Source organism: Oncorhynchus masou, chromosome 23 (assembly GCF_036934945.1).
Source record: "Oncorhynchus masou masou isolate Uvic2021 chromosome 23, UVic_Omas_1.1, whole genome shotgun sequence".
NCBI classification, from domain to species: domain Eukaryota; kingdom Metazoa; phylum Chordata; class Actinopteri; order Salmoniformes; family Salmonidae; genus Oncorhynchus; species Oncorhynchus masou.
The window spans coordinates 48,155,806-48,264,304 of NC_088234.1; the positions used below are offsets into that span (position 1 = coordinate 48,155,806).

At 42.2% G+C, this 108,499-nt stretch overlaps 1 protein-coding gene across 1 annotated transcript; it reads right to left on the bottom strand.

Moving 5' to 3' along the window:
- Window positions 1-1,363: 1,363 nt before the first annotated feature.
- Window positions 1,364-49,630, bottom strand: LOC135510964 (heat shock 70 kDa protein 12A-like). Its single transcript, XM_064932322.1, has 12 exons — window positions 49,265-49,630; window positions 29,509-29,585; window positions 29,156-29,286; window positions 21,175-21,361; window positions 20,730-20,834; window positions 19,949-20,065; window positions 16,698-16,869; window positions 13,575-13,661; window positions 12,224-12,328; window positions 11,687-11,945; window positions 8,204-8,307; window positions 1,364-5,887 (listed from the first exon to the last, which is right to left on the bottom strand). Exons 1-12 carry the CDS (start codon window positions 49,305-49,307, stop codon window positions 5,256-5,258), a joined length of 2,019 nt encoding a protein of 672 aa, XP_064788394.1. The 5' UTR covers window positions 49,308-49,630; the 3' UTR covers window positions 1,364-5,255.
- Window positions 49,631-108,499: the final 58,869 nt, after the last annotated feature.

Below are 108,499 nucleotides of genomic sequence, written 5' to 3' on the forward strand. Positions count from 1 at the left end.
TCTGACAGAGAATATGAGTGTGTAAGAGTATGTGAGAGTGTGTGGGAGGGATCACACCAGCAACTGAAGGGCCTACTTCGAGAGATTTCCCCCTTGAAATTGCCGTAGCAACTGCCCTACTTTCCAGCCATTTTGGGGGCAACCAGCGCACCTATCTAGCGCCCACACCCTCCCCATCCCCCTCTCACACATCCACCAACTAAAAACATTCTTGCCCTGTGTGGGGTTGAGAGCCTCTCCACTAACACTCCTGTTAGAATAACACACTCGCTCCTAAATGCACACGGTGATTGAATAAGAAGTGCCTGTGTTTAGTTTCATATTCAGCTTGTTGGATCATTAGCAAGGGTGCTTGAGGCTAACTACAATTTAGCATAGGACTTACAGTATAATCCAAAACTATGTACATGTGAATTGAATAATGGCACAGCAGTACAAGTAGAGAATAGCACAGTGAGGCTGGTTTGAAGCCAGAGCTTATTTCACAACTTCTGTTATCAAACCCGGGACAAATTGTACCAATCATCGTTGTACTACAGGAGTACTACATAAGGCACTCCAAAGCCATTAGGTCTAATAGACACTGGCAGCCAGAGGACAATATGGAGCCATGTCTCCATAACGTCACAACTTGACACAGTGCACGTCAATTAGTCTTGGATTTGAACAAAAACAGCTGGAGCTTAATCTTGATCTACTGTTCTTTCTCCCTATAAACTCTTCTGGACTGGGTGGAGAGATCAGAAACAGATGAGCACCACAGTTTGAAATAATTTATCTCTTATTATCATGGAGATATAGACCACTGAGTTGGAACTGTCTCAAAAACAGGTACAGTTGGTGAAGCAGGGTATCACTACACACAGTACAAGATATTCCATAATTTCAATGCTATTACGCGTCTCAGGTACTGTAGTTTCTAAAAATATCCACTGGAGAGCAGTGTTGCTTTTCAGATAATCTCGTTTTTGGCTCCCGAGGGCACAGATCCAAATTGGTCACACCCATTTAAAGATCTGCAGCTGTGTTGGACTTTCCTCATCAAATGTTTCTAACACTGAAGAGAATAAATAGACAAATAAAATTAGCTTGAATTGGATTTCCAAACTTTTGATTTATTGCAGAATACATTGTAGCTGTTGTTTCCAATATTAGTGATAAAACACATTTGACTGGTTACAGACACTGCACTGGCAAAATGTAAAAGCATTATATAGTCTGTTTTCTGCCTTTCTTCCTGTTATTTATGTGTGAAGGGTTGTAATATGTGTTTTTGATGTGTATCATGTACTGTATGTCATACAACCAGCATGCCCTCGGGCTGTCATGACACCAGAAACTAATAACAACAGGTCGTCAGATATTCTTTGAAATACACCTACATTTTATTGGATGACAGTTTGGCTGTGGATACAACACATTTTAGTTAAAATGGTAAGAGCAGGAGACATCTAACTCAACAGTAGAAAAATCACATGTGCGTCAACCCAAAGATAAACTGAAAAATGTGTGATTTGTGAAACATGAAGTAAGAATGTCAAATTTGGCAGAATAGTGAAGTCACTTGTTCTACAACAAGCACAGAATCAAGTAGCAGTGAACTTGTATGTCCTGTAATATTGTAAAATCTAGATTAAGAGTTAAGCACTTTCTATTTTGGTGTGCAGAATCTTGCTACAATTATGCTCCTTAATTGCCTATCCACCCATTCAACTCCAGATTCATCAATTACCATAGAATTCAACATATTTACTCTCTTTAGCGTGCCAGTTGTCATCTTCTTCTGCATTATAAACTACATACAATGCAAACTTTAGCTAAACATACAATTCTGACATAGCTTTGAGTATACAGTAAAGCAGCTACATACAGCATCTTGTGCATTACAATATACTGGAGGTTGCACAAAATACATGGTATTTATCAAAGTAGAAATACATTAAAGAAACAAAATTATGTATTTTTATTTCCTTCAACTTAGTAGTCATACATTGACCTCCATATAATGGTGGGGATGGGGAAGGTGCAGCTCGATTAACATGACATATAGATTAATATGATATTAGTTATTAGGACGGAGAAAGCACTTCAGGGCTTTCCATAGATTGAACAGATCTGCTCTGATAACAGTGGGTGAGATGAGTGATTGGGACATGTACAAACGTTGCCTTCACAGTTAATGGTTCATTTGTCCTTGCATCTGGATTTGAAAAGGCCACACTTTTCTCCACACATGGTGGTGTAACATTATCACCACAACTAAACCTCAAACCTAAAAAAGTGTTGTTAGAAATGATGTTTTCTCACCATTCGTAAAGAGTTACTTATGCAAAACGTGCATTGCAGGAGAGTGCCATAGGCAGCATCATAGATCAAAGCTTCTCATTTAAATGAGTTTTAAACCCCTTAGTGTAGGGTTCTCATAGAGGAACACTGAAGAAAGACCATTAACCTTCAAATAAGGTTATCCTGCATTGTCTGTGCTATAACTTGCAAAGCTATTAATTGTATCTTTATTTTTCATTGAACAAGGTTATAGATTTTCACAATCTTTAAATATCAAGTTGTTTTTATTTTGCTGTTTCCTTCCATCGATACTTGATTTAGGGGATAATACTTTCAACAGCAGCTTCCAGTAGCTGCAGCCTTGAAGCAAATTTAAAATGGAAGCACAGCACAAAAATGTTTCATGGACCCTTGCAATTGCAAGGTGTTATTGCTCTTGTATTACTATTGTTTGGGAGAGAAGGGCAGAGATTTTCAACCGTCTCTTTATATTATTTGCAGGGTGGTTGAAGGATAGTTTTGAATTTGCAATTACTGTCGTTAGAAAGAGCCAACAAAGATTTACTATCGATCATTTGAATGTAGAATACAGGTTTTTCATAAACCAGAATGCAGGTTTTTCATAAACCAAACCAATTTAAAAAATGTAATCTAAACTAAATACAAATTTACAGTTGCACAGCAAACAAAATGATTTACCCACATGGAAATATCTGTAGCACGTATGCATGAGGCTGCAGATGTAGGATCTTAATTTGAGTCAATTTGTCAAACAATCCAGCAGCAACAGGAAATGTGAATTATTATGTGGATTATAATTAATGGACATTTTTTTAGTAGGGTATGATACATTTTAAGTTAGGGCAAATGAAATGTTAAAGTGGAAATTACAAACTTTAGAAGCCTTTTAAAACTTTGAATATACTACAAGTTTGCACTTCCTGCTGTGCAGAAAAATTCTCATCAACAAAAGAGGTATCAAATTAAGATCCTACATCGGTAGTGAAAGAAACGTAATTGCTCTTTCATCAGCGCATGACTCTGTAGACAGCTACTGTGAACCACTAATCATACTATGGGTTAGGGAAGTTCTGTGGAAGGGGGGTGGGAGGGGAAATCTTTGTCCTGTTTCGTTTTGTCACTTGTTTCTTGTCCATGTGTACCTGTCTTACCAATAACAATAAAAACATTTAATAAAATTAAAACATTTAAAAGGGTTTTCCCAACCCAAAGAAACTCCATGTTCCATAACAATAACCACTCATGTTTTAAGGGCAAAGGTATTCAAGTTTCTTTTTTCAATCGCAGAGCAACACACAGGCAACGTTCACTTTCACTCATTGTCGATGAATATGCAAATTCAAATTCTGCCTTGACACATGCCATGCATGGCTGGTGAGAATAATGAAATACAGTGTCTGCGTGAAAGCACACACTCTGTTCTAAAGCTGCTAAAATAATAACGCTAAAAATCTGTACAATATTTAAATACTGTATTTACAGAAATAAACATATTTTCAATGTAATCTTTCCTTTTTAAGGGCCTGCAATTGTACAGAAATCTCCGGAATATGAAATATTCAAAAAGGAAATTAAGTGGCTTTTTGTCCTCCGTTGAATCATAAGCATAACAAATGAAGGCAACAACAAAGCACAAAGCACATGGCAATGGTTATATTCAAATCAGTTTGCAGGTTCAGCTAGCAGCATTGTCAACTCTGCCACTTTTCACATTCAAGGATGTATATTTGGCTGTGGATCAGCGCAACATATTAACCAGCGAGGTGGATTTTTACATTGTTTGTGAGAAATTAATGTCTTTAGCCTGGTGTCTAAATAGGTGGCTGTTAGTCTCTCTATATTTCCAACACAGATTTGTTCGCAGTACACAATAAACCATTAAACATATATTGTTGACAGGATAGGAGACTGTCTTGACTAAATTTGACCAAACATTTTTAAAGCTAATGCACCAAGTTTGTTTTCGTATGGTAATAGAACTCATTTTTATGACATCTTGGTCCGGACCACAGGAGACGGTGGAGATAAATACAGATTCGAAAGCTACCCTGTTAAGTGTCAAACTTATTCCACGGAGGGACGAGTGTCTGCCGGATTTCGCTCCACCCTTGTACTTGATTGATTAATCAAGGTCACTAGTTAGTAAGGAACTCCCCTCACCTGGTTATCTAGGTCTTAATTGAAAGGAAAAACCAAAAACCTGCACACACTCGGCCCTCTGTGGAATGAATTTGACTGCTGTAACGTTTTACTGTTGAAAACAGATCAAATGGAGTGTTTTTGTTGGAGAACCACTGCCTTCCCTCGTCATCTCAGGTGGTCTCCAACCATGACTCACAACTCTGGTCTGATGAGTAGGTTAAGTATCTGAATGCTAGTGTATATAACTGCATGTTCATGGAAGCCCCAGGGGTTTGGTTTTAAATGCCTTAATAATCATAGGAGTTATGAAAAGATGGTCCCATGAGCCAGGGTTGAAGAGGACACTGAGGTTGGTGCAGCATTGTGTCATAGCATGATGTTGACACTGTAAGAGGAGTATTACAGTATCCACTACAGTATCCATCTAGCATGACCTAAAACAGCTACAGCACACAACTACAGATAACACACAATGAACCTGAATGTATGAGTAGCATGTATCAGTAGCAATATCTGCAAGTCTGTGTAAATCTCTAGAGCAGAGCACATCAATATAGCCTGCATTTAAGACTAGACACAGTACATACACAGATGGTAGAAAACCTGAGAGCTTGTTTGTTTCTGACCAAGGAGTTAGCTGAAGCAGAAACAAACTAGCACTTATCATGCTACAGGGAATTTGAACAGGCCTAAAGATCAATATACTGCTACAGTATTCTAGCCACTGTCCTCTGGTTCATTGTGTGCTGTGCTCCTGGAGATTTCACTTCCTATGACCTTTTGACCCTCTGGTTCTGTCACCCTATTTACTGAGCGAGGAAATCGATGCTAGCCTTGACAGTACGCGAGGTGGCCACGTCCACTGCCATGGCCCGGATCTCCGTGTCCCCGAACTGCATGTGCGTCTGGATCTCACGGCGTGCGGCGCTAGTTTCCGTACCAGTCACATCCAGCCGCAGCGTGCCGCACTTCCTCACACCCGGCTCGCTAATGAAGCCCACGCCCTCCTTCTCCGAGCAGTAGATGTGGATGATGATGACCTGCTGGCTGGGCTTGGCAGGCGTGTAGCTGCGCTTCACCGTCTCACCCAGGGCCACGGACTGGTCGCACACAATGAAGGTGTCGAAGACATCGGTGCACCAGCGCGTGCCGTCCTTCACCAGCATCTTGTCAGGTGGGTGCTTGCCCTCTACGTAGCGGTTGAGGACGCCCACGCCGTAGGTGAGGGGCGAGCGGCGCACCTTGATGACGCTGGGGTCCAGGCCAAAGAGGACGGCCCCCTTGAGGATGGTGAGGCCCACGTCATGGGGAATGATGATGCGACTGCGGCCATGCAGCATGTTCTGCACCGCCTGCTGCAGCAGCGGCGACTCAGCGAAGCCGCCCACCAGGAACAGGAACTTGATGTCACACACCTCCGGCTTATCAAAGAGGTCAGCTGAAAGGAAGAGCTATTATTCAACAGGAGTTCTACTCTACAGTATGTGAAGTAAAATGTCAATTTTCTGCAGGCATTAGCAGATGTGTTATGCCATTAGTAACTCCATTAAAAACCTCTTCAACAAACAAGTTGTTTACTCTAGGAATTCAGTAATGTGACCCACTTCTTACTCTCTATCCAAAACGACAGCATGCATTATTGTAGTAGGTTGGTTTATTCTAGGTGGGAGTACTGGGAAGACTGCTCAATGTACAGTGAAAGGAACACTTAGGGGTACAGTGTGCACTCCCCAAATGACTCTTCGGGATCTCAACTCCCTTGAGCTGGGAATGGGATGGGCATGCTTTCAATTAAGCCTGTGTGGGAAGCTCACATACTGTATGGAGATGATCCAAACTGAAAACATAATCATGCTTTATTCATCTAGGTCAGTTGAGATATGTCTCATTTTCAAGACAGCAGCAGGACCAATAGATTAGATTAGCATTAGATAGGCTGCAGTATTTCTAAACCTTAGATTTGCGAGTTACAAGGAAACATTGGGAACCTCAGCCATTTTGATTGTAAGTTCAGAAACCTCAGCTCATAAAAATGGATGACTGACACCATTTCCACACTGAGACTTTCACTCACGCTGATTTGCCTTTCAGGTTTCAACCCTTGCAGGCAAACACATTGACAGCTTCCTACTGTATAATCATCACAGGCTACATCTCTCAGACTCTACAGTACAGTCGTGGCCAAAAGTTTTGAGAATGACACAAATATTAATTTCCACAAAGTTTGCTGCTTCAGGGTCTTTAGATATTTTTGTCAGATGTTACTATGGAATACTGAAGTATAATTACAAGCATTTCATAAGTGTCAAAGGCTTTTATTGACAATTACATGAGGTTGATGCAAAGAGTCACTATTTGCAGTGTTGACCCTTCTTTTTCAAGACCTCTGCAATCCGCCCTGGCATGCTGTCAATTAACTTCTGGGCCACATCCTGACTGATGGCATTCCATTCTTGCATAATTCTTGAGGATTGACCACAAGTTCTCAATGGGATTAATGTCTGGCGAGTTTCCTGGCCATGGACCCAAAATATTGTGATGTTTTGTTCCCCGAGCCACTTAGTTGTCACTTTTGCCTTATGGCAAGGTGCTCCATCATGCTGGAAAAGGCACTGTTCGTCACCAAATTGTTCCTGGATGGTTGGAAGAAGTTGCTCTCAGAGGATGTGTTGGTACCATTCTTTATTCATGGCTTTGTTCTTAGGCAAAATTGTGAGTGAGCCCCACTCCCTTGGCTGAGAAGCAACCCCACACATGAATGGTCTCAGGATGCTTTACTGTTGGCATGAAACAGGACTGATGGTAGCGCTCACCTTGTCTTCTCCGGACAAGCTTTTTTCCTGGATGCCCCAAACAATCAGAAAGGGGATTCATCAGAGAAAATGACTTTACTCCAGTCCTCAGCAGTCCAATCCCTGTACCTTTTGCAGGATATCAGTCTGTCCCCAATGCTTTTCCTGGAGAGAAGTGGCTTCTTTGCTGCCCTTCTTGACACCAGGCCATCCTCCAAAAGTCTTCGCCTCAACGTGCGTGCAGATGCACTCACACCTGCCTGCTGCCATTCCTGAGCAAGCTCTGTACTGGTGGTGCCCCGATCCCGCAGCTGAATCAACTTTAGGAGACGGTTCTGGCGCTTTCTGGACTTTCTTGGGCGCCCTGAAGCCTTCTTCACAACAATTGAACCGCTCTCCTTGAAGTTCTTGATGATCCGATAAATTGTTGATTTAGGTGCAATCTTATTGGCAGCAATATCCTTGCATGTGAAGCCCTTTTTGTGCAAAGCAATGATAACGGCACGTGTTTCCTTGCAGGTAACCATGGTTGTCGGAGGAAAAACAATGATTCCAAGCACCACCCTCCTTTTGAAGCTTCCAGTCTGTTATTCGAACTCAATCAGCATGACAGAGTGATCTCCAGCCTTGTCCTCATCAACACTCATATCTGTGTTAATGAGAGAATCACTGACATGATGTCAGCTGGTCCTTTTATAGCAGGGCTGAAATACAGTGGAAATGTTTTTTTGGGGATTCAGTTCATTTGCATGGCAAAGTGGGACTTTGCAATTAATTGCAATTAATCTGATCACTCTTCATAACATTCTGGAGTATATACAAATTGCCATCATACAAACGGAGGCAGCAGACTTTGAAAATTAATATTTGTGTCATTCTCAAAACTTTTGGCCACGACTGTATATGTAGTCCCTCAGTGTTTAACAAAAATGGGGTTTGTATTAGTAAGAGCTGCTACTCACTGAGGTGCTGAATGATGTGGTCTATTGTGGGCTTGAAGAGGGCATTCATGGCATCAGGGTTCATTCTCAGCATGCCCTGGGAGGACCACTTCACAAAATCCACACTGCAGAGACAAGAGAGGAGAGATAAGCATGCCATTATTGACCCTGCTCTGATTGGTAGGCTACTGTAAAAGCACTGATACAATGCACCATGAACCAGTCTTCCTTCTCTGTCAGTACAGTATGTGACCTATGACGTCTTTAGGAAACAAAACCTTTTTTACAGTCCCCTGAATGGATATAAGGAAATCACTGTGTCTTCCACTACATTTTACCCCTGGTGCTTGGTATATTATCTATATGGAGATTTAACACAGTGAGCTCTCTAAGGAATATATTGGTGACCCCTTTCAGGAAGCTGGGCATATGTCACATGTCCCTACTTCACAGGAGAGACATTTGAACATATGTGTCCTTGCTACTGAGGCTTTTATGAAATATATGTTAGCTAAGGAGAACTGCAAAAGTGTTGCTACTGCTCTCAACAACATTGCTGCCCTGAATTTCAGTGGAAAAAAGTTGTGTTGGACTACTTTCTGTACACCGTCAGTGTGAACCGGAATGACTTGACACAACAGGCCAAACAACCGTTCATCCATGTATATGGGAAGAGTCAGATATTATACGTTTCTAATTTAGTCAGAAAGTTGTTTTAATTGGAAGTTAAAGCATACTGTTAGCTAGCTAGCCAACGTTAGTTTGCTGGCTCGCTGTGTTGTAATATTAGTTGTAGCTCAGAAAACCCTTTGCATTGCTAGTTATAGCCTACTGTTTAGCACATAGCCCCATCCATCTCCAGATTCCCATATGAGGCCAAGGCTTAAGAGGGTGTGAACGATGCTGAAGGGGTGTCGACAAAGACGAGCTCCCAAGTAGGAAAACATTCAAGGGCCATTTTCTCAAAGGTGGGGTTGCAGCTTTATCAACTTTCAAAGCAGAATTACTTTCCCATTGTTCCTAAAATGCAGTGTATGATATACCATGTTGTGGCTCTGAGTATCTTCTTTTATCCAGTGCAAAAAAACACAATTTAAAATGTTGCTAAATAAGACCCAAATTGAGCTGGTGGGTCACATTTATGTCTGTAGGAGAACAATGGATAAGTGGTGTCTGCCTCAATACAGTAGCTCACGTGAGTTTCTTTCATGAGACATGTGTTTTTTTTAAATATATGTACTGTATACTCCTTCCCCTCACTCTGCTCTTGTTGTAACATTTTATTTAAACTTTATTTAACTAGGCAAGTCAGATAAGAACAAATTCTTATTTACGACGGCCTACCCCAGCCAAACCCTAACCTGGATGACGCTGGGCCAATTGTGCACCGGCCTATGGGACTCCCAATCCCGGCTGGTTGTGATACAGCCTGGAATCGAACCAGGGTCTGTAGTGACACCTCTCGCACTGAGATGCAGTGCCTTAGACGGCTGGGCCACTCAGGAACCCATATAACATATCTTATAGGAGTGTATAGAACCCATCTGGTATCGTTTGAGTATTCTCCCAGGTGTTTGTGAGTGTGTGTGCTTGCCAGTGCACACATACACACACTCTTTCACACAAAGGCTTCTCCAGCAGAGTGAGACAGACTAAATGATTTACAGTTATGACTGTGAGTCAGAGGGCCCACAGGACCACTGGAGGCTCAGGTTTCGGGAATCTGAATGTCTTTAAAGGTCCCATGATTTTAATAAGAGATGAAAATCTGTACGCATGCAAGACATGACCGTTAACACCCAGACTACAGGGTGGTTTCAAAGTGAGATACTAGTCTAGTATATGTACAATACACTAGACTAGTGTAAGTAGCTGACTAAGTATTCTCACTCAGGTTCATTCAGTTCAAATTATTTCAGCCAAGACACAAGTGTGAAATGCTTTCTTCCTGCCTACACACTGTAGTATGGACAGTAGTAGTTTTACCCATATTAATGTTTGGTGCAGTATTGTGCACTTGAATTTATAAAAAAATGACTGAATAACATTCAAATAAAGCTTGCTTACATAAAGACCCTGTATCACTCTGATATCACTCTGATATCACTGATGAACCCTGCAGTCTCTTAATGAGCTGACTGAGGTAGTGGAGGGGGAAAGGTGGTGAATTCTGAATTCCCTGGTATATAATGGACAATATATTGTAATATGTCGCAAGTTGGTCATTACATGTTTCTGTAATGAAAATGAAATCTGTGCAGAGGAAGCTTGTGTGTATTCACATGGATACATACACCAAGTAAACATGCACTGAGTGTACAAAGCATCACTTCCTAATAGTGAGTTTCTTCCTAAGAATGAGCTTAAAAATCATTCTGTAATCTGTCCCCTCCCCTTTATCTACACTGAGTTTATTTTTACAGGGACAGTGCACATTAATAAACGTTTCTGTAAAAGTACCGGTGTATCCAACCGGCTAATTTTCCACCGCAATCCCTGGGCAGGTTATTAAAAACAATTACAATAACAACACAGACGAGCAGTGAGCACATGCAGAGCAACATAGAACAAGCGACACGTAGCACACAGACAGAGGAACATAACACAAAAAGCAACAAAACAAAATCTATAAAAGCAACAGTGTTTCCACATCTCACAAGCTACAGACAACATGGAAAGCGGCAATACACAGTTAGGGACCATGTTCACAAATCTGATTGGCCTTCAGCCATGTCTTCAAGTGTTTTGTGAAGGTGCGATAGGTGGTGCAGTTGTGTGTCTGATGGAAGTGTGTTCCCGACATGGGAAGCTCTCACAGAGAAAGCAGATTGACTAAAGGTGCTCTTCCTTAACAGAACTATTCAGTCACCTCTCATGGCAGACCTTGTGGATCTGCTGTCATGGGTTTGGGATTTCTGTTTAACAAAAGTACTAAGTGGAGGGAGAGTCAGGCCATTTCGGATCTTGAATACGAGACATGCGTAGGTGTATTCCACAAGATTTTCCCAACTCAGGAGCTCATGCTTTCTGAGGATATAACAGTGATGATGGCTATTGGGCTTCCTATCAAGCACTTTGAGAGCCTGTTTGCAGAAATACTGAATGGGTTTTAATGTTGTACAGCAAGCTTAGGCCCAACTGGTCAAGTAGTATGTTAAGTGGGGGAGAAGTACAGTTTTGCTACCTCTGTAATCAAAAAAATTCATAGGAATTGGAAATTAGCTTGGTTGAATATGGTTATTTGAGTTACCTTTTTCACCTGCTTCCGGCTGTTGGAGTGGATTTAGCACATGACATCAGTCTATGTCATGGAAAGAGCAGGTGTTCCTATTTTTTATACCCTCAGTGTATATTACATCTGACAGCTACGACATATCGTTCAGACACATGCTTGGGTAATAGGGTATTCACTCAATAGGGAGTTGATTGAGCTCTAGACTTTCGGTGTGCGCGGTATCCTGTACCAGTCCTCTAACCCTTCTCCCTAATCACACACACACTCACTTGCTCTTGCGCAGGGCGTGTTCCACACTGTGACCTCTGAACTTCTTGTAGTAGTCGATGAAGGAGAAGGGCAGGTTGATGTTCAGGGGGTTGGTCCTGTCCGGGGCCGCCGCCCGTTTCCTGGACTCAAACGCGATCATCAGATCCACCCAGGCAGCCGGCCGCTTAATCTTAAACTGGTCGATGAAGTCGGGCCCGAAGATCTTACACAGGAGCTTCTCAAACTCATAGTCAATACCAATGGAGCCATAAGGACCACCTGAGAAGGCCAAAATGAGTGTCGGTCAATAACAGCTCAAATGACTCAAGAGTCCATAGAACTCATAGAGTTGGTTGCATGGACCCTGATTAAGCCTACCGCTACACTTCTGCTATGAAAGTATTTTTTAGTCTAGGGGTCCAAGCATCCACCCCACAATGCAATATAACAGCCAGAATAATGTGATTGTTGTTGTGTTGAGGACACTGCCTAGATCCATCTCAGTGTAACATGCATACAGCAAGAGCTGCTATATGAGCATTGAGCAGTCTCTGTACCTGAGGCCTTATAGAGCTCTTTGAGATGTCCCTCGGGGAGCTGTATCTGATGGACCGTGAGGTCAACCGTTCCGCCACCACAGTCAACCACCATATAGCGGTCACCTGGCGACGCGGAGCGAGAGAAATGTCATTGGACGACAAGGGGCAGAAGACTATAGCGGTAGCCAATAGCGCCTCTGAAGCATGACTTCTAACATTTTCCTCTAAAATCAGCTTCTGTTTTTGGGACACACTCAGAGGATGTTGAACACGAGTAGTCATGATACTGTCAAGCCCTAAAATCCCAAGTGGGTAGTAGCGACCTAGATACAGTGTAGCTACTATACTGTATCAGGGGCATGGCGGAGGGAGATAGAGGACAAACTAATTGCTATACTGGATTACAGTCCTTTCATACAGTGAATAACTTATATTATCACCATGCCCACACTGTCACAGTGGTCAGTAATCACTATGTGGTCATTTAAACCAGTGATTCCCAACATTTTTTGCTTACTGTAGCACCAACTGAATTTTGCTCTGCCTGGAGTACCCCTGACGTACCCCTTCATGTGCATTTTACCAGTAAACATATGGTCTCATAAGTCTTCAAGTACCCCCTGTGGATAGGCCAAGTACCCCCAGGTGTCCAAGTACCCCCTGTGGATAGGCCAAGTACCCCCAGGTGTCCAAGTACCCCCTGTGGATAGGCCAAGTACACCCAGGTGTCCAAGTACCCCCTGTGGATAGGCCAAGTACCCCCAGGTGTCCAAGTACCCCCTGTGGATAGGCCAAGTACCCCCAGGTGTCCAAGTACCCCCTGTGGATAGACCAAGTACCCCCAGGTGTCCAAGTACCCCCTGTGGATAGGCCAAGTACCCCCAGGTGTCCAAGTACCCCCTGTGGATAGGCCAAGTACCCCCAGGTGTCCAAGTACCCCCTGTGGATAGGCCAAGTACCCCCAGGTGTCCAAGTACCCCCTGTGGATAGGCCAAGTACCCCCAGGTGTCCAAGTACCCCCTGTGGATAGGCCAAGTACACCCAGGTGTCCAAGTACCCCTGGTTGGGAACCACTGATGTAAACAACCATATGATCCCTGACATGTCAACATCCAGCCAAACCTACAGGAAGCATTTGATTAGGTGAGAAAAGTAACCGATTAGATCGTAAAAGCATGAGGTTATAAGCAAAAACTAGAAAGACATTAAGTAGAGAAGATCCTCCCACTCAATAAGCACGTCGCTGTTTTTTAGGGTAGTGAATAACTAGCACAATGCATGATCAGCAGTATAAGAAACAGCAAGAGCAAATAGAGAGAGGAAGGAGGGAGAGAGAAACCGAAGCGTAAAAGAGAGAAAGAGACTCTACCTTCTTCCAGCTCCGACCAAAGCTCCCCTATGACATTTTCCACCAAAAAGGTGCGGCTCTGCCGTTTGCTCCGGACAGGCTCCTTGGCTGGTTATTGACAGAGAGAGAATGACCGAGTGTGAGAAGGGTGAAAGCTCTTTGGTGAAGCTGTGTGGGTCATACAATGTAAGTCAAGCAACAGGATGATAGGGTTACATGATGTCTAGATGTGAAGTCAGCGATAGAACTCTAGACTGTGGCTTCACCGCAGGTACCCATCTCAGAGATTCTGGGTTGACAAGTTTCTAGTGTTTCAATTCATGTACTCATTTTGAAACGGTGCTTTATCAGTGTGTCGCTGATGAAATAGTATTCCTACACAGGGAAAAAAAATGTGTTAGTTGCAAAAGGATGAAAGAACAAGGACATTTTATGCTCAATGTTCAAAACTGGAGAATGCTCTTATGATCAGTACTTATGGGCTAATGATGGGATTAATCACATACAGACTGGCTGAAAACACGAAGAGACAGTAGTAGTAGCATGACCACAGCGATCAAGACGACAGAAGGACATTTCCTTCAACAGTTGGGAAGCACAAAGAGGAAAGAGGCATTTTCTACTCCTATTAGCTCTCAGGAAGGTGTGAGAGTGGGGTCGATCTATGTCACCATTACCTCTTCCATCAACATGTCAAAACACAGACAACAAAATGAAGAAATAAACTTCCAGGAACGCTGTGAGAATGTTGTGAGTTAGCGATGGAGGAAGCTGCTCGAGTAGAGGGGCAGCCATTATGGGAAAGTTCATGTAAGGAGGAAACAGCAGCAGCTGGACAGAGAGTACACGTCTCTTCCAACACAAAAAGAGTTGTAACATCCTGTTGGAAACCCCAGCATTAGACGGGGATATTGACTTGCGCCCTCTTTTTTCCCCCGACCCCTCTCTGACCTCTGCATTGCTACTGGAGGGAAGGCGCTAGGCCTACACACAATCTGACTATTCATCACAGGGTTTATTTCAAACCAACTTAATATTCCATAATTATTATTAGTAAAAGATATATCCGTTGGATGGTGCTACATTGACCTCACTAGTTCTGAAATCCTGTATATGGCCTTGGGACACATTGAGCACCATTTTGGACAACAAACTAAGCATTTTACAGGGTTGTAGAGATATACAGGAAACATACAAACTCTGCTAGTCTTACAGTATGTGTTCATAGGCTGACCAGACACAGCCTGAAACAGGCCATTACAGAGTCTATAAAGGAAAAACATAGGAACACATCTGCTCCAAAGAGACACCAGTAGCCTTCAGCTGTGTTACAGCATGTGGTTCGAGCATTGTAAACCATGACGGAGGCAGTGACCATTCCATCAATGCAATGATCTTCATCCAAGAACCGCAAGGCAACAAGTGCCCAGCTAAAGAGCGAATACTGTTTTCTTATTGTTGCACTGAGTATTCAAAATCAACAATAATTGTCTATACAGTACAGTAAATCATATCTCATCTCAGTTCTTATTAAAGACAGTATACCATGTACACTGTTGTCTTACAGCGTTTCCTCTACTGAATGTGTGGGTGAATCCTTTTGAATTCAAACTAAAGCTGCAGTACTACTATAACAAGTGAATCACGTTCAGGGAATATGTTAAGACAGATGGTAGAAATGATATGTTTGTCATAAAATACTTGGCATTCAAGGACTGGAGCATATAGTTTTGAATTGACACCTTGGATAAATGTCAGCCTCTCACCAGGGTCACAGACAACTGGAAGAATGGATTCAATCAGGGGCGTCATGAACCCCAAAAATGTAGCTGTCTGTATACTCCTGAGGTTATTTTTATTTTTTAAAGGACAGGTGGTTATTTTCTTCTCTGCATCTCTGCTAAAATCTGGGTAAAGGATTGAAAGGATTGTGAGTCTTATTCAGTACGTTTTGTAATTGCTTGCTTTTTTTTGTGTGCATGCCAGCTGAGACTCGATGGATAGCCTGAAATGTAGTAGTTATGAGGTTGAGAGACTGGGAATGTATCCAGGCTAAAGACAACTTCATAAAATTGCTAGGTGGTTAGTAGTATTACAGAGAAAAAAATAAATAAAAATAAAAAATAATATTGTTCATTTTTAAACAGGACAAATCTAAGGGGGCACGTGCCCCTGTGACGTCAATTGAACCAACATAGGTGTAATACACATTCTCCCTGCTGATGAGCTGTTGAACTAAAAGAAAGGGGAGATTAATAATTGCCATGCATGCAAGTGAATGCTACTGTGAGTGGCATTCAGTCATATCCCCAGTCAAATGCGTAGAGAGATAGGACTGAAGGTCACCAAGCTTCTAAATCTCTGGTTTAGATCATCTGTGGAGAACAAAAACTCTTTGATGAGTTTTTGATGAGTGAGAGAGAGGAAAGGCTTGAGGGAGTCATTTGCTATTGCTGATTCGCATGCTGTCAAATTAGATTGGATGTCATTGGATAATATGGACCAGTTCTAAGGTGGCATTATTTGCTGTTTTAATGACCTTCTGTACAATCAGATATCAGTATATTTGCCATGTTAAATCCTGAATACAAAACGTAATTGAAATACACAGTACATAGGCCAATTTTCCCATAGTATTCAATGGAATTTTAGGAAAAAGGAGCAAAGGCAAATAGACAGGGAGTGACTATTAGAAATTTTCCCATGCATTTTTAGTGTCTGAATATGACAATAAAAGTGATGTTAGGGCTGAGGATATTGTCACATACATGTTTTCCGTTGAAAGGAAATGTATGTTTACGATTAATTGAAGGCACTGGTTGTTTGACTATTAGCATAAACTTACAATGCCACAATAACAAAACTACAATATCACTGTAGTAATCTGTGACCTGACATCAGTGGAAAGATGGTTCTCCCCTGCCAACCAGTTATCCAGACTGAACTCAACAGATTTAACACTTTTGGAATTATAAGCATGCTTGTCAACCTATAACCAATCTATAGTTCAATATTAATTTGAGAGGCACATACTGTATGAAATCGGCACATGGGGATGCAAAATGTTATTATGGTACATTATTGGGATGTTCAATGTGATGCTCATATTGTTATTGGCCTGTGGGGTCGCAGGGTGGGATTTACCCTGGGTCATCCCTGCCCCCACGTTCTCATTGGGGCTGAAACCATTCTGGGTGGTCTTGGTGCCAATGTCAATCATCTGGTGCAGGCGGAGCTTGCGGCAGTAGATGGAGGCTGCCTCAGGCTCAAGGGCGATGATCAGCTGCTCTGGGGTGTCACGGGGAACCAGACCAGCCTAGAGGAAAGCAGAGCACAGACAGGAAATACCGGACATCTGCTTTAAAACTAGCATTGTGAATAACTGTCCTAGTAAGTTGCTGTGGTCAACCCTCATTGCTAAGTATTCAGGGTATGCTAAGGATTCAAGATACCTCCAAATAGGAAGTAAGACAATATGGCCATCAGTACTCAAATAATTAATTTTGTAAAAGCAAATATACTGTCTACATACACTTATACAATACTGTGTAAATACAATCTACAGCTGGAACCATTTAACACAACCATAATTAATATAAAACAATCTAGTTCACTACTAAATGATAAATAGCTTTTAGGAAAGTACGGGGATCTGGGCAAGCCACAGATTTGAACAGGAAAATACTCAGTGATAAATCATACGATCCTAACATAAAAGGAATTTCCAAAAGCTATTACATTTCCTCAAGCAACCACTGATTTTGCAGCATTCGAACATCAGAGACAAATGAGACCTATCGATCAACAGAACAGTGGCGACCTATCGATCAACAGAACAATGGCGACCTATCGATCAACAGAACAATGGCGACCTATCAGTCAACAGAACAATGGCGACCTGTCGATCAACAGAACAATGGCGACCTATCGATCAACAGAACAATGGAGACCTTTCGATCAACAGAACAATGGAGACCTTTCGATCAACAGAACAATAGAGACCTATCGATCAACGGAACAATGGAGACCTATCGATCAACAGAACAATGGTGACCTATCGATCAACAGAACAATGGAGACCTATCGATCAACAGAACAATGGAGACCTTTCGATCAACAGAACAATGGAGACCTATCGATCAACAGAACAATAGAGACCTATCGATCAACGGAACAATGGAGACCTATCGAACAGCAGAACAATGGAGACCTAGCGGTCAACAGAACAATGGAGACCTATCAAACAACAGAGACCTATTGTTTAACAGAACAATGGAGACCTATCGATCAACAGAACAATAGAAACCAATCAATGAACATATGCTGTGCAGGCTGGTTTGTGTTTCTATCCACAATACACACAGAAAAAGACAGACTACGTATAAAATCTGAGCATTGTATCACATCCCTCCGCTCTGTGAGATCTGCATGATGTGGTGAAGGAGCGGAGGAGGAAAGTTGAAGAGGGAGGAGCGGGTAAGTGCCAATAATAAATTATAAAGCCAGAGGATGCTGAGTCACTGCAGATACGCAGCCTCCCCCACCACCACTGCCATCCCCCCGAACATCCTCCCCCTCTTACTGTACCTCAATCCCCACTGCAGATATCAAGTGGTCAAGCCACCTAAAAAGCCTTTCTCCTTTCCAACTCACATCTCTCCTTCGCCATCTCACTCTCTCTCCCTCCTCCCTCTCTCTCCCCCCTCCCTTCTCCCTCTCTCTCCCCCCTCCCTCTCTCTCCCCCCTCCCTTCTCCCTCTCTCTCCCCCTCCCTCTCTCTCCCTCCCCCTCCCTTCTCCCTCTCCCCCTCCCTTCTCCCTCTCTCTCCCCCTCCCTTCTCCCTCTCTCTCCCCCCTCCCTTCTCCCTCTCTCTCCCCCCTCCCTCTCTCTCCCCACTCCCTTCTCCCTCCCTCACCCCAGCCTATCTTCTTTGTTCACTGCAGAGGGGAGGGTGGTGTCTCTATCCGGTGCTGCAGCCTCAGACAGACTGACACACCCATTCCACTGGGCTCAGACGTCATTTCAATGTCTAGTTCTGATTTACAACTAACGTGAATTCAATGTGAAATCAACAAAACATGTCACCATGTCATTGGATTTAGGTTAGAAGTTGGGTTAAAAAAAACAATTTTTTTTTAGCAGATGCTCTTATCCAGTGAGTGCATACATTTTCCCTTACGTTGATGACTTTTTGCAAATCCAATCAGTTTTCCAAGTTGTTTTAACGTCATCAAGTATAATGTTTGTCGTTGAACTGACGTGGAAACGTTGATTCAACCAGTGGGATTTGACATTCTCCCATGTACTATACCCCGTCCCCCGTCCCTCTGCACACATCCATTCCTCCAGGCCTCTGCCCTGACATTCCTCTACAGTCTACATAGAGTACCACACCTATACCACCATGTGCTCATCATACAGCTCTGCAGCTCCCTCCCACCACTCTTCTCCTCTGGGGGGGGAAAACAAACAACCCTGCTTGTGTCACTATGCTGTGATGCTGTTAGCTGGCATGTCTGTATCGAGGAATAGTATACACTGGAGTTTCACTATACTGTCTAATGATCTGTAGTACCATGCTATTTGTCCTAATATTTATTCTCACAGTCTATTGAGTATTCTCACAATAGCCACTTCATTCTCTTCCTCTATTCTCATCCTCAGTATGCACCCACTACCTGCTATCCCTTGTCCCACTGTCCTATCCTCATATTATCTCTCTCTCTTGAGACGACTCATAGTGATGAAGTAATCCCTTTCCCTGTTGGCTCCCTCCAGCTCTCCTCCCTCTCCTCTACCGCAGTCGTGGACCAGTCTGTCTGCCCCCGTGCAGGAGAGAGGGAGGAGGGTGGTCTGCCCCCATGCAGGAGAGAGGGAGGAGGGTGGTCTGCCCCCATGCAGGAGAGAGGGAGGAGGGTGGTCTGCCCCCATGCAGGAGAGATGGAGGAGGGTGGTCTGCCCCCATGCAGGAGAGAGGGAGGAGGGTGGTCTGCCCCCATGCAGGAGAGAGGGAGGAGGGTGGTCTGCCACAGAGCAGTCCCCCACCTCTCTCCTATCTGCAATGCATCACAGCAGCGACAAAGCTAATCATGTCCCGTCATCACTTTCTCTCCCAAGTACCTGCAGTACCTTTGTCAAACGACAGATGGCTTTCCTGTTAAGAGCTAGTGGTGAGACTATGCGGGAGCATCATTTACCCTGAGGGGGATAGATGGTTTGATCTGCAACAATATTGTCGTTTGAAATGTTGAGAGCAGAATACGGCAGACAGACAGTTTTTCAAATTAAATATTTGACTGTGTGTCTGTGTGTGTATATGCATGAGCGTACGTGCCTCTCTGTGTGATTGCATGCGAGTGAACATGGGTGTGTGTTGATTGACAGGGGCCCACCCACCTTGTAGGCTGCCTCCCTCATGAACTGCTTGGCTGGCATTTTCCAGATGGCTGGCACTGTGATGACCCATCTGATGTTTGTGTTGTCAAACTCTGCACCCGCCTGGTCACTTAACTCCTGCACGGGATCACATTAAACATGGTATCTGTTTTCCCTGACACACCATAACATCAGCACTATCACTAAGTATTTAGAGCTATTTCTAATTCATAACAGATACATGTATTCAATATACACTGAGTGTACAAAACATGAGCTAAGCTATGATCCCTTATTGATGTCACTTGTTAAATCAGCTTCAATCAGTGTAGATGAAGGGGAGGAGACAGGTTAAAGAAGGATTTCTAAGCCTTGAGACAATTGAGACATGGTGTATGTGTGCCATTCAGAGGGTGAATGGGCAAGACAAAATATTGAATTTCCTTTGAACGGGGTATGGTAACAGGTGCCAGGTGCCCCGGTTTGAGTGTGTCAAGAACTGCAACACTGCTGGGTTTCTCACGCTCAACAGTTTGCTTTGTGCATCAAGAATGGTCCACCACCCAAAGTACATACAGCCAACTTGACACAACTGTGGGAAGCATTGGAATCAACATGGGCCAGCATCCCTGTGGAACACTTTCGACACCTTGTAGAGTCCATGCCCTGATTAATTGAGGTTGTTCTGAGGGCAAAAGTGGGTGCAACTCAATATTAGGAAGGTGTTCCTAATGTTTTGTACACTCAGTGTATTGTTTTGCATAAAAGATATACCGTGCAGTAGAACCTGTTAATACTTTACCTTAAGTGCTTGTTCCTTGAAGAACGCCAGAGCATATGCAAAAATATCAATAGCTTTTACTCGCTTCCCATTGGCTGCATGGAGTTCTGTGTCTATGGAGAGATTCTGATTGGGGGAAAGAAACGATGACAGAGAAAACAAAAAGTTCTATGTTGTGGTAATATTTGAATTGAAACACCAAACAGACATCTACTGATAAACACTAAGACAGATTGAGCCAACACACTTGAATAGCCTGATCCAAATCATGTCCATTCATAATTCTATGGTGAAATATGTGCAATAACACTAGCCTGAGCCAACAGTTACTGGCTGTGTTACCTCCTACTTTGCACAGAACTTCAAGAGCTTGCTGCAAAGTCATCTCAGGGCAGCCAAGCTACCAGCCCTGCACAAGGGCAGACAGTAATAAGGGAAGAGTGTCTGTCTGTCTGTCTGTCTTTACCGCAGTGGTGTGGAGTTTCATTTTGAACTTCTCCAGGTAGAGCCAGAGCTTGGACTCGGTTGGATCCAGGTCATGGTAAAAGTCACGTGCTGCGTAGCCAAAACTATGGAACTTCCTGTCTGGGGTCAGGAGGATGGTGGTAGGCGTCTTCTGATTGGATACTCCGGGGTCTCCGCCCTCCCAGCGTCTAGGAAAGACCACAAAACATTTAAACCAATGAACAACTGAGTTATGGCAGCTAATTGATCAATTATTTTACAAAGAGCGTATTTCGGCATCTTGTGCTTTATTAGGGGGACATTCTCCAATTTGGTTGTGGGTGGGCCTCTATCTTTAATCTATTTACTTTTTTATCTTAGTTTCATCTATCTTTAATCTGTTGAAACCACCAGACAGTTCCCTGCAGTGCATTTTCTCTATTTGTGTCAAATGGCTCAATATGTCTGAATAAGGCAGAATGCATTTAAAAGCATTAATGTATCCTGTCGACATTACAACCTGAACAAAAATGTCTGCAGACAACAGACACATCTAAGGTCAATCACACAAACTAAAGTAGTGTGTCCTCATCAGTCCCTCGTTGTCAGTCATTATTGGCTTTTTGAACCTCAAGTCAAATCCAATCCAATTTTATTTGTCACATGCTTCATAAACAACAGGTGTGGACGAACATTGAAATCCTTACTTACAGGCCCTTCGCAACAATGCAGAGAGAAAGAAAAGAGAGAAATAATACAAAAGCAATAACACATAATAATAAAAGTAATAATAAATACACAATGAGTAGTGATAGGATCCAGTTGCAGAAGGAGGTGTTCAGTCCCAGGGTCCTTAGCTTAGTAATGAGCTTAGTTAGACTATATACACGGGATACCAGTGCTGAGTCGAGGGGTACGAGGTAATTGAGGTAGATATGTACATATAACTGGAAATAAAGTGACGAGGCAACAGGATAATAAACAGTAGCAGATAGTTAAATAGTTAACCAAAAAGCTACCCGGACTAACTATTTATCAGTCTTATGGCTTGCAGGTAGAAGCTGTTCAGGGTCCTTTTGGTTCCAGACTTGGTGCCGTGTGGTATGACAGGAAGCTCAGCCCCAGGTATGTACTGGGCCGTACACACTACCCTCTGTAGTGCCTTATGCCAAGCAGTTGCCATACCAAACGGTGATGCAGCCAGTCAAGATGCTCTCAATGGTGCAGCTGTATAATTTTTTGAGGATCTGAGAGCCCATGCCAAATCTTTACAGAATCCTGAATGGGAAGAGGTGTTATCGTGCCCTCTTCACGATTGTGTTGGTGTGTGTGGACCATGATAGATCCTTAGTGATGTGAACACCGAGGAACTTGAATCTCTCAACCCGCTCCACTACAGCCCTGTCAATGTGGATGGGGGCGTGCTCGGTCCTCAGTTTCCTGTAGTCCACGATCAGCTCCTTTGCCTTGCTGACAATGAGGGAGAGGTTGTTGTCCTGGCACCACACTGCCAGGTCTCTGACCTCTTCCCTATAGGCTGTCTCATCGTCATTGGTGATCAGGCTTACTACCGTTAAGTCGGAGTTGTGCGTGGCCACGCCGTCGTGGGTGAACAGGGAGAACCGGAAGCGACTAAGCAGGCGCCCCTGAGGGGACCCCGTGTTGAGAGTCAGCATGGCAGATGTGCTGTTGTCTACTCTCACCACCTGGGTGCGGTCGGTCAAGAAGTCCAGGATCCAGTTGCAGAAGGAGGTGTTCAGTCCCAGGGTCCTTAGCTTAGTAATGAGCTTAGTTAGAGTGATGAGTTGAACACTGAGCTGTACTCAATTAATAGCATTCTCACATAGGTGTTCCTCTTGTCCAGGTGGGAGAGGGCAGTGTGGAGTGCAATAGAGATTGCGTCATCTGTGGATCTGTTGGGGGGGTATGCAAATTGGAGTGGGTCCAGGGTGTCTGGGATGATGGTGTTGATGTGAGCCATGACTAGCCATTCACAGCATTTCATGGCTACAAATGTGAGTGCTACGGGGTGATAGTCATTTAGACAGGTTACCTTGGCGTTCTTGGGCACAGGGACAATGATGGTCTACTTGAAACGTAGGTATTACAGACTGGGTCAGGGAGAGGTTGAAAATGTCAGGGAAGACACTTGCCAGCTGGTCAGCGCATGCTCGGAGTACGCGTCCTGGTAATCCGTCTGGTCCTGCGGCCTTGTGAATGTTAATCTGTTTAAAGGTTTTATTCACATCAGCTACAGAGTGCGTGATCACAAAGTCGTCTGGAACAGCTGGTGCGCTCATGCATGATTCAGTGTTGTTTACCTTGAAGCAAGCATAGAAGTCATTTAGCTCATCTGGTAGGGTCACGTCACTGGGCAGCTTGCGTGTGGGTTTCCCTTTGTAATCCATGACAGTTTGCAAGCCCTGCCACATCCGACGAACTTCCAATCCGACTTAGTAGGGTTCAGGCTTAGTCCTCTATTGATGCTTTGCCTGTTTGATGGATCGTCAGAGGTCATAGTGGGATTTCTTATAAACTTACCGATTAGTGTCCCGCTCCTTGAAAGAGGTAGCTCTAGCCTTTAGTTCAATGTGGATGTTGCCTGTAATCCATGGCTTCTGGTTGGGATATGTACTTACGGTCACTGTGTGGACGACGTCATTGATGCACTTATTAATGAAGCCGGTGACTGATGTGGTAAACTCCTCAATACCATCGGATGATTCCCGGAACATATTCCAGTCTATGCTAGTGAAACAGTCCTGTAACTTAGCATCCACTTCATTGGACCACTTCCATTTGAGCGCGTCACTGGTACTTCCTGATTGAGCTTTTGTTTTTATGCAGGAATCAGGAGGATAGAGTTATGGTCAGATTTGCCAAATGGAGGCAGAGGAAGAGCTTTGTATGCATTTCTGTGTGTGGAGTAAAGGAGTTTTTTCTCTTCTAGATGCACATGCTGGTAGAACTGAGGTAAAACGGATTTCAGTTTTCCTGCATTAATATCACCGCCCAGTAGAAGCACAGCCTCTGGATGAGCATTTTCTTGTTTGCTCATTGCCCTATACAGCTCGTTCAGTGCGGTCTTAGTGCCAGCATCAGTTTGTATGAAACTCTCTTGGTATGGTCTACAGTTTGAGGTATTCTAACTCAAGCGAGCAGAACCTCGAGACTTCCTTAATATTAGAGATTGCGCACCAGCTCTTAGGCCTCACTTCCCCCTATCTAAGATACCTACTGCAGCCCTCATCCTCAAAATACAACATCCGTTCTGCCAGTCACATTCTGTTAAAGGTCCCCAAAGCACACACGTCCTGGGTCGCTTCCCGTCCTGTCTCACTTTTATTTATTCAGGGTAGCCCAATTGAGACCAGTGACTCATTCCCAATGGTGCCCTGAGTACACATTTGTTTCTCACAAACTTTAACACTAGAAATATGATTTTAGGCTCTTTTTTGCACAATCTGTGTTTATCATTCAACAGCCCTTTATCATCATTGTCATTGTCATCATCATGCTGGATGGTATGTCCACAGCCCTATAGACGGAGTATGGTATGTCCACAGCCCTATAGACGGAGTATGGTATATCCACAGCCCTATAGACGGAGTATGGTATATCCACAGCCCTATAGACGGAGTATGGTATGTCCACAGCCCTATAGACGGAGTATGGTATGTCCACAGCCCTATAGACGGAGTATGGTATGCCCACGGCCCTATAGACGGAGTATGGTATGTCCACAGCCCTATAGACGGAGTATGGTATGCCCACAGCCCTATAGACGGAGTATGGTATGTCCACAGCCCTATAGACTGAGTATGGTATGTCCACAGCCCTATAGATGGAGTATGGTATGTCCACAGCCCTATAGACTGAGTATGGTATGTCCACAGCCCTATAGACGGAGTATGGTATGTCCACAGCCCTATAGACTGAGTATGGTATGTCCACAGCCCTATAGACTGAGTATGGTATGCCCACAGCCCTATAGACGGAGTATGGTATGTCCACAGCCCTATAGATGGAGTATGGTATGTCCACAGCCCTATAGACTGAGTATGGTATGTCCACAGCCCTATAGACTGAGTATGGTATGTCCACAGCCCTATAGACTGAGTATGGTATGTCCACAGCCCTATAGACGGAGTATGGTATGTCCACAGCCCTATGGACGGAGTATGGTATGTCCACAGCCCTATAGACGGAGTATGGTATATCCACAGCCCTATAGACGGAGTATGGTATGTCCACAGCCCTATAGACGGAGTATGGTATGCCCACAGCCCTATAGACGGAGTATGGTATGCCCACAGCCCTATAGACGGAGTATGGTATGTCCACAGCCCTATAGACGGAGTATGGTATGCCCACAGCCCTATAGACTGAGTATGGTATGTCCACAGCCCTATAGATGGAGTATGGTATGTCCACAGCCCTATAGACTGAGTATGGTATGTCCACAGCCCTATAGATGGAGTATGGTATGTCCACAGCCCTATAGACTGAGTATGGTATGTCCACAGCCCTATAGACTGAGTATGGTATGTCCACAGCCCTATAGACTGAGTATGGTATGTCCACAGCCCTATAGACGGAGTATGGTATGTCCACAGCCCTATAGACTGAGTATGGTATGTCCACAGCCCTATAGATGGAGTATGGTATGTCCACAGCCCTATAGACTGAGTATGGTATGTCCACAGCCCTATAGATGGAGTATGGTATGTCCACAGCCCTATAGACTGAGTATGGTATGTCCACAGCCCTATAGACTGAGTATGGTATGTCCACAGCCCTATAGACTGAGTATGGTATGTCCACAGCCCTATAGACGGAGTATGGTATATCCACAGCCCTATAGACGGAGTATGGTATGTCCACTTAATAGATGGATAATAGAGGGATAATTCTTCTCCTTTTCACATCACAGCATGATCACGCTATATAACTCCCTAATCTTTTTTTACTGATCTATGTTTGGTTAAAACATATACCTTAATTAACATGATCATTTGATACAATCAAAAAATCTAAACCTGTAGCCTATTTATTCAAAACTCATAGTCGTTGTAACATAGTCATTGTAACTGTCACATTGAGGCTAACTGACAATGTGACAGTAAGTCGTCGTAACAGAACTTAAAACATGGTTGTGATTCAAACTGTCGATGAATGCAAATAACTCCACAGTATGGCTAAACTGGTTAACATGTAAGAACATGGCGGGTGAAAAATAGCTAGCCGACTGTATAACACGACCGTAGATGGAATGGAATATGCCTCACTGAAAATAGCTCTAAGGAGTGAAGGTCTGTAAATGATGCATTTCTTTTCACTGTGAGTAGTCTGTAAGACAGGCATTTAGTGCAGTGGGAGGCCAGACAAGCTTATATTCAGACCTCTGGCAATCACCAACTAAAAGCCTTAATGCACTGTAGCCTACATACTACTAAAGGGTGGCTTACTGCAAAATGTAGCAAGAACAGAAATTATTTCTAAAAAATATACTCACAATAAAAAATATTATCAGTGTTGGCAATTTCCAGAGGAACTGGCAGCCATGGCCGAATAGCTGTTTTCATCTCAGGTTGGGCTTCTATCGGCAATGAGATTCCTGCTCCATTGTGAGGGCCAGCAACAGTGAGGACAGGGAAGGAATGCTAATGTCTATGTCATAGAGATGCAACTGGCTAATGCTCACATTCAATACAGCAATGCATTCCTCTTCTATTCAAAGAGGTGTTCTACACTGAAATCTCTATCATAAGAGAACTAAAACATTAAAGCAGCCCAAAACAGTTCCCTCGGGTTATGGGCAAACTTTACAGATCCATTCAGAGGGCTTATTATTGTTTCTGTAAGGATTTAGAGAGCAGATGGTTCAATCCAAAGTAAATCATCTTGGGGCTCTGGCTGTTTTCACTGCAAGGTCTGGCAGCAGCAGTAAAAATATCTTACTTCACTGTTACCTGATGTCTGGAGTTAATGACCCATGACAGGAGAGGTTTCCCCAATAGACAATTCTCCCAGTCTGTGTCTCTCGGTGTTGCATCACCCTAAGGATGCGACATTAATAATACCCCATTTTATCTAGCACTCCTACAAAACAACTTCATTCTCAGAAAAATGTCCAAGACACAGAAAGATTTGTGTTATTAAGCACATAATTGCTACATTTCAGTGTAGGGGCTAGTAGAACTGTTCTACCTAGTAGTCTAACCGACAATTATTTTTTATTTTTTTACTATTACAGAATTTACGAGTTTCACCTTTGACAGATTTTCTGATGTTACAAAGTGTTACCCATTTTCTGTTGAAATTTTGCAAGAGGGAAAATGCAGATTATGGTCGAAAGTCATGCATAAAACTGTAACATGTCGTATATAGAGTTTCCAGACATGTTCTCTCTATGGACAACTCCTTAGAACTATTGTCGATTGCCAGTTAAATATCAACAAGTTTAGCTATAAATTGAAAAAATATTAAAATCAACAAAAACCTGCAACCACACTGGCCTTCTACGTATAAGATTGGCCACAGCTGCTCTAAGATAGATCATGAATTCAAAGTTCAGATAGGGCCCCTTAAAACTAGTGCATGAAACCATATAAAAACCGGTCTGTTTCAGTGAGGGACTGCAATGTATGGAGGTTGGCCCTGGTGCCTGACACACACAGGGAAAAGAGTTGACCTGTGTGTTTTATGGGTCAGAGGATCCTACAGGTCTCAGGATGGCAGTCTAGCTGGTTCCTCAGCTAAATGAACCAGCTCCTCCGACCAGTGCTAACAAGAGCATTACACTGCTGGGGCCATGACATGATGGCTGCCAATGAGGCATTGATGAGAGAGGGAGCAAACACTGTTTCTTCTGACCTTTAAGGACAGTCATTGGAATCCAGTTATAAGCCTCCATGGCCCTTTATATCTCCATTTGAGACATGGAAATAACCAAACAATGCTCCTGCTCGACCTATCAACAGCCACAAAAGTTTCTTCATAATGAGTGCTAAAGAATCAAATGTTTCAATGAAGGTACCGTACTTCACTATTCAATCCATACATATCTCTGAAGTGGAGAAGCCCTAGAATAGTTTAGAATCCTGAATTCTAATAGTCCAAATAAAATCAAGTCCCAACAACACAATATCATTTTCTGCCAACAATAAGTGAAGAAATAAACATTTATCCACCACAAAAAGAGCCATAGATTGAGTATCCTCTTTCCCTACATCCTAGCAGTGGTCCTTCTGCCTGGACTGTTCTACACACATTCTGGCAGAAAGCAGAGGAGGGGGCCATTTCGCTTCCATAAGTGACTGACAGGCCAAACAGCCAGATTTATTTTAATTAGGTAAGTCATTTAAGAACAAATTCTTATTTTCAATGACAGCCCAGGAACAGTGGGTTAACTGCCTTGTTCAGAACAACAGATTTTTACCCTTGTCAGCTCAGGGATTCGATCTTGCAACCTTTCGGTTACTAGGCCAACGCTCTAACCACTCGGCTACCTGCCGCCCCAGATGCAGGTAACTGCCAAAATAATGGAAACACTTGTGTAAATGAGGGATACAAAGTATTTTGAAAGCAGGTGCTTCCACACAGGTGTGGTTCCTGAGTTAATTAAACAATTAACATCCCATCATGCTTAGGGTTATGTATAAAAATGCTGGGCAGGTCATTATTTTTTCCATTATTTTGGCAACCATGGCTATGCCCCAAAATGATGACAATGAAATAGAGGAGCAATCATTTGATAAACACCTTTTACCTGGCTATCAACAACCTTTCTGTTATGGTTACGCCTAAATAAGACCTAAATAAGAACAGAAAGCAGCACCATGCATTCAATGTCTCCTGCATCACCTGCCAGGGAATATTCAATAATACTCTGCTACAGAACAACCTGACCTGAGTGCACCTCCCCATCACTCCCTCAATCTCTTTCTCTCTCTCTCTCCTCCTGCTCCCAGCGACTGCATTTCAGCGTTGACTTGGCTTACCTCATGGTGTGAATGCATTCTGGCTCCTTAGTGAAGGCGTAAGCGTAGCCGCTGGAAGTGGTGCCAAAGTCGACAGCAACCACCACGATGAACGAAGGTCCCGTGTGGGCATTCGAGTCCGTGTCATTTTGCTGAGGTGGGGAGGACAGAAAACTGGAGTCAACAACGTTTAATGAGATGTGCTATTTATTCTGCATGGAAAAGCTGGTGGCTCGTTTAACGACTTAAAAAGACTGTGTGGTGAATCTCTCATAACAATCTCTCATTCCACAGTAATTGAGTTGTTTATACAGACTTCATACGGCTCTTATGGATCCATCTCCATGCAGAATATTCCATGGTGGGTTTCTTACCTGAATGTGTGAGGGTGACAGTGGGGTGATGCCAGGGTCACCCATGCTCTTTGCTGGAGAGGGAGTTGCCATTGCATCTGAGGAGACAGAAACAAGTAGACACAACATGAGTCAACTTAGCTTGGCAACAACAAACAACAGAAAGCTTCATCAAAATCATCTAATTTAGGACATACTTTATGTCCATTAGTACACTGCCAATCCCTATTTCTCAACAATTCAAATAAATTGTGCAGCTGTGATCTTAGTTTTGATTGTTCAGTCATCCTCTGATAATGCACTACAAAGAATGTTACCATTCTAACCTTTCGTTTGAAACTCCTGGCTATCTAACAACTCTTCTTTTAAGATAAAACGGTTGATGCACCTGCCTTTTAAACACAATGGCATTTGAATTGAATGAAAGTGTGTCCATTTGCCACCACTTTCATTAGCTTCCCTTAATAATGCTTGTGAAAAGGCCCTTTGACAATGCACAATAACAGTGCTTCCTCTGTGTTTTTAAGTGTCTGGGGATGGTCTCAGTCTCAACGGGACATCTCGCTACCGGTCTGTTTTCCACAACGCTCGCCCTTTTCTCGCCCTTCCAGAGTGACTGAGTGGTCCGAATCCACACAATGTACTGCTTGGTAATTACTGTGTGGAATTACAGACCACCTGTGGATAGACTCCATCTTCTCCACCCCCTCCCCCATACCCCCTCCTTTAAATCATAACCTTGAGTCTTATTTTAAAGGGGCAATCTGTATTTGCTACATACATTTTTGTGATTTTTAAATGAATGATTTTTAAATGAACGGTTGATTCTTGGAGAATATAACTTATGAAGGCCGCATGAGCTTACCCCTTCAGAACCCAGAATATAAGCATGTTTAACTTAATTATTTGTAAAAAAATAAAAATAAAAAAGCCTCAAAACATGGTTAAAACAATCATTTTGATATCATGCATGGTCAGTCCTTGTATCCATAGCTCTGTCTATGAATTTGATTGAGAGTGGTTACATTTCTCCAGCCCCATCCCTCAGCTGTTTGCCAAAAAACAGTGGCAGGGTGTCAAGACTCCGACGGAAGGTGGCTCCCCCTTCCCGTTCAGGTGGCGCTCGGCGGTCGTCGTCGCCGGCCTACTAGCTGCCACTGATTCTTTCCTCCCCCTCCATGTGTGTTTATTGGTTACACCTGTTATGAGTTTGTGGTAATTAGTTGGGCTTTATTAGTCAGCCAGCCCGCCTGTTTCTTTGTGCGGGATTAATTATTGTAACATTTGTGGATATTGGAGACAAACGTGTTTGTTTCTGTTCGTGGATTTTGCTGGACTGTTTTCGTCCCCACGTTTGGGGCATTTGTTTTGAGCACCCAGTGTTTCGTGGGGTGGCCGTTGTTCACCGTGTGTGCATTAAAAGAGCACTATATTGAACTCTCTGTTTCCTGCGCCTGACTTCACACCCACGACACCCAGAGCGTTACGCAGGGTATACGCTTTGTTACTGTTTGTGGCTCTAGTGGTAAATGTGTTCCAGTGCAGTCTGTGTAGTTTATTATTAACCTGACAGTATAAAATACTTAATGAGAGATGTCATTCAAATGTATTGAGTTCATTACAAGCAGTTGCAAAATGTCAATGCAGATGTTTTTTTCTGACTAATTCGTGCAAGTTGATTTGGGCATCTGAGTGAAAATTTTCTATTTATTTCTTTAGAATTTCCTTGAATAACCCAAGAAATCATTAACTGTACGTAATACAGGTCAACCAGAAACTACAGTATTGTTGAAGTCGATCAATCACTCACAATCTCATTAAGGATATGGCAATATAAATATAAGTAATTTACATAACTGGCAACAGCAAATACATCAATTAATTGAATAGTGTGGTGCCTTCACACTTACAAAACATATGTAGTATTTTAACAATATACAGTATAATGATTTCCTTCAACATCCCCCACTATTGTGTTTAAATCCTATTGGTAATGTTGGGCTCTGAAAAGGGTCTATAAAGGTTTACTTTATGTGTATTCATCCTAAGGTGAGACATGGAAATAACCAAACAATGCTCCTGCTCAACCTATCAACAGCCACAAAAGTTTCTTCATAATGAGTGCTAAAGAATCAAATGTTTCAATGAAGGTACCGTACTTCACTATTCAATCCATACATATCTCTGAAGTGGAGAAGCCCTAGAATAGTTTAGAATCCTGAATTCTAATAGTCCAAATAAAATCAAGTCCCAACAACACAAGATCATTTTCCGCCAACAATAAGTGAAGAAATAAACATTTATCCACCACAAAAAGAGCCATAGATTGAGTATCCTCTTTCCCTACATCCTAGCAGAGTGGTCCTTCTGCCTGGAATGTTCTACACATTCCGGCAGAAAGCAGAGGAGGGGGCCATTTCTCTTCCATAAGTGACTGACAGGCCAAACAGCCAGATACAGGTAACTGCCAAAATAATGGAAACACTTGTGTAAATGAGGGACACAAAGTATATTGAAAGCAGGTGCTTCCACACAGGTGTGGTTCCTGAGTTTATTAAGCAATTAACATCCCATCATGCTTAGGGTTATGTATAAAAATGCTGGGCAGGCCATTATTTTTTCCATTATTTTGACTACCATGGCTATGCCCCAAAAGGATGACAATGCCCCCATCCATTTTAACTGAATGGTTTGATGAGCATGACAATGATGTAAACCATATGCCATGGCCGTCTCAGTCAACAGATCTCAACCCAATTGAACACTTATGGGAGATTCTGGAGCAGCGCCTGAGACAGCGTTTTCCACCACCATCAACAAAACAACACATTATGGAATTTCTCATGGAAGAATGGTGTCGCATCCCTCCAATAGAGTCCAAGACACTTGTAGAATCTATGTCAAGGTGCATTGAAGCTGTTCTGGCTCGTGGTGTCCCAACGCCCTATTAATTAAGACACTTTATGTTTGGGGCCTCCTGAGTGGCGCAGCAGTCTAAGGCACTGCATCGCAGTGCTAGAGGTGTCACTACAGACCCCGGTTTTATCCTGGCCTGTATCACAACTGGCCATGATCGGGAGTTCCATAGGGCGGTGCACAATTGGCCCAGCTTTGTCCGGTTTAGGGGAGGGTTGGCCGGGGGAGCTTTACTTGGCTCATTGTGTTCTAGTGACTCCTTGTGGCGGGCCAATCACCTGCAGGCTGACCTTGGTTGTCAGAGGAACGGTGTGTCCTCTGATACATTGGAGCGGCTGACTTCTGGGTTGAGCGGGCGGGTGTTAAGAAGCGCGGTTTGGCGGGTCATGTTTTCGAAGGACGCATGACTCAACCTTTGCCACCCGTTGGGACCTTGCAGCGATGAGGCAAGAGTGAAATTGGGGGAAAAAAGGGGGTAAAATAAATAAACAAAAAAGACACTTTATGTTGGTGTTTCCTTTATTTTGGAATTACCTTTATGTGTGCTGTGGCTATAAAGTTGAAAACATTTTCAGACTCCCCCGACCCCCAGAAAAGGATTGCAGCAGATGGCAAAAAAATATTCAATTCATTGGTGCATTGCGATACAGAAACTATGTTGCTTGAGTGAGCACATGAGCTGGAGCTGAACTGAGTGGAAAGAGAGGCTTTCATTTTTTGCGCCTGGACTTTTTTCTCCTCTCTGCAGGAGAGGCTTTTACTTCCTGTTCTCGTCACATTCCTCTGTTTCCCCAGATGACTCTTTACATTTTTCAGACCCTCAGTGCAGATGTCAGACTGGGTGTTTACAGGAGAACTAGGCCCCAATTTATGACTGCACAATGGAGGTTTTTCGATAACACATATGAGCAGCAAGAACTGGAATTTAAAACTCAATGTTAAAGTTCATTACAAGTTTACAGAAATAAATAATCTTAGGCATTAGCACACTAGCAATGTATTACCCTATGTGAGAATATGGTATTCTAGAGGCAAAGGCAGAGTTTTGATATGTCAGATACAGCGACCACACTATCACACACTCTCACACTAACAAGTTGTAAACTAACAGTAATTTGAATCCTTAAGACACAAATGGTTTGGATATATTAAAATTAAAAAGCGAAAATGTACCCGATTCATTTTATAACAGGGTTTTTTCACCTCTAGAAAGAAGTCTGGGTACGAAGTCTAGCTCATCTTTTTTCTAATGACATTGTTGTGTCTTCCAGTGTGATTCTCATAGCCCACTCTCGGTGAGAGCCTGTGTGATGAAGGAAACAAAGAGGCTAATCATCCAATCCAAGCGTTGAACCTCTGGTCCTGTGGCACCATGAGAAATGAGGTCAGAGCCTCCTCTTGCCACCTCTGCCCCGGTAGCTAGGCTCACACCGCCTCCTCAATACAGCAAGTGTGAGGGGAAGGGAAGAAATGTCTGCACATAAAACGTCCTTCACATCCTCTCTGATTTTCTCATCTTTTCATACTAAGATTACAGGGCCAGAAATATCCTTTCTGCTGGTATGAGAGAAAAAGAGAAAAGATGTTTAAACACGACGGGCAAACACATTCCTTGTAACGCTGTTGCAGTTCAGAGACGCACGCAATCACCAAATACAGGTCCTACGGGTAAAGAGGCTAGAGGGAGGATGGTGGGCACACGTTTTGATTCATAAAAGAAAACACATCTTCATCTAGTATCATCTGCCCGGTTTATCAAGTAGTGAGTTTGCGATTGGTGCATTAGCATGCACGTCTGTGTTGAAACCCATCCTTCACAATGGATGCTCTATAGACAAACATACTGTAATATGCCTTCATGAACGGCAGGAGTAGAGGACTCAATACCTCACAGTGCAAGGCCTGATTAACTTTTTGTTTTGCATCTTACCGGCTGTATTTCTGTATTTTGAAAGTCATATATCTTGAAAACTTGACTGCTGACATGCAACACATTTGGCGACTATATCAACAATGGACTAATGAAACAAATACCAAAAGATAGTTTTTGGGTGGAGTTTTTCTTTAAGCTTGTTGAAATAGGTCACTGGAGAAATAAACCACATTTTCAAAACATGATTTACATTTAGCGCAAAAACAAGTAACTAACAACTAGAAGTAAAAAGAAGAAAAACAAGTAACTAACAACTAGAAGTAAAAAGAAGAAAAACAAGTAACTAACAACTAGAAGTAAAAAGAAGAAAAAGAAGTAACTAACAACTATTGAGCAAGTGCATGTTAATACTATACCACAGTCCACACAGAGGCTAATTTAAAACAATATACAAGTGAGATTCTTGTCTCTTTGCATGTCTGATTAGAACTACTTGAAATCCGTTGCACAAGTTCCAGAATAGATCTCAAGGTTGGCCTCATAGGCACTCAGACTTATTACTTCATCCTTAAATGACAACAATGATAGGACAGGTGCATGTGCATTGTGCATGTAATCAATTCAATACATAGTTGTATGTATGTTATAGTGGCATGTATAGAATCTGTAAACATCAGAGAATGTGGTGATGCTGACAGACAGGATCAACAGAGTTTCTCCGGAAAGCGGACACTGATTGGGCCAGCGTGAACGAAGCAGAGCAGACACAATTTATGCCGCAATCAACAACACCTACAAAGGCAAAGAGATGCCCCATTACATTCACTGTCACAAAGATTCAGTGCCACACAAAACATTCCTTTCAAAGGGCTACATTCATGTAGATGAAGGGAAAATGAGACTGGGCGGCTCTCCTTTTGAGAGAATGGCCCACTTCTTCCCCCATCATGCCATATATCAGCTAGTACAGCAAGCAGTCAGAGGGAAATTGAGAGAAAGAAAGAGAGAGGGGCCTCCTTCATCCTCCCTCCCTCTTTTCCAACTGCATCCAGCTGGCCAAGTGCCCAGACACACAGTGCAGGGCAGCAGCCTGACAACAGCTGTTAGCCAACTGAGTTTCTAGCACCCTTCATAGTCCATACACACACACTTGCATGCATATACACACACTTATGTCTAACTGATTCCAGACCTGCTTTTCAGGTGTCCTACTACAACTGCTTCAGTATAAGGCCTGATTATCAAAAATAAACACAACTGTATGGATAGCGGTGGAAGGTAATTCGGCATGATGTTTCAGAGAAGATTTAGCCTAATTGGTGAGAAATGCAACTGGTTTCAAAATAATAATAATGACGTCATAATTTACACTCTCGGTGGGTAACAGTGGGTAAATGTACATCATTTGTCAATACAAATGCAATTCCAGTGGGATGTATATTAGGAAAATGTACATATTTTCCCTCCGTGTCCTCCTACTGTATGTGTATTTATTATGGACCTCCATTAGTTCCTGCCAAGGCAGCAGCTACTCTTCCTGGGGTCCCAGCAACATAAAATCAGTTATATACCATTTTAAAAACATTACAATACATTTCACAATACATTAAGTGTGTACCCTCAGGTCACTACTCAACACAAAATCCATGTGTACGTGTGTGTATAGTGCGTATGTTATCATATGTGTGTGTATGAGTGTGTCTGTGCCGGTGTGTCTCTTCACAGTCTCATTAACTTGCTAAATTTCCACATTATTCATTACAAGATTTAGTTGAGGTTCAGTGAATGATTTGCCCCAAATACAATGTTTTTAGTTTTTGAAATACTTAGGACTAACTTATGTAAATCAAATCAAATTGTATTAGTCACATGCGCCGAATACAACAGGTGCAGTAGACCTTACAGTGAAATGCTTACTTACGGGCCCCTAACCAACAGTTAAAAAAAGTAAAAGTAACAAGTAATTAAATAGCAGCAGTAAAAAATAACAATATATACAGGGGGGTGCCGGTATAGAGTCAATATGTGGGGGCACCGGTTAGTTGAGGTAGTATGTTCATGTAGGTAGAATTATTGACTATGCAGAGATGACAACAGAGTGGCAGTAGTGTGGAGGGGCAATGCAAATAGTCTGGGTAGCCATTCGACTACATGTAGCAAGAAGTGCTGAGGAGGGTGCTGGTTCTAAACCTGCCTGTCAAGGGGTGAGTGTGGTGAGTGTAGCTGGCGCATAGAAGTCAGGCGCAGGAGAGCAGAGATGAGTGGACAAAGCACTTTACGAAGGCAATCATTTGCACAGAACGCAACAGCGTCACAAAGTACAAAAACCCAAGTACAAAGTACCGGCTGCCACAAAGCAGGGGAATAAAACAAAACCCGGCGCAAACCAGCAGGAAGCTGGCCAACCTTGACAATAAACAATTTCACACACAGACATGGGGGGAACAGAGGGTTAAATGCACGACAAGTTATGAAGGAAATGTAAACCAGGTGTGTGGGAAAACAAGACAAAACCAATGGAAAATGAAAGGTGGATCGGCGATGGCTAGAAGACTAGTGACGTCGACAGCCGATCAAGGAGAGGAACCGACTTCGGCGGAAGTCGTAACACTGCCTTGGACTCAGAAATCAATATATAGATCTGTGTCTAGTGCAAACAATATCCCAGCAGTGGAGAATGTGCAGATCAGACAGAAATACACCACCTCCGCTGCACTGAGTGAAGCATGAACTGATTACCATAGAACACAACTAGGTTTAACTTGATCAGCATATCCTCACCTACTATAGATAGTGCTGTAGACATGCATAGCTCAACCTTTCCCCTATATTATCTGCAGATATGGTCATAGGTTGTCCTGGCATATTGTAAGTAATATAAACCCTGTGGTATAAGGCTTCCAAAAGAGTTCTTCGGCTGTCCCCATAGAAGAACCCTTTTTGGTTCCAGGCAGAACCTTTTTGTGGAAAGGGTTCTACATGGATCCCAAAAGTATTATACCTGGAACCAAAAATAGTTATTCAAAGGGTTCTCTTATGGGGACAGCTGAAGAACCATTTTAGGTTCTAGCTAGTGACTAGTCTTCTAAGAGTGTATGAGAGGAGTGAAAAACTAGGGAATATAACTGATGAGAAATTGAGGGGCTTCCAACCATGACTTTTATTGCATGTTTTCAATGATCAAGCTACAATGCAGACACCACATGGTTTCTCTGAGGAAGGATGAATGCCCTCTTGTGAGTGTGAGAGTCCTTCTGTGCTGGTGTCAGGTATCCTCCAAACAGAGCGGAGGAGACGGGGAGGTAGGGATATCTGCTCAACTGTTGTATAATAAACATGCCCCGCTAGCGTCTCCCAGCCAGATCGTTTAGCGAGAGAAGGCCTCGTTCCAGATCAGTCTGGAGGTAAATCAGTGTGACATTTTGACAGTCGCGCAACATCTGCCTGAGGAGTTTCAAAGTACACAGCTCAGTGGCTATACACCTTGTGCTTTTGACTGGCCCACCGAGCAGGGGAGTGGCTGGGAAACCCAGATAGTATGCCAGTACAGCCTATGACCTATTGATGACAAGATGGTGGGTACAGGGAAGCAAAAATAAACATAAACAGATGTCAATTTGTCAAGGCTGGCTAAACGTATATTTACTTTCTGTCATTTTGATAAGTATATTTTCTCTTAAATTTGCCCAAACATACTTGAATTATGTGGGACAGTCTACTGCACCCCATAACACCCTATAACAGGGGTCGGCAAAACTCCAAAGTTTTTAGTAAAAATACATTAAAAAGGAGTTTAATTTAGGAAAATGAATCGGTTCACAAGTATCCCCACGAATAAAAAAAGAGACGTGATTTTGTCTCAACTTAATCCAAGGTATTCAATTATTGTTATTTTTTGGGGCTTAGTTGTGGTCCATTTGCAGTGTTCACAATCATTATTATTATTATGTTCCAGCCCCACGACCATCCACTCCGTCAACAATCGGCCTGCGGCCGATGGCATTTGAAAGAAAGAGTGAGCCTTTTTTCCTCCAAGGGCAGAGCATTTAGGTCATCCTAAGGAAATTCCAAAAAACCTCTCCAAACAATAGACTTCCTCCTCCTCCTTCTTCTTCTTCTCTCTCTCTACGCTGGAGACCCTTACAACAACAAAACCACGGCGAAATTCAATTTGACACGAAACAGATTCAAATAGCTGCCCATTATGTACATATCGCAGACACGACAACACTGCACGTTCAAAAGCATCCTCTATCAAAAACATCCATTTGGCTCATGATCAAGATATCAAACTTTACGTAATTATGACCCATCAGTGCTTTCATGCTAACGTCCAATTCAGTGTCAAACTAAACAGCCAATGTGTTTTCGGATCCCCTCCCATGCTTTTCTTGGCCCTAGATGCTCTGAAGGCAGAACTAAAGCTGAATAATTTAAAACAGTAGAATATTCTAAGCTTCATTTTTTACCAGAGCATATAATTCATCGTGGTTACACATAGCGATGGTGCATTGAGTTAAATCTGGCTGAGAATCTGCCCAGGTGTTTATTACAGTATTTCCACCAAGACACCATGTATTCAACTGCTGTAAGTTTTTAGGTTGCATTTTTGGTGCTTTGTGTTGTTTGAAATAAGGTAACGAAGAGCAACACCTTCATTCAGTAAAGGTTCTGATGTAAATCTCTTAAAAAGGTCCCAAACACTATGAAAGGTGGATGTAGATATTGCCTTGATCTGTTTCACCTGTCCTTGTGATTGTCTCCACCCCCCTCCAGGTGTTGCTTATTTTTACCGGGGTATTTATCCCTGTGTTTCCTGTCTCTCTGTGCCAGTTCGTCTTGAATGTTTCAAGTCAACCAGTGTGCTTTTCCCGTGCTCCTGCTTTTTCTATTCTCTTTTGCTAGTCCTCCCGGTTTTGACCCTTGCCTGTTTCTGGACTCTACCCGACTGCCTGACCATTCTGCCTGCCTTGCCCTCGAGCTTGCCTGCCACTCTGTACCTCCTGGACTTTTATTTGTCACATACACATGGTTAGCAGATGTTAATGCGAGTGTAGCGAAATGCTTGTGCTTCTAGTTCCGACAATGCAGTAATAACCAACAAGTAATCTAACTAACAATTCCTAAACTACTGTCTTATACACAGTGTAAGGGGATAAAGAATATGTACATAAGGATATATGAATGAGTGATGGTACAGAGCAGCATAGGCAAGATACAGTAGATGGTATCGAGTACAGTATATACATATGAGATGAGTATGTAAACAAAGTGGCATAGTTAAAGTGGCTAGTGATACATGTATTACATAAGGATGCAGTCGATGATATAGAGTACAGTATATACGTATGCATATGAGATGAATAATGTAGGGTAAGTAACATTATATAAGGTAGCGTTGTTTAAAGTGGCTAGTGATATATTTACATCATTTCCCATCAATTCCCATTATTAAAGTGGCTGGAGTTGAGTCAGTGTCAGTGTGTTGGCAGCAGCCACTCAATGTTAGTGGTGGCTGTTTAACAGTCTGATGGCCTTGAGATAGAAGCTGTTTTTCAGTCTCTCGGTCCCAGCTTTGATGCACCTGTACTGACCTCGCCTTCTGGATGATAGCGGGGTGAACAGGCAGTGGCTCGGGTGGTTGATGTCCTTGATGATCTTTATGGCCTTCCTGTAACATCGGGTGGTGTAGGTGTCCTGGAGGGCAGGTAGTTTGCCCCCGGTGATGCGTTGTGCAGACCTCACTACCCTCTGGAGAGCCTTACGGTTGAGGGTGGAGCAGTTGCCGTACCAGGCGGTGATACAGCCCGCCAGGATGCTCTCGATTGTGAATCTGTAGAAGTTTGTGAGTGCTTTTGGTGACAAGCCAAATTTTTTCAGCCTCCTGAGGTTGAAGAGGCGCTGCTGCGCCTTCTTCACGATGCTGTCTGTGTGAGTGGACCAATTCAGTTTGTCTGTGATGTGTATGCCGAGGAACTTAAAACTTGCTACTCTCTCCACTACTGTTCCATCGATGTGGATAGGGGGGTGTTCCCTCTGCTGTTTCCTGAAGTCCACAATCATCTCCTTAGTTTTGTTGACGTTGAGTGTGAGGTTATTTTCCTGACACCACACTCCACGTTTCCCTCTTTTTTGGAGTCGTTTTTTTGGGTCGCTGCATGCGATCCATTCCGTTGTCCTGTTTGTAAGGCAGAAAACAGGATCCGCGTCGCGAAAAACATATTCTTGGTCGTACTGATGGTGAGTTGACGCTGATCTTATATACAGTAGTTCTTCTCGACTGTATGTAATGAAACCTAAGATGACCTGGGGTACTAATGTAAGAAATAACACGTAAAAAAAAAACTGCATAGTTTCCTAGGAACGCGAAGCGAGGCGGCCATCTCTGTCGGCGCCGGAAGAGATTTTGACCTTTTGCCTGTCCACGACCATTCTCTTGCCTACCCCTTTTGGATACTAATAAATATCAAAAGACTCAAACCATCGGCCTCCCGTGTCTGCATCTGGGTCTCGCCTTGTGCCCTTATAGCCATGGGATGGACACAACTGAGTATACCAACATTAGGAACACCTTCCTGATATTGATTTGCACCCCCCTTTTGCCCTCAGAACAGCCTCATTTTGTCAGGGCATGGACTCTACAAGGTGTCGAAAGAGTTCCACAGGGATTCTGGTCCATGTTGACTCCAATGCTTCCCACAGTTGTGTCAAGTTGGATGGATGTCCTTTGAGTGGTGGACCATTCTTGATACATGTGGGAAACTGTTCAGCATGAAAAACCCAGCAGAGTTGCAGTTGTTTACACAAACCGGTGCGCCTGGCACCTACTACCATACCCCGTTCAAAGGCACTTCAATCTTTTGTCTTGCCCGTTCAATCTCTGAATGGTGCACATACATAATCCAAGTCTCAATTGTCTCAAGGCTCAAAAATCCTTCTTTAACCAATGTCTTCCCCTTCATCTACACTGATTGAAGTGGATTTTAACACATGACCTCAATAAGGGATCATAGCCTTCAACTGGATTCACCTGGTCAGTCTATGTCATGGAGCAGGTATACTTAGCGTACATTGCTGTGGTATCTGGAAGAGCTTGTATCTGACAGCATTGGGATGGGAGTGAGAGATGTGACAAAACCTAGACCAAGAGAATACACAAACACAGTCAGTGTTTGGTTTCTAACATTGAACTGGTGAGAGTACAAAGACTATAGCCTTCTGTGGAGTAAATTGAGTTTGATGGAGGAGAGCGACAAAGACACAGAGAAAAAAGTTTACAGTAATTTCATGAAGGGCCTCTTGGGTAATCGAAAAGATGTCATACTGCTGATGTCTAGCGGCTGTTTAAGTCTTACTCTACAATCCAATGTCTTGTGAAAAGCGCCTCCCTCGTACTTCTCAACAGAATGGGTGCTTCCTCTTGAGGGTAAACACAGCCAATATCTTAGTCATGACGTAATGCTGAGCATAGGATGGGAGTGAGAGATGGGAGTACCTTGCCAGTTTACTTGCATCGCAATTTACATTTTCAACCTTGATTTTGGTAAAGAGGAACATCCCTTGCTGAGAGGGTGAATTCTCTAAAAGTACATGTTCCATGACAAAATACTAGAGCTTATCAGGGATACTGGTCAACTATCCAATTGGGTGGTACTTTACATGAAGTTGCTCTCATACCTGTGTAGTAACACTGTAATTACACTAGTATGCTCCTTATTCCACTTATCTGAGCAATTTCTCGTGTAAAACGTAGCAACCATGTTATTACTGTAGTAATTACAGCATTATTACACTGGTATGAGACCAACAATGTAATGTGTTATCCAAAAGGTTCGCATATAGAATAGCTATTCAACTTATCTATTTCCATGCAACAAAAATGTGATCAATGTCACCCATTGTCACCTAGTCACGACATTAATTAACGTTCCGATAGAGAGGACACACCTGTGTTGTGGTGGGCTCTCTGGTGTGTGTCTCGTCTAGGAGTGGCGATGGGATTTTTCTGACCATAAGGGCTCGCCACAGTGATTTCACAGCTCAGTTCGGTAGAACTACGTAGAGAGCTACGCAAAAGAAGCTCCATCGGATCTGTTGCGTAGACTGTGTGGAGCCCTTTCGGGCCTCTGAAAGACAACTTCCTGCCTGGCCCTGGTTCATCAGGTTCGGCCCCTCTACCACTTTGTCTCAAGAACTCCCAGTTATTGGGTTGACCTCAAACAGAAATGCTAATGGCTGAGGCCTTAGATCACCTCTGACTGCAGCCTTACCCCCTCGCCTGGTCTGAACTCCTTTCCCAGCCTCCAACCCCTAACGCCCCATCCATTTCACAAAGACATGCCAATGATGGTTGCAAGTGAGGCCATTTGCTTTAATACATTGAAGTAAATTAAAAAGGCAATTGTATACTAGAGCTCAAGGGTCTCGTACAGAGGCTGTACATGTTTAATATTAACCGCTTTATCACTGTGGTAGATGCAGCTGAACTTCTGTTGTAACACTACTGGTGCCCCGCTTACTTCAGCAAGAAGCCAATCATGTGTTGGTTGCTATGGGAACCTACAATGTCGTGTGTAATGGGTGAGTGAGTGCAATGACATGACAGCACACCTGTGGTGCAATTTCTCTGCTCATGGTGTGCTGAGTCACATTGAGGTATTGTAATACTTTGTAAAGTCCTTTTTCAATGCTCGTCAGTCGTCACTGTCCACCTATTCGTTAGCCAGCTGGTTTATGAGCTGGATGACATTGTGGTGAGTCATACATCACTATCTTATGGTAAAAGGTCTCCTTAACTCAAGGCATTTCAATGTCACCTCTGAACTGTCGTCTGACCTGACCTCATCACATTTACACTCCTCCGTTCATTGATACTCAAAATAGGTTCCTTGCATGCATGGAATGTGCAATGCTGACCCTATTCTTTGAAAACACTCTGCAACTGTTCCATCCTCTCATTGATGATTGCTGTGGAGGAATCACACATTGGTTGGCTGGAGCCATGTGTGGGAGCGTACGTAAGTACTTGTAGAACAGCTGGACAGAGCACACAGAAAATGACCCAGTGATGAGCTCCACTTTGTGCAGGGCAGCAAGACCAGAGGAAAACTGGGCTTAGCAACAGGGCTAAAAGTTGTCTATCACAGTGAATCTGATTTAATTCCTAGATCATAGTATACTCAATCTAGAGAATCCACCCACAGCAAAACACTTGGTCTGATTGAAGAGCTTTCAGATGGAAACGAACTAGCTTGTGATAGATTACTTTTATATGTCGCATTCTATTTTAATGCCTTGTTGCATCAAGCTGTCGCCAATGATATCTACAAAGGACAGGATTAATCTGTGCTTTTGGAACCTGCAATCATATTAATATCACAAACTAAATAAATATCTTGAGTATGACTCCCCCACCCTCTCTGAGCTCTCCCTCTGCTATAAATGTGTAGAACATGTGTGGCTGTCCCTTAGGGAACACAAAGCTCTCCGTTAGTGCAGTCATTGGGTGTTCCCACTTGGCTAAAGCCAATTAAAAATATTTAAAAAATGTGTTTTTGATTTTTGCTCTTTAATTGTGCATTGCAAGTTATGATAGTGACGTCGGGAATAAAAAGTAATGATAATTTGAAACAAGTCATTGCAGTTTTGGGTGTGTCATCTCTGGGATTTGTATCAGCACACTAATAGGTACTTGAGGCATTGAGCGGAACTAATAATCAGCTCTCATGATGAGATGGTCCCTGTAGCTAAGGTAATCAGCTGAGTGTAAAATCAATTGATGTCAATTGGTTACCTTCACATTCTACTGCACACAATTAAAGAACCTAATGAACTCAGCAAAAAAATAAACGTCCTCTCACTGTCAACTGCGTTTATTTTCAGCAACTTAACATGTGTAAATATTTGTATGAACAGAACAAGATTCAACAACTAAGACATAAACTGAACAAGTTCCCCAGACATGTGACCAACAGAAATTGAATAATGTGTCCCTGAACAAGGGGGGGGGGGGGAGTCAAAATCAAAAGTAACAGTCAATATCTGTTGTGGCCACCAGCTGCATTAAGTACTGCAGTGCATCTCCTCCTCGTGGACTGCACCAGATCTGCCAGTTATTGCTGTGAGATGTTACCCCACTCTTCCAACAAGGCACCTGCAAGTTCCCGGACCTTTCTGGAGCGAATGGCCCTAGCCCTCACCCTCCGATTCAACAGGTCCCAGACATGCTCAATGGGATTGAGATCCGGGCTCTTTGCTGGCCATGGCAGAACACTGACATTCCTGTCTTGCAAGAAATCACACACAGAACGAGCAGTATGGCTGGTGGCATTGTCATGCTGGAGGGTCATGTCAGGATGAGCCTGCAGGAAGGGTACCACATGAGGGAGGAGGTTGTCTTCCCTGTAACGCACAGCACTGAGATTGCCTGCAATGACAACAAGCGCAGTCCGATGATGCTGTGACACACCGCCCCAGACCATGATGGACACCGCCCCAGGCCTCAGTGTAACGCTCATTCCTTCGACTATAAACGCGAATCTGACCATCACCCCCGATGAGACAAAACCGCAACTCGTCAGTGAAGAGCACTGATGGAGGGATTGCCCGTTCCTGGTGTTATTCGTGCAGTTGTTGTTGACATCCTGTACATGTCCCGCACGTGTGATGTTCAGATGTACCGATCCTGTGCAGGTGTTGTTACACGTGGTCTGCCACTGCGAGGATGATCAGCTATCCGTCCTGTCTCCCTGTAGCGCTGTTTTAGGCGTCTCACAGTACGGACAATTTATTGCCCTGGCCACATCTGCAGTCCTCATGCCTCCTTGCAGCATGCCTAAGGCACGTTCACGCAGATGAGCAGGGACCCTGGGCATCTTTCTTTTGGTGTTTTTCAGAGTCAGTAGAAAGGCCTCTTTAGTGTCCTAAGTTTTCATAACTGTGACCTTAATTGCCTACCGTCTGTTAGCTGTTAGTGTCTTAACGACCGTTCCACAGGTGCATGTTCATTAATTGTTATGGTTCATTGAACAATCATGGGAAACAGTGTTTAAACCCTTTACAATGAAGATATGTGAAGTTATTTGGATTTTTAAGAATTATCTTTGAAAGACAGGGTCCTGAAAAAGGGACATTTCTTTTTTTGCTAAGTTTATTACACTGCATATCAGTAATCAATCATCTGAAAAAGACAACATTACTGCTCTGACTGTGAACCTGAATAGTATGGGGACCCCATTGTCCCGTTCTGCTGGGAAGCTCAAATGTACATACTGACCGATTCCACAGTGACTGTGATGGTGACCTCTATATCAGTGATTCTAAAGGTAGCTATCCCCCTTTCCCATTCCCAAATATGATTGGTGTGTGCTGTACAGACTGAGCAGCAGACCATGCTGGGCCAGGATCACCCATACTCTCCCCCATCTTCCTCTTCTTCAGGGGGAGTCCAGATAAACCAGGGTAGACTGAGAGCAGACATGGAGGGAGAGATCAGGCCACGTCCCACTGTGTCTGCCTCATCCCAATGTTGCAGCTGAGCTCACAAAAGTAAGTGCCGTTAGTGCACATCCCTACCCACCATTTCACAAGGTCACGAGTGCCTGGCACGAGAGCTTAAGATTGGCAGCACTGCTCAAATAGTGCAGTGCCTTGTACACACAAAATGCAGTGTGTTCAAAACTTTTGAAACACCTTGTCACACCCTATTAAATTATTCTCAATCAAATACTTGCATGTATGTTGAGTTTCATTCCAAAACGCTAAAAATCAATTTTCAGAAATGTTGGTAAATTAGCTTTTATTGTTTAAAGAAATAATGAGCAATTGGTGCTTATTACTATCGAATCATGGCATGGCATTGTTCAATGACATGTATTTGTTTAAAATCGATCACTTAATGGTTTCATTTCCAAGAGACAAATAGCCTAATCATGCTATTTTTGCTAAATGCCATACAGTGCCTTCGGGAAGTATTCAGACCCCTTCCCCTTTTCCACATTTTGTTACCTTTAAAGCCTTATTCTAAAATCTATTAAATAGATGTTATTTCTCATCAATCTACACACAATAACCCATAATGACAAAGCAAAAACAGGTTTTTAGAAATGTTTGCAAATGTATTACAAAAAAACAAAACAGAAATAACTTATTAAGTATTAAGACCCTTTACTCGAAATTGAGCTCAGGTGCGTCCTGTTTCCATTGATCATCATTGAGATGTTTCAACAACTTGATTGGAGTCCACCTGTGGTAAATTCTATTGATTGGACATGATTTGGAAAGGCACACACCTGTCTATATAAGGTCCCACAGTTGACAGTGCATGTCAGAGTAAAAACCAAGCCATGAAGTGGAAGGAATTGTCCGTAGAGCTCAGAGACAGGATTGTGTCGAAGCACAGATCAGGGGAAGGGTACCAAAAGGGTACCATCTGCAGCATTGAAGGTCCCCAAGAACACAGTGGCCTCCAACATTCTTAAATGGAAGAAGTTTGGAATCACCAAGACTCTTCCTAGAGCTGGCCGCCTGGCCAAACTGCGCAATCGGGGGAGAAGGGCCTTGGTCAGGGAGGTGACCAGGAACCCGATGGTCCCTCTGACAGAGCTCCAGAGTTTCTCTGTGGAGATGGGGGAACCTTCAAGAAGGAAAACCATCTCTGCAGCACTCCACCAATCCAGCGTTTATGGTAGAATGGCCTGATGAAAGCCACTCCTCAGTAAAAGACACATGACAGCCCGCTTGGAGTTTGACAAATGGCACCTAAAGGACTCTAAGACCATGACAAAGAAGATTCTCTGGTCTGATGAAACCAAGATTGAACTATTTGGCCTGAATGCCAAGTGTCACATCTGGAGGAAACCTGGCCCATACCTATGCTAAAGCATTGTGGTTGCAGCATCATGATATGGGTATGTTTTTCAGAGGCAGGGACTGGGAAATTGGTCAGGATCGAGGGAAATTTATAACACTGTGGAACAAAACTATCTGTCTAACCAGCTCTGAACACCAGAACAAGAACGTATGTTAATATTATTACTGTATAATTTCACCCTGATGATGTCAAAAGAGCTAACAATCTGCATTCATCGTCATTGTATGACATCAGTCCCCCAGGAAAGGGCTCAATCGGTGAACGAGCCTTTGTGTGCGCGCACCCTGGCTGCCCCCAAAATGAACAAAGGTCTCTTTATCAGCAACTTCAATGTGTCACCGTGGGAATGTGAAAAACAAGCATGGATTGGGATTTGATCCAAAAGCCAAAGGTTTTTCTGATGACTGCTCATCTACAAGAGTTTCTTTATTTTTCTTTGATTTAACTAGGCAAGTCAGTTATGAACACATTCTTATTTTCAATGACAGCCTAGGAACAGTAGGTTACCTGCCTTGTTCAACGGCAGAAAAACAGATGTTTACCTTGTCAGCTCAGGGATTCGATTTAGCAACCTTTCAGTTACTAGTTCAATGCTCTAACCACTGCCGCCCCAGAGTTGGCTACATGTTTTGTGGAACATATGAGCAAACAAAGTTAAGCCATTCGATAAACGTTCACAACACCCAACCCCAAAGGTAGGACAGGCAAATGGTCCAGCCGCAAGTTCATTGTGACAACACCGTAATTAACATATTAACAACTGGGTGTCAACAATTAACAAGCATGCGCAACATCCTGTGATGAAGTGTGATAAGTAGGACATGACAGACCCTTCTGTTCACTTTGACTTCTCAATGAGCAATCACAATCACAAGGACAACAGACTTTCACTTTTGGATTTCAAGCACATCCAGCCAAAAGTACATAGGGCCTACTGTACACAGTTATTCTACATCATATAGGAGTGGTGTCAGATGATTTAGCCGACTTGCTGCATTCAAAACAACTGTGAACTCGGAAATCAGACATTTCCAACTCCAGTGCGTTCATGACAACTTGGAATTTGGAAAAACGTTATCCGACTGGAAAAACTCGTTTTGAACAGTCATCCAACTCGGAATTCCATGTCCTAAACTCTGGCATCTTTCTAGAGCTCTGTCTTTCCGACCTGAAGATCACTGACGTCATGATTTGACCTCGTTTTCTTCACGAGTTCCCAGTTGTCTTGAAAGCACCATTTGTCCTGCAGAGGGACCGATATGACATAAAAGTAAATAGTCCTAGTCCTAAATGACATGTTAGACATAAAAACCTCGAAGAAAACGTTCAATAAGTAAAACAACATGAAAACTTGAGCACTGGTTGAGATTGAAGACAATTGAAATGCAGTATCCGCCCATTACGCACATTGTGTCCATAATAGAGGAACCAAGCATTCCTATCGCTGCATTTATCAGCGCACTTCTAATCAGGCGTTTTAACCACATTGCTGCGAATGCGACGCCTGGGGTGGTGGTAGGGCACGCAGACTTTTGCTGCATTGTGTCAAACCTCGGGTGGGATTGACCATGTGACCAAACTCTGCTCGGTTATGGAGGACCAAACTATCGGCTACTGGGCGGGTATTTACAGTGTTTCTGCCCAATGCAAAAGGGCGTTATTATGTGTGCCCATTTTCTGGGACAACAGGAGAAATGTTCTGCAGAGTAATATTATGATTCTAATAATTACATGCGTTGCTGTCGAGGTGGGTTCTCAGAGGTAGGCGGTTTCCTTCACGTTGCGGCAAAGCTCTCTTGAAGCTGCATGAACACGACTATAGCCTATATCCTATGCTTTCCAATAATATTCATTATAAACCTTTGTATAAATTGCAATTTCTCATAAATATAACAAGAGCGAATACCTTTATACCACCACCATCACGTAACCCGGGCGACTATTGCACAAATCAAAAGTGAAAACGTAAAAGGAGTCTCCTGGCAAGGTCTCAAAAAGGCTAAGAATGCGCACTGAACGAGCGCACCTATAGAGTGTAGCTTTGATGCTGCATAAAAGCGTAGAGGCCTCTGAAGAATACTTCAGAACAACAAGAGGGTTAGAAAGAAGCATTTTACCTGCTATTATGTTGTCTGTTGCCGATTCTTTCTCAGTCGTCATGCCCAGCTGTTTTATTTTCCCTTGAGTCTCCCCTAAACAGTTACACGTGCAGTTTGTCCTTGTTTACTTGCCAGTCTGAATCATTAGATTGATGGGGGGGGGGGAGCTAAATTCTCTCACTTGGATTATCCCCTTTAAACCTGCTTTCTTTCTCTTCAATTCTTTAAACTGGAAAATAGGACTTGCTATGTATGGCGCACTAAAAAGCCCATTTAAAGGAGGCACAGCGGGGTTGACCGATTCAACTGAAAGATTGTCGTCGAGTTTGGCCGATCTGCACCTCCAAAGAAATGAGGTCTGCTACCCAGGCTGCTACTTTCCGATCGTTAGGTAGCCCTCTGTCCCGCCCCTCCCGTCAGCTCGCACGGCTGTTCTGGCAAGGAATGTCTCCCAATAATCCAGAGCTAAAAATCGACAGTAGGGGCTGCAAGGATGCAGCACTAGATAGCCTATACATCATCATCATCTACATTTCTGCTGTCCTGCACTTGCACATTTTCATTAGTCATCTCCTCATTATGCAAATAAGATCCCCTCCCAAATCTATAAAATGGTTTTCAGGTTAGTCTACCTCTCATGTTTTTCTTTTTGCCTACAGCATCAATAAACTTGTACTGCATCTCTCAAGCTTGGTAAAATGCACTATGCTTGTGGGTTTGTAGTAGGCTACATTCATGAGGACCCTTGATGATAAACACTTTGAGTTCAATACAAAATTAGATGGTCAAGGCTGGATGCTTTGGGAAAAAAATGTTTTTAGAAATAGTACAAAAACATGTAGAGTACCAGTCAAATGTTTGGGCACCTACTCATTCCAGGGTTTCTTTATTTTAGCTATTTTCTACATTGTGGAATAATAGTGAAGACATCACAACTATGAAATAACACATATGGAATCATGTAGTAAGCAAAAGAGTGTTAAACAAATCTAAATATATTTTATATTCTTCTTCAAAGTAGCCACCCTTTGTCTTGATGACAGCTTTGCACACTCTTGGCATTATATCAACCAACTTCAAGAGGAATGCTTTTCCAACAGTCTTGAAGGAGTTCCCACATATGCAAAGCACTTGTTGCCTCCTTTTCCTTCACTCTGCGGTCCAACTCATCCCACACCATTTCAATTGGGTTGAGGTCGGGTGATTGTGGAGACCAGGTCATCAGATGCAGCACTCCATCACTCTCCTTCTTGGTCAAATAGCCCATACACAGCCTGGAGGTGTGTTTTGGTCATTGTCCTGTTAAAAAACAAATGATAGTCCCACTAAGCGCAAACCAGATGGGATGGCTTATCGCTGCAGAATGCTATCGTAGCCATGCTGGTTAAATGTGCCTTGAATTCTAAATGAATCACAAACAGTGTCACCAGCAAAGCACCCCCACACCATCATACCTCCTTCTCGATGCTTTACGTTGGAATCACACATGCAGAGATAATCCGTTCACTTACTCTGCGTCTCACAAAGACACTGGATGGAACCCAAAATCTCAAATTTGGATTTATCAGACTAAAGGACAGATTTCCACCAGTCTAATGTCCATTGCTCATGTTTCCTGGCCGAAGTTAGTCTCTTCTTTTTATTGGTGTCCTTTAGTAGTGGTTTCTTTGTAGCAATTCGACCATGAAGGCCTGATTCACGCAATCTCCTCTGAACAGTTGATGTTGAGATGTGTCTGTTTCTTGAAGCATTCATTAGGGCTGCAATCTGAGGTGCAGTTAACTCTAATGACCTTATCCTCTGCAGCAGAGGTAACTCTGGGTCTTTCTTTCCTGTGGCGGTCCTCATGGGAGCCAGTTTCATCATAGCGTTTGAAGTTTTTTGCAACTGTACTATGGACTTGGTCTTTTACCAAATAAGCTATCTTCTGTATAGCACAACCGAATGGCTCAAACGCATGAAGAGGGAAAGACATTTCACAAAATTACTTTTAACAAGGCACAACTGTTAATTTAAATGCTTTCCAGGGGACTACCTCACGCAGGTTGAGAGAATGCCAAGAGTGTGCAAAGCTGTCAAGGCAAAGGGTGGCTACTTTGAAGAATCTCAAATATGAAATATATTTTGATTTGTTAAAAATAACCAACCCAGACAGGAAGACCACGTCAGTGACTCAACCCACTCAAGTGACACACTCCTCCTAGGGACAGCATGGAAGAGCACCAGTAAGCCAGTGACTCAGCCCCTGTAATAGGGTTAGTAGCAGAGAATCCCAGTGGAGAGAGGGGAACCGGCCAGGCAGAGACAGCAAGGGTGGTTCGTTGCTCCAGTGCCATTCCGTTCACCTTCACTCTCCTGGGCCAGACTATACTCAATCATAGGATCTACTGAAGAGATGAGTCTTCAATTTTTATAAAAATAAAATATTTCACCATTATTTAACCAGGTAGGCAAGTTAAGAACAAGTTCTCATTTACAATTGCGACCTGAGTTACACACGGAGTAAAACAAACATACAGTTTGGACCTGCCTACCTGTATTAATGGCACCTGTTTGAACTTGTTATCAGTACATGTATGTATGTGTGTGTGTATGTATCTATGTATGTATACACATACTCACACACACACATATACATATATATATATATATATATGTGTGTGTGTGTGAGTATGTGTATATATATGTACAGTTGATGTTGAAAGTTTACATACACCTTAGCCAAATACATTTAAACTCAGTTTTTCACAATTCCTGACATTTAATCCTAGTAAAAATTCCCTGTCTTGGTTCAGTTAGGATCACCACTTTATTTTAAGAATGTGAAATGTCAGAATAATAGTTGAGAGAATTATTTATTTGAGCTTTTTATTTCTTTCACCACATTCCCAGTGGGTCAGAAGTTTACATACACTCAATTAGTATTTGGTAGCATTGCCTTTAAATTGTTTAACTTGGGTCAAACATTTCAGACAGCTTTCCAAAATAAGTTGGGTGAATTTCGACCCATTCCTCCTGACAGAGCTGGTGTAACTGAGTCAGGTTTGTAGGCCTCCTTGCTCGAACATGCTTTTTCAGTTCTGCCCACAAATTTTCTATGGGATTGAGGTCAGGGCTTGTGATGGCCACTTCAATACCTTGACTTTGTTGTCCTTAAGCCATATTGCCACAACTTTGGAAGTATTCTTGGGGTCATTGTCCATTTGGAAGACCCATTTGCAACCATGCTTTAACTTTCTGACTGATGTCTTAAGATGTGGCTTCAATATATCCACATAATTTTCCTGCCTCATGCACCAGTCCCTCCTGCAGCAAAGCATCTCCACAACATGATGCTGCCACCCCCGTGCATCATGGTTTGGAAGGTGTTCTTCGGCTTGCAAGCCTCCCCCTTTTTCCTCCAAACTTAACGATGGTCATTATGGCCAAACAGTTCTATTTTTGTTTCATCAGACCAGAGGACATTTCTTCAAAAAGTAAGATCTTTGTCCCCATGTGCAGTTGTAAACCGTAGTCTGGCTTTTTTATGGCGGTTGTGGAGCAGTGGCATCTTCTCCTTAAGTTAATACTTTGTAGCGCCACCTTTTGCTGCGATTACAGCTGTAAGTCGCTTGGGGTATGTCTCTATCAGTTTTGCACATCGAGAGACTGAAATTGTTTCCCATTCCTCCTTGCAAAACAGCTCGAGCTCAGTGAGGTTGGGTGGAGAGCATTTGTGAACAGCAGTTTTCAGTTCTTTCCACAGATTCTCGATTGGATTCAGGTCTGGACTTTGACTTGGCCATTCTAACACCTGGATATGTTTATTTTTGAACCATTCCATTGTAGATTTTGCTTTATGTTTTGGATCATTGTCTTGTTGGAAGACAAATCTCCATCCCAGTCTCAGGTCTTTTGCAGACTCCACCAGGTTTTCTTCCAGAATGGTCCTGTATTTGGCTCCATCCATCTTCCCATCAATTTTAACCATCTTCCCTGTCCCTGCTGAAGAAAAGCAGGCCCAAACCATGATGCTGCCACCACCATGTTTGACAGTGGGGATGGTGTGTTCAAGGTGATGAGCTGTGTTGCTTTTACGCCAAACATAACGTTTTGCATTGTTGCCAAAAAGTTCAATTTTGGTTTCATCTGACCAGAGCACCTTCTTCCACATGTTTGGTGTGTCTCCCAGGTGGCTTGTGGCAAACTTTAAACAACACTTTTTATGGATATCTTTAAGAAATGGCTTTCTTCTTGCCACTCTTCCATAAAGGCCAGATTTGTGCAATATACGACTGATTGTTGTCCTATGGACAGAGTCTCCCACCTCAGCTGTAGATCTCTGCAGTTCATCCAGAGTGATCATGGGCCTCTTGGCTGCATCTCTGATCAGTCTTCTCCTTGTATGAGCTGAAAGTTTAGAGGGACGGCCAGGTCTTGGTAGATTTGCAGTGGTCTGATACTCCTTCCATTTCAATATTATCACTTGCACAGTGCTCCTTGGGATGTTTAAAGCTTGGGAAATCTTTTTGTATCCAAATCCGGCTTTAAACTTCTTCACAACAGTATCTCGGACCTGCCTGGTGTGTTCCTTGTTCTTCATGATGCTCTCTGCGCTTTTAACGGACCTCTGAGACTATCACAGTGCAGGTGCATTTATACGGAGACTTGATTACACACAGGTGGATTGTATTTATCATCATTAGTCATTTAGGTCAACATTGGATCATTCAGAGATCCTCACTGAACTTCTGGAGAGAGTTTGCTGCACTGAAAGTAAAGGGGCTGAATAATTTTGCACGCCCAATTTTTCAGTTTTTGATTTGTTAAAAAAGTTTGAAATATCCAATAAATGTCGTTCCACTTCATGATTGTGTCCCACTTGTTGTTGATTCTTCACAAAAAAATACAGTTTTATATCTTTATGTTTGAAGCCTGAAATGTGGCAAAAGGTCGCAAATTTGAAGGGGGCCGAATACTTTCGCAAGGCACTGTATATATATCATTCAAAAAATTATTTGGGGGTGTACTTTTAACTTAGCAAAATCCTTGTTCCGATCTCCTAACCCAAAATATGTATATGTACTTCTGTCTATGTCATTTGCTGATGGTTTATCTTCAGACCGGCATTGCTTAGCAATATAATGTTGCGATGCTATATCTTGCTTATCTCGGATTGACCCAAGATGACACTTAAGTGCGCAATATGTTTAAGTTGCAACTTATTCTGTTTAGGTTTATTAGATGCTAATTGAATACTTTATTTGCAGGAGCCTCCTCAGTTCATATGTCAGTAGAAGTTATAGGATAGTGAGAGGTGAACGTATAATTGGGATTTTATTTTTGTTTTACCTCTTGTTCAAGGCCGCGCCGTGCATTTTTGGCATCGGCCAGACAATGTGTGTATTGGTTTTTTTGTGTTTTTTTTCTCTCCTATTTGTGTATGCCTGTTAAAGGTGGGTTGAGTGGGGGGTAAATGTTGGGGGACAGGGTGGAGAGTTAAGGTGCTCGCCAGGGGAGGGGGGTTGGTTGGATGCTGCTCGGGTGTAGGTGCTACATATGCTGATCTTGATGGTTTGGTGCCATTTCTTACATTTTTATTGAGTTACATGTTATGCAGGCCACCATGGGAACTACAAACAAGAGGAGGGCGGGGCTTACATTTACTTCCTGGAATGTCAAGGGTTAAAACGTACCAATTAAGAGAGGCAAGGCCCTAGCCCACTTGAAAGCACTCTCGTCTGATATAGTATTATATTTTAGCAAGAAACCTATCTGAAAAACAATTCTCATAGCAGTCTTAAATGTAGGTGGGTGGGGCAAGTGTATCACTCTAACTTCTCTGCCAAAACGAGAGGCACAGCGATTCTGGTACGGAAAGGAATTTCCTTTCTACATAAAACCACTATTGCGGATAAAGAGGGTCATTATGTGACCGTAATAGGAGAAATCCACTCTACTTCTGTAATTCTACTAAATATCTATGGGCCAAACATTGATAACCCCTATTTTTTCAAAAGAGTCTTTGCCCTGATTCCAGATATCGCCCATACTAATTTGGTCATTGAAGGGGACCTTAACTGTGTGCTAGACCAATATTTGGGTAGATCTTCTACCGGGCATACCCCTACCTTCTATTCAAGCAAATTCTTGAATACCTACATAAAAAAATCAAACTTATTTGATATATGGAGGATCTCTAACCCTACGGGTAGGGTATACTCCTTTTACTCTCATGTTCACAATGTTTTTTACCTGAATGGACTACTTTTTGGTTGATGCGAAATTACTCCCCTATACCTGTAATGTAAGGAATCATGATATTATAATCTCTGACCACAGTCCACTCACATTCTCCCTGAGATTGAGTGACATTGTACCAAACGACAAGGTCTGGAGGTTGAATCCTCAGCTCCTCACACAACCAACATTCTGTGAACATCTTAAAGACCAAATTGAATTTTTCTTTGATACCAATGACAACATAAAGACTTCCACAGCATTATTGTGGGACACACTGAAGGCTTATTTGAGAGGCTGTATCATCTCCTTTCAGGCTGCCAGGAGTAGGCAAAACAGATTAAAATTTGTAGAATTGGAGGGACAAATTCACTTACTGGATAAGGAGAATGCTAACCAGCCAACAATGGAGAAACATAAAAAATTACCTCTTTAAAAGTGGAATATAATCAGATTCTCTCAGCTAAAATGTCTAAATCTTTTCTCTATGCCAAGCAAAAATATTTTGAGTTTGGTGACAAACCATACATATTACTGGCCAGACAACTTCGAAAAAATATGAGTGACTGTAATCTCCCTGCCCTGAACCAGGATGATTCCAACTTCCTGAATAAGGAAATATCTCTTGGAGAAATTTGAGAAACAATTAAATCTCTAGAGAGTGGCAAGACCCCGGGCCCAGATGGATACACTGGTGAATTCTATAAAACATTGAGCAACATGCTCTCTCCCTACTGGCACAAAATGTTGGTTCAGGCCAATTAGGATGGAGCTCTGCCACCTACTAAAGATCCGGAAGAGGTAGGGTCATATAGACCAATATCGCTCCTTAATACAGACCAAAAGATTTTAGCAAAAACTCTGGCTAACAGGCTTAGCACTTTAATGGGAAAATTGGTCCATTCGGACCAGACCGGCTTTATCCCTAACAGACACTCATTCTTCAATCTCAGGCGCCTCTTCAACATTACGTATGCTCAGAGGTTACCTAATGTGGACCTTGCCCTTATATCTTTTGACGCTGAAAAGACCTTTGACTAAGTTGAGTGGTCCTATCTATTCAAGGTCCTACAGAATTGTAATATTGGAGATGGGTTCATAAATTGGATCCAGCTTTTATATAGGAACCCCTGTGCGAGAATACTCACTAACCAATCATTGTCTTCCCGATTTAACCTTTATAGAAGGACAAGGCAGGGTTGTGCGCTGTCGCCTATGCTCTATGCTCTAATTATTGAACCTCTCGCTCAGCCGATCAGGTCTTATGCAGCAATACACGGCTTTAATACTAAAGATACTCTAAATAAGATTTCCCTATACGCAGATGACATTCTCCTCTATGTAACAGAACCCCAAGCTAGTATTCCAGCTATTCTTGATGTGATTAATTTGTTTGGTATCTTCTCGGAATACAGAATAAATTGGAACAAGAGCGAATTAATTGTAACAGCTTTCTTCTGTTGAAGGAGGAGCGGACCAAAATGCAGCGTGGTATCTTTGAGACATGTTTAATGAAGAATGAAAAAACACGAACAATACAAAAACAACAAACGGACCGTGAAAACCTAAACAGTCCTATCTGGTGAAGACACAGAGACAGGAACAATCACCCACGAAAACACTCAAAGAATATGGCTACCTAAATATGGTTCCCAATCAGAGACAACGATAATCACCTGACTCTGATTGAGAACCGCCTCAGGCAGCCATAGACTATGCTATACACCCCACACAACCCCAAGACGAAACACACCACAAATAAACCCATGTCACACCCTGGCCTGACCCAATAAATGAAGATAAACATAATAAATATAGACCAGGGCATGACATTAATGCCCATATGGTTGGAAAACACCTCTTGAAAAATGTACCTACCGAGGAATTGTAGTTACCAAACAATACTCCTCACTATTTAAAAATAATTTCCCCTCTCTGGTGCAAAAACTTAAGGCAAACATACAATTTTGGAGAACTCTCCCAATATCTCTGCTCGGAAGAATTAATGCCATTAAAATGGTCTTCCTCCCACAACTGCTCTACGTATACCAGAACATCCCAGTATTCATACCTAAGTCCTTTCATAAACAACTGGACTCAATTATCAATCCATTCATCTGGGATTATTTAAAAAAATGGCAAAATGGGAGGAAGAACTCGGGACTGACATTTGGGTGGCCGACTGGGAAGATAGCTTGGAGTATATCCACACCTGCTCAATTAACTCCAGACATCGTCTCATACAGTTTAAGGTATTACACAGATTACACTATTCCAAAACTAAACTGCATAGGATATTTCCTGATACATCCCCTATGTGTGATAAATGTCAGGCTGCACAGGGTACACTAAACTACTGCTTTGCACTATGCTCTAACTAGTATGGTTATTGGTGTGGAATTTGTAGGATCCTCTCTGAAGTTCTGGAGACTACAATTGACCCAGACCCGCTTCTGATAATCCTGGAAGTGTCTAATTCCCTAAACGGACTAACCAACCCCCCAAAACAACTAATCTCTTACAGTCTCATTTCGGCAAAAAAAAAAAAATCTTGTTGTTTTGGAAAGGAAGGAAGCTCCCTCTACCAAATTATGGCTTAGCGAATTGTCAAACACTGTACACTTAGAATAATAAATTATCAACATTTGATCAAATCTGGCAGCCTTTCCTCTCTTACTTGGACCAGTCGGCGCTGTGAATTTGTACATTTTAACGCACTCTCAATTGTAATATTTTAATCTACCTTTGGGCAGCATGTGCTTGCCCCGGCACCCGAGCAGTTGGGGTTGGGGGGAAGGGGGATAAGGGAGTGGGGGGAAGAGGGATTAAGGGGGGTGATATCTACCATCTTTCTTTCTACCTGTCCTTGTTCTGTGTGTCTTGTTTTGTATTATTTACTTTGTACCTAAAACTCTGGTTCTTGTTGTTTCTGTCTGCTCTTTTATGTTTAGATAAGAATTGCATACTTGTATTTCATACTTATACACCATTCTTGTGTGTGTTCAATAAAAAATATTTGAACAAAATAATAATCATAAATAAATAAATAATTCCAATAGCTCCAAATTTAAATGACTTGAAAACCTCAAACCAACTATAAATAGTAGAAATTCATTAAAACTATTTGAAACCATTTAGTGTGAAAACTAAAAGCTTTCTCATTTACATTGTGTAATTTTTGGATGGTCCCTAACTAGCCCCGGAGATAGGCTATCTAAAGTCAAACCAACTTTGTCATGGTCGCACACACACCGGCTGACGTTAATTGGCAAAATAATTTGTCTAAATCTTCCCACCTGCGAACACACATGAGACACCTCCATGAAACCACAACCCGAAACCAACTCACTTATGAATTCAATCATGGCCGCTAGAATTTCTTAATGAATCAAATCTAAAACAAGGCCAAATCAGAAAGTGCAGTTGTCCTTTACAACTATCCAATGACATGTTGCACCTCTACCTTGCTACCTTTCAGATGAGCCAAGGAGGATAACAGATGAGAACAACAGGCCAGTGGAGCACTTAGAACAGCAGCAGCCAGGGGAAACTGGTAGGGAAGAGGATGCTTTAGGTGACCCAGACATAGGCCCAAAACAAGTTAAGCTACCCCAGTATCCCCTTGACCGTTTTTGATAGCGAAACTAAAGAGACACACCAGACAAGACAAAGATACAGCAACAGAAGAATATAATATGATGGAGAGACACCAGAACAGAACAGGCCATAACAGAAGGGGAAAGACGAATGAGATAGTAACAAACAAGAACCTGAAACAGCAACAGATAAGATACAGAGAAAGTGACAGAAGAGGGCAGATAGAGAGAGAACAGAGGTAGGTTGAGCACACAGTATCACCTCAAGCTGCTCTATAGATTTTAATTTGTTTATTTATTTGCACACATAACAGGTGAAATACAGACAGTGAAAAAGTTCAACATGGTTTATAAAGAATTTGCACTGTTTGTGTTGTGCATGCCATTGGTTGAGACACAGCATTCTGTTGAATACAGGGTGGGTGTCATGTTTTGTCTGATAAATAAAGTTGCAATTTCAACTTTCAAATGGTTCCACAAAGATGTGTTGAGGTCCACACATAAGAGGGTCTTGATTTGAACAGGAATATCCATTGTTATAAGCTAAACTGTCAATCCTCAATAGGAAACCTATTGAAATCTGACCGTGTGGTGCAAGGAAAACGACCTCTACCTCAACGTGATCAAGACAAAGGAGATTGTGGACGACAGGAAAAAGAGGACCGAGCACTCCCCCATTCTCATCGACAGGGCTGGAGTGGAGCAGGTTGAGAGCTTCAAGTTCCTTGACGTCCACATCACCAACAAACTAACATGGTCCAAGCACACCAAGACAGTCGTGAAGAGGGTACGACAACCCCTATTCCCCCTCAGGAGACTGAAAAGATTTGGCATGGGTCCTCAGATCCTCAAAAGGTTGTACAGCTGCACCATTGAGAGCATCCTGACTAGAGGTCGACCTATTCTGATTTTTCAACGCCGATACCGATTATTGGAGGACCATTTGTAATAATGACAATTACAACAATACCGAATTAACACTTATTTTAACTTAATATAAAACATCAATCAAATTAATTTAGCCTCAAATAAATAATGAAACATGTTCAATTTGGTTCAAATAATGCAAAAACAAAGTGTTGGAGAAGAAAGTAATATGTGCCATGTAAACATGTGTGCCATGTAAAATATGTGCCATATAAAAAAGCTATCGTTTAAGTTCCTTGCTCAGAACATGAGAACATATGAAAGTTGGTGGTTCCTTTTAACATGAGACTTCAATATTCCAAGGTAAGAGGTTTTAGGTTGTAGTTAATATAGTATTTATAGGACTATTTCTCTCTATACCATTTGTATTTCAAATACCTTTGACTATTGGATGTTCTTATAGGCACTATAGTATTGCCAGTGTAACAGTATAGCTTCCGTCCCCCTCCTTGCCCCTATCTGGGCTCGAACCAGGAACACATCGACAACAGCCACACTCGAAACATCGTTCATCGCTCCACAAAAGCCGCGACCATTGCCGCGCAAGGGGAATAACCATTCCAAATCTAAAAGCGAGTGACGTTTGAAACAGTATTAGCGCACACCCAGCTAGCTAGCTAGCCATTTCACCAGCCATTAGGCTGATAGGCTTGAAGTCATAAACAGCGCTATGCTTGCGAAGAGCTGCTGGCAAAACGCACAAAAGTGCTGTTTGAATGAATGATTACGGGCCTGCTGCTGCTCAGTCAGACTGCTCTATCAAATCAGACTTAATTATAACATAATAACACACAGACATACGAGCCTTTGGTCATTAATATGATAGAATCCGGAAACTATCATTTCGAAAACAAAACGTTTATTATTTCAGTGAAATATGGAACCGTTCGGTATTTTATCTAACGGGTGGCATCCCTAAGTCTACATATTCTTGTTACATTGCACAACCTTCAATGTATGTCATAATTATGTAAAATTCTGGCAATGAGCCAGGCAGCCCAAACTGTTGCATATACCCTGACTGCGTGCAATGAACGCAAGAGAAATTACACAATTTCACCTGGTTAATATTGCCTGCTAAACTGGATCAGTAGTTATAACTAGTGATTATGATTGATTGTTTTTTTACAAGATAAGTTTAATGCTAGCTAGCAATTTACCTTGGCTTCTACTACATTCGTGTAACAGACAGGCTACTCGTGGAGCGCAATGGTTAGAGCGTTGGACTAGTTAACTGTGCGGTTGCAAGATTGGAACCCCTGAGCTGACAAGGTGAAAATCTGTCGTTCTGCTCCAGAATAAGGCAGTTAACCCACAGTTCCTAGGCAGTCGTTGAAAATAAGAATGTGTTCTTAACTGACTTGCCTAGTTAAATAAAATGTCTAAAAAAAATAATAATAATCGGAAATCGGCGCCCAAAAATATCGATTTCTGATTGTTATGAAAACTTGAAATCGGCCCTAATTAATCGGCCATTCCGATTAATCTGTCGACCTCTAATCCTGACTGGTTGCATCACTGCCTGGTATGGCAACTGCTCGGCCTCCGACTGCAAGGCAATACAGAGGGGAGTGCATATGGCCCAGTACATCACCGGGGCCAAGCTTCCTGCCATCCAGGACCTCTACATTTACATTTACATTTAAGTCATTTAGCAGACGCTCTTATCCAGAGCGACTTACAAATTGGTGAATTCACCTTCTGACATCCAGTGGAACAGCCACTTTACAATAGTGCATCTAAATCATTAAGGGGGGGGGTGGTGAGAAGGATTACTTATCCTAGGTATTCCTTGAAGAGGTGGGGTTTCAGGTGTCTCCGGAAGGTGGTGATTGACTCCGCTGTCCTGGCGTCGTGAGGGAGTTTGTTCCACCATTGGGGGGCCAGAGCAGCGAACAGTTTTGACTGGGCTGAGCGGGAACTGTACTTCCTCAATGGTAGGGAGGCGAGCAGGCCAGAGGTGGATGAACGCAGTGTCCTTGTTTGGGTGTAGGGCCTGATCAGAGCCTGGAGGTACTGCGGTGCCGTTCCCCTCACAGCTCCGTAGGCAAGCACCATGGTCTTGTAGCGGATGCGAGCTTCAACTGGAAGCCAGTGGAGAGAGCGGAGGAGCGGGGTGACGTGAGAGAACTTGGGAAGGTTGAACACCAGACGGGCTGCGGCGTTCTGGATGAGTTGTAGGGGTTTAATGGCACAGGCAGGGAGCCCAGCCAACAGCGAGTTGCAGTAATCCAGACGGGAGATGACAAGTGCCTGGATTAGGACCTGCGCCGCTTCCTGTGTGAGGCAGGGTCGTACTCTGCGGATGTTGTAGAGCATGAACCTACAGGAACGGGCCACCGCCATGATGTTGGTTGAGAACGACAGGGTGTTGTCCAGGATCACGCCAAGGTTCTTAGCGCTCTGGGAGGACCAGGCTGTGTCAGAGGAAGGCTCTAAAAATTGTCAAAGACTCCAGCCATCTTAGTCATAGACTGTTCTCTCTGCTACCACACCGGAGCGCCAAGTCTAGGCCCAAGAGGCTTCTAAACAGATTCTACCCCCAAGCCATAATACTCCTGAACAGCTAATCAAATGGCTTCCCAGATCATTTGCAATGCCCCCCCCCCCATGCTGCTGCTACTCTCTGTTATTATCTATGCATAGTCACTTTAATAACAGGAAATCATAGAAATACAGATACTACTGTAGACATTCCCATTCAAGTTGACATTTCATGGTGGGTGGTCAGTTGGCCAGCTTTCAAGTAGTAAGTTTCAATTCCGTTTAAATAGCAATGGTGTGCCAGCTAAATTGCAAAGGTCTGAAGGGATATGTCCATTCTATGAACTCTATATCTATGATTGAAATGACACTGGATTCAAGAACATGCTGTGTCTCAACCGATGACAGGCACAATACAAACACTAGAGATGATGTAAAATAGGATTTAAGTTACAACATTTGTGAAAATTATAAAAATCTGAGTTAATGCGTTTTTAGATCATTAACGTTTAAAGCTTTAAAAAAATAATTTAAACGTTGTTTTAATGAAATCATAGAATAGTTTGATAACTGTGTTTCAAATTACACTAAACTCAAGCATTTATCTTTTTCAGTGATGAACACATGGACGGACGTCTCATGGTAGGGTAGGCAATGGAGTATTGAATGGTTTCGTTCACATCAAAAGGGATGCAGTCAGAAAGTGATTTAAATCATATGGAACAACCCTATAGCAGTCCCATGTATCAAGAACTCAACTCACTTCCCCCACATGATTAAGTAGGTGACATCATCAAATCAAATGTATTTGTCAGGGCTCCGGGCAGGGCTCCGGGCAGCCGAGCAGCCGAGCGGAAATGGAGGAAAACTCGCCTCCCTGCGGACCTGGCATCCTTTCACTCCCTCCTCTCTACATTTTCCTCCTCTGTCTCTGCTGCTAAAGCCACTTTCTACCACTCTAAATTCCAAGCATCTGCCTCTAACCCTAGGAAGCTCTTTGCCACCTTCTCCTCCCTCCTGAATCCTCCTCCCCCCCCCTCCTCCCTCTCTGCAGATGACTTCGTCAACCATTTTGAAAAGAAGGTCGACGACATCCGATCCTCGTTTGCTAAGTCAAACGACACCGCTGGTTCTGCTCACACTGCCCTACCCTGTGCTCTGACCTCTTTCTCCCCTCTCTCTCCAGATGAAATCTCGCTTCTTGTGACGGCCGGCCGCCCAACAACCTGCCCGCTTGACCCTATCCCCTCCTCTCTTCTCCAGACCATTTCCGGAGACCTTCTCCCTTACCTCACCTCGCTCATCAACTCATCCCTGACCGCTGGCTACGTCCCTTCCGTCTTCAAGAGAGCGAGAGTCGCACCCCTTCTGAAAAAACCTACACTCGATCCCTCCGATGTCAACAACTACAGACCAGTATCCCTTCTTTCTTTTCTCTCCAAAACTCTTGAACGTGCCGTCCTTGGCCAGCTCTCCCGCTATCTCTCTCAGAATGACCTTCTTGATCCAAATCAGTCAGGTTTCAAGACTAGTCATTCAACTGAGACTGCTCTTCTCTGTATCACGGAGGCGCTCCGCACTGCTAAAGCTAACTGTCTCTCCTCTGCTCTCATCCTTCTAGACCTATCGGCTGCCTTCGATACTGTGAACCATCAGATCCTCCTCTCCACCCTCTCCGAGTTGGGCATCTCCGGCGCGGCCCACGCTTGGATTGCGTCCTACCTGACAGGTCGCTCCTACCAGGTGGCGTGGCGAGAATCTGTCTCCTCGCCACGCGCTCTCACCACTGGCGTCCCCCAGGGCTCTGTTCTAGGCCCTCTCCTATTCTCGCTATACACCAAGTCACTTGGCTCTGTCATAACCTCACATGGTCTCTCCTATCATTGCTATGCAGACGACACACAATTAATCTTCTCCTTTCCCCCTTCTGATGACCAGGTGGCGAATCGCATCTCTGCATGTCTGGCAGACATATCAGTGGGGATGACGGATCACCACCTCAAGCTGAACCTCGGCAAGACGGAGCTGCTCTTCCTCCTGGGGAAGGACTGCCCGTTCCATGATCTCGCCATCACGGTTGACAACTCCATTGTGTCCTCCTCCCAGAGCGCTAAGGACTTTGGCGTGATCCTGGACAACACCCTGTCGTTCTCAACTAACATCATGGCGGTGGCCCGTTCCTGTAGGTTCATGCTCTACAACATCCGCAGAGTACGACCCTGCCTCACACAGGAAGCGGCGCAGGTCCTAATCCAGGCACTTGTCATCTCCTGTCTGGATTACTGCAACTCGCTGTTGGCTGGGCTCCCTGCCTGTGCCATTAAACCCCTACAACTCATCCAGAACGCCGCAGCCCGTCTAGTGTTCAACCTTCCCAAGTTCTCTCACGTCACCCTGTTCCTCCGCTCTCTCCACTGGCTTCCAGTTGAAGCTCGCATCCGCTACAAGACCATGGTGCTTGCCTACGGAGCTGTGAGGGGAACGGCACCGCAGTACCTCCAGGCTCTGATCAGGCCCTACACCCAAACAAGGGCACTGCGTTCATCCACCTCTGGCCTGCTCGCCTCCCTACCACTGAGGAAGTACAGTTCCCGCTCAGCCCAGTCAAAACTGTTCGCTGCTCTGGCCCCCCAATGGTGGAACAAACTCCCTCACGACGCCAGGACAGCGGAGTCAATCACCACCTTCCGGAGACACCTGAAACCCCACCTCTTCAAGGAATACCTAGGATAGGATAAGTAATCCTTCTCACCCCCCCCTTAAATGATTTAGATGCACTATTGTAAAGTGGCTGTTCCACTGGATGTCAGAAGGTGAATTCACCAATTTGTAAGTCGCTCTGGATAAGAGCGTCTGCTAAATGACTTAAATGTAATGTAATGTAAATGTCATATGCTTCGTATACAACAGGTGTGGACTAACAATGAAATGCTTACTTATGGGCCTTTCCCAACAATACAGAAATAAAGAAAATGGAGAAATAATACAAAAGTAAAACATTATAATAAAAGTAATAACTGTTACACAATGAGTAACGATAACTTGGCTATATACAAGGGGTGCCCATACCGAGTCGAGGTGCGAGGTAGTTAAGGTAGATACAGTTGAAGTCAGAAGTTTACATACACCTTAGTCCAATACATTTAACCTCAGTTTTTCACAATTCCTGACATTTAATCGTAGTGAAAATTCTGTCTTAGGTTAGTTAGGATCACCACTTTATATGTCAGAATAATAGTAGAGAGAATTATTTATTTGAGCTTTTATGTTTTTCATCACATTCTCAGTGGGTCCGAAGTTTATATACACTCAATTAGTATTTGGTAGCATTGCCTTTACATAGTTTTACTTGGGGTCAAACGTTTCATATAGCCTTCCACAAGCTTCCCACAATAAGTTGGGGGAATTTTGTCCCATTCCTCCTGACAGAGCTGGTGTAACTGAGTCAGGTGTGTAGGCCTCCTTGCTCGCACACGCTTTTTCAGATCTGCCCTTTTTTAGATCGACTTTGTGATGTCCACTCCAATACCTTGACTTTGTTGTCCTTAAGCCATTTTGCCACAACTTTGGAAGTATGCTTGGGGTCATTGTCCATTTGGAAGGCCCATTTGCGACCAAGCTTTAACGTCTTGAGATGTTGCTTCAATATATCCACATAATCTTCCATCCTCAAGATGCCATCTATTTTGTGAAGTGCACCAGTCCCTCCTGCAGCAAAGCACCCCCACAACATGATGCTGCCACTCCCATGCTTCAAGGTTGGGATGGTGTTCTTCGGTTTGCAGTCCTCCGCCTTTTTCCTCCAAACATAACGATGGTCATTATAGCCAAACAGTTATATTTTGATTCATCAGACCAGAGGACATTTCTCCAAAAAGTACGATATTTGTCCCCATGTGCAGTTGCAAACTGTAGTCTGGCTTTTTTTGATGGCGGTTGTGGAGCAGTGGCTTCTTCCTTGCAGAGCGGCCTTTCAGGTTATGTCGATATAGGACTCGTTTTACTGTGGATTTAGATACTTTTGTACCTGTTTCCTCCAGCATCTTCACAAGGTCATTTGCTGTTGTTCTGGGATTGATTTGCACTTTTCACACCAAAGTTCGTTCATCTCTAGGTGACAGAACGTGTCTCATTCCTGAGTGGTATGACGGCTGCGTGGTCCCATGATGTTTATACTTGCGAATTATTGATTGTACAGATGAATGTGGTACCTTCAAATCAAATGTATTTATATAGCCCTTCGTACATCAGCTGATATCTCAAAGTGCTGTACAGAAACCCAGCCTAAGACCCCAAACAGCAAGCAATGCAGGTGTAGAAGCACGGTGGTTAGGAAAAACTCCCTAGAAAGGCCAAAACCTAGGAAGAAACCTAGAGAGGAACCAGGCTATGTGGGGTGGCCAGTCCTCTTCTGGCTGTGCCGGGTAGAGATTATAACAGAACATGGCCAAGATGTTCAAATGTTCATAAATGACCAGCATGGTCGAATAATAATAAGGCAGAACAGTTGAAATTGGAGCAGCAGCACGGCCAGGTGGACTGGGGGCAGCAAGGAGTCATCATGGCAGGTAGTCCTGGGGCATGGTCCGAGGGCTCAGGTCCTCCGAGAGAGAGAAAGAAAGAGAATTAGAGAGAGCATATGTGGGGTGGCCAGTCCTCTTCCGGCTGTGCCGGGTGGAGATTATAACAGAACATGGCCAAGATGTTCAAATGTTCATAAATGACCAGCATGGTCGAATAATAATAAGGTAGAACAGTTGAAACTGGAGCAGCAGCACGGCCAGGTGGACTGGGGACAGCAAGGAGTCATCGTGTCAGGTAGTCCTGGGGCATGGTCCTCGGGCTCAGGTCCTCAAAGAGAGAGAAGGAGAGAATTAGAGAACGCACACTTAGATTCACACAGGACACCGAATTGGACAGGAGAAGTACTCCAGATATAACAAACTGACCCCAGCCCCCCGACACATAAACTACTGCAGCATAAATACTGGAGGCTGAGACAGGAGGGGTCAGGAGACACTGTGGCCCCATCCGAGGACACCACCGGACAGGGCCAAACAGGAAGGATATAACCCCACCCACTTTGCCAAAGCACAGCCCCCACACCACTAGAGGGATGTCTTCAACCACCAACTTACCATCCTGAGACAAAGCTGAGTATAGCCCGCAAAGATCTCCGCCATGGCACAACCCAAGGGGGGGTGCCAACCCAGACAGGATGACCACATCAGTGAATCAACCCACTCAGGTGACGCACCCCCTCCAGGGACGGCATGAGAGAGCCCCAGTAAGCCAGTGACTCAGCCCCTGTAATAGGGTTAGAGGCAGAGAATCCCAGTGGAAAGAGGGGAACCGGCCAGGCAGAGACAGCAAGGGTGGTTCGTTGCTCCAGAGCCTTTCCGTTCACCTTCCCACTCCTGGGCCAGACTACACTCAATCATATGACCCACTGAAGAGATGAGTCTTCAGTAAAGACTTAAAGGTTGAGATCGAGTTTGCGTCTCTGACATGGGTAGGCAGACCGTTCCATAAAAATGGAGCTCTATAGGAGAAAGCCCTGCCTCCAGCTGTTTGCTTAGAAATTCTAGGGACAATTAGGAGGCCTGCGTCTTGTGACCGTAGCGTACGTGTAGGTATGTACGACAGGACCAAATCAGAGAGATAGGTAGGAGCAAGCCCATGTAATGCTTTGTAGGTTAGCAGTAAAACCTTGAAATCAGCCCTTGCTTTGACAGGAAGCCAGTGTAGGGAGGCTAGCACTGGAGTAATATGATCAAATTTTTGGGTTCTAGTCAGGATTCTAGCAGCCGTATTTAGCACTAACTGAAGTTTATTTAGTGCTTTATCTGGGTAGCCGGAAAGTAGAGCATTGCAGTAGTCTAACCTAGAAGTGACAAAAGCATGGATAAATTTTTCTGCATCATTTTTGGACAGAAAGTTTCTGATTTTTGAAATGTTACGTAGATGGAAAAAAGCTGTCCTTGAAATGGTCTTGATATGTTCTTCAAAAGAGAGATCAGGGTCCAGAGTAACGCCAAGGTCCTTCACAGTTTTATTTGAGACGACTGTACAACCATTAAGATTAATTGTCAGATTCAACAGAAGATCTCTTTGTTTCTTGGGACCTAGAACAAGCATCTCTGTTTTGTCCGAGTTTAAAAGTAGAAAGTTTGCAGCCATCCACTTCCTTATGTCTGAAACACATGCTTCTAGCAAGAGCAATTTTGGGGCTTCACCATGTTTCATTTAAATGTACAGCTGTGTGTCATCCGCATAGCAGTTAAAGTTAACATTATGTTTTCGAATAACATCCCCAAGAGGTAAAATATATAGTGAAAACAATAGTGGTCCTAAAATGGAACCTTGAGGAACGCCGAAATTTACAGTTGATTTGTTAGAGGACAAACCATTCACAGAGACAAACTGATATCTTTCCGACAGATAAGATCTAAACCAGGCCAGAACTTGTCCGTGTAGACCAATTTGGGTTTCCAATCTCTCCAAAAGAATGTGGTGATCGATGGTATCAAAAGCAGCACTAAGGTCTAGGAGCACGAGGACAGATGAAGAGCCTCGGTCCGATGCCATTAAAATGTCATTTACCACCTTCACAAGTGCTGTCTCAGTGCTATGATGGGGTCTAAAACCAGACTGAAGCATTTCGTATACATTGTTTGTCTTCAGGAAGGCAGTGAGTTGCTGCACAACAGCCTTTTCTAAGATTTTTGAGAGGAATGGAAGATTCGATATAGGCCGATAGTTTTTTATATTTTCTGGGTCAAGGTTTGGCTTTTTCAAGAGAGGCTTTATTACTGCCACTTTTAGTGAGTTTGGTACACATCCGGTGGATAGAGAGCCGTTTATTATGTTCAACATAGGAGGGCCAAGCACAGGAAGCAGCTCTTTCAGTAGTTTAGTTGGAATAGGGTCCAGTATGCAGCTTGAAGGTTTAGAGGCCATGATTATTTTCATCATTGTGTCAAGAGATATAGTACTAAAACACTTGAGCGTCTCTCTTGATCCTAGGTCCAGGCAGAGTTGTGCAGACTCGGGACAACTGACCTTTGAAGGAATACGCAGATTTAAAGAGGAGTCTGTAATTTGCTTTCTAATAATCATAATTTTTTCCTCAAAGAAGTTCATGAATTTATCACTGCTAAAGTGAAAGTCATCCTCTCTTGGGGAATGCTGCTTTTTAGTTAGCTTTGCGACAGTATCAAAAAGGAATTTCGGATTGTTCTTATTTTCCTCAATTCAGTTAGAAAAATAGGATGATCGAGCAGCAGTATGGGCTCTTCGGTACTGCACGGTACTGTCTTTCCAAGCTAGACGGAAGACTTCCAGTTTGGTGTGGCGCCATTTCCGTTCCAATTTTCTGGAAGCTTGCTTCAGAGCTTGGGTATTTTCTGTGTACCAGGGAGCTAGTTTCTTATGAGAAATGTTTTTAGTTTTTAGGGGTGCAACTGCATCTAGGGTATTGCGCAAGGTTAAATTGAGTTCCTCAGTTAGGTGGTTAACTGATTTTTGTCCTCTGGTGTCATTGGGTAGACAGAGGGAATCTGGAAGGACATCAAGGAATCTTTGTGTTGTCTGTGAATTTATAGCACGACTTTTGATGTTCCTTGGTTGGGGTCTGAGCAGATTATTTGTTGCAATTGCAAACGTAATAAAATGGTGGTCCGATAGTCCAGGATTATGAGGAAAAACATTAAGATCCACAACATTTATTCCATGGGACAAAACTAGGTCCAGCGTATGACTGTGACAGTGAGTAGGTCCAGAGACATGTTGGACAAAACCCACTGAGTCGATGATGGCTCCGAAAGCCTTTTGGAGTGGGTCTGTGGACTTTTCCATGTGAATATTAAAGTTACCAAAGATTAGAATATTATCTGCTATGACTACAAGGTCCGATAGGAATTCAGGGAACTCAGTGAGGAACGCTGTATATGGCCCAGGAGGCCTGTAAACAGTAGCTATAAAAAGTGATTGAGTAGGCTGCATAGATTTCATGACTAGAAGCTCAAAAGACGAAAACGTCATTTTTTTTGTAAATTGAAATTTGCTATCGTAAATGTTAGCAACACCTCCGCCTTTGCGGGATGCACGGGGGATATGGTCACTAGTGTAGCCAGGAGGTGAGGCCTCATTTAACACAGTAAATTCATCAGGCTTAAGCCATGTTTCAGTCAGGCCAATCACATCAAGATTATGATCAGTGATTAGTTCATTGACTATAATTGCCTTTGAAGTAAGGGATCTAACATTAAGTAGCCCTATTTTGAGATGTGAGGTATCATGATCTCTTTCAATAATGACAGGAATGGAGGTGGTCTTTATCCTAGTGAGATTGCTAAGGCGAACACCGCCATGTTTAGTTTTGCCCAACCTAGGTCGAGGCACAGACACGGTCTCAATGGTGATAGCTGAGCTGACTACACTGACTGTGCTAGTGGCAGACTCCACTATGCTGGCAGGCTGGCTAACAGCCTGCTGCCTGGCCTGCACCCCATTTCATTGTGGAGCTAGAGGAGTTAGAGCCCTGTCTATGTTGGTAGATAAGATGAGAGCACCCCTCCAGCTTGGATGGAGTCCGTCACTCCTCAGCAGGTCAGGCTTGGTCCTGTTTGTGGGTGAGTCCCAGAAAGAGGGCCAATTATCTACAAATTCTAACTTTTGGGAGGGGCAGAAAACAGTTTTCAACCAGCGATTGAGTTGTGAGACTGCTGTAGAGCTCATCACTCCCCCTAACTGGGAGGGGGCCAGAGACAATTACTCGATGCCGACACATTTTTCTAGCTGATTTACACGCAGAAGCTATGTTGCGCTTGGTGATCTCTGACTGTTTCATCCTAACATCGTTGGTGCCGACGTGGATAACAATATCTCTATACTCTCTACACTCGCCAGTTTTAGCTTTAGCCAGCACCATCTTCAGATTAGCCTTAACGTCGGTAGCCCTGCCCCCCGGTAAACAGTGTATGATCGCTGGATGATTCGTTTTAAGTCTAATACTGCGGGTAATGGAGTCGCCAATGACTAGAGTTTTCAATTTGTCAGAGCTAATGGTGGGAAGCTTCGGAGTCTCAGACCCCTTAACGGGAGGAGTAGAGACCAGAGAAGGCTCGGCCTCTGACTCCGACTCGCTGCTTAATGGGGAAAACCGGTTGAAAGTTTCTGTCGGCTGAATGAGCGACACCGGTTGAGCGTTCCTACAGCATTTCCTTCCAGAAACCGTGAGAAAGTTGTCCGGCTGCGGGGACTGTGCCAGGGGATTTATACTACTATCTGTACTTACTGGTGGCACAGACGCTGTTTCATCCTTTCCTACACTGAAATTACCCTTGCCTAACGATTGCATCTGAAGCCGGGCTTGTAGCACAGCTATCCTCGCCGTAAGGCGAGTACAGCGACTGCAATTAGAAGGCATCATGTTAATGTTACTACTTAGCTTCGGCTGTTGGAGGTCCTGACGAATCGTGTCCAGATAAAGCGTCTGGAGTGAAAAAGTTGGGGGGGGGGGGGAATATATATATATGTATATAACAGTAATTAAAAAGTAAAAACTGTAAAGTTGTCACCTTCTGAGGTCTTGGCTGAGTTCTTTTGATTTTCCCATGATGTCAAGCAAAGAGGCATTGAGTTTGAAGGTAGGCCTTGAAATACATCCACAGGTTTACCTCCAATTGACTCAAATGATTTTCAGTAATTTTCCAAGCTGTTTAAATGGCTTGGGGGCCGTATTGAGTAGCTTGGATGAATAAGGTGCCCAGAGTAAACTGCCTGCTACTCAGGCCCAGAAGCTAAGATATGCATATTATTAGTGTATTTGGATAGAAAACACTCTGAAGTTTCTAAAACTGTTTGAACGATGTCTGTTTGAATGATGTCTGTGAGTATCACAGAGCTCATATGGCAGGCATTAAGGCAGTGCTTCTCAATTATTTTCTGTTACGCCCCCGCCTAGGAAGAAGTAAACATTTCACGCCCCCCAACTCTCCACCGCGACTGTAAATAGTATCATTTGTCTACAAAATTGTTATAAGTACACCTCTGCATAACATTGTATCCTTATTAACATTAAAGAAAACAAAAAAATAAAGAAATATAGATCAACTTAGAACAAAAAAATAACTTTATTAACATAGTTAATTTGAGAAGGACTGCATTAAGGAGAAGTTTATCTAAAGTTCCATGCAAAACACTTGTATCTTTTATCAATGTTTATTATGAGTATTTCTATAAATTGATGTGGCTCTCTGCAAAATCACCGGATGTTTTGGAGGCAAAACATTACTGAACGTAACGCGCCAATGTAAACTGAGATTTTTGGATATTAATTTGAACTTTATCGAACAAAACATACATCTATTGTGTAACATGAAGTCCTATGAGTGTCATCAAAGGTTAGTGATTCATTTGATCTATATTTCTGCTTTTTGTGACTCTTCTCTTTGGCTGGAAAAATGGCTGTGTTTTTCTGTGACTAGTGTACTTTAGTCGTAAAGCCTTTTTAAAATCGGACACTGTGGTGGGATTAACAACAAGTTTATCTTTAAAATGGTGTAAAATACTTGTATGTTTTCTGCGGTTTGAATTTGGCGCCCTGCACTTTCACTGGCTGTTGTCATATCCATCCCGTTAGCGGGATTTCAGCCATAAGAAGTTAAAGGCACAGTCAAATTAGTGAATGTAATCTTCTGACCCACTGGAATTGTGATACAGTGAATTATAAGTGAAATAATCTTTCTGTAAACAATTGTTGGAAAAATGACTTGTGTCATGCACAAAGTAGATGTCCTAACTGACTTGCCAAAACTATAGTTTGTTAACAAGAAATTTGTGGAGTGGTTGAAAAATGAGTTTTAATGACTCCAACCTAAGTGTATGTAAACTTCCGACTTCAACTGTATGTACATATACTGTAACTAGGAATAAAGTGACAGATAGTAAACAGTAGCAGCAGTGTATGTGATCTGTCAAAAAAGTTAGTGCAAACAGGGTCAATGCAGATAGTCAGGGTAGCTCTTCGGCAGTCTTTAACAGTCTTATGGCTTGGGGATAGAAGCTTTTCAGGGTCCTATTGGTTCCAGACTTGGTGCATCGGTAATGCTTGCCATGCAGTAGCAGAGAGAAGAGTTTATGACTTGGGTGGCTGGAGTCTGAGAATTTTTAGGGCCTTCCTCTGACACCGCCTGGTATAGAGGTCCTGGATGACAGAAAGCTTGGCCCCAGTGATGTACTGGGCCGTACGCACTACCCTGTGTAGTGCCTTGCGATCGGATGCCAAGCAATTGCCATCCCAACCAGTGATGGAGCCAGTCAAGATTCTCTCCAAGGTGCCGCTGTAGAACTTTGAGGATCTGAGGGTCCATGCCAAATCTTTTCAGTATCCTGAGGGCGAAGAGGCAATGTCGTGCCCTACCATCATGCCTACCATCGTAGTGTTGTTGGCCAGCTTTTTAATTTAAAAGCATTTCTTTACCCCTTTTTCCCCCCAATTTTGTGGTATCCAACTGGTAGTTACAGTCTTGTCTCATCGCTGCAACTCCCGTACAGACTCGGGAGAGCCGAAGGTCGAGAGCCGTTTGTCCTCCGAAACACCACCCAACCAAGCCGCACTGCTTCTTGATACAATGCCCACTTAACCTGGAAGCCAGCCACACCAATGTTTTGGAGGAAACACTGTACAGTGTGCACTGTGCCCGGCCCGCCACAGGAGTCGCTAGTGCACGACGGGACAAGGACATCCCTGCCGGCAAACCCTCCCCTAACCCGGATGACGCTGGGCCAATTGTGCACCACCACATGGGTCTCCCGGTCGCGGCTAGCTGCAACAGAGCCTGGACTCGAACCCAGAACCACTAGTAGTACAGCTAGCACTGCGATGCAGTGCCTTAGATCACTGCGCCACTTAGGAGGCCCAGTTGTTGGTAAACTTAATGATGTTGGAGTCATGCGTGGTCACACAATCATCGGTGAACAGGGAGTATAGGAGGGGAATAAGCATGCACCACTGAGGGGCCCCCGTGTTGAGGGTCAGCGTGGCGGATGTGTTGTTTCCTACATTCACCACCTGGGAGGATCCAGCTGCAGAGGGAAGTGTTCAGTCCCAGGGTCCTTAGCTTAGTTATGAGCTTGGAGGGTACTATGGTGCTGAACGCTGAGCTGTAGTCAATGAAGAGAATTCTCGCGTAGGTATTCCTTCCTTTTGTCCAGGTGGGAAAGGGAAGTATGGAGTGCAATAGAGATTGCATCATCTGTGGAACTGTTGGGGCAGTATGCAAATTGGAGTGGGTTCGGGGTGTCTGTGATGACGGTGTTAATGTGAGCCATTTCAAAGCATTTCATGGCTACAGATGTGAGTGCTAAGCGGTGATCAAATCAAATGTTATTGGTCACATACACGTGAATTGCAGATGTTATTGCAGGTGTAGCAAAATGCTTGTGCTTCTAGCTCCGACAGTACATTAATATCTAACAAGTAATATCTAACAAATTACACAACATATAACCCAATACACACAAATCTAAGTAGGAATGAATTAAGACTATATACATATGGATGAGCGATGTCAGAGCGGAACGGACTAAGATACAGTAGAATAGTATAGAATACAGTATATCATATGAGATGAGAAATGCAAGATATGTAAACATTAGTGACTAAGATACCATAAAACATTATAGAATACAGTATATACATATGAGATGAGTAATGCAAGATATGTAAACATTAAAGTGACAGGTGTTCCATCCCTTAAAGTGGCCAGTGATTCCTAGTCTATGCCTATAGGCAGCAGCCTCTAATGTGCTGGTGATGGCTGTTTAACAGTCTGATGGCCTTGAGATAGAAGCTGTTTTTCAGTCTCTCGGTCCCAGCTTTGATGCACCTGTACTGATCTCACCTTCTGGATGAAAGCGGGGTGAACAGGCAGTGTCTCAGGTGATTGATGTCCTTGATGATCTTTTTAGCTTTCCTGTGACATCGGGTGCTGTAGGTGTCCTGGAGGGCAGGTAGTTTGCCCCCGGTAATGCATTGGGCAGACCGCACCACCCTCTGGAGAGCCTTGTGGATGTAAGGCGGTGCAGTTGCTGTACCAGGCTGTGATACAGCCCGACAGGAGGCTTTCAATTGAGCATCTGTAAAAATGTGTGAGGGTTTTAGGTGACAAGCCAACTTTCTTTAACCTCCTGAGGATGAAGAGGCTCTATTGCGCCTTCTTCACAACACTGTCTGTGTGGGTGGTCCATTTCAGTTTGTCAGTGATGTGTACGCCAAGGAAGTTGAAGCTTTCCATCTTCTCCACTGTGTTCCCGTTGATGTAGATAGGGGGGTAAAAACCTCTGCTGTTTCCTGATGTCCATGATCATCTTCTTTGTTTTGTTGACGTTGAGTGAGAGGTTGTTTTCCAGGCACCACACTCTCAGAGCCTCACCTCCTCCCTATAGGCTCATGTCATTGTTGGTAATCAAACCTACTACTGTTGTGTCATCTCCAAACTTGATGATTGAGTTGGAGGTGTGCTTGGTCACGCAGTCATGGGTGAACAGGGAGTACAGGAGGAAGCTGAACACACCCTTGTGAGGCACCAGTGTTGAGGATCAGCGGAGTGGAGGTGATGTTTCCTACCCTCACCACCTGGGGGCAGCCCGTCAGGAAGTCCAGGACCCAGTTACACAGGGCGGGGTACAGACACGGGGCCTTGAGCTTAATGATGAGCTTGGAGGGTACTATGGTGTTGAATGCTGAGCTATAGTCAATAAACAGCATTCTTACATAGGTATTCCTCTTGTCCAGATGGGATAGAGCAGTGTGCAGAGTGATGGCGATTGCATCGTCTGTGGATCTATTGGGGTGGTAAGCAAATTGAAATGGGTCTAGGGTAGCAGGTAAGGTAGAGGTGATATGATCCTTGACTAGTCTCTCAAAGCACTTCATGATGTCAGAGGTGAGTGCTTCAGGGCGAAAGTCATTAAGTTCAGTTACCTTTGCCTTCTTGGGTACAGGAACAATAGTGGCCATCTTGAAGCATACGGGGACAGCAGACTGGGATAAGGAGAGATTGAATATGCCCATAAACACACCAGCCAGTTGGCCTGCGCATGCTCTGAGGACGCAGCTAGGGATGCCGTCTGGACCGGTAGCCTTGCGAGGGTTAACGCATTTAAATGTTTTACTCACGTCAGCCACGGAGAAGGAGAGCCCACAGTCGTTGGTAGTAGGCCGCGTCGGTGTCACTGTGTTATACTCAAAGCATGCGAAAATGTGTTTAGCCTGTCCGGAAGCAAGACGTCATTCTCGGCGATGTGGCAGTTTTTCCTTTTGTAGTCTGTGATTGTCTGAAGTCCCTGCCACATACGTCTTGTGTCTGAGCCGTTGAATGATGTTTAGCATGTTTGATTGCCTTGGAGTGAATAACTACACTGTTTATATTCTGACATATTACCAGTCGCCTTGCCATTGTTAAATGCGGTGGTTCGTGCTTTCAGTTTCACGCGAATGCTACCATCTATCCACGGTTTCTGGTTAGGATAGGTTTCAATAGTCACAGTGGGTACTACATCTCCTATACACTTCCTTAGGAACTCAGTCACCATTTATGCGTCTAGATTATTTTCGCACTCTACCTGGAGTAGAGTGCATATCACAGTTCACGTGATCAAAACAATCCTGAAGCGTGGATTCCGATTGGTAAGACCAGCGTTGAATAGTATGAAGCACGGGCACTTCCTGTTCGAGTTTCTGCCTATAGGATGGGAGGAGCAAGATGGATTCGTGGTCAGATTTGCCGAAAGGAGGGCGGGGGAGGGCGGGTTCTGGAAGTTTGAATAGCAATGGTCGAAAGTCTTAGTAGCTCAAGTAGGACAGTCAATATGTTGATAGAATTTCGGCAGCCTAGTCCTCAGATTTGCTTTGTTAAAATCCCCAGCTACAATAAATGCAGCCTCAGGATATGTGGTTTCCAGTTTGCATAAAGTCCAGTAAAGTTCTTTGAGGGCCATTGAGGTTTTGGCTTGAGGTGGGATGTAAACGGCCGTGGCGATGATAGAGGAAAATTCTCTTGGGCGATAATGTGGTCTGCATTTAATTGTGAGCTATTCTACACCCCTCTGCCCTTCTGCTTCCCGGAGAGATATTTATTTGCGCGATGTACTGAGAATCCTGCTGGCTTTACTGACTCCAATAGAGTATCCCGAGAGAGCTATGGTTCCGTGAAACAAAGTATGTTACAGGCCCCGATGTCTCTCTGGAAAGAAATCCTTGCTCGAAGCGCATCAACTTTGTTATCCAAAGACATTAGCGAGTAATATCGAGTGGCTCTCCTCCCCCGGTGATGATTTGGGTCGGCCTCTGAATTAAGTTTGATTGCTCTGGTGAGAGTGAACAAAGGATCTGCTCCATGGAAGTCGTATTGTTGGTCGTAATGATGGTAGTTCTGGTGAGTTATCACTGCTAGTCATTTAGATAGGTTACCTTGGAGCTTTTGGTAACAAGGACAATGGTGGTCTGCTTGAAACATGTAGGTATTATACATTGGGTCAGGGAGAGGTTAAAAATGTCAGTGAATACACTGAGTACACGTCCTGGTAGTCCTTCTGGCTCTGTGGCCTTGTGAATGTTAACCCTCCAGGGAAGGAGAAGAGCTACACTGAGGAGTGATGCAGCACAAGTTTCCAATGAAGTCAGCCAGAGCAGAGCCAGACGCCAAAGCAGCACATACATCACAGAGGCCAAATGGCAAATCTTCTTTCCCCCCTTTCAAGCCGGGAAAGGTGGAGTCATTTGAGAGACGATGAACTACCCCCTAGTCAATAAAAGATCAAAACATTTTCCTCCACTATTGTCTCATTGAGAGGGATCCAAATATATTTAGTTACTGTGGCAACTGGTGAAAAAAAAAAGAGAAAAGAACCTTGACAGGTCACTACAGCATCCTAGCCAGTGGTGCACAAATGATCAGCTCCTTGCCCCATCTAGTGGTCACTTACTATGTGACTTTTTCACAGTCAAACCAGAGAGGAAGTGGCAAAGGGAGTGGATTTACTCCGCCCAAAATCTTTCCACCTGAGAAAATACCTTTTTTGTATGGAGCTCTATGAGAGTGTCAAATTATGTGAGGTTTATTTAAACAAATATATGTTTCTTATTGCTTAGGCTGTTAAAAATGTACTGATATAAGTGAAGGCACGTGGCATTCCGTCAACTTTGAGAAAAATGACTTAGTTGTGCCTGTTGTTCACACGCGTATCTGCCCTCTCATTGGTTAGAATGGTCCCACGTGAGCTTCCGCCTGCCTTTCATGTATTTCCATTGTTAGAGTGGTCATTCAACTATCTTGTCAATATATAATTATTGGTCAAACTAGCACAATGATGGTAGTCAGTCAATTATGTTAGTACTACATGTTGGTTCAGAGGACCGATAATTGCACATGCGGTAGGGCTGGCTGTGTTCTTTTGGGGGCCCTAAGTGAGATTTGGTTGGAGGCCCCCCACCTTGCGGCAAAACATTTTAGTTTCTCCCCTCTTGATGGTGGAGAGAAACATTTTGGTTTTTAAGTTCATTTCCTGCTATTATTTCTTTTTTTGCCAAATGGCGTAGAGAAAATGTTGCCATTTCATAGCACGTTTTCTGCTATTTTGCCATGGGGCAGAGAGAAAACATTGCAATTTTACAGCTAATTCTACCCATTTTACCATGGGGAGGAGAGACATTTTTGTAGTTTTAAAGCTAATTTCCTGCAATTCTAAACATTTTGTAATGATATACCAGGTTAATATAATATCTGAGTGAAAATTACTAACAAAACCAATGGGGGCCTCCTGGAGGTCAGGGCCCCTTGGCACATGCCCTGTGTTCCCGGTTGTTATTCAGCCATGATTACTACAAGTTTAGATAGCTGGCTAGACTACCTACAAATCTAAAAATTGTTAGCTGACATGGCTAATTGATTGACTGTCAGTGACTGACATAACAGCAGAGAAACTGCTGATGCACAAGAAAACGTGTTCTACTATTCTTACTCTCAATAGTAAGTTGAGACCCCGACTGCGTTCTTAAAAATAAAAGCGACCGCTTATGTGGCTTATGCCTGGAACCGGCCCTGACATGAGGTAAGCAAACAATGTGGTGTCGTTCCTTATTTTCTAATTAAAATGCATTATTTCAGTTATCTGCCTGGTTAAGTGCACACACTATACAACAGTCCCACGTTATTGCATCAGGAGTCATCTGTTTACTCACATTGTGTGAATGTGTACTCAGCAATATGACATCATCATGCACAGCAAGGCAACTCCCTGCCATAGATACAATGGGCTTGTTCGACATTGCAGCCGACAGTGCAGGCGACATCCAACTGACTGATCTACAAATCACCTTGCATCATAAATAACGACTTAATACTATCTTTTGATCAGTCAGTTTACAATTTACCCATGATGCATCACAGTTTTGATGCACTCAAACAAAGTCATGACCTTCAAATTCAAAACTGCCAAGACCTCCACTATTGGTTCTTCCTCAAGCATCCAAACGACAATATAATAAACACACATAACACCCCCACTTTTGTCTAATAATTCTAACAGAAAAATAATTGAAACCATTACCATACCAGAAAAGAGCCAACATAGTTTAAGAATTTTCTAAAAGTTTGGATGTTATTTGTCATTTATTTTCCAAGGCAAGCAATACATTGTGCATACACCAGATCCATAGGACCAAACAAACCTGGGCTTAAATGCATGTATATTTAAGTATTTAATTATTTTTAATTATTTGAAAAAACACTTGTCTGTGTGTTGGAGTATTTTCAAATACATGCCAATACTTTCCAAGTATATTTCAAAATGCATTCCAATATTCAGCTTCTTGTATTTTCCAAATAACAAATATCCAAATACTTCAAAATGTATGTGAAAGTAATTGAAATACAATAAATAGTATTTGAACCCAGATCTGTTATGCACAAACAGTACAGGCGTGCAGTGCAATGCAGTTGAGCTTCTCCAAAACCAGGTTAATTATCTTTTTTAAAGGAGAAGAAATGAAAAAACAACATCCATTAATGATGCTAGCACAGGAGCAAACACTGTGATGGGGTTTAAGAGCCTTAAAAGTGTATATTGGTTGTGGGGACAAGGGCCCTTCTCTCCTTTCACAAAGTGCATAAAGGCCTGGATGAATCAGGCAACATTTTATGTTTAGCTGGATTCATGTTCCACCACAAATTATTTTACGAGCATTGTTTCTTGTTGCAGTCTTCCAGCATTATTATTATCAATTTATATCTGCCTAATTGGAAAATGCTTGCAAAATCCTGGAGTACAAGTCATATTCAAGGATGGTAAACACAAAATGTCCCTACTAATTATCCAACTGGGAAGAAGGGTTATGTTTCTCAGATTGCAGATGCACTGTATTCATGCCTGCTCTTTGCCATTAGCTTGCCTCTTTGTTTCCATTTAGGTCAATTTACTACTATCTTGAATTGGGATTAGTAAATGTACTAGAAATGATAACTGTAAAGGCCAGTGTATTGTATTGTATTACACCATCTATGTGTTGTATGAATAATAATTGACCCCTCTTTTTGCATCAGACAGTGACAAATGACCAACAAACGCCTTTCAGGGCTGGTACAAATTATTATAAATAAATGCTTTACTGGATCTTTAAAACATCAACAGTTGGCTATAATGACTATGTATACCATTGACAACCACTTTGTTTGGGTACAATGAAAACAGTCTTATCATATAACATTAATGGGAGAAATAAAGTAGCCTACCATGCCGAAGCACATGGAAACTACAAAATAGCTATAAAAGTTATAGTTTCATGCAGAAACTTTGAAGGCTTTCTAGATCATTGCTAGCATAATGCTCGTGTCACGAGACACTGATTTGGCTGCATGGATCTGAAACCAAACCACCACTTCCCTAGTCCACAAGAGGGGAGTGTCGGTGCAGAAACGGTCAACTTGGGGCACCTTTGTCCTCACGCTATGTTCATGGGAGAACGAGCACCTGCAGGAGGGTCAAGAAATTCATGAAACACATTCTCTTACGAGCGAAACATAATAACTACCTGGATTAGCCTACGGAGGGCTTATATTGAACCCAAACCACAAAATGAATTATAAAGTGATCAACTTCGAAAGATCTGATAAGATCAACGTGTAAACTACAAGCACGGCTACTAGCCTATATTCGCCCCCCTCAAAAAAAGTATAACAGTGCGTGGAGAATATCATTAAAATAATAATAATGTCATTTATGGCCTACAGTTGTGTAAAACCAACTCAACAGGTTGAGTGAGATACGGGAATTCAGTGACTATCACAATCAGTAATCACAATCACTCTAAATACAATGTAGCACAAGAGAAAGAAGTTGGATTAATTGTTTTGTTTGGTTCCTAATCATTATTTTCTGTTGTAGATAGGCTACAGGCCTTGAATTAGTCTCGCATTTTGAGACAAGGCCTTATATATAGGAATTAACAAAAATAATGAATAAGATGACTACAGTGCATGTTCAATTATTTAAAGAGGCTCTGTCCATTATACCATTGTCACACATCTTTTGGCATATGTAACCTTTTAGGCTAAATTATGCATAAATAATAAATTAGATTATTTCTATTAATTTATGTACAATTTGCCAATCTTATCTTTAACTATTAATAATGAATAAACACAACTTTTTTGATAAGGCTTATACACATGAACTAGATATGATTGTAAATCTCGTGTTATTTTATGACTGGCATGATGAGAAGGTTCTCTAAATCTCTAAATCTAAGAGGAAGTAAGTGTTCTTCAAAAAGAGGAATTAAATGTGCTCTTCAAAGTTATGTTTTCAGAATAGTAAGCATGCTATTCCCGAAACGAAAAACATGCAAAGAGCTTCAATATATGAAACCATAAAGTTGCCCAAAATGTTTTTACAATAATGTAATTAGGCTACTTAGGCCTACTTGCAATATAGACGTATTAGTCAGATAGTTTATGGTGCAATATGTGTTGCATATTGTATGTGTTGATATAGCGATACAAGGTTTTAATTCATGGATATTATGGAACTATGTATTTTTCCAAGTAAACAATGGTGTGTGGGATTTCTATGTATTTTTCAAGCTTGCGTTTTGTGACAAAGGTATTTGGCCTATAATATTTGGACAATTATTTTCCATTTTAAATGCTTAAACGAGATAGATATCGTAAGCAATACAATACTAAAGCCTATCCGTCCGTGTTTAGAGTCTTTTCAACCAGAGAATGCGATTTGGACATAACCTAAAGCAAATTAAGTTGTAATTTGGGCGCTTTGACACCTGGTGTCATACAATATAGCCTATTATTGCCCATACAATAAGTTAAATCAGACTTGCTCCATATCATCTACCCATGTCTTTTCTCTTCATGTCATCTAATTATGTAGGAACTGATCGATGTCTGCAAGCTACTGTACACACTTATTAGAAACATTGTTCAGTGGTTCAAGTGTCGTTTCAGAGTACAATTGTTGTTGGCAAGTATAAAACATGGAGATTGGCGGTTTTGTGTAAAGTACACTCTTAAGACTTGGCTTAATGAGTTCGCTAGGTCTTGTTTAAATCACTTTGCTAAGCCCACTGAGACAGGGTTCACGGACAGGTCGGCCATGTATTTGCCTTTATGCAAAGGCACATGGCACACATAAACTGCTCTGCTCGGGTACCTGAACACGTCTGAGGATTATATATTGAAATATTTGTCCTTTCTTCCTGCGTCACCGTCTGGAGCTAACGAAAATGCCCAAAACTCTTAACCTTTTCACTCTATGAGTATGCATGTTCCACTGTAGCATAAGTGTCAAACATAATCTAATGGATAGGGGAAGGGGCAAGGACAATAGAAAGGCGAATATCATGTGATAGATAAACAACTAGGTTTCATAGTTTACTAGCACATGCGTTTCAGTTACATGGGATCCAAGGCTTTTTCAGGGACTTGAAATAGTTAACCTTTTGGCAATGATAAACATTTTTGTTTAGACTGTTTTAATGGAGTTAGGTGACCATCCTATACAAACGGTTTGATCAGCTGAAGGATTCTGTCAATGTTGTGACAAGTCCCATGTGATGGCATATCAAATCAGTAACAAAGTAGCCAAACATCCTATTAAATACAAAGTCCTTGAATATATGACAACCTTTTCATTGAGTTTTACCTGTATTTTAAGAGTTGAACTGAAAGAAAACAAATTCGGTTAATGGAGTTAGATTTTTTTTAAACAATTTAACTAGGCAAGTCAGTTAAAAACAAAATCTTATTTACAATTACCAGTAAGACGCTGGGCCAATTGTGGGCCGACCAACCACGGTCGGATGTGATGCAGCCCGGATTCGAACCAGGGACTGCAGTCTCTTACACTGAGATGACCACTGCGCCACTCGGGTGACCATCCTATTAAATAAATGTTTGATCGGCTAAAGGATTCAATTAACGTTTACTACCCACTTGTTAAAATGTTCTCTTCATGTAAGATTGCAGAATCAACCTATTTGCTTAGTTAAAATATTGTATTATTTTATTGAATATTCACAAGCAACCATCCAATTTATGCTGTATTGGACATTTTGCTTAGCATCATTTGTAAATATATAGCTATGCCTATTGTTTTAGCGACTTCGAACTAAACTGCCCAGGTCTAGGCTACATGCTCTATATAGGCTACAAATATTATTTAATAATAATCATTATTTGTCGACAGTAAACGACTTAAACACATATATATAAAGTAATTTACTGTCGACAAAGAATTATTACAAGTTGGAAAGAAATTGAGGAAGGTTTTTCCACAATACAGCTTCAAGAATGTAACATATTATTCTCTGTTAATAGCAAAACATTAGATTAGATTGGAAAAACTTGTTTAAAGACCATCAATACCCAATTCAGCAAACACCTGGTCAAGTTTGAAAACATGACTATGCGGGTATTTCAGTTCGGGGCAATTAAAGATGACACCCTCTCCTTGGGTGTGAATTTGGCTTAAGGTTGAGAAAAGACGCACTAATTAGGTAGAAACGCTACTTTTCCATGTGACCTCACCAAGACCCCTGGCAAGCTGTTTAACATTATTAGTTAAACAATTAAAACGTGTGAATCCAAATGAACCACCCATCTTGGGTTGGCCTGAAAATCACAGGACGCATAGGCCTATAACATTTGCTATAATTTATTTGGGGATGAGCTGTAGCCTATAGTGATGACATTAAAATAATAAAATAGCTGTCAAGTAACGTGGCATGTAACTGAACAACAGGTGATCTTCACTGTATAAATATAGACCACACAGTCTTGTTCGCGCCACCCTCTCAACAATATCTTGAAAGGCTTTTCCTATAATGCGCATAATTCTCAAGGATTCATAGCCTATATTGGACGATTCGAAAAACAGGTCCTATTCATTTTTCAAGTGGCCTAAGTCACCAAATTCATAATAGGCGCCGCATAATAAAAAACTATCTCAGAAAGACAAGCAAAAGTCTAATGAAATAACCTAACGTTGAAATGGTGTAGCCTTCGCTTTAGAAGTCTATAGGCACCCCAGCATTGCCCATGGCTCCAAATGCAGCCACGAATTCAATGTCAAGGAGGGGTTGGGGAGACAGGGCTGGTATTTTTGTGGAATATCACTTGTCGATTTCTGCTTCTCAAGTAAGGCTACTTAAAGTGATGGCTTTACTGGTAATGCTGTCATAACCTATTCTATATATATACATATAATATTGAATATGTTATGACAGCATTACCAGAAATGTAGCATATTATATATGATATATATGTGTTGTCAGCAATTTTAGCAAACGTATATGCTTGGTCTAAAATGCAACTGATATTTATTTCACCCCACGGGTACGTCTATTGCTATTTTCACAGGGGGGCAACAAAGGGAAGTCAAAAATCTGTACCTTTTTTATGTCATCCCATTAGTGTAACCTGTTTATTGAATTCGTTTTGGGACATGATACATGTTGTGGCACTTGATTTCATGGGACTATTGAGTACCCGGCTACGTGCATGGTTGTGCTTTTTTTTACCATTTATTTTTATTATACTTTTTGTCTTCTTACAATGGCGGACAAACGGAGTGCTGGGTACTGTTTTCGTGTTGTGCTGTTTGATGAATTGTTATCTATGTCTTTCAATCCGTTTCAGTTTTTTTGAAGGGAATTTATGTTCAGTCTCTTGTTTTGGCACGCCTGCATTTATCCAACATGTAACTTCTGACTAAAGAAAACCCACTGGGCACAGATGTCAGTTCAACGTCTAGTTTTATTTATATTTGGTTGAGTTGTCAACTAACATGAATTCAACGTGAAATCAACAAAATATGTCAACGGATTAAGGTTAAAAGTTGGGTAAAATAAAATAAAAAGTATGACTTTTTTCAAATTCAATCAGTTTCCCACAATGTCATCACATAAATATTTTGTTGTTGTTGAAATGATGTTAAAACAGTTTTTGCCCAGTGGGAAACCTCCCAGGCATTACTAATAATAGGGATGCCATATTTGTGTCTCTGTAATGCATTTAGAAGTGTTCAGAAACACATTTAGTCCAATTGTGATTTTATTGTTTCCTTTACAATTGAATTACATTTGACATACACCTTGACAACCATATAGATATATAATACCGAAGAAGGAAAAGCACAAGCATCTGTTGTTTCTTATAGTTTAAAATTGGCTGTTGACTGCCACAGCTGAATTTAAATGTATCAGCTAACAAACAAGCATCATTTCACTCCAAAGACAGAGTTGATTTTCTCTCGCTTCAGCTCAAAAAACGGCTGATATGTTTTCAAAATGTTTTTTAGAATGGTGATCACATGACTATGCTAATATCTGCGCACTGATTGGAAGATCCCACAAATTTGCCAACTAGGTGGAACTTCCAATCAAATTTCACCAGATAATAAAACGTTGCTCATTTTCAATGGAAAAGTTGCGGCAACCATTACTGTGAATATTGCTCTGCAGTATAGCCTCAAAACATTGCCTGTGTAAACTCTAAGAAAATAGGGTTCCGAAAGGGTACTTTGGGAAGGATAATGGTTCTGTGGAACCATACTGACCCAAAGAATCATTTGAGCCCTTCAATGGTTCTTTACAGTTCAGAAATGTTTTATTTCTTGACTCACACCTCTTCTTGTGCAATCATAAGTGTGAGTGGGATTCCATTTGATCTAATATCTTGTGTTATGCCATTACATGTTAAAAACATGCTCCGGTACTTTGGTGACCAAGAAGGTGTTTTTTTAACCTTCTGCTTTGGGTTGGAAGTGTCAATGTGTAGTTCATAAATGCAGAATCTATGAGCAGAATTACTGTTTTCTTGAAGCTATGCCTCGCCATTTTCCCTACACCCCCCCCCCCCACGTGGGCCAGCCCCGAGCAATTCGAGTTCTAGCCAATGAGCTTCAGCCCCATTGCATTTGAGTGACAGCTAGCAAGAAGCCTGCCCAGTGTTATCCAATGAGGTTGCAGGGCGAGCCCAACGGCTCAGTGGACACAGCATATTTGCACATATGTAACCTAGTACGCAATATTTCACGACCACTTTTGGCTCGTGAATGCTACTTTCAGAACTACTGGCTAATACTTTTTAGTATACAAAAGTACCAGAGAATCCCTTTAAATATGACTATGGCCAATGACTGTGTGAAAGACTCACATATGGCCTTGCATCAATTAAGAACTGTTGACTAAATCAGTGGCACACCTGATTCAAATTGTCAATTAACACAATAACAAAACCTATGGAATTTGTATGGTTCTTAAAAAGTTTATTTGTAGAACCTTTGAGAATGAGGTTTTATAAAGAACCATTAAAAAGGGTTCTATATATAACCAAGGGTTGTACCCAACTTTTTGGTGCTATATTGAACCTTTTTTTAATAGTTATTTATAGAACCTTAGGAAAGGGTTCTTTATTTAACCAGGCAAGTCAGTTAAGAACAAATTCATATTTTCAATGACAGCCTACCCCAGCTAAATCCTAACCCAGACAATGCTGGGCCAATTGTGCACTGCCCTACAGGACTCCCAATCACAGCCAGTTGTTGTGATACAGCCTGGAATGTAACCAGGGTCTGTAGGGACACCTCTAGGACTGAGATGTAGTGCCTTAAACCACTCCGCCACTCAGGAGCCCAAAATTTGATGAGCATGGTTCTTTATAGAACCTTCCAAAAAGGGTTCTATATAGCACCAAAAATGATCCTGCTATCGTTACGAGCCAAAGAACCCTTATTTAGAACTATCATTATTTTTTTGTGTGTATAATGACCATTAAAGCATCCGTTTGGATATTCGGATGTTACACACGAGAGTCCTGTTGGTTCCAAAATGAACCCCTCTTTGAAAAGGGTTCCTGAAAGCATCCTTTTACATCTGCAAAGGTTAAATGAGTATGGGTTCTTCAATGAACCTACAGGTTGATGATCATTGACCTAAAGTTTCCTTTTTTAACGTTAAATGATCTTAAGAATCCTCCAGGAAGCTTTTTAGAGTGATAATGACACATGGTAGATGGAATTTCTATATACCTGAAGGTTAAAGTATTTATGCAGGGGAAGACCGGGACCAGAAATCAGCCCTGGTATTTCTAACACACCGGCTCCTTTTATTCCTTGAGGCACCCACACTGGCCTATTGTTTTCCTTGAGGCCCCCATTCGTAGCCAAATAATTATAATTTTGCGCCCCCCAAAAAAGTTAGACAGGCCAACTGGGCTAAAAATGGACCAGCCCATCTAGCATTTGCCCGAAATGCCAGATGGCCAGTTCGCCCCTGTGTTTGTGAATATTGAAATCATAAAAAGGCTGTACAATGATTCATGTTATGTCCAGGCGATGGCGGCAGTAACAAGCAACCATCCTATTTGTATAAACATTTATTTCTAAAGGAAAGGGAGTTAACGGTTTTGTCTTGAAAACAGTGATTGATCATGTATTAACTATTAGGATAATTAGTCTCCCGATACAGTTAACTAAACTGTAAAATTACTCTCACTGGACTCACATCAGGGAAAATTACTTTGTGAGATCAATAATTTGTGCTTTCACTATATATAAAACAACCCAATGTGCATGCTCTGTGTGAATGTGATGGAGATGGGCTTGTATTTACATAAAACAGATTTTGTTGTGTCAGTGGCATCTGCATACCCAGCCACAACCTGGATACTAGCCAATGAATGCGCTCAATTTCGTGACGTTGCCGACGCTGGTGCCCTCTCGTTGACTTCCTGTCCTGGAGCAAACTGCCCTTTGAGTGAACCCTGGTTAAGCTTGAGCTGATACACGTGTGGCTGTTCATCCAATGGGGTTTTAGGACTGCTTAACGTAGGCCACAGTATTAATTTGGGTAAAGGGAGGGGTGAACAGTTTGCTGCATAGTTTTTAGGTTGAGGCACATTCTAAGCAACGTTGCTTGTTTGTTTTAATGTTGAAACAATGTAGCCGTGTCCGTATTACAGTTTTTAGCAGATGCCTTGATTTTATGCGCGTAATGTTCCCAAATTATGCAGTGTTATATTTCCCATGTATTATTTTGCTTTCTTCCACCAATGATTTATATTGTCTTGAGGGTATATAAAGACATATAAAACATAGGCTTAACTAAAACATATACTTAAATTAGAATTTCAAAGATGCAAATGATTAAACCACCCTCAACCCAACTTGCAGGCTAATATGTTGGTGTATGAATTGAAACATATATTTGGACCAAATGCAGCCTATAAATCAAATAAATATATTGCTAATATGTGAATATATTTACAAAAACAGAATTAGGCTGTGGAACAGTAGACCTTTTCTGTAAATGTTGAATTTAAAGAGGATGGAAAATGTTCAACATCTCTTATTTATTCCAATTAGTCATATTTATTTTCTATACATTTCAACGTGCCAAATGTGACTGCAGCGTTTTTTTCCAGCCTTGTCTCATAACATAGTACATGTAAATCCAGGACACTCAAATTAGTATGATACAGTATTTTATGTTTGGTTTGGTTACGTAAGACAGAAGGTTACTTAAGGTAGGGTGGTGGTTGGTTGGTTGTTTGGTTGGGAGTCTAATGGGAATGTCTACCAACCCAAAGGTTGTGTGATCAAATCTCATTACAGACAACTTTGCAACTTCAGTACTTACTACTTTGCATGTTAGCTAATCCTAATCTAGCCATCTAGCTAATGTCAGTGAGAACAAATTGAAATTTGGAACATATGAGATTAATTGTAATTTGTAACATATCATACGATGAAATGGATGATGGACTTCCAAAAATTAATAAATATCATACTAATTGGAGTGTCCCGGATTTCCGTTAATTATGTTATGTCTACCCCTGAGTCCAGGTTGCAGCCTCAGCTTCAGACAAGTGAGCATTTGAATGTCGAACATGATTATTGATAGAAGACTAAACGCGACATGGCCACATTGGTGTTAATCTCACCTCTGCCCGCTATTAGACCCTGTGTTGCCGGATTGAACTCTGGCATTCTGCCAACCCTGAATGCCAGGTGTTATTATTAGAAATTGATGTAGTAAATATAAAAATGCAGATTAAACAAATTTACGCATATTGGGGATATTGTAATTGACTGTAAATTCTCTATAAGGTCCAAGATGGGAAAAGTGATTGGCAATTAGAAGAGTATTCCTGAATTGTGCATATTGCGCTCCTCATACTCCAATGCACCCCTATGAAAACAGAATGTAAGAGTCCTGTTCTCACTTACGATAGTGTAATAGTGTTTGTGACTTCAACACAAGACTGGACTGCAATTACGTGCCAGATAGGCTTGTCCATTATTCTCTAACAGGGTTTAAAATAGATGGTCAGAAGTTCACCATGGTGTGCTTATATACCCCAAGTGATGAAATCTTTTACCTGATCTAATGTGTTATATTCTCTTACATTAATTCTCTTACATTAATTTCCACAAACATCAAAGTGTTTCCTTTCAAATGGTACCAAGAATATGCATATCCTTGCTTCAGGTCCTGAGTTACAGGCAGTTAGATTTGGGTATGGCATTTTGAATGGCGAAAATTGTAAAAAGGGGGCAGATCCTTAAAAGGTTTAAGGTCACAAACATTTTAAAAGGAAAGACAAAACGGAATGCTCTCATCCTTACATCATGAAGTGAAATGTATTTCATATGGATATGGCCTCTTTGGGAAAGATTCAAATATGAATATACTTTATTCTACAGTGATGGTTAGCCTACAGATAGGCCTAGTTGTTGAAGGCTTTTACATTGGCAGCTAAACCAGGTGTATTGATGTCTGCCTCGAGGCCAGTCGTTAGGCATTTACTTTTTATAGAAATATTCATTTGGCTCTGAATTGTAATTAAACAGCCATCAACCTCTGTTTTCAAACTATTCGATTTATTGTTATCAACCATGACTCAAGCCATGCAACCATGAACCTTTGCTGCTATAGGCTAAACAAAATGAGTGTTTGTGGAGAATGAATATTAACAGCATTCAAATGCCTAACATGACCATTTCAGGAAATTCGGCGAAGGCACAGTTTTTTGTCTGTTTGTTTTTTTGGGGGTTGGAAACCCATAGTAAATGTGACTGTTGTCTATGGATAGTCTAGCTGGATAACCTCAATGAATCACCAGATTGACCCCAGACAATTATGCATACAGCCTTCTCTTCTGACCTGAGTTATTATCAAATAAATATTATAGCCTATTATACATTGGATAATGCAAAGATATTGCCATATTTCTAGACAAACTTAAAGCCAGTTAGTTGTAAGATTCAGGCAAGGTGGGATGCTGTGCAGTCTAAAATAAAGATGTGGAAAGCAGAATGATGTTAAAGATTATTGGACATTATACCGACATATGCAGGCTATTGCTACAGTAGCCCGATGGTCAAATAGCAGACGTGAGAATGGGAATTCCAAAGACCATCGACCAATCATCTTGAAATGTTCCTTTGTTGTTATTTTAAATGAGCCTAATACATTAGGGTCTTTGCTGAAACTGTACGTAACACTGAGTTAATGTGTTCAATGGCAAAGGCATAGCCTGCTCCAACCATGCTTTTTCTCCTATCTACAATTTAGTGGAGGTCTGAGTGAAATACCAATGCCAGAAGAAAAAGCTGTAGGATTATTTTTGTGTGGTTATGTTCTGAATAGTCATCCTTTATTCAATAATTTGTCTCCAGCTCTGTGCAAGCGTTTAGTCAAAGTCATTTTCCCAACGATGGGAGCCAATAGGCTACTGTAATATTTAGGGATTTGGTTTCTCTATGGCAGTGATACCTGTCTCAGCTGCATGCCTTATGAACACCGTAGCCATTATTTTCTGACCCTTCAAGACATACACTGAGTGTACAGAACATTAGAAACACCTTCCTAATATTGAGCTGCACCCTCTTTTGCCCTCAGAACAGCCTCAATTCAGCGGGGCATGGATACAAGGTGTTGAAAGCGTTCCACAGGGATGCTGGCCCATGTTGACTCCAATGCTTCCCACAGTTGTGTCAAGTTGGCTGGATGTCCTTTGGGTGGTGGACCATTCTTAATACACACGGGAAACTGTTGAGCATGAAAACCCCAGCAGCCTGGGTGTTCTTGACACACTCAAACCAGTGCGCCTAGCACCTACAACCATACCATTCAAAGGCATTTACATGTTTTGTCTTGCCCATTCACCCTCTGAATGGCAATCACACAATCCATGTCTCAATTGTCTCAAGGCTTGAAAATCCTTCTTTAACCTGTCTCCTCCCCTTCATCTACACTGATTGAAGTGGATTTAACAAGTGACATCAATAAGGGATCATGGATTTCATCTGGATTCACCAGGTTAGTCTGTCATGGAAAGTGCAGGTGTTCTGAACTCAGTGTATAAGCCCCTGTTTCTAATATTAATAATAATAACAATAAATCATGAATGATAGGAAATGTCTTTTCTTAAGCTCAAGTAGGCTCTTCTTCGTCTTTGTATTCTTATTATTATTTGTATTCTTATTATGCAATCCATTACATTTTCATTATGATCATATTATACCCCCAAGCCATAAGACATCTGAACAATTAATCAAATGGCCACGGGACTATTTACATTGACCCCCCCCACACACACATTTGTTTTTTACACTGCTGCTACTCACTGTTTTTTTTAGCTATGCATAGTCACTTCACCCCTACCTACAAATTATCTCGACTAACCTGTACATTAACTCGGCACCGGTACCCCCTGTACATAGCCTCCTTATTGTTATTTTATTGTGTTACTTTATATTGTGTTTCACTTTAGCTTATCTGGTAAATATTTTCTTAACTATTTCTTGAACTGCGCAGTTGGTTAAGAGCTTTTAAGTAAGCATTTCACGGTAAGGTCTACACATGTTGTATTTGGCACATTTGACAAATAAAGTTTGATTTGATTGTTCTATTTGGGGGCCAGATGTTTAACTTAGAGCCCGACCGATATAGGCTATTGTTTCATCAATACTATCGGCTAATATTGGCCGATAATTTCACCGATAACCGATATTCAGTAAAGATTTATGAAAGAAAAAGAATCTCAAGCTTGTCTCAACACTTTCTCACGATGTGTCATTATTGTCACAATTTAAGAAATCAATATTTGAAGCATATTTCTTGAACAAATCCTTTTTTGATGGCAATATATGAGAAATCTGTATGGAAAAAAGTCACTTTTTAATTTCCCTGCTGTAATATATTGGAAAGTTTTGTCCCCCCCCCAAAAAAATGGAAATCAGTATCGGTCATGCTCTAGTTCAACCACAGTAAAAACATTGGCTGAAAACAATTATTATTTTAACATTTGAACTTTTTCACAGTTGATACTTGATCTTTACTTGTAAAGATTTCAGCAGTTACTAATATCCACTGTTGAGAGGAAATGTTAGATTTTCCTTGAATGCTGCTGAAATGAATAAGGGTTTAAAAGATTTCTCTCCACATTTCCATAGTTCAGGTTACAGTTTACAATGTAACCAGATATGTTTATAAACTCTCTTGTTACATTGTTTTCTTATAAATTCTACTACACTTTAGGATAAGATAAGTAATCCTTCTCACCACCCCCCCCCCCCCCTTAATGATTTAGATGCACTATTGTAAAGTGGCTGTTCCACTGGATGTCAGAAGGTGAATTCACCAATTTGTAAGTCGCTCTGGATAAGAGCGTCTGCTAAATGACTTAAATGTAAATGTAAATGATATGACTGGAGAAATTAGCATAATCTTTTTCTATATGACAAATTACAGGGTAGCCTAGGCCTCCTCTGTTGACACTGACAAACGGATCAATTAAAATGATCTTGAATGCAACCTTCTAATAGGACTCTAAGCCTGGAGGAGAACATTATTGTCCAAATAAAACCACTCCAGTGGCAATAACCCAATGGCAATTTGTTGAGAACTTGATACATAAGAGGAGGGAAAATGTATGGACATTACAGCATAGGACAAAGGCCTCAATGGGATAGAACACCAGCAGTGTTGACTATTGGTTGTTCCAGCCCAACAATAGATGTAGTCTTTATATGACACTAAAACACCGGAATGAATTAAACACAACCAAACAATCAAGAGCCCTGATGAAATAGGTGACCTGAAAAAGTGATATTCTAACATCAAGTGTGCTTTTAATTTGTTTATGGACAGTGGCTTGCGAAAGTATTGATCCCCCTTGGCATTATTCCTATTTTGTTGCCTTACAACCTGGAATTACATTTTTTTTTTTGGGGGGGGGGGGTTTGTATCATTTGATTTACACAACATGCCTACCATTTTGAAGATGCTAAATATTTTTTCTTGTAAAACAAGCAAGAAATAAGACAACAAACTGCAAACTTGAGCGTGCATAACTATTCCCCCCCCCCCCCCCCCAAAGTCAATACTTTGTAGAGGCACCTTTTGCAGCAATTACAGCTGCATGTTTTTTGGTATGGGTATGTCTCAATAAGCTTGGCACATCTAGCCACTAGGATTTTGCCCATTCTTCAAGGCAAAACTGCTCCAGCTCCTTCAAGTTGGATGGGTTCCGCTGGTGTACAGCAATCTTTAATAAGTCATACCCCCGATTCTCCATTGGGTCTGGGTTTTGACTAGGCCATTCCAAGACATTTAAATGTTTCCCCTTAAACCACTCGAGCACTGCTTTAGCAGTATACTTAGGGTCATTGTCCTGCTGGAAGGTGAAGCTCCGTCCCAGTCTCAAATCTCTGGAAGACTGAAACAGGTTTCCCTCAAGAATTTCTCTGTATTTAGCGCCATCCATCATTCCTTCAATTCTGACCAGTTTCCCAGTCCCTACCGATGAAAAACATCCCCACAGCATGATGCTGCCACCACCATGCTTCACTGTGGGGATGTTGTTCTTGGGGTGATGAGAGGTGTTGGGTTGGTGCCAGAAAAAGTGTTTTCCTTGATGGCCAAAAAGCTCAATTTCAGTTGCATCTGACCAGACTACCTTCTTCAATATGTTTGGGGAGTCTCTCACATGCCTTTTGGCGAACACGAAACGTGTTTGCTTATTTTTTTCTTTAAGCAATGGCTTTTTTCTGGCCACTCTTCCGTAAAGCCCAGCTCTGTGGAGCTCCTTCAGGGTTATCCTTGGTCTCTTTGTTGCCTCTCTGATTAATGCCCTCCTTACCTGGTCTGTGCGTTTTGGTGGGAGGCCGTCTCTTGGCAGGTTTGTTGTGGTGCCATATCGTTTCCATTTTTAATAATGGATGCTCCGTGTTACATTCAAAGTTTCGGATATTTTTTTTATAACCCGACCCTGATCTGAAATCTCCACAACTTTGTCCCTGACCTGTTTGGAGAGCTCCTTGGTCTTCATGGTGCAATTTGCTTGGTGGTGCCCCTTGCTTAGTGGTGTTGCAGACTCTGGGGCTATTCAGAACAGCTGTATATATATACTGAGATCATGTGACACTTAGATTGCACACAGGTGGGCTTTATTTAACTAATTATGTGACTTCTGAAGGTAATTGATTGCACCAGATCTTATTTAGGGGCTTCATAGCAAAGGGCAGTAATTTATTTAACAGTGTTGTTAATGATATTGTTAACATACTGCACTTTATTAATCGGCTTGTTGTATGGGTGAAATGAAGAGTATTTTGTGTGTCATCTCTGATTTTCCCCATTGAATAAAATTGATTTCTTATAGCCTAAGTATTATTTTTTCTACTTGGTAGTAGTAGTAGCTGTGTGTATGTTTTAAGCTAAGGATCCCATCTCCTGCATCCAGACATTTCACTACCTAGATTACAATGGTTGGATTTGCACTAAACAATTTCATGTCAGCACAAGGTATGTACAACATCTGATATAATGATTAGCCTCTGTCTACTGGTATTGTTTTTAAATTGGGAACATACACAGTACCAGTCAAAAGTTTGGACACACCGACTCATTCCAGGGTTTTTCTTTATTTTTGCAATGTTCTACAATGTTAGATAATAGTGAAGACATCAAAACTATGAAATAACACATATGGAATCATGTAGTAACCAAAAAAGTGTTAAAAACAAATCAAAATATATTTTATATTTTAAATTGTTAAAAGTAGCCACCCGTTGCCTTGATGACAGCTTTGCACACTCTTGGCAATCTCTCTACCAGCTTCATGAGTTAGTCACCTGGAATGCATTTCAATTAACAGGTGAGCCTTGTTAAAAGTTCATTTGTGGAATTTCTTTCCTTCTTAATGCGTTTGAACCAATCAGTTGTGTTGTGACAAGGTAGGGCCGGTATACAGAAGATAGCCCTATTTGGTAAAAGACCAAGTCCTTATTATGGAAAGAACAGCTCAAATTAACAAAGAGAAATGACCATCCATCATTACTTTAAGACATCAGTCAATGCGGAAAATTTCAAGAACTTTGAAAGTTTCTTCAAGTGCAGTCGTAAAAACCATCAAGCGCTATGATGAAACTGGCTCTCATGAGGACTGCCAGAGGAAAGGAAGACCCAGAGCTACCTCTGCTGCAGAGGATAAATTCATTAGAGTTATCTGCACCTCAGATTGCAACCTAAATAAATGCTACACAGAGTTCAAGTAACAGACACATCTCAACATCAACTGTTCAGAGGAGACTGCATGATTCAGGCCTTCATGGTCGAATTTATGCAAGAGACCACTACTAAAGGACACCAATAACAAGAAGAGACTTGCTTGGGCCAATAAAACACGAGCAATGGACATTAGACCCGTGGAAATCAGTCCTTTGGTCTGATGAGTCCAAATTTGAGATTTTTGTTTCCAACCGAAGTGTCTTTGTGAGACGCAGAGTAGGTGAATGGATGATGATGTGTTGTTCCCACCTTGAAGCATGGAGGAGGAGGTGTGATGGTGTGGGGGTGCTTTACTGGTGACACTGTCTGTGATTTATTTAGAATTCAAGGCAGGTCTGAGGTCTGGAGCGTAGAGCTTGCACAGCGTGTCCTGGACAGATGACAACCTTCGCACGGCAAATGCGGAGAGCTGGCACAGAACGTGCCGGGCTGTGGAGGCGTCCTGGAGACACGGTGCGTAGAACCGGCACACATTGTACCGGAACACTGACACTCTCCTCAACGCGAGTGCGGAGAGCTGGCACAGGTGGCATCGGACGGCTAGCACGCTCCTCAGGGCGACTGTCTTGTCTCTCCAGCCAAACCAACAGCTCTCTCATCACTCTCCTCAACTTTCGTTGTTGTAAGAATCTGACCAAAATGCAACGTGGTTTGGGTTCATCATCTTTATTACGTGAACCGGCAAAAAACAATAAAGAAGAAAGAGACGAATGTGAAGCTATGCAGTGCTCAAGGCAACTATACACAAACAAGATTCCACAACAAACAGGTGGGAAAAAGCTGCCTAAATATGATCCCCAATCAGAGACAACAATAGACAGCTGCCTATGATTGGGAACCTAGAAAACCTAGAACCAACCTAGAAATAAAGAAACTGGAATGCCCACCCTAGTCACACCACTACCTAACCAAAATAGAGAATAAAGGATCTCTAAGGTCAGGGCGTGACATCGTCTTGGATAATATTTTTTATAACAAAAATGTAGACCAGTTTAAACACTTCACTTCAAAGAATCAACACTTTACTTCATATAATTTCAAAGTGTACAAGTAGGCGAACTCATATGTAAAGGTTAGACATCTTAGTAACAAGTTGGCTATTATTACTAAAGCATAAATTCAGGTGAACAAAAAGAAGTCAATACCAGAGCTGGACAACCTCGCTCTACTGATCCCTGATCTACTTGTTTATCAGACTTCTATTCCATCCCAGCAATAGCACACTTGATTATCAACTAATTAGGTATGATAAGTTGAATCAGGTGTTTTTTAATGCTGGGCTAGAACAGAAGCCTGCACACCCAGCAAGATTGGCCTGCTCCAGTTGTAAAACGTTTACACTAAGGATGCAAATTTTGACTAACCGACCCTCTAACTGGTCAACAAACTGCTATGTTTTTCCTAAACAGTAAAATTACTTGACCAACAGAAAATACTGTAGGGATCTCCACTATATAAGACACTTTATAATTTTGCCAATTTATTAATTTCTACATTTAGCTAACATTAGATACTTAATCCAGAGATTCTTACCTTTGCCTTGATTCAGCAGTCTCGTCCAGATCATCATGGTATTTGTGGTTCTTTATGATAGCCACATTAGCAGCTAATTAGCATTTAATTTTTAGGGGGTAAATACAGGCAAATATATTTATAAAAGTCGCCTTGCCCTGGAGAGATTTACAAGATTATCAAAACATCACGTCAGGGTAGGCCTACATGAAACCCTTAAAGCCCCTACTTTAAGGGTTTCTAAAATCTCCTTTGGGAAAAATTAATGGTAGAAAAATGATTGAAACCATTTCCCTGTTTAACCTCTAGGTTTTATGGGTATTATGACTCATACTGTGGTACCCTATAACGGCACGTTTCACCGCAGTACCAGCTTTTTGAGGAACTGCTCTCGAGCTGTCTGACAGGTGATTATGTCTGACAGGTCATTATGCTCCTCAAATTAGGCTATGTATGCTGTGCCCATGTGATAAATAAGAAGCAGTGCCTTCAGAAAGTATTCACTCCCTTGACTTTAAAATGGAATTTAAAAAGTTTGTTTAATTTCAGTTTATGTGACAAATCAAGCAAGTATAGTGTAGAGAATCATCGTACCATCTTAACCGCTGTGAAATATATTTTACATAACCAAAAATACTATATTTTCATCTGTTTGAAGCCGGTGTACAAAGCCCGAAAGTAAAAGACGCAAAAATGAAATTTAACAATGGGAAGCATAGAGATAGCGCACATAGAACAGATCTACCGCTTCTTTGAATGCTTTCAATGAGAATGACATATCTATAACACACATTTATATGTGAATTTGGTCGGATCGGCCAAAAAGTTAAATAATGCATCTTTAATTGTAATTTTTTTTGTCAACCGTCCACACAAAATACTCTGTAATGTCAAAGTAGAATAAATTAGCATTTTTATTTATGAAAAATATACCTTGATTAAATAAGTATTCAACCTCCTGAGTCAATACCAACGATTACAGCTGTGAGTCTTTATTTTCTTTGCACACCTGAGTTATACAATATTTGGCCATTATTATTTTTTGTATTCTTCAAGCTCTGAAAAGTTGGTTGTTGACCATTGCTAGACATCCATTTTCAAGTCTTGCCATAGATTTTCAAGCCGATTTAAGTCAAAACTGTAACTAGGCTACTCAGGAATATTTAATGTTGTCTTAATAAGCAACTCCAGTATAAATTTGGCCTTGTGCTTTAGGTTATTGTCCTACGGAAAGGTGAATTTGTCTCCCAGTGTCTTTTGGAGAGCAGACTGGACCCAGGTTTTCCTCTAGGATTTTGCCTGTGCTTAGCTCTATTCCGTTTCTTTTTATCCTAAATCCTAAAAATGTCCAAGCATACCCATATCTTGATGCAGTCACCACCATGCTTAAAAATATGAAGAGTGGTACTCAGTGATGTGTGATATTGGATTTTCCCCAAACATAATGCTTTGTATTCAGGACAAAAAGTACATTTCTTTACCACATTTTTTGCAGCACTTCTTTAGTACCTTATTGCAAACAGGATGCATGTTTTGGATTATTTGTATTCTGTACAGGCGTCCTTCTTTTCACCCTGTTAGTATTGTGGAGTAACTACAATGTTGTTGATCCATCCTCCTGTATTTTAATATTTAAGGAGTCTTGTAAGACTAGTCCAAATGAGTACTAAAAGAGATCCTAATAAAATCAAATAAAATCAATCACAGCCATTAAACTCTGTAACTGTTTTAAAATCCCCTTTGGCCTCATGGTGAAATCCCTGAGTGGTTTCCTTCCTCTCCGGCAACTGAATTAGGAAGGATCCCTGTATCTTTGTAGTGACTGGGTGTAATTGATACACCATCAAACATGTAATTAATAACTGCACTATACTTGAAGGGGTATTCCATGTCTGCTTTTTATTTTTAAGCCCATATACCAATAGGTGCCCTTCTCTGCGAGGCATTGGAAAATCCCTCTGGTCTTTGTGGTTGAATCTGTGTTTGAAATTCATTGCTCGATTGAGGGACCTTACAGATAATTGTATGTTTGGGGTACAGAAATGGGGCAGTCATTTAAAACCATGTTAAACACTATTATTTTACACAGAGTAAGTGAGTCCATGCAACCTATTATGTGACTTGTTAAGCTAAGATACATTTTTACTCCTGAACTTATTTAGGCTTGCCATAACAAAAGGCTTGAATAATTATTGACTCAAGACATTTCAGCTTTTCATTTTTTATTCATTTGCAAACATTTCTAAAAACATAAACCTATAGACCGATAAGCATGACCGGTCAAATGTATTTAACCGTTAATATCCCTATTTTATACATTGGTGTGACTTTTACACTTCTCTTGGGACATTCATTGGGACTCTTCATCTGCAGATACATTTTTTCTGTTTTGTCCTCTGTTATGTGAGTGAAGTTATTTAGCTGGTGATATTTAATTAACTTAGCTAGATAGCTATACAGTACGTAAAGTCAGCTAGCTAGCTAACATTACGTTAGCAGCTCTTTTGAGTTACTGTAGCTAGCAAGCTAATAATACATACAGTACCAGTCAAAAGTTTGGATACACCTACACATTCCAGGGTTTTTCTTTATTTTTACTATTTTCGACATTGTAAATTAATAGTGAAGACATCAGAACTATGAAATAACACATATGGAATCATGTAGTAACCAAAAAAGTGTTAAACAAATCAAAATAGATTTTAGATTCTTCAAAGTAGACACCCTTTGCCTTAATGACTACTTTGCACATTCTCTCTACCAGCTTCATGAAGTAGTCACCTGAAATGCATTTCAATTAACCTGTGCGCCTTGTTAAAAGTTAATTTGTGGAATTTCTTTCCTTCTTAAGGCTTTTGAGCCAATCAGTTGTGTTGTGACAAGGTAGGGGTGGTATACAGAAGATAGCCCTATTTAGTAAAAGACCAAGACCATATTATGGCAAGAACAGCTCAAATAAGGAAAGAGAAACGACAGTCCATCATTACTTTAAGGAACTCAGTCCAGCTTTAAACATACTCTTGGGCCTACCTAGTGGAGCAGTGGTCTAAGGCACTGCATCGCAGTGCTAGCTGTGCCACGAGAGATTCTGGGTTCGAGGCCAGGCTCTGTTGCAGCCGGCCGTGTCCGGGAGAGCCATAGGGTGGCGCACAATTGGCCCAGCGTCATCTGGGTTAGGGGAGGGTTTGGCCGGCAGGGATGTCCTTGTCCCATTGTGCACTAGTGACTCCTGTGGCAGCCCGGGCGCAGTACACGGTTGCCAGGTGTATGGTGTTTCCTCCGAGACATTGGTGTGGCTGGCTTCTGGGTTAAGTGGGCATTGTGTTAAGAAGCAGTGCGGTGTGGTTGGGTTGTGTTTTGGTGGACGCACGGCTCTTGACTTTCTTCTCTCCTGAGTCCGCACAGGAGCTGCAGCGATGAGACAAGACTGTAACTACCAATTGAATACCACAAAATTGGGGAGAAAAAGGGGTAACATTTTTGTTACAAAAAAAACCTTGTAATAGTAGAAAGCACAAGGTACAATTTAGAAATTGGGTAGTGCATCATCAGTTCCTCTTGTCATGCCCTAAAAATAAATACATAATCTGATGACCAAATCATGCCCTTGATTAGGCCTAGTTGAATCAGTAATCCTGTGCTGGGGAAGGGTTTATAAACACTTGCTATTGTGAATTCTGTTGTCTCAAAAAGTTGTTTCTCTACTAACAGTATTTCCTCTTATTTAAATATAGGCCTATTCAGTATCCCACTGGTTGATTTTATTTTTATTGTGGGAAATAAAGGCCTACTATGTACTGTAAAGTGTGGCTGGTTGTTTCTTTCCACTGTGCTAATTTCTATTTTTATTTCATTTTGTAAGCAAATTACTTCTCAGAATTCTCACAGTGTAGCCTAGTGGTTAGAGCGTTGGACTAGTAACCGGAAGGTTGAGAGTTCAAACCCCCGAGCTGACAAGGTACAAATCTGTCGTTCTGCCCCTGAACAGGCAGTTAACCCATTGTTCCCAGGCCGTCATTGAAAATAAGAATGTGTTCTTAACTGACTTGCCTGGTTAAATAAAGGTAAAAAAAAATAAAAAATACCACCTGTGATAAGCAGACTATTGGGGAAAGAAATGAATGAAGGAAAGGGTCAACTATCCCTCCAAGTAGAGGTCCTCTACATCATACAAATAAAAAGGTAAGTTCATGCACAAGCGAGCTAGCGAGTTCCTTTTTCCTTGTGCCTCCTCTCCTTGTCGGAAATCGAAGTAGCCTACTCACCTCCCAAATGTTCAGAACAGATACATTTGTGTAGAGGATGGAGTAGATTCGTAATATAACCTAATTTCAAGCACAATTCCAGGGAAAAGTTTGTTCATCTGTCAATTTATGGATATTCAATCAAATGTATTTGTTGCTATAAAGTTGGGGCATTGTTGTAACGGTTTTCTTGAGTCAAAGGAGAGGCGGACCAAAATGCAGCGTGGTTATTATTCATGGTTCTTTAATAAAGAAACTATACATGAATAGACTAACAAAACAAAAAATGTGAAAAAACCAAAACAGCCCTATCTGGTGCAAACACAGAGACAGGAACAATCACCCACAAAACCCAACACCAAACAGGCTACCTAAATATGGCTCCCAATCAGAGACAATGACTAACACCTGCCTCTGATTGAGAACCATATCAGGCCAAAAATAGAAATAAGACAAACTAGACATGTAACATAGAATGCCCACTCAGATCACACCCTGACCAAACAAAACATAGAAACATACAAAGCAAACTATGGTCAGGGTGTGACAATTGTTGACAAAAACGTCTGATTAGGTTTTCAATTGAGATCTGAGACATAACAGTATGGCAATGTTTGACATGACATTATAGGGGCTCTTCAGCCATACAGGGAGCTCTAAGAGGCAGCTGGGGAAACAAGCAGGCTAGTAGGGTAGTGATCAGAGGAAAGCCACTGACCCCTGCCCCTTGCCATTTCAGTTGTTCAGTATTTTAGGCTGGGGAAATTAGATGTGACACCATGACGTGAGGGCAGAGGGGCTACCAAAGAAACATAATCATCAACTGTCAGTTTTCTACTAAACAGTCGCCTCTACAACACCCAGGCATTAATTTACATCAACTCAGCATGTGTAACAGACTGTGCTGATGCCAGCAGTTTTAGATCTGACACAGCAGTCCCTCTTTCACAGTCGGCGTAAGGGACAGCGCACTGGCTTTATCAGCCTTTAGTAGAGTGATGCTCAACGATTATTACCACGCCCATTTGGCAGATACAGTGAGATTGCTGATGGTAATCAGCCATGACAGGGAACAGCGAGGCTAGTGGTTGAACCTAAAGGGAGAGAGAGAGGAAAGTGGATATTAACTCAGATACTCCACCTCCTAACAATGCTGCTGGCTTCAGGTCAGTGAGAGATGGCTGAGTCAGCGATGCCTGCTTCAGTGCTCATCACAGTTTGGGCCTTCTCTAAGATGGCAGAGGGAAGAGCAAATCCAAACAAACCTTTATCTCACTGTCCCACCTCAGTGCAATAATGTGATTGTTTCACACATTGGGCCATTAGCTCAGTGCAGAGTGCAATGCTTTTGACTGTTTTGTTTGCCTTATTACACTGTAACACCCTGGTTACATTTCTCATTCTCCCCCCCCCCCCCCGTACCAAAACAATCTCTATTGTTTATTGATCATGTGAATAGACATATGGTAAACATTTCTTGGTAACAGTGGAGTCTGCTGAGGGAGGACGATACATAATAATGGCTGGAATGGAGTATTTTATACCATTCCACTTATTCTGCTCCAGCCATTACAATGAGCCCGTCCTCCCCAATTAACGTGCCACCAACCTCCTGTGGTTTGTAATGGAGGAGGGACCATAAATTTCTTTTAGACCACAGTGAGGTCTTCAAAGACAATTTCCAGGATACAAGTGGTGTCAACAATGATAAGAGGAGAGAGTCTGTGATGGCCGATTTCCACTTGGTCCATGAATCACTGAGTACAATCCTAAAGGGCTCTGATCCTTGTGACCAGAGAGAAATGGATAAAATCCTCTCTAAAGTCCTGTGGAAAGAAATGTTCGCAAAACAAGTAATTCCAAAACTGAAAGTCAAGATATTGGTGATTAATGATTATCAGATAGTACAAGTTAAATGCTAGATTTTTTGCAGACTGCAGAAATCATTACTTTTTAAAGGTATTGTTGGATATGTAACTACTAACTATAAAAAGAAGCATGCCCGAAGACTCCCAGGTCAATGAAATTAAAGCCAAGGTCAGTGATGGATGAATCACAGCAATCATCAAAACAGAATTATACTATAACTAAGGAAATGCACTGATTCAGTGGAGCCTGTGGGTGACCACAAAGTATCTAATGTAAAAATGTAATTAGACAGTTTATCAGGGCTGCAAATATTTAAGAGTATCTGGTTAATTAACTATAGTATTATCTAGTTATTATATAGAATGCACCAAAAGACAAAAACAAAATCACTAACAATCCACATGAAGTAGTCGAAACAGGTTCGTTGTTTTGATCTACTGTAAATGAAACAGGTTTGTTGTTTTGATGTAGATGAAACAGGTTTGTGGTTTTAATCTAGTGGCAGGGACTGCAGATAAAAAGTAGCTTGTTCTAAAACCTAGTGCATTATCAATGCCTGATAAATGTTCCCTGAAAATGTTATTAATTTATAAAATAACTTCAAACTCCAGCCAGCAAATCTTTATTTCAAATTCCAGTCGTCTTAGAGGGATATTTTTCAGGTTTGTCTCCCCAAGTTGGTTAACTGTCAGATGGCATAGTGCAAAGTGCCAAGACTTGTATACATCGGTGTCCCTTCCACGGGACGGCTGAGCTAACATAGTCTAATCGCATTAGCCTGAGGTTGTAAGTAACAAGAACATTTCCCAGGACATAGACATATCTGGTATTGGCAGAAAGCGTAAATTCTTGGTAATCTAACTGCACTGTCCAATTTACAGTAGCTATTACAGTGAAATAGGGGCGGCAGGGTAGCCTAGTGATTAGAGCATTGGACTAGTAACTGGAAGGTTGCAAGTTCAAACCCCCGAGCTGACAAGGTACAAATCTGTCGTTCTGCCCCTGAACAGGCAATTAACCCACTGTTCCTAGGCCGTCATTGAAAACAATAATTTGTTCTTAACTGACTTGCCTGGTAAAATAAAAAAAGAATAACATGTTATTGTGTGAGGGGAGTGCACAATTTTGAACATGAAAAGTTATTAATAAACAATTAGGCACATTTGGGCAGTCTTGATACAGCATTTTGAACAGAAATGCAATGGTTCATTAGATCAGTCTAAAACTTTGCACATACGCTACTGCTATCTAGTGGCCAAAATCTAAATTGCACCTAGGCTGGAATAATACATTATGGCCTTTTTCTTGCATTTTAAAATGATGGTACAAAAAAATACAAAATAATGTTTGTTTTTTCTTTGGATTATCTTTTACCAGATCTATTATGTTATATTCTCCTACATTTCTTTCACATTTCCACAAACTTCAAAGTGTTGCCTTTCAAACGGTACCAACCATATGCATATCCTTGCTTCAGGACCTGAGCTTCAGGCAGTGAGATTTGGGTATGTTATTTCAGGTGAAAATTGAAAAAAAGGGGCGTATCCTTTATAACAGAGCACACCCATTAGATTATTTGAATGTTATGGCGCTTCTCCAAGTGGCAGCATTAGCTGTGATGGTCCCATTATATGATCTCACAGAGTTAAGCGGCGGTGTTGGCATCCCTCTGGAGTCACAAGGGCACTGGGTTAGAGGGAGGTGGGGGGCACTGCTTAGTTTTACCCCTGCCCCCAGCGCAGACTGTGCCAGGATGCCAAAGCCAAGCGTGGTATTGCCCTCTGCTGAACTGCCGTCATCCTCTCATCTAGGCAGATTTGCAATATCTGATGAGATACCCTTGCCTAGACGGGATTTGCGTTAGTGACACGAACATGAAAGTCATCAAACTTTCATCTTGGTTGTTTCTGAAGCAGTCTTGATTTGGTATATATACAGTATATCAATAATGTGCAGTTCAACCAAAGTCCAAGTAACAGTTGAATGTGTCTAGCCTTTTTATTTCTCTCATTAGTGTATCACCATGCGGTAAAATGATTCAGCTAGATGGTTAGATGTTTTTATTAATGTCACTACATAGACCTACGGTATTTGCCAAAAATTATCAGAAAATCCACCAATGGGTCTCCTTCATCTGTGCACAGATGTGGTCACTATGGGGCCTCCTGAGTGGCACAGTGGTCTGATGCACTGCATTGCAGTGCTAGCTGTGCCACTAGAGATTCAGGGTTCAAGTCCAGGCTCTGTCGCAGCCGGCCACGACTGGGAGACCCATGGGGCAGCGCACAATTGGCCCAGTGTCGTTAGGGGAGGGCTTGGCTGGCAGTGATGTACTTTTCCCATTGCTCACTGGAGCCTTCTGTGGTGGGCCGGGTGCAGTGCATGCTGACACGGTCGCCAGGTGTACAGTGTTTGCTCCGATACATTTGTGCTGCTGGCTTCTGGGTTAAGTGGGCATTGTGTCAAGAAGCAGTGTGTCTTGGTTGGGTTGTGTTTCGGAGGACGCACGCCTCTCGACCTTCGCCTCTCCCAAGTCCGTACGGGAGATGCAGCGATGAAACAAGACTGTAACTACCAATTGGATACCACGAAAAAGGGGTAAAACATTATTTATTTTTCACAAACAAAAATGTAGCTCACTGTTAGCTCACTGCTCACAGAATGAGGTCATGCACGCAGGGAAGAAAAACTCTGTGCTTGTCAGAGCCAATTATATGATTACAGTGCACTGGGTCTTTTTATTGGTCCCTTTGTACCATCCTTACATGAACCAAAAGAGATGGTCTATGAGTGTCCTATTGGTATTGTTCAGAGTGGAAATGTCATCCAACCGAGTCTATTTCATTGAAGTAACAGCAGGGTTGACTTTGCATATAATTTTGGATGGACTGAGGCCTCCTGCCTCCTGTTTGTTAAAATCATAAAGACAGTGGATTAGTGGTTCAACATGACAAAAATATTAGCCTACTTGTTTAAAACATATCGACTGAAAAGAAAACCCAGTGATTTGTATTTAAATACCTAGTCAAGTTATTTTATCAAGCAAGTTTTGTTTACTCTGTACCTCCATCTCTATTATTACTAAGCCCCCCATAAATCTAATAGAAATAGCCTAGCATTAGCCATCATTCAGAAAGCATTAGAAATCCTGCTTGTATGACATTGTATGATTTTTCAGGCCTACTCTGTCATGTCGTCAGCAAACTTAATGATGGTGTTGGAGTCGTTCGCGGCCACGCAGTCGTGGGTGAACAGGGAGTACAGGAGGGGACTAAGCATGCATCTCTGATGGGCCCAAGTGTTGAGGGTCAGCGTGGCGGATATGTTGTTGCCTACTCACACCACCTAGGTGTGGCCCGTCAGGAAGTCCAGGATCCAGTTGCAGAGGGACTTGTTCAGTCCCAGGTTCTTGAGCTTAGTGATGAGCTTGGAAGGCACTATAGTGTTGAACGTTGAGCTGTAGTCAATGAACAATATTCTCACATAGGTGTTCCTCTTGTCCAGGTGGGAGAGGGCATTGTGGAGTGCAATTGCATCATCTGTGGATCTTTTGGGGCGGTATGCAAATTAGAGTGGGTAAAGGGTGTCTGGGATGATGGTGTTGATGTGATCCATGACCAGCCTTTCAAAGCATTTCAAAGCTACAGATGTGAGTGCTTCTCCATCAGTACCTCTTTGGTCGATATCTGACATTTCGATGTCCAAGTTCTCCTATTATACAATGGCTCATCCAAGGGTAGAAGAAACCATTGTCCTTATCAACCCCATAGTGTCATTCATGCATGCTGACAAGAAGGGTGAAGACAAAGGTAACAACCTCTCCCCTGGGCCAGCCTGACAGATTTCTGACATCACATCACATTACCACTGGATGCTTTCCTTTCAAAACATTAGCTTGTTCTCAATAAAATACCTCAGAGGGACCATGTGTTTTTAGTATGCGTAAAGAGGTCATGTGCAAGTTAAGTGTGCCTCTGAAGTTTACACCTGGGAGACACATTGAGAGGTGTTATTTTAGGTCTTATTTGAAGAGCTAGCTCTGCAAGTATTAGGTCCCAGCTCCACAGAGAATCTCGGTTGAAGCCTCTGGTCGAATGCACTCATGTCTCTGGCTTATTTCCCTAGTGGTCCTCTGAGGTAAACCATATCCTCCTCTTCCCCTCTCTCTAGTGACAAATAAAGCCTTGTTGTTATGCCCTGACCTTAGAGATCCCTTTAATTTTCTATTTGGTTAGGTCCGGGTGTG

Coding starts and splice junctions, on each gene's coding strand:
- LOC135510964 (XM_064932322.1), bottom strand. CDS start 49,307: ATGACGACTGAGAAAGAATCGGCAACAGACAACATAATAGCAG. Junction 13,662..16,697: donor GGGGGCAGGGATGACCCAGG/GTAAATCCCACC, acceptor GTCAATAACCAG/CCAAGGAGCCTGTCCGGAGC. Junction 8,308..11,686: donor CACGCCCTGCGCAAGAGCAA/GTGAGTGTGTGT, acceptor TTGTCTCTGCAG/TGTGGATTTTGTGAAGTGGT.